Source organism: Topomyia yanbarensis, chromosome 2 (genome assembly GCF_030247195.1).
Source record: "Topomyia yanbarensis strain Yona2022 chromosome 2, ASM3024719v1, whole genome shotgun sequence".
In the NCBI taxonomy this organism is placed as follows: domain Eukaryota; kingdom Metazoa; phylum Arthropoda; class Insecta; order Diptera; family Culicidae; genus Topomyia; species Topomyia yanbarensis.
In genome coordinates, this window is record NC_080671.1 from 279,787,658 (window position 1) to 279,931,836 (window position 144,179).

The 144,179-nt window shown below is 39.3% G+C and overlaps 4 protein-coding genes and 6 long non-coding RNA genes across 12 annotated transcripts; 7 read left to right on the plus strand and 3 right to left on the minus strand.

Moving 5' to 3' along the window:
* The first annotated feature begins 12,059 nt into the window (after positions 1-12,059).
* On the plus strand, positions 12,060-12,761 carry LOC131678604 (uncharacterized). The gene is made up of 3 exons (XR_009303689.1): positions 12,060-12,191; positions 12,258-12,401; positions 12,461-12,761. It is a non-coding gene; the product is annotated as an uncharacterized LOC131678604 (long non-coding RNA).
* A 14,431-nt stretch (positions 12,762-27,192) lies between these two features.
* LOC131680373 (uncharacterized) lies at positions 27,193-27,951 on the plus strand. The gene has a single exon (XM_058961089.1). It carries the CDS (start codon positions 27,193-27,195, stop codon positions 27,949-27,951), a length of 759 nt encoding a protein of 252 aa, XP_058817072.1.
* Positions 27,952-31,766: 3,815 nt separating this feature from the next.
* Positions 31,767-32,365, plus strand: LOC131680374 (probable E3 ubiquitin-protein ligase bre1). Its single transcript, XM_058961091.1, has 3 exons — positions 31,767-32,081; positions 32,139-32,238; positions 32,295-32,365. The coding sequence occupies exons 1-3, from the start codon at positions 31,767-31,769 to the stop codon at positions 32,363-32,365; spliced, it is 486 nt and encodes a 161-aa protein (XP_058817074.1).
* A 1,422-nt stretch (positions 32,366-33,787) lies between these two features.
* LOC131678605 (uncharacterized) lies at positions 33,788-35,147 on the plus strand. The gene is made up of 3 exons (XR_009303690.1): positions 33,788-33,924; positions 33,982-34,161; positions 34,226-35,147. It is a non-coding gene; the product is annotated as an uncharacterized LOC131678605 (long non-coding RNA).
* A 4,214-nt stretch (positions 35,148-39,361) lies between these two features.
* Positions 39,362-46,483, plus strand: LOC131678601 (uncharacterized). 2 transcript variants are annotated; one of them, XR_009303686.1, is made up of 5 exons: positions 39,362-39,648; positions 39,707-39,756; positions 45,058-45,140; positions 45,409-45,589; positions 45,648-46,483. It is a non-coding gene; the product is annotated as an uncharacterized LOC131678601 (long non-coding RNA). The 2 variants fall into 2 exon arrangements; XR_009303685.1 differs by having other exon boundaries at positions 39,362-39,756.
* A 7,903-nt stretch (positions 46,484-54,386) lies between these two features.
* LOC131678583 (innexin inx2) lies at positions 54,387-67,755 on the minus strand. Its single transcript, XM_058958811.1, has 2 exons — positions 66,354-67,755; positions 54,387-60,129 (listed from the first exon to the last, which is right to left on the minus strand). Exon 1 carries the CDS (start codon positions 67,548-67,550, stop codon positions 66,471-66,473), a length of 1,080 nt encoding a protein of 359 aa, XP_058814794.1. The 5' UTR covers positions 67,551-67,755; the 3' UTR covers positions 54,387-60,129; positions 66,354-66,470.
* A 4,176-nt stretch (positions 67,756-71,931) lies between these two features.
* On the minus strand, positions 71,932-72,752 carry LOC131678602 (uncharacterized). Its single transcript, XR_009303687.1, has 2 exons — positions 72,126-72,752; positions 71,932-72,070 (listed from the first exon to the last, which is right to left on the minus strand). It is a non-coding gene; the product is annotated as an uncharacterized LOC131678602 (long non-coding RNA).
* Positions 72,753-77,387: 4,635 nt separating this feature from the next.
* Positions 77,388-80,541, plus strand: LOC131678597 (uncharacterized). Its single transcript, XR_009303680.1, has 7 exons — positions 77,388-77,615; positions 77,753-77,893; positions 77,966-78,292; positions 78,381-78,636; positions 78,945-79,911; positions 79,974-80,087; positions 80,147-80,541. It is a non-coding gene; the product is annotated as an uncharacterized LOC131678597 (long non-coding RNA).
* Positions 80,542-111,747: 31,206 nt separating this feature from the next.
* On the minus strand, positions 111,748-115,732 carry LOC131678599 (uncharacterized). 2 transcript variants are annotated; one of them, XR_009303682.1, is made up of 6 exons: positions 115,009-115,732; positions 114,191-114,952; positions 113,913-114,053; positions 113,514-113,840; positions 113,167-113,421; positions 111,748-112,858 (listed from the first exon to the last, which is right to left on the minus strand). It is a non-coding gene; the product is annotated as an uncharacterized LOC131678599 (long non-coding RNA). The 2 variants fall into 2 exon arrangements; XR_009303683.1 differs by lacking the exon at positions 115,009-115,732 and having other exon boundaries at positions 114,126-114,196.
* A 16,177-nt stretch (positions 115,733-131,909) lies between these two features.
* On the plus strand, positions 131,910-138,939 carry LOC131680375 (uncharacterized). The gene is made up of 6 exons (XM_058961092.1): positions 131,910-131,980; positions 132,196-132,478; positions 133,550-133,679; positions 137,638-137,831; positions 137,888-138,067; positions 138,124-138,939. The coding sequence occupies exons 1-6, from the start codon at positions 131,910-131,912 to the stop codon at positions 138,937-138,939; spliced, it is 1,674 nt and encodes a 557-aa protein (XP_058817075.1).
* Positions 138,940-144,179: the final 5,240 nt, after the last annotated feature.

Below are 144,179 nucleotides of genomic sequence, written 5' to 3' on the forward strand. Positions count from 1 at the left end.
AATACTGTTCTAATGAAATATTTGTCGGAAAACAGAAACATTTCGTCATTTTGGGACATTTTTTCGTGATGTTGTTTTAAAACAACATTGCGCTTTTAAGGGTTAAAAACTGCTGTGCGACGCCGTTCTATTTGTTGTTGATTTTAAAACACGTTTAAATTGTGTTTTAAGTACATAGAGAGTATTAAGCACAGATACGTAGACCCGATGGACTGAGGAAAAACAAATTTGAATCCTACTGGAACGCTTAATACATGGCGAAACACGAACTTTAAACTAACTAGAACACCTGCAAAAATTGCTGCTGGGAGAAGAAAGTTCTAGTTTTAAAATTTTCAATTTTTCAAAATTATGAATCTAGAACTCAAACACTCCTGAACATGCCCTTGGCACTGTATTTTCAAATACATACATAGAGAAGCACAGATTCTTAGGCTGGATGAACTTGGGAAATTCTTTTTTGAGTCCAGTAAGACATGACGTGGCATGAATTTTAAACTGAAAAGAACACCCTCTCACTGTGTGCTACTGTGAAGAGTAAGTTTTAGTTTTAGAATTTTTAGTCAAAATTATGAATCTAGAACTGAGCAGCTCCAGAACTTGTCCTTACCTCGTTATTTGACTCGAAGTTGTTTTCCCCAATTCAACTAATTTAATTGTATGGGCTCAATACTCTTTGTATATTGAAAACACAGTTGTAAACGTGTTTCAGATGGGACAAAAAAGGGAAGCGTATACCAGTTTTAAAGTTCACAACAAAACTATTTGAGATATTAAATCAAAGCACTCTGCTGGAGATTTGATTGTGTCCGTTCCGGTTGCACTCAGGGATGCCATTATGACAGATTTATCTGGCACAGTCAGTGTTGGGGGCCATGCACTAATTACCTAAGGCTTTTTTAGAACTATTCAACCTCCCCCTCCCCCCTGATAAGAGTTCGTAAGATTTTGGTAAACTCCCCCTCCCCCTACGTAAGATCTTATCATGATTTTCGTAATTAAAAAAGCACATATAAAGCATTCAACTGTAATCATCAGCAGTAATTTTATTAGCATCTTAATTTTGCCCAGTAGAAATTTTAGAATAACTGCTGGGAGATATTCAGAAACTCCGATTTGGTTCACTACCTTGCGGAAGCGAAAATTTGAAAAAAGGATGTTGGCCTAATAACACGGTATCAACCCTAACTTGTAAGGCATATTGTGACTCCAGTTCCTGAACAAAATAATATACCATCAAAGGTCAAGAAATTGTTGTAACTGCTCCAACACCATCGACAATTAAGTTGCTCCTCACGCTACCAACAATCAACAAAATTCCATAACTAATTTAGGAATCATATCCTGCCGGAAAATACTTTAATTAGAGGTCCGCCCTTCCTTGACCATGAAGTACAATATATGCTCGTTTTGTGTAATATACATGTTCATGGCAGAAATAAGAAATAGTACCATTTTCTTATGAAAATAATATTTTTCTTATTGATTTCATTTTTCATACTTGTTTTATGATATTACGTAAGAAAGGACAAACCTTCCCTCCCCCTTAGATAAGAATTCGTAAGATATTTTGAAACTCCCCTCCCCCCATATTCTCTTACGTAATTGATGTATGGCCCTTTGTTTGCAATTTCTAGACAAAATGACAAACCTTCATTAAGGACGTGGCCGGCGTCGGTATTGATCAGCATGCAGGGATCAATACAGATTGTACAATGTGGCTCATCATGTTATTCACAAGCATGTTGTTCCAATGAACATTTTGCAACCAAATTTGGTTCTGGCCAATAACGGAGTAGCAACTACGGGTGATCTCTTATGCTTACGCTTAAAATGACAAGCCTTTCATTATGCCAGATTTTAAAAATTGAGTTAGATTTTCCCAAATTTAACAAAAAACCGATTGATGCATGTTCTATGAAGACTAAAATGTATGTCAAATTATTTACATTTGGCTTTACTACCAAGAATCTTTATAGATTAGCTTCGCAACTTTTGGAAAACAAATCAGAACTGAAACTGCTCTAACATAACTCTATCTCTCCGCCCACCAAATCTAAAAAAGCTGAATCCCTCTGGTACAAAGACTCGCCATCTCTAGCGTTTGTTTACCATTTATCTGACAGTGTAATTTCAATCGACAATTCAACTATCTAGGATTGAATCGTATAGCCATTAAAACCTTTCTAGATTCTCAAGCTCTTTGTATGCACGAACTCTCTCAACGTACAATATAATTCATTAATTCAACTTTAAAATAAATTAAATAATTATTTTTTGAAAAGAATCCTATGAATTTGTTTTTTCGTAGATATAAAGCATAATTTTAGCTATATTTTACATATTTTTTCTGCGCATCTGGTTCAAATGCTAGAACAGATTATGTTACACAATGAATGTTTACAGTGACCCGTTTTTATCAGCCCTCTGGTGTACGTTATGGGGAAATTGACAAAATCGGTACATATTTTTTCTTTCTTTTTAATAGCCCAAAGCTGTTAAAATATTTTTTTCTTTAGTCCCTAAATATGGTCTCATTATCCTTTCTTATTATTTAGTAGGAATTTCCTAAAGAGAGTTTCCCCGCGCAAAATTTTAAAAAAATGTTTTTGTTTTTGCATATTTTGTATATTTATGATAAAAAAAGTGCTCGAAAGGATTTACTCGGATTTGACTTGGTTCGTCTGCTAAAGTCCATCAAACGCCTTTTCATTAGGCTGACAAAGTCGGGAGCAAATTGGGGTTTGATAAAATTGGGTTTTCATTGTATTGGTAATTCATATAACGCATTACTTATTTTCTCTAAATCTCGCCTACTTTTTGAAATGGACCTATGTGCAAAAGAGAGCCTCTCTTTATTTACTTTCTCTTTCGATTATCACGGCTTTACCGTTAATCTTTCCAATAATGTTCCAGTACATATTGGAAGAGCATCATTTCGACTAGCATATTATGCAAAGAGTTAAGCAGCAAACGCAGGTGCGACCGTGTTATTTGCGGAAGAGAAAGTAAACAAAGAGAGGCTCTCATTTGCACATAGGACCTTTTCAATAAGTTTTCTTGAAATAATATAAACTCATCATTTGAAAAAAATCTCGCCGATCCGTAGGGGAACCCGGGGCTATTCGGACTTACCTAATCAAATCGTCCTTTTAGGTGGATAGATGTGTTTATCGGTCAAAGGTTCTAACTGTTAGTTTGAAACCTCAGCTACATTTCGGAGCCATAAAAATTGATTTGTACCACTCCATGGCAGCGCTAGGCGACGATTTGCAAAACTGTACGTTTTTCCATCCTTTTACGATGTAGGATTAATTCGGACCTAGGAGGCAATTCAAACCATCATTTTTTAATTTTTTTTGTAATGGAATCATGTTGACTTATATATCTTTTTTTGAAGAAACTCCTTAAGAAGCAAAAAGAATGTGTTAAAAAGTTGCTGCCGATTTGAGCATTGTGCATTATCTTTGCTGTGGCGTGCAATCGAGTGCGCCGATGCGAGCCGTTGAAGCTTCGTACGCTCATTTAGCATAAAAGTGGTAAGCGTTTTGAAAATATCTGCGTTTTCACCCAAAACAAAAATCATTTCATAAAATAGAAACCTTGAGCTTTCCATAACACTTGTTATTTTTTCACTTTAATTTGCTACTTCAATCACGATTTTGCCATTAATTTTTGTTTTGAGCATAGCAAAAAAATGAAACACGTATCTTCTTACTAAAAAAACTGCAGAATTTAAAAATTAATGTTTCAGAATGGCGCTTCCACGAATATCTACGACAGTCAAAAAATCTTACCATTTTCTGAGAAATCGAGAGGGACTCAACCACCCCACAGTGGGCAAAAAGCGACCCCCAGAGGCACTTAATTAGTCGCCGCGGGATTCCTATCATAATTTATATATGAAAAGTTGCGGAATTAGATAAGAAATCAAACGCACCTAGTTTGGTCCACTGCACGCATCTGTGGCCAGAGCTAGGGGGGTTTGAGTACCCGGAGAACTCCCGGTATTAGGCAAAAAGTGATTTCCAGAGGCACTAAATTAGTTGCCGCGGGATTTCTATAATAATTTATATATGAAAAGTTGCGGAATTTGATAAGAAATCAAATGCAACTGGTTTGGTCCACTGCATGCATCTGTGGCCAGAGTCACGGGGGTTTGAGTACCCGGAGTATTCCGATATTAGAGAAAAATGATTCTCACAGGCACTTAACTGATCGCCGCAGGTTTCGTATCATATTTTATATATGAAAAGTTGCGGAATTTGATAAGAAATCAAACGCAACTGGCTTGGTCCACTGCACGCGTCTGTGGCCACAGTTACGAGTGTTTGAGTACCCGGAGTATTCCGGTATTAGACAAAAAGTGATTCCCAGAGGCACTCAATCAGTCGCCGCCGGATTCCTATTATAATTTATATGTGAAAAGTTGCGGAATTTGATAAGAAATCAAATGCAACTGGTTTGGTCCACTGCACGCATCTGTGGCCAGAGTCACGGGGGTTTGAGTACTCGGAGTATTCCGGTATTAGACAAAAAGTGATTCCCAGAGGCACTCAATTAGTCGCCGCGGGATTCCTATCATAATTTATATATGAAAAGTTGCGGAATTTGATAAGAAATCAAACGCACCTAGTTTGGTCCACTGCACGCATCTTTGGCCAGAGCTAGGGGGGTTTGAGTACCCGGAGAACTCCCGGTATTAGGCAAAAAGTGATTTCCAGAGGCACTAAATTAGTTGCCGCGGGATTTCTATAATAATTTATATATGAAAAGTTGCGGAATTTAATAAGAAATCAAATGCAACTGGTTTGGTCCACTGCACGCATCTGTGGCCAGAGTCACGGGGGTTTGAGTACCCGGAGTATTCCGGTATTAGACAAAAATGATTCCCATAGGCACTTAACTGATCACCGCAGGTTTCGTATCATAATTTATACATGAAAAGTTGCGGAATTTGATAAGAAATCAAACGCAACTAGCTTGGTCCACTGCACGCATCTGTGGCCAGAGCTAGGGGGGTTTGAGTAACCGGAGAACTCCCGGTGTTAGGCAAAAAGTGATTTCCAGAGGCACTCAATTAGTCGCCGCGGGATTTCTATAATAATTTATATATGAAAAGTTGCGGAATTTGATAGGAAATCAAATGCAACTGGTTTGGTCCACTGCACGCATCTGTGGCCAGAGTCACGGGGGTTTGAGTACCCGGAGTATTCCGGTATTAGACAAAATGTGATTCCCAGAGGCACTTAACTGATCGCCGCAGGTTTCCTATCGTAATTTATATATGAAATGTTGCGGAATTTGATAAGAAATCAAACGCACCTAGTTTGGTCCACTGCACACATCTGTGGCCAGAGTCACGGGGGTTTGAGTACCTGGAGTATTCCGGTATTAGACAAAAAGTGATTCCCAGAGGCACTTAACTGATCGCCGCAGGTTTCCTATCGTAATTTATATATGAAAAGTTGCGGAATTCGATAAAAAATCAAACGCAAGTGGTTTGGTCCACTGTACGCATCTGTGGCCAGAGTCACGGGGGTTTGAGTACCCGGAGTATTCCGGTTTTAGACAAAATGTGATTCCCAGAGGCACTCAATCAGTCGCCGCCGGATTCCTATTATAATTTATATGTCAAAAGTTGCGGAATTTGATAAGAAATCAAATGCAACTGGTTTGGTCCACTGCACGCATCTGTGGCCAGAGTCACGGGGGTTTGAGTACCCGGAGTATTCCGGTATTAGACAAAAAGTGATTCCCAGAGGCACTTAACTGATCGCCGCAGGTTTCCTATCGTAATTTATATATGAAAAGTTGCGGAATTTGATAAGAAATCAAACGCACCTAGTTTGGTCCACTGCACGCATCTGTGGCCAGAGTCACGGGGGTTTGAGTACCCGGAGTATTCCGGTATTAGACAAAAAGTGATTCCCAGAGGCACTTAACTGATCGCCGCAGGTTTCCTATCGTAATTTATATATGAAAAGTTGCGGAATTTGATAAGAAATCAAACGCAACTGGTTTGTTTTACTGCTTGCATCTGTGGCCAGAGTCACGGGGGTTTGAGTGCCCGGAGTATTCCGGTATTAGACAAAAAGTGATTCCCAGAGGCACTCAATTAGTCGCCGCGGGATTTCTATCATAATTTATATATAAAAAGTTGCGGAATTTGATAAGAAATCAAACGCAATTGGTTTGGTCTACTGCACGCATCTGTGGCCAGAGTCACGAGGGATTGAGTACCCGGAGTATTCCGGTATTAGATAAAAAGTGATTCCCAGAGGCACTTAATTAGTCGTCGCGGGATTCCTATCATACATTATAAATGAAAAGTTGCGGAATTTAATAAGAAATCAAACGCAATTGGTTTGGTCCACTGCACGCATCTGTGGCCAAAGTTACGAGTGTTTGAGTACCCGGAGTATTCCGGTATTAGACAAAAAGTGATTCCCAGAGGCACTCAATTAGTTGCCGCGGGATTCCTATTATGATTTATATATGAAAAGTTGCGGAATTTGATAAGAAATCTAACGCAACTGATCCACTGCACGCATCTGTGACCAGAGTCAAAGGGGTTTTAGTATCTGAAGAATTCCTGGTATTAGGGTAAAGTAGTAAAACTGCCAAAATATTCGACTTTATTCGTTTTCATTTTAGTTTTGGGGATGTTATTTATGAAATTTAGGGGAATGTGGTAATAGGAGAGTGTAGTGTATTTGGGTATCTTCGTGAGGAATGAACTAAATTTGGAGTAAGTTGATTTCTTTTCCGATAGAATTCAATAAAAAAGTATTTGTTCGCCTCTATTTTCCATGAGGGCAGTAGTAAGGTTTTTACACATAAAGGTGTCTCAGAAAAAAAATTTTGGCTATTTTTTTTTCTGAAAATGAAGCCATATTCTATTATAGACATCACGCTTCGGTAATTATAATAACGTGACATTGATCGTCGGGGTGATTTTGATCACTCGAAACTTTTTTCGTAGATTACATATTTAGCTAGAATAGTCTACCTAATCATTCAAATTTGTAATGAGTTTTACTATAAAGTAGTGATTTATTATACTTTTTGAGTACATTATTCGATTTATTAGTACAAAGTATGCAAAAATCTTAACTTTTACTTTATCTTATTTTGACGAAGCTTCTAAAAGCATCTATTTTTTGTACAACAAATAAATCTTAGATTTTAGCTAGAATAGTAAATTCCAAACGAGTTTTTATTTTTCTTTGGTATCGGATGTGTTAAATCGATTTTTGAGAGCTTGCTTAATTTTAGAAAAATGTTTTGTAAAACTAGTTAGCAACTATTTCAAATTATTTCAAGCTAAAATTCTCAAATTTTTTTATGTGCAATACTCCAATATGTTAAAATGGATGAAAATCTTTGTTAATTGATAAACCGCTGAAATAAAACAAATTTAGCAGTTAAATAAGTTTTTAGATACTTTTATTCTAGTTAGACCCGATTTACACGAATTTTGGTCATTTGAATTTTACAGTATAGTGAAATGCTGTATACAATGCCAATTAACATCTATTTAACAATGGGTATCGATTTAAAATTAGTTTAAACAAACATTTGAATGAAAAACATTGACATCAAGAACTTAATGTGGGTGAATATACAGGTTATCAAAGCCACCCCGGAATATGAAAACGGACTTCAAATTTTAAGGTTTTTTGAAAAAATAGTAGTAAGCAGAGAATTTCAGGTGAAACCATCCAATCATGTACTTCGTACATAAGTACATGGTTTAAAAATATTAAACTTGAAAAAATGTATATGTAATGATTACTTCGAAAAGTGATCAATGTCACCCCGGGTTACGGTACTATCGGAAAAGAAATTAAATTACTCAAAATTTAGATTGTTTTTCACCAAGATTGTTAACACCTAGAAACTGAAATAAAAACGAACAAAGTCGTATATTTTGGCAGTTTTACTACTTTACTCTAATACCAGAAATTCTTCGGATACTAAAATTCCCGTGACTCTGGCCACAAATGTGTGCAGTAGACCAAACCAGTTGCGTTTGATTTCTTATCAAATTCCGCAACTTTTCATATATAAATCATGATATAAATCCCGCGGCGACAAATTGAGTGCCTCTGGGAATCACATTTTGTCTAATACCGGAATACTCCGGGTACTCAAACACTCGTGACTTTGGCCACAGATGCGTGCAATGAACCGAACCAATTGCGTTTGATTTCTTATCAAATTCCGCAATTTTTCATATATAAATTATGATAGAAATCCCGCGGCGACTAATTGAGTGCCTCTAGGAATCACTTTTGGTCAAATACCGGAATACTCTGATTACAAAAAACCCCGTGACTCTGGTCGCAGATGCGTGCAGTGGACCAAACCAGTTGCGTTTGATTTTTTATCAAATTCCGCAACTTTTCATGTATAAATTATGATAGGAATATCGCGGTGACTAATTAAGTGCCTCTGGGAATCACTTTTTGTCTAATACCGGAATACTCCGGGTACTCAAACCCCCGTGACTCTGGCCACAGATGCGTGCAGTGGACCAAACTAGGTGCGTTTGATTTCTTATCAAATTCCGCAACATTTCATATATAAATTATGATAGGAATCCCGCGGCGACTAATTGAGTGCCTCTGGGAATCACTTTTTGTCTAATACCGGAATACTCCGGGTACTCAAACCCCCGTGACTCTGGCCACAGATGCGTGCAGTGGACCAAACTAGGTGCGTTTGATTTCTTATCAAATGCCACAACTTTTCATATATAAATTACGATAGGAAACCTGCGGCGATCAGTTAAGTGCCTCTGTGAATCACTTTTTGTCTAATACCGGAATACTCCGGGTACTCAAACCCCCGTGACTCTGGCCACAGATGCGTGCAGTGGACCAAACCAGTTGCATTTGATTTCTTATCAAATTCCGCAACTTTTCATATATAAATTATTATAGAAATCCCGCGGCAACTAATTTAGTGCCTCTGGAAATCACTTTTTGCCTAATACCGGGATTTCTCCGGGTACTCAAACCCCCCTAGCTCTGGCCAAATATGCGTGCAGTGGACCAAACTAGGTGCGTTTGATTTCTTATCAAATTCCGCAACTTTTCATATATAAATTATGATAGAAATCCCGCGGCGACTAATTGAGTGCCTCTGGGAATCACTTTTTGTCTAATACCGGAATACTCCGGGTACTCAAACCCCCGTGACTCTGGCCACAGATGCGTGCAGTGGACCAAACCAGTTGCATTTGATTTCTTATCAAATTCCGCAACTTTTGACATATAAATTATAATAGGAATCCGGCGGCGACTGATTGAGTGCCTCTGGGAATCACTTTTTGTCTAATACCGGAACACTCTGATTACAAAAATCCCCGTGACTCTGGTCGCAGATGCGTGCAGTGGACCAAACCAGTTGCGTTTGATTTTTTATCAAATTCCGCAACTTTTCATGTATAAATTATGATAGGAATATCGCGGTGACTAATTAAGTGCCTCTGGGAATCACTTTTTGTCTAATACCGGAATACTCCGGGTACTCAAACCCCCGTGACTCTGGCCACAGATGCGTGCAGTGGACCAAACTAGGTGCGTTTGATTTCTTATCAAATTCCGCAACTTTTCATATATAAATTATGATAGGAATCCCGCGGCGACTAATTGAGTGCCTCTGGGAATCACTTTTTGTCTAATACCGGAATACTCCAGGTACTCAAACACTCGTAACTGTGGCCACAGATGCGTGCAGTGGACCAAACCAGTTGCGTTTGATTTCTTATCAAATTCCGCAACTTTTCATATATAAATTATGATACGAAACCTGCGGCGATCAGTTAAGTGCCTGTGGGAATCATTTTTCTCTAATATCGGAATACTCCGGGTACTCAAACCCCCGTGACTCTGACCACAGATGCGTGCAGTGGACCAAACCAGTTGCATTTGATTTCTTATCAAATTCCGCAACTTTTAATATATATATTTTTATAGAAATCCCGCGGCAACTAATTTAGTGCCTCTGGAAATCACTTTTTGCCTAATACCGGGAGTTCTCCGGGTACTCAAACCCCCCTAGCTCTGGCCAAAGATGCGTGCAGTGGACCAAACTAGGTGCGTTTGATTTCTTATCAAATTACGCAACTTCTAATATATAAATTATGATAGGAATCCCGCGGCGACTAATTGAGTGCCTCTGGGAATCACTTTTTGTCTAATACCAGAATACTCCGGGTACTCAAACCCCCGTGACTCTGGCCACAGACGCGTGCAGTGGGCCAAACTAGGTGCGTTTGATTTCTTATCAAATTCCGCAACTTTTCATATATAAATTATGATAGGAATCCCGCGGCGACTAATTAAGTGCCTCTGGGGGTCGCTTTTTGCCCACTGTGCACCCCCACGTTCTTAATGGCACCGGCACCAGGTTCCTTTATTCATTATATTTTCTATAAATGCCCTATGCAAGATTTCGGATCGAAAGCGTGATGGCGAGCGCACGATGGCCTTTGCACTCAGCGGGGAGGCAGGTGTAAATGTGGCATCTGAGTTCGTAAACGGTTTGTCTATGCGCGGGTAATGCCACCAATGCCGAAGGTCCAATGCTTCTACCGCTTCGTGTATCGCCCGGACGCGCCAAAATTCTGCTCTTGTACGTAAATGATAAGTACCTATATGCCGAACGCTTTTCATTCCCGTATTTTCACCAATCAAAGTGGTAAAAAATGTTTGCTTCATCTCGTGTAGTACGGCGTGAAGCAGCATGCATCATTCTCATTATAAATTAACGATAATGAAGCATTCGTCGTATACCAGTTCAACGTGCAAGTGTATTCATGAAGAGTGTCATCGGACAGCGCAGATTCGATGCAAGAGAGACGCAACTTTTCAGTTTTGAGAATGTTTATTTCGTCATGCATCTGTTTTGGGGAAGGCATGGGTTTCCTCTCGCCGGGAGGGTAAGTTCATTCAAGTACTCAGCTTTCTCACGTTTAGCTGTTTGCGCCAGGCATAGGTTCTCACTTACGCATGAGAATGAGTGCTCTCGTGCAAGGGGGAAATCGCTATATTCGTTCATTTGAAGCTTCACAATCCAAGCCCTGCTAGCCAATTTACTCTCGAGAGAGTTGTTGAAAGACCTGATCAGTTTTTCTATTCCGTTTTCTACTGCGATGTTTATCTGTGCATCGATGTTTTTTCGGGCATCAGTCAGTGATTCACGTGATTCAGAAATGGAAGCGAATTGTTCCATCTTCTTATCCAATTCAATGATTATCGAACTGACACCCTGCACACCAGAAGGCTGGCCTGATAAACATTTCGCACACTTGTAGCAAAGACTTGCATTATGAGCCACCCAATTTACCATGGCCTTTGTTAACCCGGAACATTTTTGATGGTATTTATCGCCGCAAAAAAGGCATAGTACAAGACCTTCGGCGAGACTCACCGTGCCCGTACACTTTGCACACAGGCCACTAATTATAGACAAATTCTAGGTTAGGTTTTCAAAAGGCCGTATTGACATTTTTCTCGAACAGAGATATATGAGTTCAAAGTTTTGCGACCACACTTTTAAATCCTATTTAGGAACAAAATTGTTTTGAATGATAATAAACACATTTAACATTTTATTTGCTCATGTGCTTCGATTGTGTAATACCACTGAAAGCAAATTATAGTGTTTACTACGAGTTTAAAACAAAACTTGACAATACGACCTTTTGCTGTCAATACGACATTTCTCTAACTTACGATACGTCCTCTTTTCTGTGAACATTTCACATACGTCGTAGCATTTAGGACTGTTTTCTGTTCACCAGATCTCATACGACTATTGAAAAATTTAATTTAATCTGTAATTAAAATGAAAAAGCGCTTGAAGTTGAATTAACTCTGGCAACCATTATTCATTGTTCAACTACTCCCCGGGAGAGCGCACGTGATATTTCATCGACTTTATAAAGAAAGAGGGGAAATCGATATAAGACTAGAACGACGAATTGTCAATAATTTTTTCCCCTCTCTTTTTACCCATACACGCGATGTAAACATTGGCAAAACGTCGAAAGGACGTTTTCTTGTGTTTATTTATTTTTGTCGATACGACATAGGATAATTCTTTTGCGATTTCGCGAGTTTTTTGGCTGTCTGCGGTGATTTTACTTTGAAGGAAGGTTGTTCTCGTTGAGTGATATGGTAAGTTGTTATAGCATTACATGTCACGTATTGTGAACTAATAATAAAGTACATTACCGTCGATAGTGTTACGAATCGATGGATGAACTTTATGACAATGCACTGAAGAACAACTGAAGCTCCTCGATCTGGTGACAGGATTTCGATTCCTGCATCTATGAATCGGGCCGTATGTTCACTGGCGGGTTCAACTGGAATCTCGACTGTCGGGTAATATACTCTATATAACTGAATTAATGTGCTTGTGTTTAATATTCGAATCCTTGCAGAATTAAAATCTTCATGCGAAGTGATGTCCGGAAAAACTCTCACGAAAATAGTATTTACTGACATTACCAAATAGTAACTAGGACTGTTGAAGAACAGCAAAGACGATTACGCAAGAAGCAAAATACGAAGTCAAACCACTTTGATCAGTCCTATTGACCGCTACAGGGAGGAAAGGAAGGACTAAAAATGTTCAGTGCCAGTATCCTTGAACAAATTCTAGACACCGATCCTCACGAATACCTCCTAGATCGAACTTGTGTCAAATTCGAGTCTTACGAGAAAGAGTGTCACCACAGCTGCTGTCCATCAATATGATAACGAAAATAAACTGTTCGATTCGTTAGTCTAACAGACATTTGAAGCCGTTGTGTATCTTGCTGTCGGGACAATGGCTTTTTTATTTCGAAAGTCCGCTAATAACGTGAAGATATAAGTGATGGACAGATTGACAGCTCTGTTCTCAATTGTTGACAACCAGACGGAATCCCTGCGGTGCTCTATCTTTTTGCCTTTCTCATATAAAGAAAGGCTATGCAATCACTGTAAAAATCGACTTTTTAACGGAGGCCCGGAGGGCCGAGTGTCATACACGATTCGATTCAGTTCGTCGAGATCGGCAAATGTCTGTGTGTGTATGTATGTGTGTGTGTGTATGTGTGTGTGTGTCATTTAAACTCACACAATTTTCTCAGAGATGGCTGAACCGATTTTCGCAAACTTAGTTTCATATGAAAGGTATAACGCTCCCATAAGCTGCTATTGAATTTTTAGTTGATCCGACTTCCGGTTCCGGAGTTACGGGTTGAAGAGTGCGGTCACACAGCAAATTCCCATATGAACTGGTATCACCATGATGTTCAAATGATGTAAAACATATTAAAATTGATGTAACATTACTCTAGTTTGAGGGTCTGGATAACTAATGATCAATCAAAGCAGCTTTGACCACATTGGCTACCTATGACAGCTCATGACGCCCCCGGGGAACCCGCCAAGTTCCTAAGCTAATATCACACCCATTCCCCAACGAATTCTCTACCGATTTTTACAAACTTGATTTCAAATGAAAGATACAGTAATACCGTTGACTGCTGCTGAATTTCATTCTGTTCTGACTCTTGCTTCCGGAGTTACAGGGGTGTTAGTAAGGATGCACTGGAATTTCCCATGTAAATCGGTACAATCGTAATACCTCAGAGGCTAAAAACTATTGAAATTGTCACCAAATTACTTCTAATCGCAGATCTAGGTCACTGATTGCCAATCAAACATTCTTTGAATATATTATCCACTATCGACGATTCCGGAAGTCCGGAATTCCGAGCATATTCCACAAATAAAGTCTCATCGGTTCTTCGCTGATGACTGAACCGATTTTCTCAAACCAAGTCTCAAATGGAAGGCAAAATATGCAGCTGAGTATTGCATCAGAGCCCCTCCCCCCTGCCTTGCCCTTATATCTCCCTCCTTCATCACTCCCCTCCCCTTGGACCACCTTCACGCCCGCATTTCCTTCATCCACCCCGTATACCGAAATAAGATGAAGGATTTCTGACGCATCCTCCACTCCCACTCTACTAACCCCCCATTCCCTCCACTTTTAAACCCATTCCACCAACATTTCAAAATATAATCACATGAAGATAACATTGAACTCATGCTGATTAAGCTAATTAAATACTATTCTTTTGCCTTTCTCATATAGAAAGGTTACGCAATTGCTCCAAAAACCGACTTTCTAACCGAGGCCCGGAGGGCCGAGTCTCATATAACATTCGACTCAGTTCGCCGAGATCGCAAAATATCTATGTGTATGTATGTGTGTATGTGTGTATGTATGTATGTATGTATGTATGTATGTAAATGGATGGTATGATATGCAGATGGGTGTTGCATCGTTCGCCCCTCTCCTCCTTACAATTGCACCTCACCCCTTCATCACCACCCTCGGACCACCCTTACACTCGCATTCTCTTCATTGACCCCGCTACCGAAAGTGTATGTGTGTCATTTAAACTTACACAACTTTCTCAGAAATAGCTGAACCAATTTACACAAACTTAGTTTGAAATGAAAGGTATAGCGCTCCCATAAGCTGCTATTGATTTTTTAGTTCATCCGACTTTCAGTTCCAGTGTTACGGATTGGAGAGTGCGGTTACACAGCAAGTTCTCATATAAACTGGTAACACCATGATGTCTAAATTATTAAAATGGGCTAATTAGCCGCTAGATTAGCCTGACTCCAAAGCAGATTACGAGTTGTCTTGATATAAGTCTACCTCATTAATATTTGTATGATGAGATAAAACATCAAATTTAAAGCATCTAAGCACTCTGGGAGTACAACAGAAAAGTCTTTTCATCAAAAGATAAAAATTGTTCGAGGAGGTTTGTGTACTGCTTGTTTCTGCAAACTGTATGTTTTTAAAGCGAGTGTTGACGGAAAACCCGTACGAATATAGCTAACTAGGTGTTGATCGGGTAAGTAAAATTTTAATAATATAGGAGATCGAGTGAGTCAAATCGCCTTTTGCTATAACTACTTTTCTACCAATTTCATTTAGCAAAGGAAAATAATCGTTTCTAAAAAACGTCACAGTAACAACGTGACGCTGATGTTGGAAGCTAATTTTTGTATATTCGTGCTTTGACCAGGTAAGATTTCTTTTTATTTGGGTTGTTAAAACTAAACAAATTAGATGGATTTATCCAACAATACCGAAACATAAATCGGGATCTATCTAATTTCATTGTTCGAAACGCACTTTAAATTATTTTATTTCTACTTCCAGTTGAGTGTGGTGTTCAAAAGTGTAGTTTGGTTTTGATAAATCATTCGTTGTAAGTATCTAATAAGAAATCGCTTTTGGTAAGTAAGTTATACTTAATCACCTGCAAAAGTAATGTTCCCTTAAAAAGACGAAATTTTTGTGCTTTTTACTGATTTTTTGCGCAAAATGGGATAAAATACAATTGGGAAAAGTGGGACAATATGCGTACCCTAAGGTCTAGATCACTATCTGTAGCAAAACGTACAAATAATCTCAAATTTCTCTCTATTGGTCTCTGTATTCTTCACATGTAGTTGTCCAACGTGCTGAAGAAATTTCAAAATCTTTGAAAATATTTTTTTTCCTTTTTTATTTTGACTATGTTAGTCACATTTTCTTTTTTACATTTTAACGACATTCAATTAGCTAGAGATTACTGGGTAGGTAAAGTTATGAAAATTAGAGCCATAGTACTCAGATGAGAGCAAGGATGTGAAGTATACAGATCGGAAAACTAGAAGTGGCAGGGTCATTAGAACAGGCTTAATATCTTGCGGGCTTAACTTTTGTCTGCTACTGGTGAGGGTCGAGCTTAGGTAGGTAACTACAAATCACTCGAGTTCTCCAGCATCTTTACCGTGACAACCGAGAAGAAAAGCCACGCAAGATCACCACTGTCACAAACCTGTCGACGATTAGCATCAATCAATGATGATTGCTGCTGTTCATCTCTGTTTGCCTTTCGAATGTCGGAATAGATTTTTATTAGACTATTGTCACTGCACTTACAGTCGTGGCGGGTTTGCCACATTGTGTAAGTTAATGGCTGTGTCTACAGCGGCTACCCACCGCTGCCAGTGGATTCCCATCAAAAATAATCATTGTAGGTAATGACTGACTTTTTGCTTGCTATTTTACCTTGTGGGGCAATATGACCAATCTTGAGGGGCAAAATGACCATGTCGCATAATCATTATATTTTATTGAACATTTAAAATTAATTTCACTTAGTTTACTAAGTATCTTATTTATCATTGATTTAGATTCAACATTATATCTTGATCAAATGTCTTTCTGAGTAATTTGTTCATGTAAATTTTATTATTCGTCAGTCGTAACATGAGGTATACGTCCACATGAAATAAATTGATAAATGGCCCATGTCGTAGAGTCATTTTCGTAGATTTTTTTAGTACAAAGTTTTTGGTAAAGTATTTTTTGGTAAAGTATTGTTATGTCTGAAATAGTTAGGAAAATGTGAATTATTTTTTTATTTATTTCTTGTGACCTAAGATTTGCTCAATTTTTTTGAAAACAGGGCTGCTCAATTTGATCCACATGAGGATATTGTGTCACTTTTTCCTAACGATAATAAAACATTAAATATTTACAGTTTCTGTCAGTCTTTAGAATTACAGGGACCATCATTTATATTTATTTGTGAGCCATTCGCCTTCTATTAGGGACCAGAATTTGTGGGATGTTGAATTGTATTTCTGTGCGACAGCGTAAGTGATCACTAATTAAATATTTGATGCACACGTAATTAGTAGTAGGGGAAGTGCGTCAAAGGCGGTGACCCCAAGCAAGATGACCATCCTCGTACTTTTAAAATTATTGGTCTAATACAGCTTTGTAACTAATAGAACACAAATCCTTCGGAACCACACATCACGTATGTACTTATTATCTTAACTGTCAAAAATATCAAAAATTCAAAACAAAGATGAATAAACATGCTCGTAGATATATTTTTTGTCTGTATTTTTGTCTGTATTACTTTATGCCGATTCCAGCGTCGAGTATTTCTATTTCTCGTTAATTCATTGTGTTGCTTAAGGTGTTCTTCGAAACCTGGCTAAAAAAACTTGAAAATCTATAACTTAATGAAAAAGTGTTCACTTCGAGTAAGATGGGTGCTTCCTTGATAAATTTTCTATAAAAATGATCTATCAATTGAGTTTTAGTAGGCAATGGACCATTCGTGGAGGAATTATTTTGTTAATTTGTAAAAGTCTCTTTCTCCATACGAATTCCTATATAAACATTAAACCTTGGGTACAGAAATATAGTTTGACCAATCGACCATAGAATTTGCACAATTTTTCTAAGACCTAAATGGAACCTTTAAGAAAAATTCAAAATTAATAAAGTTTTAGTTGGCTGATATTCTAACTCGTCTCGCCGCTAACATCTAAATTGGCGAAAGTGATACTGGTCGCAATTCTGACCTAAAATCATAAATCGCTCTCGTAGTTCTCATACCCAAAGCGTTTGAATACGTCAAATTCAACTTGTCAACACTCTACCTAGAGGACTTTAATGTTGCTGAAGTCTATATTTATACAAAGATTCGTTACGGCTAAACTTATTGTTCCAGCTTGTTTACCGAAAATGCCAAGAACTAAAAAGAAGACCTTGTTAAAGAAAACAGGATCAAGGCGCTCTTATGATAGAAAAAGGAATGAAAATAAAAATGAATCAACAGAGTGTCATAACAACATTGCAAAAGATGTATTATGTGGATTTGATAATAAAAAAATAATGCGTAAGAAAAAAAAGCAAGAAAATATAAAAGAAAAACGATGCGACTCCACATATAAAGAGAACGAGAAAAGGAAAAATATTGAGCGAATGCAACTATTACGTCGTAGAGATACCTTCTCCATGGAGCGAAGAAAGAACAAACAAAGGATGCAGATGAAACGAATTGAAGATAAGAATTATGCAATCCAAGAAAAAGTTAAAAACACTCAAAGGATTAAACGAAAGAGAGCTAGAGATGAAGATTATACAGCGCAGGAAAAAAGGAAAAATATAAAAAGAATGAAAATCATGAGAGAAGTAGAACATTATCAAGCTCAGGAGAAAATCAATAATACACGAAGGATGGAACGAACAAGAAACGAGGATGAAATTTATGCAATACAAGAGAGAGATAAAAATGCTATAAGAATGCAAAAGAAAAGAAAAAGTAATGAAGATTATATAACACAGGAAAAGGATAAAAACAAGCGGAGAATGAAAAGGAAAAGAACGGAGGATGATAGTTATGTAACCCAGGAAAAAATCAAAAATAACCGGAGGATGGAGAAAATGAGAACAGAGAATGAAGATTATAGAACACAGGAAAACGATAAAAACGGTCGAAGAATAAAAAGAAAAAGAGCGGATGATGAAAATTATGCTACTCAAGAGAAAATCAAAAACAATGAGAGGATTCAGAAAAAAAGGGCCGAGGATGAAGGTTATAAACGAAACGAAAGAATTACAAATAAAGATCGAATGAAAGTCATTCGTTCTGAACAAAACTACACACAGAAGGAGAACGAAGCTAACATCTTACGAATGCACACCTTACGCGATGAAAATTCGTACAGAGAATCGGAAAGAAATCATGATAGAATGGCCAAACGTGTTCAGCGAGGATGTGCAATTATTACTCATCGTAATACCGTGTACAACCATCTGAATGAAGACAAGTCAAATATACAATCACGATTACTGTTGAAATTTATTGAAAATAGGCAACAAGTTCCAAATTACATGTGCTGTTGTTGCGAAGGAGCCTTTTTTGAAGCAGGTGTTGTGAAAATTACTCGTGAAAAGGTAAAATTAAAACTGAAGATCAAAGCCCGATTCAGTGAATCGATAATCGACTCTCGAATTTTGAATAGTTATGATGAACGAATGCAAAATTATGCTTGTCATACATGCATCAGATATATAGAAAATGGGAAAGTACCAAAACTGGCGAGTAGCAATGGATTGAAATTACCTCTAGTACCTGAATGCTTAAAAATTCTTAACGATATTGAAGAGAGATTGCTGGCTCCATTTGTTCCATTTATGAAAGTTATTCTAATGTCCCACCGAGCTTCAAACCCGCAAGTAGGAATGAAAGGCAGCGTCGTATACATTCCTGTAGATGTGAATGAAATGATTTTATCGCTTCCAAGAAATCTTCACAATGTTAATATTATGGCAATTCCCGTAGATTTTAAAAGAAATCTAGGACATTCTTCCAGTTATCTCCGCGGATATGTTCGTCCAGAAGTACTCAAAAATGCGGCAAATTATTTGCGGAGCACAGAGCTGTACCAAAAATATGGCATAGAATTCGCAAATAATTTTTCGGATGAGTATGAAAATGACGCGAACATCGATGACTTAATCTCATTAAAAGATGGAAATGAAAATATTGCGTATGATGATGATATGGATAGTGAAAACGAATTTTACCAACAACTGAATGATGGAGATGATGAATGTCTCTTATTTGATTTCAACGAAATTGTGGCAAATAACTCAGTGGTTGTGATGGCCCCAGGGCAAAACCAGTGCCCCGTATCACCATACAGAAATCCTGACATAGAATATCTATGCTTTCCCAAGATTTTTGGGGGACAACCTCGGAAACTTCTTGATAAAAATATTACAATCTCAGACATTATTAAATGGGAAGTTCGATTTTTCGGAAATAAAATGGACCCCAAACGCGTATTATATTTAGCAAAAACCAAGCTGTTCCATGAAGCATTCAGCTCAATAAAAACTACGATGAGAAAAAAAACGAACGCGAGGGGAGTAACTGCTGTCGAAGCGTTAAACCCAAATTTCATAGCTGAATTGAGACAACATAATGATGGACTAAAATTTATGAACCACATACGCTGTACACCTGCTTATATGGAACATATTAAGAAAGTTGTCTTCGCGTTAATAAGACAACAAGGACCTCCCACATTTTTCGCCACATTTTCTCCTGTTGAGACCAACTGGCCAGAGCTAATTCAAGGATTAGTTCAATACACTTCTGGGGAAAAAATTTCGTTGCTATCAGCAATAAATATGTCCTACCAAGCAAAATCTAAGCTGGTGAATGATAATCCCATATTCTCTGCTATGTATTACAACAATAAAATTAAACAGCTGATGAAAACAATCAGAGAAGGAGGAATTTTTGAAGGACATGTAGTATCAGATTTTTTCCGGAGACGAGAATTCCAACAACGAGGATCGCCTCATGACCATGTCCTTCTGTGGGTGAAAGGAGCCCCCAAACTCGATTCAGACAATCCGGACAGTTTTGCTAAGGTTGTTGAATTTACCGATAAATTTATTAGTTGCCAATATGACGAAAAGAATCCATTTTGTAAATATCTTCGCCATAAACACACTGCAACTTGCAGTAAAGGCAAGCGTAACAAAAATTTATGTCGTTTCAATTTTCCAAAAATTGTTATGCCGAAAACAATGATTCTTGAGCCATTGCGCCCAGAAGAGAAAACTGTAAATGTTAAGGAAAATCTCAAGAAAATCAGAGAATTAATGGACCAATTCTATACAAATAAAGAACGTGTTGATAAATCTTTCGAAGATATTTTGAGAGATCTTAAAATGACACAAGAGGCATATATAATAGCTGTAAGATGTTCTATTGGCAGATTAACAATATTTTACAAGCGAAGAAGCTGCGAAGTAGATATCAACACATACAATACAACAATCCTAAATTTAATGGAATCAAACGTTGATTTACAAATAGTTAAAGATGAGTATGGAGTCGCACAATATATTGTTGATTATGTTGCCAAAGCGGAATCTGGCTTGTCAAGAGGGTTAAAAAATCTGCAAACAGAATTGGATAAAGGAAACCAAAGTTTGCAAGAACGTTTTCGTTGTATTGCCAACAAATTTTTAAATAGCCATTTAATGTCAACATCCGAAGCTGTTTATCATTGCTTGGGAACTCCTCTCACTGAATTTAGTCGTGCGTCCATTTTTATAAACACTGGTAGACAAAATGACAGAGTGGTGTTTTTAAAATCTACCAAGGAGCTCCAGCAACTTGATCCCGATTCAACTCAAATTGCCGGAAAGGATGTCATTACCCATTACGCTGAGCGAATAGGACTAGTAAATGTATGCCTAGCGGAATATGCCGCTTACTATTTCCGTACTGCAAATAGACCACGAAAGGATAAAAATTTAGTTTCAGATGACGAGGCTGAAATTGAAGTGGAAAATCAGTTCGATCATCACCGTCGAACAAAGGCTCGAATAATCCGATATGTACGGTATAAACTTGGGCAAGACCCTGATAATTATTACCGGGAACAATTATTACTGTTCTATCCTTGGCGGAATGAAAATGATGAAATTGAATCAGTGAACTGGTATGAAACATTCGTTAAAAATACTGAAGAAATCGAAAGAAATCGTTCTAAACTATTTGCCTTGAGAGATGATAAACTTGATAAAGCTATTCAAGCAGTTAATGTAAATAATATGCTACTAAAGGAAGAAGAAGCTGAAGAATTCGAAGCTGAAACAATTCCGAAAGACCAGGAAATTGATATTCTAGTGCAAGGCGGAATAGATCGCCCGAAAAAAAATGTACCTTTTACATACTCTGCGCCTCCAAAAGTAGATGTGGTTAACCTTTTCGATACTATAAGTAAATTGAACTCACGACAGTTGGAGATACTTATGCATGTATTTAAATGCTTTACAACTCGCAAGTTACCTCTAAGAATATTCATTTCTGGGTCTGCTGGGGTTGGTAAAAGTATGGTAATATCAGCAATATTCCGACTTGTTACATACCACTTGGAATACATGAATACAAATACAAAAGATCAAAGCTTGGATTCTGTCAAGGTATTACTATGTGCCTTTTCAGGAAAAGCAGCTTTCTTGATTGGAGGCAACACTTTGCATTCTGCCTTTGCTCTTCCATTACAGGAAAGTGCTAATATGCCGTACTTGCCGATGGATATTGCCAACAACTTAAGACAACAATTAATGTATTGTAAACTTATAGTAATAGACGAAATATCTATGCTAGGAAGTACAATATTTGGTCGGATTGATACTAGATTACGTCAAATCACTGGGGTGAACGATAGTTTTGGAGGAATGTCAGTAATCACGGTTGGCGATTTTCTTCAGTTATCGCCGGTTAAAGATTCGTCAATTTTTAGTGTTCCAAAACATAGTTTGATTAGGATGGAACTCTCACCACTTTGGGATGAATTTCAATTTTACGAGCTTACAGAAGTGATGCGGCAAAAAGATGATAGAAGCTTTGCTCTTGCACTCAATAACTTTGCTCGTGGAGAAATGACTGATGAAGATATTGACTTAATCAGAACTCGAGAAGTCGAAGAAAACGATGTACCGGACACTGCAATAAGACTATATTACACCAATGCAGATGTTGAGAAATATAATGACAAAAGAATTACAGCCTCATCTTCAATTGAAATTGAGTGCGTTGCCATCGATATTATAACTGGAAATCTCAAAAACCAACAAAAAAATATTAAGCTAGAAATGTGGAAAAGAAAGCCTACTAAAGATTGTGGAGGTTACCCATACAAACTACGTTTAAAACTTGGAATTAAATACATGATTACAGCAAATCTAGATGTATCTGATGGCCTTGTTAATGGTGCTACTGGTGTGCTAGAGGAGGTATATCATGATCCAGGAACGAATAAACCGAAAATTGCATTCCTAAGTTTTTCATCCAAACTTGTTGGAAAAAAAATTCGCGCGCGATATAACGACTTTATGATAAATGCTGGAATTAATACTTCATGGACGCCGATCATTAGAAAACAGTATAACCTTACTACCCATTTTCAAAGAGATTACCAACTGGTACGTGATCAATTTTCTCTGGTTCCTTGCGAGGCGTTAACAATTCATAAAAGCCAAGGGCAGACTTATGCTAACGTTTGTGTCGATTTCCGGAAATCTTGCAACTTAACCCGTCAGTTAGTGTATGTAGCGCTAAGTCGTGTATCGAAGCTTTCCGGCTTATATATATTGGGTAGGTTTTTCGGAAATATGAAAAGTAACAATACAATTGAAGCAAGTTTAAAGGAAATGCGAAGATTGCGATCGGAACGACAATTAAGTCTGGCATTCAACAACTTGACAAATGTAGATGGATTGGTAATATCTTATTTAAATGTCCGATCCTTACGTACAAGTATTAAACATATAATTTCTGATAAGTGGTATTTGAGGTGCGATGTTTTAGTATTCTCGGAAACTTGTACATATTCGAATGAAAAAATCATCATTCCTGGATTTGAACTCATTTATCGTTCTGATACACTTGGTCATCCTGAATATGTGAAGAAAAATATCGCAAAAGGTGTCATGTGTTTTGGAAAAGCAAACTTGAAAATGACAAACATTGAACCAGTAATATACTACAAACCGAACAAAGGAAAATATCATAGTCATATAGATTTAGTACACATGGATTTGAATGGAGTATCAATCATTACTGGATATAAATCACCAAAAGCTAGCTTTTCTGACTTCAAAGCTCAGCTAACGAAAATTAATAACTTCGAGAAACAGCTAACTATAATTATGGGCGATTTTAACTTCAATATTAATGACACTACAAGTGATGACGTGATGCAATTCAAATCTTTAATGCAAACTATGAAATTGACGGATAGTTTAACTGAAGCTACAACTATTCTTGGATCAAGACTAGACGTTCTATATTCTAACATCAATGAGCTGAAGGCTGGTGTATATGAATGCTATTTTTCTGATCACAAACCAATATTTTGTATAATACCAGAGAGGGAGAAAATTAATATTAATTCATCTGTGTTCAGAGGTATACCAAAAAATGATCACAGGGCTTCTGTAAGTAGTTGCTCAAGGGACATTTTATCTGGTAAAATAGCTTGCATGTCAGTGCAGTGCAGTGATAGTGATTTGAGCATTGTTGACCAAGATTTACATACAAAGGTTCTCGAGTGGTCGACTGAATCAGTCGAATCGGTATCAACTTTCCATAATTTTGACCAAGATGCAAGTAATTTGCTATTTGATTATCTTGATACATTAGACGTTTGGAATGGATCATGCATAGAAGAGATAAAACAGCTGCTTAAACCATACCATCGCTGTATAGATTTAAATTCACAATATTTTAAAACAGCTCGATTGCAAGTATATAATGCTGAACGTGATACATTATTCTCAGAGCAAATCCTGCCAAACTTTCGAGAAATCCCAATCACTGGTGACGGCAATTGCCAGTTCAATTCTATCTCGTATGCTCTAACTGGAAATGAGAGTTTCTCTGGCGATTTACGCATTTTAGCATTTAAAAGTGTCATAGAAAATATACAATTTTTCTCATCATTGCATTCAAGTGGTTTTATGGAAACCGATAGTATGGTAATGTTGTTGAAACTTTGTTGTGGTAATGGTCAATGGGGTAATCAAGATTCGTTATTTGCTCTGTGCATGAAACTTGAACGATGCATTTATGTTCTCGAAAAGACTGAGATAGCTTATAAAATGTATGTTATTAAACCGCGTGTTTCCTGTGCATCTCCTATAGTGCTACATCTTCGTAACGCTGGTTCTGGAAATGCTCATTATAATCTTATGCTTCCAATACAAGAAAACGTTACCTATGATTTTATCAATCTCGAGACATATGATTTGGCTAATTTGTTTACACACTGAAACATTACAAAACATAAAAAAATAAGTTCAAATAAAATGGCTCACTAGCTAAAGACTACTAAATTAGTAGAAGAGGCTGAATAAGAATTTTCATATTAGCTTAAATCTTCTACAATAGAGGTGGCTGAGTGTGCACATACCTTATTGAACGGTGCATATATCTTCTCGAAAAGACTGGCAGAGCTTATAAAATTTATGTTATTAAACCATGCGTTTCTTGTGCATCTCCTACAGTGTTACATATTCGTAGCACTGAAAGAATACAAGAAAACGTTACCTTTGATTTCATAAACCTTGAGACATCTATGAAATAAAAATACGTTGACATAAAAATGCACACTAGCTTTAGACTTCAAAAATTAGTAGAAGAGGCTGAATAAGAATTTCCATATTAGCTTAAATCTTCTACAATAGAGGTGGCTGAGTGTGCACATACCAATGCATTTTCCACCCATATTCATATCACCAAACACTGTCGTGCCTGGTCAAACCATTAAGAAATCGGCACGAAATCCCGAATGATTTCTGAATGTATTCCAGCTGTATAAAGTTGGCATCGAATTTTTCTTTGACCTGGAATTCATTCAGAAATCAATCAGGATTCCGAATCAATTTCTGAATGTATGGTTGGGGATGCGTTATTGGTTATGGTGGTAGTTTATGAGGCTGAATATCAGTACTAGCTAATTTCTTCAACTGAACCAATGATTTTATGCTAGCAAAATATTCATGCACATGAGTTGAAAAAAGAAACTGTATGTAGAAAGATCAGTAGTTTAGATTATAGATTCATGTTGTAGTTTTCTCAAATATAGATCTCTCTTATACTCATGCTTATGCTTGTGTTGTAGTTTTCTCAAATATACTGTATTTGTGTTTACTTGTGTTAAAGTTTTCTAAAGAGTGTATCCCAGTAAGTCAAGCTGATATTCTGACTCAACCCAGGCCATGTGACGTTGCCAAAAAACTCGATGAATACATATGGCCTCCGTTAAGCCAAACCGAACTGAGCGCCATAATTTTTCTCTAGCATTTTGCATGTTAAAATGAATTTTTAGATAACTTACCATTAACGTTAAGTTGAGGAACACTTATTTGCTTTCTTTTGCTATTTGTGTTCCCTAAAATAAATAGATGTGGGTCTTGCTAATGCTATTTTGGATGCGAAAGCGTTTTTAGACCATGTATTTCAAAATGGCGCTTGGTCTCTTTGGCCTAACACAGGCCATATCGTGTTTGATGATCCTCGTTTATTTCAAGATTAACGTGGGTTCGGATGCAACACATGAACTCTCTAGAGAACACACTATCGAAACTTGTTAAACGATATTCGTTCGCTTCATTTTTCGTCGTTATGTTAGACACTTTTGCAAACTTATCCCTATTTCCTGTGTTCCTATCCTTGCATGTAACTCCGCCAGTATATATTTCTCTGTAGTGTACTATTTGGAATGCATGATTTAGCAATCAAGTGAGTAAATAGCATAGTATTGAGAAATGTAACTGCCGGTCGCAAGCCCGAATAAAGGAGGAGTGATGCATTTCTGTTGTCTTTCACCAATGAGAGATTTTCTTTGATTACTTTTTCTTTTGTTCATTACTCGTTCGTTTCGACATTTACTACTAAACTCTTCGTATAATATTCTAGTGAAAACTGTCGGTTTTCGATATGAACTGAAAAATTAGCGCAAAGTCGTAATAATCGAAAGAGAAAATAAACAAAGAGAGGCTCTCAATGTTACTTACGATTTAATCTAAAGTTTTTCCAGAATAATTCGAACCGATTAGTTCTCTTCTGTAGTTATCAGATAAGGCGTGAACTTCTTTTCTACGAATTCTCTCATTCGACAAGGTTCTAGTTTTGATCCTTCAGCAAGCATTCTCTCGATATCTGGTAACCTTTTATTCCCCGATCGATAACAGCAGCAATATTTGATTCAATGTTACTCGACATTGGGCAAGTATACCAGTAAAGTATTTATTTTGATGCGCTACTCATTTTACTGAGTAATGTTTGTTTTAAACCATGATTAGTGTCAAACGAGTGTGTAGTCATTGACGAGTATTCAGTTTGTTTACATCGTGTTGACGTTTGTTTTTGCTCTAGAGAAAGTTGCATTTTATCTGTGTTTTACTTACCGTTTTTCGGCGAAAAAACTTCCAGTCGCTTGATGGACATTCCGTTTCGTATCGTGTACTGCTCACTAGTGAAATCCTTGTGAAAACTTTGAAATCCTTGTGAAAACTTTGTGAGTCTACGGTGAAATTGTGAGACTGCAACCTGTGTGTAATTCCCCACAAATAAATTTACTCGCTCACTTCGCCATCTGCACGCGAGTAGTGGAAAGTGTTCCCCACACTTCAAGTTTGCGCACAGCGAGACGAAATCTCGGGTGGGTTTTCAAAAGGTCGTAAGCGACAAAAGGCGGATTGAAATCAGCCATGAGTTTTAGTTGCAAGTCATGCGACTCTCCCGTTAATGGGATTGAGAAAATTGCATGTCGCGGCCATTGCGGATCGATTTTCCACCGCACCTGTATTCCCGGTATGCAGCGATCCGCACTAGACCTGTTGTCTAGTTTCAACAACAATCTGTACTGGCTCTGCGACGATTGTGCTCGCTGTTTTAACGAGTGGGTGCAGCAATCCGTTTCCGCTGCTCCCATTGTGAACACAAAAAAATTATGTGAGGCTGTAGATAATTTGAACACGGTCGTCTCAAATCTCTCGAGCCGTATTGAAAACCATTTTCCGGCCAATTATGGTTCTGTAACTCAAAGGGGGCTGTTTGTCAAGCGACTTCCGGAGGATCCGCCCACTCCGAAACGACGTCGCGAGAATAATGCTAAAATTCGCGCCACTGCTGCCGCGGTTTGCGGTACTAGAGCCATTCAGCGGGAAATCAGAACAGTTGCGGATGAGCGGGAGCAATTTTGGGTCTATTTGAGCCGTCTTGACCCGAGCCATACAGTGGAGGAAATCGTCGCCATGACCCAAGAATGCCTTGGAACAAGCGATGCACCCAAAGCAGTTTTGTTGGTCAAGAAGGACACCGACCTCACGAAACTCAACTTCGTTTCTTTCCGAGTTGAGCTTCCGAGCGAACTAAAGGACACTGCACTCAAAGCGTCCACTTGGCCGACTGGAGTACTCGTTCGGGAATTTAATTTTGACCAGCCAAAGCAGGATAGATTTCGCTAACGGGCTACTGGGATGCACCGCAGCTTGTATTATGGAAGCCCTCGATCCCCCCGCCACAGTCCAGCTACTGCAGCCAACGTTCACCAGTCGTCCCGGTCCTGTGTGCGGGAGTGGAGAAAGGGTCTTCCAAACTTCCCTCTGCGGCAAGTACCCATCCTTTCTGAATAATTCAAGCGCTAAAATGTTCCCCGATTCCAGTTCTCCGTTAATTGTACCGTATCAGCACCAGACGCCGTTCTTCCTGCCTGCGAAGCGCAGCTGTTTACGAGAGACACCTAGTTCAGCTGCATTGCACACATCCCACGTAATATCTCTTCGGTCACCGGGACGCACACTTGCCGCCAGCCGTGAGGAAGCCCTTAGTCCCCCCACCACAGTCGAGCCCTTCCTGCCAGCGACCAGCAGCCGTCCCGGTCCTGTGGTGGAGATGGGACGAGGGGTCTTCCGCAAACCTACCTCAGGCAAGTACAATGCATCTATGAGCTCTTCTTTGCCTCAAAGCTCTTCGATTTCCAGCATTGGTCAACGACGGGCTAAACTGCTGCTATACTACCAAAATGGTGGTATTAATTCAATCGTTGAGCAATACCGTCTTGCAGTCTCCGACAAGAGTTTTGACATCATTGTCTTCGTCGAAACATGGTTGAACGATGACACACTTTCCAGTCAGGTGTTTGGTACTGAATACGAGGTGTTTCGTTGTGACCGGAGCCCTAGCAACAGCCGAAAATCCACCGGAGGCGGCGTATTAGTAGCGGTTAAAACCAGCTTGAAGGCAAGAATCGTCGAGAACACTTCTTGGGATTGTCTAGAGCAGGTTTGGACGATTATCGAGCTTGGCGACCGTAAGTTGTACTTGTGTGCGTTGTATGTTCCACCCGACCGCGCTCGTGATACCGAATACGTTGAAGCACACTGCAGCTCAGTTTTTACTATCCTCGAAGATGCTAACGCTGTTGATGAGATCATGGTACTAGGAGATTTTAATCTTCCTAGCATTTCATGGAAATCTTCCCGTAATGGATTTCTTTATCCGGATTCGGACCATTCCGTTCTCCACCCATGTGCAGTGAGGCTACTTGATAGCTATAGCTTAGCCACGTTAGTACAAATCAATCCTATTGCCAATGAGAACAACCGCCATCTCGATCTTTGTTTTGTCAGCGACCAGGTTTCCGCCACATCAATAGTGACGGCTCCCTTTCCCCTAGTAAAACCAGTGGCACATCATCCTCCACTGATCGCCACGATTGATAGCTCTGTTGTGCATGACCGATATATTACCGCTTTCTGTCTCCTACAATTTCCGTAAAGCTGATCATCGCAGTATCGCAGACCTTCTTTCCACTATCGATTGGGAAAATATTCTGGACCCCGAAGATGTCGAAACCGCAGTTCAAACCTTTTCAAACGTTCTGGTGTACGCTATTGACAGGCATGTTCCAAAGAAAGTTCACCATCGACAAACCGGCCCTCCATGGCAAACGAATACTCTGCGACGGCTGAAGTCTATAAAAAGAGCTGCCCTGCGGAGGTTTACCAAGTATCGCACAATATCACTCAGAGACTATTACGTCAGTCTCAACCATGCGTACAAACGAGCCAGTCAACACTGTTTCTATCGATATCAGCAAAATATTCAGCGTAATCTCAAGTCGCATCCTAAACGTTTCTGGAAATATGTGAACGAGCAGCGCAAGGAATCAGGACTGCCGTCGTCTATGACTTTCAATGGGAACACAGCTACTACATCTCGAGACATATGTTCACTTTTCTCGGAAAAATTCGCGAATGTATTCACAGATGAGGCACTAACTATTGAGCAAATCGAACTCGCGGCTAGCAGAGCTCCACTTGTGGGTCACACTCTGGGAGCTATCGATTTTAATGCAACGATGATTACCAGAGCTTCCTCTCGACTTAAGTCATCTTTCAATCCGGGACCCGACGGGCTCCCCTCCGCGATACTGAAAAGGCACATCGAAGTTTTGGTTGCTCCGCTTCTTCAGATCTTTAGAGCATCTATTACTAGAGGTATTTTTCCATCTTGCTGGAAATCAGCGAACATGTTCCCAGTTCATAAAAAGGGCAATAAGCGAGACGTCAATAATTACCGTGGGATAACTTCATTGAGCGCTGTCTCGAAGTTGTTCGAGCTGGTGATTATGGAACCTCTTCAGGCTCACTGCAAGCAGTACCTAAGTGACGATCAACATGGCTTCACGTCCGGGCGGTCAACTGCATCTAACCTGTTATGCTTAACATCCTACATAACAGAGAGTATGGAACGTCGCGCTCAAACTGACGTCGTTTACACCGACTTATCCGCCGCTTTTGATAAGCTAAACCACGATATCACAATAGCAAAAATGGAGAGATTTGGAATAAATGGCAGTGTTTTGCAGTGGTTTCGATCTTACCTCACAGACCGAGAGATAGCGGTTGTCATAGGAGATTGCCAGGGCCCTATATTCACTTCTACGTCAGGAATACCTCAAGGGAGCCACTTGGGACCGTTAATGTTCCTGATTTACTTCAATGATGTACATCTAATTCTGCAGACTCCCCGATTGTCCTTCGCGGATGATCTCAAGATTTATCGCATAATTCGTACAATTGAAGATTGCAGATTTCTCCAACAGCAGCTTCAAGCCTTTGCTGACTGGTGTACCATGAACCGCATGTATGTAAACCCGAAGAAGTGCACGGTAATATCGTTTTCACGGAAAAAGGATTCGATCTATTTTAAGTATCGTCTTCTAGAAACAGAAATCGAACGCGTCAGTCACGTGAAGGACCTGGGAGTGATTCTGGATTCTCAACTTACGTTCAAACAACACGTCTCCTACGCAGTCGGTAAAGCGTCTCGAGCGCTAGGATGCATCTTCAGGATAGCCAAAAATTTTACTGATGTTTATTGTCTCAAATCGCTGTACTGCGCTTTATCCCGATCAATCCTAGAATATTGCCCTGAAGTGTGGAGCCCAAACTACAATAACGGCGTTGAGAGAATTGAAAGCGTACAGCGTCGCTTTTTACGCTTCGCGCTCCGTAGATTGCCGTGGAGAGATCCTGTCCGATTACCTAGCTATGAAAACCGGTGTCAGCTGATTCAACTGGAACCCCTTTATGTTCGAAGAAATACAGCAAGAGCTTTGTTCATCGCCGACACTTTGCAAGGTCATATAGATGCCCCAGCTATATTAGAACAAATTAATATAAACGTCGCACCACGAACATTACGCAACAACATTATGCTTCGATTACCGTTCAGACGCACTAATTATAGTATGCATGGAGCCATCACTGGTCTACAAAGGATTTTCAACCAGGTTGCTTCAGCTTTCGATTTCAACGTGTCTAGACAAACTCTGCGTCAGCGATTTTCCAGACTTTTTAATCACATTTGACTTTTTTACCGTTTTTGTGAATTATTGTATGACCACTATTTGTGTATATGACTTGAATGTTAGTAATAAGTTTATTATTAAGACCAACATCATTGGGGCTTTGGTATGCCTGTTGGTGTATAAGACTAATAAAGAATAAAGAATAACATTACGCCTTATTATTGTTAATGGGGTTCCAGTTCAGCCGGAATTTAAATTTCAGGTTGCTTTGACGCAGAAAAAGATAACGGTCGCCTAGCAATAAATAAAACAAACTGTTTCGTTGCATCGGCCAGATAGGTAGTGTTTTTCTACGAACCGGTGATTTTTGCAACTTTAAGAAGGTTACGGGTAAGTCTCTTCTTAAAACCGGATCTCAGAGTGAAATTCTCTTTCCCTTTCTGGTTTGGTGTAGATTTATTCAAGATGAGTGAGCAAGAGATGGATATGCTGGACATAGAAGATGATCTAGTGGAGTTGTGCGAGGAGCAGAACGAAGAGCAGCGGAAGAAAATGAGCATTAAACAACAACAACCGCAACATCAGCAGCAACAACAACAGCCACAACATCAGCAACAACAGCAGCAAAAACAACAGCCACGACAACAGCAACAACAGCAGCAACAACGGCAGCAACAAAAACAGCAGCAACAACAACAGAATAACAATCGTCGGAAGCAACGAAACCAGCGTGACCAACGTGACCAACGGAACCAAGATCGGGCACGTGGAATTAGCCTGGTAAATATGTGCATATTTAACTCTAAGGCAAAATACTTATGTCATCTAAATTCACAGGAAACTCGTATGGAAACGTTCGAGCGACTCGCTCGTCGTACAACTGCTCTCGGAAAGAGCGTACGACGAGCAATTGAGGCAGAGCGGTTGCCCGGCCACCGTATGTATGACATTATATTTAATTTGATTTTCATTAATATTCCCTATTTCTTGCAGTCATTTTGGGATACATGAACCGATATAAAAATGTTTGTAAAAATATGGATTATGAGCTTAATAAAGAATGAAATTAATAAATAAAAATTAACCTGTCGTATTCCATTTGATTCAATTCGGCGAGATTCGAAAATATTTGTGTGCGTTTATGTGTGTATGTGGGGGCATATTCTAGAACTAAAGCCACATCGGTTCTTCGGTGATGACTGAACCAATTTTCACTAACCTAGTCTCAAATGAAAGGTATAGTATGCGGCAGGGAGTATCACCCTCCATTTACACCCCTATCTCCTTCCTACAACAAACCACCTCCCTCCCACACCATGGCATGGGTGGGAGGGGGGTGGTTTGTTGTAGGAAGTGTGTCCCCCTCCCCATCCCACTAAAAGCCCACCCACCACCCAGCATTCCAAAACATGTTATCATGTAGACAAAATTGAACTCATGTCTGCTGATTGAATATTATATTTGTATTTTTGAAGTGTGTCAGCCTTGACATGTTGCTCATCAGGTTCGTGGCAGTCGTGCATATGTATATACGTGCCAAGTATGATAAGAATGTGTCATTTCCACATTTATATTGAACATAACCAGCTTTATTAAATGATTGTTTAGATATATGAGAAAGGCACAATTACACCACTAGGTGGATTAAAACAGGTTTTTATTGAAAGCTTTGGAATAAATCGTCTTAGTTTCCTAGAAAGTAAACCGGTCACTGTGAGAACACATCAAACGCAAAACTTTTGTCATCTTCGTAGATTGTTGGCTGGTATCTGCATTCTGCGGCTAGATCAAGGTGTCTTGGCGAATATAATTTTCAACCTCTGTAGAATTCGGATTATGGGAGGTGGAACGTGTTTCTTGATAAAATCTCAAGATTTAACAATGTACTTATAAAAGTACCATTTGGGTGAAAAATCAGATTCCCATATTTTACAGGTCGTATGTAACTTTACACAATAGACCTTTCTCGTCAAAAAATTTTATTTGCTCAAAGGCTTAAGTTTTCATGCGCGAGTCTATTCTGCCTATTGCGGCGAAGATTTGGCGCCTCTAACTATTGAAAAAATAAAAAATTCTCTGAACTGCCCAATTCACCCCGTATTCTCATGCCTCGTCTTACCTCATTTCCCCATACAATTACACCATTAGAATGAATTTCACGTGGTGAATATTGGTTTGGAATATCGATGCAACCAATGAAAGGTGGGAACATTAGTCTTATCTGAGGGGGCTAGTTTCTTACTAGCAGAATTTAGTATCACTGCCGGGTCTGCGGTATGTTAATATTTACATCACTATCCAATCATAATGAAGCAAGGTATTACATGTTTTTGTTTGACTTTTCACTCATCTTCATTTTGATTCAAAAAATGACAACCGCAATCACACATAAAGAAATGTTTCCACCTTTCTGCACTACACCTTGTCTTGGATGAACTCTCTCGGGGAAGGTAGAAAAAAAAACAAAACAATAAACAATAATTCAACCGTCGTCGGGTTACGGATGTTGTAGGAATTCGGTTTTACCAGGAGAACACTGTATAACTGCGCTATTATTACAGTTACGTCGATCTTTGGATGCTGCAGAATGATTTCAAAGATGCAGGTGGTTAGTTTTATGCAGGTATGCTTTTTTTAATTGTCAAATTGCGAAAGAACTAAAACGAAACATAAATTTCAGTTCACCTGCTCACGGCTTTATTTCGACTAGGGCATCGCCTTTCCGAGGCCTCTGACTTATCTGTGGGCCTTAAGTGCAGCAGAACGAGTTTGTGAGGACTGTTAGTACACAGATTGTACTAGAACGGAGTGGCAACCTGATAGTTATAATCATAAAATTGAAGGCGCGACATGATTAGTTGTATGCTGAGTCGTTTGGTTATCTACAGTTATATGATGACTAATTTTTATTTGGATTTTTACAGAGTTTGAATGTTTACATCAAGATGCCGATATCAAAATTTTTGGGCATTTTACGTTATGTGGTTATCTCCAGATGATTATGATGAATTTTGAGTACAACACCAAATCGAGCGCCAGGAGGTTTGTCCTAATTGATTCGTCGTTTTCGACTGGTAACATAGTGATTTGTCTTGAAATTTGATACTCATGCAGAAACTACTTTGTGCGTAATGGTAATATGACTGCCTGTGTGCCGGGGCACGAACGTCCATCGGACGTTCATATCGATCGCTCATCCGAAGCGATATTCTGTTTATGGAGCACGTTTTTTGTTTTACGGATTTTCTTGAATAGCGAAGAAATGAACGATTTACGTTGAAATATTGTCGTTGATTGAAGTGCTCCACTTTGTCACGGTGCCAATTGCATATTTTTTGCGTATTTTCAAAAACAAAGTGAATTTAACGTTTGTGCTTCCAAGTAAAAAAAATTTGAACAATCCTGCGGAGAAATCCCGTGTACTGAAGTGGCAAGATTTCGAAAAAGAGGACGACGATGCGGACAGTTTGCGAATGTTAATGGCCAAGATGCCACGAAAGATCGAGTGGTGTAGAGGAAGATTAGGAATACATGTTCGATGCTTGCTGGTTAGGAATTTAAAGAAACAGGGAGTTCCTACGATTGCTGCTGCTGCTGTTGGCGTCGCTAGTACCTAAGGAGAACAATAAATTTAGTCAATCAATTGTTTTTGGTATACCAGTTTTTGTATAGTAGGCCACTTCGCCTTGTCACACGGATGCGAAAGGAGCGATATAGTAATTCGTCACCATTCAGTATACGATATTGCCCAACTTGATTTACATGGCGATCGCCACGTTTCTCCCATATTCTGAACAAAGCAAACCGTTTAAAAAGCTCCGTTAGCGAAGGTTGAGGTATTATTTTGTTGAGTCAGTTTAGTCTAAATATGTGATTGTTTATGAATTTTTTAAATATAATAAATGTATTGCATGTTTTCTTGTCTGTTTATTATTCGATGATATTATAAAACACAATGACACTTTGAATATGTACGGCATAGTTAGTTATACTCAGTATCGAATCTTCCGATGGGTAAAAAAACGATTTTTCTATATCCAGTACAGTTACCTCATTCTTGTTCGTATTTAAATCGTTTGGGGTTTTGGTTGATATGCACCGGGTTAATTTGGCAGAAGTGCAACACTTTGAAGTTTTTCAAGAGGGCAACACGAGGGACCCTATTCTCACAATCACATCATCTAGTAACCAGAAGAAAATTTCTTTCTAGTGACTTCTAGTGTTAGCATAGAGCACCAGTTCACAGTATTACACCAGTGCATAACCATCGAAAATATGTTATAAAAATAGCATTGTTCAGCTTCGCCGGTGTTCGGCAGGCGGATCGGTTTATTTTAACACCGCTGAGAGAACCCGATGAACCAAGTAATCGGCATAGAAATGAACGGAACTAGCGATATCGGTGTGCACTGTGATTCTTGCAAGAGTGAAAAAGAATGCCGTTTTTGCTTCAGGCGAAACTGATGGGGTTTTCGATTGATTGACACCGGTGTAGTGGAGTGCACTAAAACTGCACCGTTTTTGAACTTTCTAGTAGAAGTGCAGAAAACTGGGTATGTTCCATTGACACTTCTGCTAGAAAGTGCAAAACCAGTGCAATCCACTACACCGGTGTCAATCAATCGAAAATCCCATGAGTGAGGTTCTAATCTCAACTACGGCTAAAATGTAAATGTGTACACTAACAGTGGTTGGGGTTAGAACCTATCTCAGTTTCGTGATCAAGCTAAAACGTCTCTTGCCAAACAAGAGCATCTTTGGATTATTCGCTTGGCAATCATTAAACTCCTTGCAGAATAAATTGCGTACGGTTGGGAACTAGTATAGTATAAAGCGATCTATGTTAATGAAGCATTCCGGAGTATGCCTGGCAAGCTGTTCATATCCTATCCATGCGATTTTGTCAACGAAAACTGATTTCGCATTAACACTTGACTTCAAACGACTACGTAGGTGATTACTTTGATTAGCTGTTAATGTGGTCCGCGATAATTTTTTTTAATCGCACGGGTTAAGTTTTATTCTTAAAAGGATTAAACTTGTTAAGATCGAAGATCAGAAGAGACCTAGGACTGACAAAAAAATGACATGAAATTCATTCAATTTGTTTAATGTCTACTAATGAATATTGTACCGTGGCCCACCACTTCATTTGCAGTGTTGCCGATAACATAATCCGAAATATGTAAAACAGTGCTGCCTAAATGGATTTTTTGGCTCCCACCATTCTTGATTTGGTGAAAAAAATATTCAACATTCTTGCATTTTGTAATTTTTAAAAAATCATAAAAAAATGAAGAACTATTTAAAATAAGTTTTTTTAACGGAATTGTTCTTAAAAATGTGAACTCTTTTGATAAAAATTAAGAAAAATGGGGGTTAGGTCTGACAAGAAAGGTCTATTCTAGAGAAAATTTTCAATAGGACGTAAGTAACATTGAGAGCCTCTCTTTGTTTACTTTCTCTTTCGTTTATTACGACGTCATTACAACACTTTGCACTAATTTTCCAGTACATAGCCGACGGTTTTTACTATAATATTATGCAAAGAGTAGAGTAGTAAATGTTGAAATGGCCGAGTAATGAACAGAAGAGAAAGACCCCAAAGAGAATCTCTCATTGTTACTTACGTCCTATTGAAAATTTTCTCTAGAATTATTCAAAAATGTTTTGCATAGGTCCTTTTACTATAAACGTAGGTGCTTATGAAAAATTGTCTAATTAAATGACACCTACGTCCTTTTTCTATGTGCGTATCTCCAAAATTTTGCGACTCCAAAATAGATGTATACCTTATGAAACTAAAAGGACTTATGCGTTATTTGGAAAAATGTGACGGATAAAACATGCACGACGTTTTGTAATTTATGTAATAATCTGGCTAAAATCCGTATTTAGAGAATCCGGTTCGTGTGCTACGATAATGATGTTAGAAAAGAGTGGTCTAATGGGGATAACTCATTTTGATTGCTCTTGTCGCTTACGACCTTTTGAAAACCCAGCCGAGAATTAAACAACAGCTGGAGAAGCGAGACAAAAACAAAAAAATATAACACTGCGTCACCTCGCTGCTGGGAAACTTGCAAAGCCAGCCGATGCAGCGAAATGAAATCTGAAAATCACAGAACAATAGGTTTGTTCCAGTACACGGAAGTCACTCCGGAGTAAACAGAAGCAACAAATTCTTGCTCCCTTTTACTCCGGTTTGCTACCAGAAGAAGAAAAAAGAGAAGATGAGAGAACAGGAACGACTTTCTCCGGAGTAATTCCAGTTTCTCCGTGTACTGGAACAAACCTAATAATAGTCTGTATGACTACACTGAAAAAAATCCAAACTTTAATTCTATTTGCTTCAAACCGCTTAAAATGCATATGAAGAAGAAATGCTATTGTTATCACGCGCACACATACCTTCTATGTGTCAACTGTATAAACTATGTATGCACACACATAAGTTATATATGCATATTGTTATAGAATGGGGTTTTATGTGCCTAATAGTTATGAAATGTAAATGTAAGATTAATATTTCTTGTAAATACACACATTAAGTTTATGTTCCAGCAAATAGTGTCTATATGCCTCCGTTAATTGCAAAAATCTATGTGTAAAATCAATAGGCATAACGTTTACTTTTTTTTTGAGTGTACACACTATACTTATCTGAATGATATTCCGATTAGCGATTAGCGCCCATAAAGTATTCAACGAAAAGCAAAGTATTTCTCACAAATTTAAGCGATTGCTTCCTGCACTATGTACACACAAGTTAGCATATTCACTTTCACAAAAGCAATGTATTCGTAAGATGAATCTTACATGAGTGGTATGAATGATCACAGAATAAATCGACTTGCTTTCATCATACCGGTCGTTCCGCTCCTATTGAATCGTGTGAACGTTATGACGTCGACCCAGGGTGGCCAACTCTACGGATTTTCCCGTAGATCTACGGATTTCTGTCCTTTCTGCGGATTAACTCGTGAGATCTGCGGAATTTTCAAAATTTCTTCAGAATTCTACGAAAGTAGTAAAAATAATACGTATTCGATTTTTTCAATCACTTTTTATTTCATGACATCAAATAGATAATCATGCATGTTTTGGATTCCGAAACCAATCGAACTGTTGATGCATTTGATTGCCAATTGACAAGAATCTCAAATTATATTTCGGCAAAATTTGACTGGAATTAAATCTAGAACATTACAATAAAAGTTCGTAAAGTTTGTTCATTTGGAGTATAGAGCAACGCGAATTCCTACAATGGACGATGAGGGCTTTCTCTCATGAAGGCAAATGAGGTATACTATTGGTACGTTTGAGCCAATATTAACTCTGGGTTGAAAACTTGGATAATTTCTTCGATGATAAACAAATTCATAAAATATTATCGGACTCTATAATTGAACTTCATTATATTTCTGACGTTGTGTGATAGATCATCGATGAACTCAACAGATTGTTCGCATCGAGATAGTCTGAAATAGTATTATAGAACAGAAGACTGAAGGTGAAACAAACATTGGGATATTTTGTGGAACCAGAAAATCTTGTTCAAATTTGTGCAGTTACTGAAACCAACCCCAAAAACTTTGAACATGTTCGAAGATTCGATCGTAGAGCAGCACTCAAAAAAAGTAATCGTTATGCCTATTGATTTTACACATATATTTTTGCAATTAACGGAGGCATATACTGCCGTTATACGCATAATTGTCCCATGTATATAGGGAATCCCATAGAACATGGGACAGTTATGCTTCTAGCGGCAGTATAGACACTATTTGCTGGCACATAAACCTAATGTGTGTATTTACAGGAAATATTAATCTTACATTCACATTTCACAACTATTCGGCACATAAAACCCCATTCTATAACAATATGCACATATAACTTATGTGTGTGCATACATAGTTTATACAGTTGACACGTAGAAGGTATGTGTGCGCGTGATAACAATAGCATTTCTTCTTCATATGAATTTTAAGCGGTTTGAAGCAAATAGAATTAACGTTTGGATTTTTTTCAGTGAGTGGAAGAGCCCACACTGAAAATCAAAGTTACCTATTTTTTGGGTTAAATTTGCTCACTGGAAAGTTTATACATGGGCAACCCAAAATTAGGTAGAAATTTGAACATGGCGATTACCCATAATTTGAGTTGCTCGCTGTGAACTTCGTGTTGGGTAGGAATTGAATAATGACGTCTACTCAAATTCAAGTTCATCGCTTTGTACTTATATTTTGGGTAGTCCATTTCAAACAAAGTAGTAGGTAATGTTTTTGACAGCCATTGTTATTGTTGTGAATCAAATTGCATGAAGTGGCTCTGGAAAAGAATGGTAATTATAATGCATAATGCAATAATTTCAATTAAAATTAATGATTAATTTATTTCAGCCTAGAAACTTAGGATAAAGCAATTAGCGCTGGATCTAAAACATGAGTCGGTGAGTACTGAAACGTTGTTTATTTTTTGCTTGTGGGTTCATGTTGAGTTGCTCATAGTACTTAAATAGCGGCCACCGCATCATTCCGAAACCCGATCGGACCTCGAAAGACACATTGAACTCATGATGGGACGTTGATGATTCATATTTTTTGGAAATGTCTGAAATGCATATCGCTAGAGTTAAAATAGAATATAACTACTAGAGGGTAATGGCAGCGGCTAGCGGTGATTAAATATTTTCTCGTTCTTACATATGATGGGCCCATTAGATTGACATTTGTTGCCCTTGACACACGCAGGTTAAAGTAATGAGTAACAATAGCAGCTACAAAGCGATACAGTTTGGCAATTATATGCCAAATGTTCCAGGCTGCAACAATTCTAATTCGAGTCTATTGATCAAAAGCAGGCAAAAACCTCAAGCGGTGTGAATTTAGTAAACGGGGTAATTCTAAAAGATGCGACGAAATGTTGAATGATAAAAGGTCGAATATAGCAAATGATTGAAAATAACAAAGGTTCCAATGTTACTAAAGGTTTAATGAAACAAAAGTTTAAAATTTAAAAAACAGAATAATGTATTCTCACCGTTATGATGCGTCACCTCGCCTAGTTTGGTGAGGTGAGAGCGAAAAAGCGATCACCGCTGTCACTTAGGTGACTATAGTCACCCAAGGTGACAGAAGTCACCTGGCAGAGCGATTCCAATAATCATTTTGAGTGACGACGGTCACCGTAAGATGGGAAAAAGTGACTAAATGCACGAAAAAGAATTATCTATGTTTAATTCCACAAATTATTTCTTCACTTTTAATCAAGATAAAATTTTCATTTTAAATCAAGGAATTTATTAAACTAAAATGGATTTTTGGGTTGGATCAACCAAAATATCTATTACATTAATCTTACAGGTTTTGTTATCTGTGTTTTTCGAAGATCAACCAAATTATTGTTTATTTCAAATAAATCAGTGATTGAAGCATAAACATGCGTCTGATTGATTCCAAAAGTCTTCCTGTATTAGTTCGACAATCCTTGCTGGATTGAAACAAAGAGATAAAAGTTTGTTCTGACTAATAAGAACATTGTTTACACGTGCGACAAACAATCGAATTCTGAAGCGATCGAAAGTAATTTGTTTTTGATGCGTTACATCGAAAACAAAATCCCAAAGAAAATATACTCTCCAGCGATTTGTTGGATTCAATAGCAACAAAGGTCAAGTTGGCATTACTGCCGGATTCGTTGAGTCGTTCGAAGTCGATATCAAGCGAGCATTTGACCGAGGAACTAACTGAGCAAAAGCATCCCGCGGAAGTAATGGTCTTACGCGAGTAGGCCGTCGCTATGCCGAAGGTTCTAAACATAACAAAATTCTTCAGTGGTAAGTTACTTATCATTTAGTCTTGCGCAATGAGTTGAGAACAATTTATTCATTTGAAGGTACAACGAATGCTACGAAAAATCTGCTGTTGGATTTTTCGACGCGTCAAAGAATAGAACAGAGACGATCGCATCCATAGAGTCTTGCTTGCTTTCAACTTCATTTTATAGAATAACTCTGCAGAAGACACAGTTCTAGTAGTACGAGATATTCGTCAGGCTACAGCGACAGTGGCGATGTTTTTTCACGCTTAAATAGTCCTTATAGATGCTACTGAAATTGGCCCAGAATAAGTGAATTCTGCAGATGAACAGGAGACACTCGATAGTGTCACGGAAAATATACCGATTGTTACTACTGAAGTTGATGCGAATGTACCAGGTGAAGGAGCGATGGTTGAAATTATATACCCTGCAACAAATATAATTACATTTTGCAACAAAATTGGTGTTGACTCAACATTTCAAAACCATTATTTTGAACGTTTCTTATATTTAAAACAACGAAATGTACAATTTGAATTGATAAAATAGTTTTTTTTTTCATTTCAATGTTTGATATGTATTGATACAAATATTTGTATTGTTTAAAGCAACCAAACGGACTTATTGAAACAACAAATTTGTATTTTTGTTTCGATTGTTGTTATGATGAGATCAATAAAACATTTTTTTGATTCAACTTTTTTTCATGTTTGAACCAATAAATTATTCAGAGTTATTTCAACAATTGTTTTATTTAAATTAACAAACATTTTTTATTGAACACTGAACAATTTGATTAATTTGTTGCTTTAACCCTCATTTTATTCGACTTTAATAATTATTTTTCTGCGTGTGCTCACCTAAAAAATGTAGGTGATTAGAACCAAAAAGTGTTGCGTTTACTTTCAGATTTTTCTTTTAATTTTCGGGTAACATTTCCTTTTGGATAATGGCAGTTGGGAAGTTTCTGAATGACGTAAATTGAAGATAGGCGTTTTTTGAAATTCAAGAAGGCGGCTTATGGTTACAACCAAACACTTAAAACCACCGCTAATATAGGTGCCATTTGAAAGGTAGTGTTTATTAGAAGGCAAAAAATGATGATTGGAGCCATTTAAAAATCCAAGATGGTGGATTCCGATTATCACAAAACACTGAAAACCACCATCAGCATGGGTGTCATTTGCAAGGTAGTAATTAGTAGATGGCAAAAATTGATAATAGGGATCTTTAGGGGTGTGCGGGTTAAGGCATTTTCTGATGCATATTAGTACCGTGAGTTAATATCTCAGTCCCTTTTCAATTTTAGGCCCAAAACTATTGAAAAAACATGTTTTAGTTTGTTTCCTTTTACGACAATAACACATCCAAACCCATGCGACTTGCACAGCTCTATAGGTTGCCTTATCAGATCTACCATAGTTTGCAGATGAAACTTGGGATGGCAGGCTGCTAGCTGATTGCAAAAGTACCAGATCATAGACTTTTCTACGGCTCATGTACGTAGACGTCACATGACACAAATACTACTTCACAAGCTGGTGGAAAATAGTAAACAAAGACGGCAAAAGTAAATGGGATTGTTTTCAACCAGTAAGCTGCCCTGGTGTTCGTGAGACTGGCCGACAAGAACTCAATGCCGTGTGGGGTGCTGACCCGGTTGACAATGAGGCGAACGAAATATTTGCAGATACGTCATTTAGTAGAACAACTGTCAGTTTGTTGGTTGAATTTAATTTGGTTTTTTTAAATTTAAAAATCAGAAAAGAATAATTAAGGTTTAAGAATGATATGAGTGTACTCGTGAGGACACCCGCTATCAGTACATATGAAACACTGACATAATTTTTCCAAATTAAAGATCCCGATTGGCGCCATTTTGAGTTCCATGATGGCGACTTCCGGTTACTACAAAATATTGAAAACCATCATCAATATGGGTGTCAATTAAAATGTAGTGTTTAGTAGAAGGCAAAAATTAATGATTGGTGCCATTCCGAAATCCAAGATGGCGGCTTCCGGTTGCCACAAAACACTGAAAATCACACCCAAAATGGTAGGTAGTTATTAGAAGAAGGCGAAAATTGATGATTGGTTCCATTTGGAAAACCAAGATGGCCGCTTTCGGTTATCACAAAACACCGTAAACCACCATCAATATGGGTGTCATTGGAAAGGTAGTAATTAGTAGAAGGCGAAAATTGACGATTGGAGCCATTTGAAATCCAAGATGGCGGCGTTCGGTTACCACAAAACATCAAAAACCATTATCAATATGGTTGTGATTTGAAAGGTATTGATTAGTAGAAGCCAAAAATCGACGATTGGCGCCATTTTGAAATCTAAGACGATTGACTTGGTTTGTTTGATAGAGCCCATCAAACAAATTTTCATGCAAGAGGTGACAGAATGGGGTCAATGCACTTAAAAAATCGGGGGTAGACTGAATCAGGCACAGACAATATCGGTGGCTGATAATATCGGATCTTCCCTATATTTCTAAGTACTTCGATAGTACCATTAAAAATAACTATGTTTCTAGAATCATCCATTTCGTAAACTAGCATTCGGTGAAATGGAAATCATCGTACTGACGCTCTTCCTTTTTTCAAATCATCTATCTATTGCTTTTAACCCTTTCATTCCCAAAGTTTTTCTTGTGCATGTAGGGTTTCAAAACTATTTTTTCTTGAAAACAGTGATGTTAAGAAACACGAATTCTTTTTTCATAAAGATAGGAGCTTCCCTCGCAGCACTAGAAGCTGCTCAATTTCTACCTTCTAATGGTCAATACAATTCCCCTAGAATATTCGATTTGAAACAGATTTTGCTTAGTGACCGCACCCCACAACCCATAACTCTGGAATCGGAAATCGGATCGAGATGAAATTTAATAGCCATTTAAGGGGATAAAACACCTTTCATTTGAGACCAAGTTTGGTCGAATCTCCGAAAAACCAATGAGACTGTAACTCTTAATTTGGACACTTCCGCCGGGGCTTCCGGAACCGACGATGGTGGCCAATGTGACCAAAGAGACTTTGAATGGCTGTTAGTGACCTAGTACTACAAATCTAAGTAGATGTGGCACCAGTTTGAAAAAGTTTTCACCTTTATACATTCATTACAGAATTTTTTAAAATCAACATTTTCTGCGTGATCGTACTCTTCACTCTGTAACTCCGGAACCGGAAGTCAGATCCATTATAAATTCAATAGCAGCCTACAGGATACACGTTTCATTTGAGACTAAGTTTATGAAAATCGGTTCAGCCATCTCTGAGAAAAGTGAGTGAGATTGTGGTCACATACACACAGAGAATTGACGGACTGAATCGAATGGTATATGTCACTCGAGCCTCCGGGTCTCCGTTGAAAAGACGGTTTTCAGAGCAGTTTTTCTATTGAGAAAGGCAAAACGTAAATCGTACGAACAAGTTATAGCAAATAGTGATACATTTAACACTTTTATAATGAGTGGCTCATGTCTCTTCAGATTTGACCGCACTTACCGCTTGATGACGTCCCAGTTTGATATTTCTTTTGAGTGGTTTGAGAAAACTGAGAAAACGAAAATCGTCAACGCAGGCCTGGATACGGTTAAAGAAATATAAACACATTTTGGTAGCCTCGCATCGTTTTCCGGAGCAGTTGGATATGTAAGGATATTTATTATTTTAAATCTAGTCCTGTAATTTAATTCTATTAATCGAATCGTATATTTAAAGCATTGTCATCAATACCCCCAGGGTTGCAAAATTGATTCGGTTCTGTGACTCCGAATCTAAAGAATATGGCGTGCGACATCGAAGAATTTATTCCGTGCATTTTAGGTCGTCTTGTTTCAAACACCTATTACATCTATCTAAAGGGAAAATGTTGCAAAATTACACAAACTAAAAATTAAAAATTGACGCGTTTCGTTTTGCAGATGATGATCGAGTTGCACTTTTTGTTGCCAACGAACGGAAAACAAATAAATAATTGAAGAAATTTTTCTCCTCAAAATATTTGGTAAGTAAATAAGAACAGTTTTGCATGTAATATAAGTTGTTATCAAGGGCGTGGAAACGACATTTATTCACTATTACTTGTGGATATACTGGAAGATAAACTAATGGCGTTTTCGTTTTTGACTCTGCACTACACCAGTGTAGTCGGTGCTACACTCATTCAAACCTGAGTGTAATCAGTCTATCTCTTTTTTTGCACTACACCTGTGTAGCACCAAGAACAAACGAAAGCGCCATAAGACTAATTTAATTTCTACCACTTTTTATAGATTATTTCTGCTGCCTCTGCACTCCTTGCTGTCGTTCGATTCCGTTCACGTGGCTTCGACGTGCTGCCTCGAGGATCGGCAACTCGTTGGTAGCGAGCCGCGTGGCTTGTTTCGATATTCCACCTGTTGCTATGGGCCTTGGTTGCCTCTAGATGACCTCGCATCTGCGTGGTGACTTCAGGTATGGTTAAGATGATCGGTTGTGGTATAACGTATATATAATAACATTTTTTTTTCAGGAAACTATTCAGTCATGTCAAACTGAGGCTTCCAATAGTCAACACCGGTGAAACAACGTCATCTCGGTTATTGACTTCAGATACATCGAGCAATACGGAACATTTGAACAAGACTGTAGCTTACCCGAGCTCCGAGCCACTACAATTCCATTTGACTTCAGTCATACCGGCTGGAATATAATATAGAATTCTGGCTGTCTAAGAGACAAGTATTTTAATTGTGCATTCATTTTTATTTGTTTTTTGTTGATGATTAATTCATTTCAAATATATTTGTAGTTGGAACTGTGGCCACATTTGCAATTATGGTGCCACTGACATATGAGCAAGCGTATGGGGGATAGACCACTAGTGAATAATTGTTCTTAAACCTGAGGGGTAACCACCCATATTGATGGTGGTTTTAAGTGTTTTGTTACCAGCCACCATCTTGGATTTCAAAATGGCGCCAATCATCAATTTTCACTTTCTACTAATTACTACCTTTCAAATGACCCTCATATTGATGGTGGTTTTCAGTGTTTTGTGGTAACCGGAAGGCGCCATCTTGGATTTCAAAATGGCACCAATCATCGATTTTTATCTTCTACTAATTACTACCTTTCAAATGACACCCATATTGATGGTGATTTTTAGTGTTTTGTGGTAACCGGAAACCGCCATCTTGGATTTCAAAATGGCACCAATCATCAATCTTTGCCTCCTACTAATTACTAACTTTCAAACGACACCCATATTGATGACGGTTTTCAGAGTTTTATGGTAACAGGAAGCCGCCATCTTGTATTTCAAAATGGTGGCAATCATCAATTTTCGCCTTCTAACAATTACTACCTTTCAAGTGACCCTCATATTTATGGTGGTTTTCAGTATTTTGTGGTAACTGGAAGCCGCCATCTTGGATTTCAAAATGGCACCAATCATCGATTTTTATCTTCTACTAATTACTACTTTTCAAATGACCCTCATATTGATGGTGGTTTTCAGTGTTGTGGTAACCGGAAGGCGCCATCTTGGATTTCAAAATGGCACCAATCATCGATTTTCATCTTCTACTAATTACTACCTTTCAAATGACACCCATATTGACGGTGATTTTTAGTGTTTTGTGGTTACCGGAAACCGCCATCTTGGATTTCAAAATGGCACCAATCATCAATTTTTGCCTTCTACTAATTACTAACTTTCAAATGACACCCATATTTATGGTGGTTTTAAGTGTTTTGTGGTAACGGGAAGCCGCCATCTTGGATTTCAAAATGGCGCCAATCATCAATTTTCGCCTTCTACTAATTACTACCTTTCAAACGACACCCATATTGATGGTGATTTTCAGTGTTTTATGGTAACCGGAAGCCATCATCAATTTTCGTCTTCTAACAATTACTACCTTTCAAATGACCCCCATATTGATGGTGGTTTTCAGTGTTTTGTGGTAACCGGAAGCCGCCATTTTGGATTTCATAATGGCACCAATCATCAATGTTTGCCTTCAACTAATCAATACCTTTCAAATGACACCAATATTTATGGTAGTTTCAAGTGTTTTGTGATAACCGGAAGCCGCCATTTTGGATTTCAAAATGGCACCAATCATCAATTTTCGCCTTCAACTAATCAATACCTTTCAAATGACACCCATATTTATGGTAGTTTCAAGTGTTTTGTGGTAACCGAAAGCCGCCATCTTGAATTTCAAAATGGCGCCAATCATCAATTTACAGCTTCTACGAATGGCTACTTTTCAAATGATACCCATATTGATGGTTGTTCTTAGTGCGAATGCCAAGCATCCATATAATATATATTGGAAGCCTATATTTTGGGTTATCCGAACGTTACAGAAATTTTGGGTTATCCGCTCGTTATAAATTTTGGGTTATGCGCTCAGTACTCAAACTTTGGGTTATCCGCTCTTTACTCAAATTTTGGGTTATCCGCTCAGTACTCAAATTTTCGGTTATCCGCTCAGTACTCAAATTTTGGGTTATCCGCTCAGTACTCAAATGTTGGGTTATCCGCGCGTTACTCAAATGTTTGGTTATCCGCTCGTTACTCAAATTTTGGATTATTTCATCGTTACTTAAACTTTGGGTTACCCGCTCTGTACCCAACGCTTGGGTTATCTGTAACCCAAACTTTGGGTAGTCCTCACACTACCCAAAATTTAAGTTCAAAGCTTGTTACCCAAAAGTGAGGAGATGCACTTTAGTCCATTTTGGGTAGGATTCTACCCAAAATTAGGTAACGGCCGGTAAGCGTGCACTGAAACGTCCAAAAAATTGTTTCAAAATCGTTCAACACGGGTCCAACGATAGACGTTCGTTGAACGGTTATTTGGACGATGTCCTTCATTGGACGTTTTTGAAACCAACCGTTCTTAGAGGGAGGCTTTTGTGCCTTTTTAAAGAGAGGTTGCCAATATCGGTCTGAATATAAACTCTGGCAAAATTTATTTATTTAATTAATTCATCTGAAAATACATAGTCTTAATGAATAAACGAAAATCCAATTATAATAACGAAGATCGCGATATTTTCTGTGCGAATTTTTGCGACGGTTCACCAAAGGCGAACAGATCCTCAACTGTGGAATTTTCGCATACATGCTGATATCGGTTCGTGGAATCCAAACACCGTACGACGAAACCTTGGTTGAAGCAAGCCAGTGGAGCGTAGATGTCGTTGCGAAGCGTGGAAGTTAATAAGGGGTAGAATCTTCGGAGAGTCGATTTCGTTGTTGATCACCTTCGCCACAAACGCTGCTTGTTGAATTTTTCTCCTTCGTTCTAATGGATCGGGGCCGATCAGGCGGCAAATTTGCAGGAAAAGAGAACAACTAAAGTTCTGTTCAGTTGTGAACCTGGATGTCGTTGGTGCAGATTGGGGCATTGCAAAAGAAATTGTTTTGACATTAAAAATGTCTTACTCCACTATCTGGGGCTAGGTGTCATTCTAAAATCTAAACTATTTCCCATGTAACGAAACTATGTAAGGTTTGCACGCTTATAACTCCGATATTACGCTTATACTACTCATTCATACACCAACCGATTCAGAAACACCTAACTTAAATATTGGTAATAATTTAATATCTCCCCAATAAAAGTAGACTTTTGGAAATTGGTAAAATTAAAAAGTTCACGAAAAACGGTAAAAATACCATTCGTGACGCAGATTTCTCAGACACAGCCGTCAAAAGAGGGCAGCTTAGTTGCTCAATGAAACACGAAAAGTCATAAATAGAAGCAACGCATGTCCGTTTAAATCAGTCGTTGCTCTTATCCCACACGAGCAACGTCGTCTCCGGGCGATGCAATAAGCGCTATCGATTTTCGGTAACGTTGGCATTTGCACACACTCGCACCTAAGTGACTAAACCATATACGGTTAGTTTATAAATAGAGGTGACGCGTACCCGTTTGAATCAGTTTTTGTTCTTATGTCGAACGGGTAAGATTATGGCTGCAGCGTCTGGGCACTACAATAAGCGGTAGACGCTATGCATTTTCGGCAGCGGTGGTCGTGTGCGGATTTTTCGGGTACCAGCACGGTGTCACAGAATGATTTGCAAAGTGGGTGGGCGGGGTGGTTTGGATTTAATTCAATACGGTGTGTGCTGCTTAAGTGTTGCGTTTGAAAAAATATATTTTTATGCATGCGTGTGCGTTGTAACTTGTTAATCCATGTTTACGGCGCTTTGTAGCTATGTAGGGTAAAGAGCCTATTGGTTTTCATATTTCGGTTATATGTTTTTTATCAGTAAGGCATCTGAAAACGTGCTTCTGTAGTTATTGCACTGTTCAGCAGCGTAGTATTTTATATAGGAGAGTACACTCAGGTTTTTTTACGCGGATTTTGAAATTTACGCGGTTTTCATTAACGCGTTTTTTTTTAAATTTACGCGGTTTTCATTTACACGGCCTGTATCCCCTGCGTGAAAAATCTGAGTGTAATTGCATCGGAAACAATCACATTCCCAGCAGAACTTTTTGTTTTCTAATTTCAAACACTTTTGTTTCGTACTGCACACAACGGAAAATTTTAAAACAGAACTTACCGTCCCAGCAGCAGTTGAAGCGGGTGTTCTTTTTCGATTCAAATTCAAGCCATGTCTTAAGCGTTACTGGACTTAAAATTGTTTTCCCAGTTTAACCAGTCAGAATATCTGTCCTACCCTATGTATTTAAAACACAGTTCTAATTGCGTTTTAAGGTATACAACAAATACGGTTGGGTATACTAATTTAAATTTTAAAATAAATCTGTTTTAAATTATGAAACAAACCGCTGTACTGAAGATATAATTATGTCAGTCCTATTACCACATAAAACACCTATATAACATAAAACGCTGCAGAATTGGTTTAATAATACAATGTTTACACTACAGAGTTATAACACGTTTTAATAATTAGCAACAAGAAAAATGTCACCAAGATGGCATAAAAACCCGTTTTAACTGGTAGTGCGAACGTTGCATAACAATGTAATTTATCAAATAATTTCATTTTTCCACCACTAATCGATCAAGAAATACTTAAACTTAAGATTGTTTACTTAAGTTCATTAGTACATTATTGAAAATTTAAATGGAAAATGAAATTTCATATTTTATGGAGAATCTGTATATTTCCGTTGGCGGGCGTGGGTTTCCTCATCACAGCTCTCAATATGGAACTTTTCTTTTGAATATATTTTCTGGACAGACCAGCCTATTTTTACTAGATGGATCAGCCAAATAATGCCAATCACCTAGTGAGATACTTGATTAATTAATAGATTACCGTTAAAAGACCTTCAATAAATAATGTTTTGATGGGGAGGGTATATAGCAAATTGTTACATATGAAAACAGGCGAGTGAACAAGAACGTGTGTCGATATGTGTGATAGATAAAATTCATTTGCACGCTCTTGAAAAAAGCTATATTTTTAATGTCACCGTGGTCGTGTCCTGTACACAACCCTTTAATTTTTTTGATTCTCATAGCCCCCCCTCTCATATTGTGACAAATGTCAAAGTAATATGAAAAAATCTCAGAAATCGAACGGAACCTTTTTGACCTTTGTCCGAATACGATAAGTTGGGGTTATAGGACCTTTTGTCATTGATATTAAATTTTATCATTTTTCGTGCATATATCTATATTATTCTTCAATCAATTTTCTTAACATTCATTGTTGTACGTGGAAAACTCTTAGGGATACAACAAAATAGATTCGTTAGCGGTAAAATTCAGAAACATCAAATTTTTTGACATCAACTCTAGAAATCATATTTTTTCATTAAATCCCCTAATACCTCAACTTCCCCTATTTTTCCAGGAATGAAACTTTTGTCATATGATCCCTAAGCGTATTTTACACTAAAAGTAGTAAACTAAATAAGAATTTTGTTGTTAAATGGAGTTAATATGTGTGATTTTATGATAAAAATGTGAAATCGAGACTATATGTCAGATAATTTGATGTTTCTAAATTTTACCGGTAACGATTCTATTTTTATTTTATTCTTAAGGATTTTCCACGTTCAGCAAGGTACGATTTATTATAATTGAGTTCAGAATAATAGAGATATATGCACGAGAAAATGATAAAATTTATTATGAATGACAATAGGCCCGATAACCCCAACTTCTCGTATTCGGACAAAGGTCAAAAAGGTTCCGTTCGATTTCTGAGATTTTTTCACATTAGAAAACCGCAAAATATGTGTGATTTGTATCACGGAGCAGAATTTTTTTAAAAAATAGGGGATTTTTAGGTCGAAATGATCCAGTACCCCAATTTCTGTATTTTTTTAGAAACGGATATCTCCATTCAAATACTAAAATTATTTTCTTTAAAAAGAGATATAAATTGTAGTTTTCTGATTGCTACTTCAAAAGTGTTGGCATTTAATATATTTTTCCTCCATATTTTCCCATAGTACCAATTTCAAAAGTTTCAAGCGAAGCTAGCTGGAGTCTAGAATTGTCCAAATGATGTGAAATTTGGCATCTGAGCTTACTTTAACATTTTTCACAATATAGGAGGGGAGGCCTCTGAGAATTCAAGAAATAATTGTTTTGCAATGCCCTAGTGCAGGTCCCGTACTCCAGAAATTGGTGAATCTTTTTCGCTCAAAATTGGAACAAAGCCTTAGGTAAAAATCGTCATGCCAAGGAAACGATGATTTAATTTTTTCGAACTAGTGTTTTTCTAACACACGAGGTAGTTCGACGCAAATTAGACTTTACAAGAAAGGTGCGCCAGTACTCCGTTTATATGCAGAAAATTGTGCGTGACATGTCGCCGAAGAAATGCATATTTACTCACATTTAACGATGAATTCCCATAAGCACTAGTGTCATGCGAAAATAATGGTCTTAACAGAATCAAACTTAAATTTTTGAAGTATCTGCTGATCCGAAAAAGAGGCGATAGTTGAATTCATACAACTGATTTCTGCAGCAGGGCATTGGACAGGAGACAAGTAACATTGATTGTTATTCATATATAACCAGCTTTTGACCACAACTCGTATCGGTCGATTGCATTACACTACACTCAGACAATTGGATGAAGGTTGACGGCTTGTTATCAAAATTCAATTTTCCTTTCGCATAGGGAAGGGTACAAATGATTTTCCTACGCTGCTTTCGGCGAAAATTCAAGTAGCATACGCTCTAAACTGGTTTGTGTATTCGTGTCCAATGAAGGAGCATACGATTCTGTAGAAATTGTTACCTACTTCACCGTTAATTCTAAATAACTATTCGTATAATTTCGTATGATTTTAAATAACTATTTGTATAGTTTGTTGTTTCCACAAGCCGTGGTTTCTGTCACAGAGCTACAGATTTGCAAACAACAATGCAAGGTATCTTTGAATATTTTTACACTCTTGGTGCAAATTCGCGTATCGAGTTCTCCAAGAAGGAAATTGAGCTGGTTTTGAATAAAGAGTGGTCCAGCTCAACTTCAGCTTCTAATAAAGGATAGAATGATCGCTGAAGTTTCGCATTTAAGTACCTGAAGGGTAGTTCGATTCATAATGCATTTGAAGATGATACATCCGGTCAGTGTTGCCACATTAAATTCTGTACATGGAGTTTTCCATCCATACTATTTTTTGAGAAATTCTGTACCGAAATCTGCACCAATAAAAAGTTAATGCATTCGTTTCACTAGTTGTATAATTCTGTTTGGTTAATTAGACATTTTTATACATCACATTTTCCAAATTAATTTAATTCTTTCGTTATTAATATTTAAAGAATTCCATACCAATAATCGTATTACAATAATAGGAGTGAAAAACTATGTTTTTATATATTTACCATTTCTCATTTCTAATATTGCTTATGAAAATCAGCAAGTTAAGAACGTGATGAATGCATATTTCAATTGATTCGCCGAACCCCTTTAGTGCCATTGAACGACTCTCAAGCTTATTTTCTTTTTTTGTACTGTTGATAAATTCACAAACGGAACGGTACAAAACGCTCGATTATCTTATTGCGAATATTATGATATTCTTCTTCAAAGATATTTATGATAAGTGATTTCATGAGCGTTAAAAAACAACTAAACAACTTCTGTTGCATACAATAGTGCTTCCCCACTAAAATCTTTAATACTTTGTAAATTGTTTTAGAGATTGAATCATACTAATACATAGTGTAAAGCATTCCTCACAAACAGTATAATGTTTCGGGACACTCTTAAGAATGTATCCTGTAATGTGGTACACTAGATTACGTTCTGATTTATCTAACACGCTATCGTCAAAAATCTTTAGAATACTCCAACTCCACAAGATCTACCTGAAAAAATGAAGACATTTTAGACCCAGACTATATTTGGTTTTATCGAAGACTACATATTAAGAAGACTGATATTTCTTTCCCTCCCCAATACAAACAAGAGGCGACAGAGGTTGCAGCACCTCTATCGTATGAGGGTAGGAAGCTTAATGTAAAAGTGTATATGTGTGTGTGCATCAATATGGGTAGCACCACCTTTATCCGCAAGTGGCGTTGCTGTTACTGTCTCCAGATTCTGGACAGAGTTGCCAGTCTTCTTGATATGAAGTCTTCGGTTTTATCCACCTGGTTTACTCTTTCTTCCATCTGTTCATTATACTCTTTTTGATCTAATTTGATTTACGGATGCCTTCGGTTAAGTTCATTAAGCATTTTATATCGTCCGACTTATAAGCTGATGAAGGAATTTCTGACATGTACTGTGATAAAGTAAGCAGCTTCAAGTTATCTTTAAATTGAAGAGCAGTTGGACGTTATTCAAGCAGTGTTCTTGCAATAAATATACACTAAAATTTCAAGTAACAATTAATTTCAGTTTCCAACAGTCAATGATAAAGTAAATTAGCATTAAATTTTAAATGCGTGGAACAAAATGATTTGTTAAATAACGTTAAAAAATGCTCCGATTGCCACGATAAAATTGCTTAATTTTTCATTCAGCATGCATTTATTTTGTAATTTGATTAAAGTCACTCAAAATTACAGCAAATATTCCGGTTGCCAGAAAAAATAAAAAGTCTGTATTCTACGCAGTGTTGCGCATTCCTCTGTACGGGACTCTATATTGTATACAGACTCTATCCAACACTAGCGAACCGCGTGTTCTGCCACACCTATATATACCTCATTGTTTGTAGTTGTGCCCGGTATTTGATTTCTGGAATTGGAATCGCTATACATAGTATATTTCGAAAGTAAATGAATTCAACGATTCTATCTTGTATACGTTTTTATTAGTTTTCTCATACAGGTTGATATTCTTTCTGATTATATTTTTCGCGAGTAAGTATATTTCGTCTGAAGTTCTGTATTGTGCTACGTAGTATGACAAAGGCCTTAACATGTGCACTAACGACGCTGAAACCCTCTGGATAAAGACTCGACACCTCTATCCAGGGATGCCAGATACTTTTTTCAAATGTCTGCAATAATAATTTTAAAAGTCTGGGACGAACAAAAAATGTCAGGAAAACTATTCTTGACCAAAAATGACCTATTGATAAGGTGTTATATTAAATGAAAATAGTGCATTTATAGCCTAAGATAAGTAGAGAGAAATAGCTTGTAGAGGAAAAACCTAAATTAGATTTGAAACTAGTGTAACGAAAAAAAATTATTTTCAAAAATCTGTAAATATCTGTAAACAAACTAAAAAATCTGTAAATATCTGCAACCAAACTAAAAAATCTGCAAATATCTGCGTCATCGAAAAAAAAATTTCAGATAAAATTATAGTCTGCGAATTTGCAGACATCTCTGAAAATCTGGCATCTCTGCCTCTATCGTTTAGATGGCACCTCTAAGACAAGACATGACAATAAAGGGGGTAGTTTTTGTTCCAATTTTACGTCAGAATGTTCCAGCTCCTGATTGGTTGATTCTGACTTTTTGCACCGTACACAATGTTACTGCAGGGATAGCTAAATGATGTTTGGCAGTGTTGCTATATTTATAGAAAAATAATGTAATTACTTTCGACAAATAATATTATTATCGTTAAAAGAGTAAAAACACAGATAACAGATGTTTAGGCTAGAACAAAATTTCTTCAAAAACTTGTGTAAACTTTCAAATTAATAAACGTTGGAAATCCGTGTTTCACTATTGCCATCTGCGCAACTGTGTGCTACACGTGTTTGACAGCTGCACTCTAACTGCATTGTATCGATCACTGCGCCATCTGCAAACGTTTGCCAAACGTGTTTCAGACGTCTAATTTATTCGGAATTTCCGTAACGGGTATTTACACACGATTCAAATCGAGCCTAAACGTCTGTTATCTGTGGTAAAAATGAATAAATGAATCAAAAAATTGTCAGAAAATGGTTTCATCAAACCTTACTAAACACCCATGATATGGAAAAACGGTGCCCTGCAGGCATAAAATAAATTAACAAGAATACATTTTCATTTTAAAAAATAGCAACACTGTTCGGAAGATTTAGGCAGGGTGGAAATCTACGAAAAGAAGAATGTCGAATGAAAAATAAGAAGCCGATTGTCATGTCTTGTCTTAGTGGCTCCTGTGTGCATATAAGGAATACATACACTCTGGATGGCACTTTGGTTCACTACACTGAAAAAACTTAACACCTTAACATCATGTGGAAATCTATTGAATTATTTCAATCCACAAACACATGAAATGCACACGGTTGCCACTTGAATATCCATTCGAATGTGGGAATCATCGATTTATTTATTGTTTTGATCAATAATAAATATAGTAATTCTAGTCTTTAACCAGACGGATTCAGCGTTTTTAATGTATACTAGTTGCGGTAGTAGAGGATTCGATATGTTTATTCATTAAGAAGAATATCAGATTCGCCAATATGAGACAAGGTGGTTCAAAAGAATGTACTTTAACATGTGTCGTGAACTTCCCAAAGCATAAAAGTTGTATCAAAACGCAGTTCACATGGGTTCGATTCTCAATTTCGGCTAGAGATTTTTCTAGCCCGAAAAAAGAAACGAAGAACTCTAAGGCTAAAACTTCTAAAATCGAAACAAAAAACACAAATATTACGTGTCCTTGCTGACCTGACCTCACTATACAATTATATTGATAGCAGAAAATTCTAAAAACAGCTAACGCAAATTTATTATGTTAATTAAACAAATTATATAAACAAAAAGCCACAATGTTGTAGCACGTTGGAGTTTCTCCATATTGTAATTCCAATGCAACAATGTCTAGATTTTCTGAAGATTTGCACAATTCTTGAGCGTTTTTTCCAAAACGTCATATCTGCAATGAGTTACTCTCTTTGTTTACTTTCTCTTTCGATTTTTACGGCGTCACTATAACACTTTTCACTTATTTTACAGTACAGATCGAAAGACGGTGGTTTTAACTAGCATATTATGCAAAGAGCTGAGGGATAAATGTTAAAGTGACCGAATTATTAACAGAAGAGAAAGTAAACAAAGAGAGTAACTCATTGCAGATATGACGTTTTGAAAAAACGCTCAAGAATTGTTGTTGCTCGACAACTTAAAAGAACTTCAATTTCTACTGGATCTACCCACCATAAAAAAAGGTTTCTAAAATTTTGATTTAATCAACATATGCGTTGATTTATAGTATCAGAACAATATTTCGCAATTTAAAATGGATTAACTTGTAAGTAAAAAACTAGTTTTTGCGGTGAAAATTTGGCCAATGGTCAAGAATGTTTCCATGATTAAAATATTGTGATAATTGGGTAATTAAGCCATATGCTGTTTTTGGGTTTTTCCGATGTAGCTGAAGTTGAAGATACGTAGTCGAACTTATTTTTCACTTTTTTGTACGAAAATTAACAAATTTTTTTTTTGTGTTGAATTATTTCGACCATACCTTCCATTGAACTACCTTGATCTCTATCCTTTTGCTGGGATAACTATCGAAAATGCTAACCCATGCACAGTGGTCCCAAAGAGCAAAAAAGGGGGTTTTTTAGATTGCGTCAAAACGGTTGACTTTAGCAATATGGTGTCTTTGAGAAAGTTTCTTGGAGTAGAACTCCCCTTCTTCCTGTCTTATCAGATTAATGATTAATCCCCCTAATAGTGAGTTACGCAATTTATTTTCTCCAATAATTCAGATAGACAAATACTTACTTCAGCAAAGTTGTAGAGAAACTCGTTGCAAACATTTTACCCGAAGACTTCAACTCTCTATCTTTAAAGGTTTTTGAGATATGGGACATTATTTGTAAAAGGCCCCTTAAAAACAGTTTTTTTCATCATAAGTTTTCTTTCTTTTTTTTTCATTATATAAATGTTCTATCGCTAGTATGTGTGGAGATATTCACGTTTTTTGATTGAAAATAGCTCTTTTTCCAATGCCGATAACTTTTAAACGGGCAAAAACGGGCAAACCACTTTGTAAACAAATTAAAGTGCAAGAAAAGCACAACAAATGCTGGAAAAATCAGATCTCCCCAAGGCGGCCCTCTATGGAAATACTTGAGCTGAAGTTTGGCTCATTCCGTCATCAAATGCAATTGATTACTCGCCGTTTGGTTGCACTTGCGCCATTGTTATAAAGTAGGCGCAAGGGAATTGTCAGTTTCCGGTGTCAGGCGTATGCATTGAATTTTTGAACAACTGTAACTTTTGACACAAGCAAACAGAAGTTCGGATAATACTTAAAAAGCACACTTTAAAATTCACAAAAAGTTCTTAGGGAACTTTCAAGCTGCTCAAGCTTTAAGAGAACTGCTTAACCCGCTATTAGAACATAAAACGTATTGCAAAATTACTTAAAACGAGAAGCTTATGTAGTTCCTTTATACTTTTGGTTGCTTGGGTATTTACTCAAGACGTGCTTACAAAAGTAAGAAAGGATAATTATTACGACTTTAACCCTTTATTTCCGAACTAACAGTAGGGGATGGGTGTAGCGTAGTTGGTAAATGGATTGCCTTGTACGCAGCGCACCTGGGTTCGAGTCCCGACCCCGCACATAGGGTTAGAAATTTTTCATAAGAGATTTTTCAACCCGAAGAGGCGAATGACCTTAAGGTTAAAACCTCTATAATCTTAGGCTCTAGTATTTCCATAGAGGGCCGCCTTGGGGAGATCTGATTTTTCCTGCATTTGTTGTGCTTTTCTTGCACTTTAATTTGTTTACAAAGTGGTTTGCCCGTTTTTGCCCTTTAAAAGTTATCGGCATTGGAAAAAGAGCTATTTTCAATCAAAAAACGAGAATATCTCCACACATACTAGCGATAGCAAGTTTCCGTCTTCGGCAAAGTAATGCAGTTTAATAGTCCAAACAATGTTCTAGAACATTTATATAATGGAAAAAATCTAGAAGAAAACTTATGATGAAAAAACTGTTTTTAAGGGGCCTTTTACAAATAATGTCCCATATCTCAAAAACCTTAAAAGATAGAGAGTTGAAGTCTTCGGGTAAAATGTTTGCAACGAGTTTCTCCACAACTTTGCTGAAGTAAGTATTTGTCTATCTGAATTATTGGAGAAAATAAATTCCGTAACTCACTATTAGGGGGATTAATCATTAATCTTATAAGACAGAAAGAAGGGGAGTTCTACTCCAAGAAACTTTCTCAAAGACACCATATTGCTAAAGTCAACCGTTTTGACGCAATCTAAAAAACCCCCTTTTTTGCTCTTTGGGACCACTGTGCCATGTGGCTAATTCACTATCAATTCATAGTGTCAAACGAGGACGTGTTTACATTTTGTAGAAAATAAATTAAAAATTATTCTGAAGTTTTAAGGATTGAACTTATATGTTATTATATTCAGAAAGATTATCTCTATCGGCTTTTGTAAAAAATTGAAATTTTATGCTTCATTTAATGACCCTATTGTGAGCTGAAAATTATCCTGCAATCAACAATATGGCAACTTCCTTTTTCAACTCTGATCTTACTTATCTGATAAAAATATATGAAGGAAGTTCCTAGTTCACACAGACATAATAAATTGTAAGGGATTTTTTTTTAGAAAAGTTATTAAGATACGTTTAATTTGTCACAAATACCAGTATAATTTAGTCACGCTAAAATTCGCTAAATGCGGCCGTTTTTTCTGAAAAATTCAGTTTCTATCGCAAATATTCTAAAACTTTTTTTTCCATTGGCAATTACATTCTAGTGTACGAAACCTTTAATTTGAGACGTATTTTATTTGAAATATTGATAAAATGTCAAATAATGGAATGTTGATCTGATATGTTGAAAATCGGTGTTAGTATAGTTAGCGCCATCTACAAAGGCAAATGTCGATATTTTTCAATCGTTAATGTGGAAAGCTGACGGTTTAGAAGACAGTGAAAACGACAGTTTTGCAGATAACACGTATTTTGAATAGCCAATAGTCTTTTTAGTACATAACAATCCGCTGCCACCGGATGTAAACAAAACCAGCAATAATTCATTTTTTAAGATTCAAGATTTAAGGAAATTGTTTACGTTGGTCATGCCATAAGCATTGAAGCATTACATCATATAGTACCGCCAGCATAATAATACGTGAAGGGAATAAGAGGTTTTCTCTTATAACAAGATGCTCACTATCTTTTTTGTATAATTCTGAATTTTAAAACGATGATGAAATAATAAAAAATGTCAAACAAAAATTACAATAATGGTGACGATAATAATCAAGTGACCAACAATTGAAATCAAAATGTAGTGCTCTCTCTTACCCTATATGTAGCGCAAATTATGTTAAATAATTTATTTTATTTTGCTATTATATTGTTCAACAGATGTTATCTGAAATTTCTTTTTACCAAAACTTTGAAAATCTGCGATTGATTATTATTCCAAATATCATAAACCCGTCTTTGCCTACCGTCCACTATACTAATATGAGATTGCATAAAAATAAGGTATTGTTCTTATATAAAAGGAAAAACTGAAATGCATCGCGGAAGATCATATGCAGACGAGCGCCGAGGGCAGGAAACTTTGAAACTTTACTCCCAAGGAAACCTGCAATAAAAAAATTTAATAGGTTAATAATTTCCAGATGCCTGAAAAGCATTTCCTTCGTTCACACTGTAGTATTTTCAACAGCATTTCTGCAAATCCCTATAAAATGACCTGCACGCTGAAAAAAAAATATGCAGAACTTGCATTTGTTTTAATATCCGTCTCTTTTTTCTGCTCCATTTTTATGCATTTTCGATAAAATACCTCCAATGAGTGGATAGAAGGAATACCATTGAATACGCCCAATGCACAAAATTTACAGCAGAAGAAATGAGTGTGTGTGTGTGTGTGAGAGAGAGAGAGAGAGAGAGAGAGAGAGAGAGAGAGAGAGAGAGAGAGAGAGAGAGAGAGAGAAAGAGAGCGAGAGAGAGAGAGAGAGGAGAGACAGAGAGAGAGAGAGAAGACAGAGAGAAAGAGAGGAGACAGAGAGAAAGAGAGGAGACAGAGAGAAAGAGAGGAAACGGAGAGAAAGAGAGTAAACGGAGAGAAAGAGAGGATACGGAAAGAGAGGAAACAGAGAGAAAGAGAGGAAACGGAGAGAAAGAGAGGAAACAGAGAGAAAGAGAAGAAACGGAGAGAAAGAGAGGAAACAGAGAGAAAGAGAGGAAACAGAAAGAGAGGAAACAGAGAAAGAGAGGAAACATAAAGAGAGGAAACAGAGAGAAAAGAGGAAACCGAGAGAAAGAGAGGAGACAGAGAAAAAGGAAGGAGACAGAGAGAGAGAAAGAAGAGGGTTAGAAAAATATGCCTTCGGCGACTAATGTCGTTTTCACTTGAGGCTGAAGCTCAGTTTCGGACCTAACTGCTGTCAAACAGTTTGTTTGAAACTAGTTTTGAAACTAGGTTATGCGCCATTTAACTGAAAACCGGGTTGGGTTCTAACCTGGAATATACTTCGGGTTCGCTCACACCACCGCTGTTTTGCGAGAACCCAACTCAGTTCCATTAAAAACGTTTGTTTGAAGCAACTAACCTGGGTTAGTACCTAGGTTCTCAATCGAAAACGACATACATCTATACCGTTTATTCAAAACGTCATATCTAACAAAAGTAAACTAAGTTTATTACACGGCAAATACTAGCTAAGCATTGACTCTTTATCATCTACAAAAAATGGAAAAATAATAACTCTGACGGCGCCGGTGGTTGAGTTGTAAGCGTGACCGCCACTTATTCCAATTTGCCTGGGTTCAATTCCAGCCGAGGTCGTTGAGATTTTTTTGAGGTGAAAAAATCTGTTGTCATGTCTTCCTTCGGAAGGGAAGTAAAGCCGTGTTGGTCCCCGGTCTATGAGTTTGGTGGATCGATATCTAGTCCAGATAGTAAAGTCACCTCTCTGGTGTCGGTAAAGAAGAAGTGATCCAACTTCTATACTCTAACAAAAATATCCTCCTGCTGTGATACTTGTGGAGTGCGCAGTAGTATATACGGCCTCTAGCAAAAGCGCAGTAGTATATACGGTCTCTAGCAAAAGCGGACTAACCATTCCTTCCCTTTCCTTCTGCGATCTACGTTCGGGCCTGGCCGGCGCCGGTATTGATCAAACTTTAGGATTATCAGGAGTAGTTGCACATTGAAAGATGTTTCGCTAATCCCAAGCATAATTATATACTGATTCTCTGTGCAACTTCAGCTAGTCCAGATCGATAACGGAGTGGCAGCCAGGGGTGGTCGCACAAGCTCAAGCTACAAATAATGTAAAAAATAATAACTCTTTACATGTTAATTTAATAATAAGTCAAAATGTCACATATAGTGTACCAAAGTTTTGCTAAAATTTTGTAGATGCGATGTTTTGTAGAGTTTGTGGTATTATACACAATCTATAGAGAACAGTTGCGCAAAGAGTGAAGTCAAAAAAGACTACCTATCGAACACAATTGGAATCCATGTCTGATCCCTCTGCAGCAAAGTTGAATTCTAATTTTGCCCGATAGGTAGACATAGGCGCAAAGGGTGAAGTCGAAAAAGCCTACCTATCGAGCACAATTGGAATCCATCTGATACCTCTGCAGCAAAGTTGGATTTTAATTTTGCTCGATAGGTAGACTTTTTTCGTCTTCACTTTCTGCACACTCTGCGTACCTTTATACTAAGGCCTTTGACTTTCTGCACGCTGTTTGCGTACCTTTATACTAAGGCCTTTGGTATTATAGAGTCCCGTACAGAGGAATGCACAACACTACCTAAAATAATGCACACTTCTTTGTTACTGGCACCCACAGTTTTTGCTGTAACTTTGAGTGACTTCAACCGAGTTACACAGTGGAATGAATTGAAAACCTACTGTTTCGTGGCTTATAGCACAGTACAGTGTCTTGTTTGGGCGATTGAAATGTTTTGCCATATTATATTATTGATGGCATTTGAAACTGGACTCCATAAAAGTGCGATTTTTCTTATAAAAGTGCGTTTTTACGTTGAATCGTTTTCATGTATGAGGCGCACTTATTCCTCGTCGGATAATACATAAGTGCGTAATAGACACCAAGACAATTCAATGTAAAAGCGCAGTTTTATAAGCGTTTCCGCACTTTTAGTCGCACTTATTATGTGCGCAATGCGCTATATTTCTCAACACTAATGTTTGTTTACTTTGCACGATCGGTAGCCATCTGACTGTTCGATAGGTAGATTTGGCTTCACTCTCAGCGAGCCTTTATAACATAAACAACTGCTTTGATTTTTTGCATTGCAATGTTTTACCAAATCGACTGTAGTTATTGCGCACTTCCCACCAACCTGGACTCCGCACTTTCAAAGTGCGAGTGATCTCAAAACTGCGAGCTGTCAAAACACATGTATTTCCAGTGATAGAGATGGTACTATCATAGACAGACCAGTCGAACTAACCAGTCTATGAGAATAATTTAATGAAAGAGTGGTAAGTGCGCAGTGCGGTTAAAATCCAGTTTTTAGTGCCACAAACAATAGCATCTTTTTCAAATGCCAAACCTCATATCTACACTCTCGATTGCAATACAGCACAGGAAATATATCACATCTACACTGCTCATGATCGCATATCAGTCCCATAAAGATAGGAAATCCCATAGAAAACGGGACAACTATGCGATCATGGGTAGTACAAGTCCAGCTAAAAGTGTCCAACCAGCGAATCACGACTGTATAGTTATTACCACAGATAACAGACGTTTAGGCTCGATTTGAATCGTGTGTAAATACCCGTTACTGAAATTCCGAATAAATTAGACGTCTGAAACACGTTTGGCAAACGTTTGCAGATGGCGCAGTGATCGATACAATGCAGTTAGAGTGCAGCTGTCAAACACGTGTAGTACACAGTTGCGCAGATGGCAATAGTGAAACACGGATTTCCAACGTTTAATAATTTGAAAGTTTACACAAGTTTTTGAAGAAATTTTGTTCTAGCCTAAACGTCTGTTATCTGTGTTATTACTGTTTCAACATTGTTCGATGCCAAGCTCTCACAGTAGATTTACAATAAAATTTCATGTAACAATAAATTTCACTGTTCAGCAAAAAACTGATACAGTGCATTCACATTAAATTTTACTGTTTTCGGGAAAACAATGCATGGAGAAAAAATGTTTTTTTTTAATGTTAAGATCCATAACCATCCCCCTTTTTCACTGTAAAAGTGTTTTTTACATTGAAATTTACTGTAAAAACCAGAGGGGGAACAACTTGACAGCTCCTATACAAATCGTTGAAACCACTTTTTTGGGTCTGTGGGTCTAAAATGGCGGTTCAAACTTTATTCAAGAGCAATTACTAAAAAAAAGCGTAACTTGCTCACAGCGAAAATTTTCTTGCTCAGATTTTTTTATTTTGGATAATTCATTTTTGAAGACTTTTTGGGGGTTTAGTGTTGTTTTGTTATAGAAATAATGCATCTTTATTCCGATGCATTATTTTTAAATGATTCATGATTTTTTGGAATCATCAGCATACAATCAAGCGGCGCCTATACTAGTTAGTGAGCACCAGGGCCTAAAATTCTTATACCCATTCAATGAACGATGAAATTCACTGAATTCACCTTCGTCATTTCGCTACCTCCTTCGTTACTAAGTTCACACAAAGCAAAACAATAAAGTAATCGCCCCTTCTTCTTTCGATTCTATGGAAGCGAGTAGCAGAAGTAGTGACTTTCGTTTTCCTATGACAATACGAAAATTCAATCTCGTTTCAATTTCAAATCAGTAATTTTGATTTTTATTTTAATTTTCATTAAATGAAATTGTAGCAATGTGCATCATAAAATGAAATTAGAACTCCGCAAACACAGGAAATATGCACACGAATAGTGCTTCAGTCGTCCAATATCATCGCTAGCTTGTAATTCTCCCAAATAGAACAACGACAAATAAATATCGTTACTAGTTTCTATTCGTTTGGCCAGCGCTATGTGCAATATCGAAGAGACTAATGTCGTTCTCAATTTCGAAGCAAAAACGAATGCATGGAGGAAATAATGAAATTGAATTTACCCGCATGCTTTGTCGTAGGCCGTTGTCTCATTTTCGGTTTCGTAATGTTCTAGTGGTTTAGAAAGTAGCATCGCTCGCTCGTCATTTTCGTCAGATTTTGGTAAACAAAAAAACATTTTTCGACTCTGGAGAGCACCATCATTTAGTCTTAAGGTATTAGGTAGTAATATTTGTATTGCAATGTAAACAACACACACACAATTAGGCAATTCATTAGACGTTTGTTTGACAATTCAGCGGTGGGTTCTGTCGACAAGTCTACTCCTGCGAACAGAAAAACTCGTCCGGCAAACAACTTTCGTTAGTAAACAATAGGTCTGTTCCAGTACCAGGAGAAACTGGAAGTACTCCGGAGAAAATCGTTCCTGTACTCTCTTCTTCTCACTTTTCTTCTTCTGGTAGCAAACCGGAGTAAAAAGGAGCAAAAACTTTTTTGCTCCTGTTTACTCCGGAGTGACTTCCGTGTACTGGAACAAACCTAATAAATAATCAGCGGATCACAAAACGTCTCATGGATTGCCTAATGGTACTGGACTATTTTTCTCCCTCTCCGATAAAAATGAGCTGCCATCACTTCTGAATTTCGTGGAAACTTTTGCACCGTAAATGTCGCAGTGCCTATCAGTTAGATGCTATGCTGTCAGAAATAAAAAATCGAAGCCAGTCCCGCCTTGTTAAATGCGACGTGAAAAATAATAATCACAAAACTAAATGTATTTAACTTTGGACAGAGAATGCGCAAAATTCGCAAACGAAAAAAGCAGTTTTTTTCCACACCGTATGTCAGATCTTCATAAAAATCAATCAGCGTATGTAGAATGTTACAGTAGTGCTGATTGATTTTTATAAAGATCTGACGTACGGTGTGGAAAAAGAAACTCCTTTTTTGTTTGTGAATTTTACCCTTTCTCTGTCCAACCTTAAGGATTAACGACAAACTTTCGAAAATTGTCATATGCGAAAGATGTTTCAAGGGCGACGGGAGAAGAAAAAGTTCACACTAGAAGCGTACTCAAATCAAATCGTGCATTTTACATCAACATCATTCGAAATACGGTAGTTTCAAGCAACTTAGGCTAAACGTCAAGTTGCGGGAGGGTTGGTAAAAACGTTAAAGTTTATTGTTAAAGTATTGTAGCATAACACTGAAACTTACTGTAAATTATTGTAAAATCTAACTGTAAATTTCACAGTGAAAATCATGGTTTTGTTACTGTGCATTTCTATTCGGATAATGATATAATTACTAACCTTCTATGTGCTTTAATTGTAACATTAATTTAAAAGTTACAAGAAAATTTTTACACGTGATTTTCTCCGTTTGACGTTTGTGTTAGATATGATGTAATGAAAAACAGCTCTAGAAATAAAGTTCTCCATGTACGAAAAGCTACAGGAAGAACTTTATTAATTTATCGATAGCATACTTTTCTATCTGCTTCTCGTTTCTTCTGCTGTAAATGTTATGCATTGGACATATTCGATCTATCCACTCATTGAATGCTTACTAGTATATGCTATGTGTAAAAATCACAGATACGGGAATAGAAAGTATTCTAACTCTGCGTATTTTTATTTCTCAGTGTAAAGAATGCTCCACCATTTAATTTTGCTGTGGCTGGCATTGCATCAAACATGATCCATTGAAAACGCTATCCATATAACATATACTTGAATCGGCATACTAATGTATGTGTCATTCTTCCAGCGAACGAACCCATTTTGAGCGAAAATGGAGATGAAACATACCTATTATGTTGTTTGCTCTTCTTTGCCGTTCGCTTGATGATTCTCCTTCTCGTTTAAGTCCTCCCGATCGATGAACCAACGCTCATTACTCACTTCTTGTTCTCCATAATCTTGATCTTATACTATTTCTTTGCCCTCTAACTTTAGAGAAAGGTCGTTTATAATCTCTTTGTAAATCAAGGGATCAATGTTTTTCCCAAGTTGATACAAGATGAACCAATCACCCAGCTGGCATTTTGATGAAATCAACTCTACATCGTCATGGCTAGAGAGGCGTGATCTTGCTCGTAGTAGGTAGAGGCGTACTTTTGGCATAAAGATAACTGCAAAACGATACACTAGCGATGCTCCAGAAAGAATGGTTAAAATAATAAACCAGAACCACAAAAATACGTAGATTTTTTCGTTTACTATATTCAAAGGTAGAACGCAGAGACCGTCGAATTTTTGCACGCTGCCCGATGGACCATATTTGTGGAAAGTGCACTTAGTTACTTTCGGAAACACTCTGGCCATTGGATCGCCTCTTTCTTCAGGTTCCATCTCAGTAAAACGAACCACATCGCTACCGTATGTAGAGAATTCACCATCCAGGAAAAAATCCATGAAATATATTTGCCCCAACACATTTAGAAAGTTGAGTACTTCACAAATAAAAAAACGGATCGCATAGAAATTATGCCGATTGATGTTATCGACAAAGTAGTCCACAAGAATTTTTTTACGCTCTTCTTTACATTCATCATTTACAACCGGCATGTTGAGATCTAGCACCAACATTTTAATGCGGCCTGCCTCCCATGTTTTCCAAAGGTAGCGTGGAACGTAAAACAACATGGCTTGGAAGAAAAGCACAAAACAGACCCATTGGTAATACTTATGATATTTTACTTCATCGTGCCCTTCAACATGACTGGACACGCCCGGTTGTGCTATGTCTTTGCCTGCAATTCCAGTCAGACGATTCGGGATGGTGAATGTTGAGTAAATCCAGCAATAAGTATCCATCACGTTCAGCGGAATTTCATCTACAATGCAATCAATTGGATCTCCAATATATTGCCGCGATGTAACCAGTAGAGAAAATGCAATTAAAATGACGACAGTTGCCTTGTAATGAAGCCGAAAAATGTTGTTGTCGATGCATACTTGATCGAGTTTCAAAAGCCCTTTCACGGAACCAAATACATCAAACATGACGGCCGATTTTTGTTGTCTCTTATAATCACTTCAACTTTTGCAAATCAATCTATATGACAAAAACGCATTTTCACCACACTACAACGTATTTAGTAATATTTTAGATACTATCTCTGTAGTAATAAAATGATGACGATATCAGAATTGAATACGCGCAGTCCAACGTGTAACAAGCTACTGCATCATTTTCTTTAGGTGAGTCTAATGGCGTGTCAGTTTTGAAATTGTTCTACATCGGCAGGGGTGCCAAGCTTCCAGATTTATCTGGATTCATCAAGATTTTCAAGCCTCGTCCAGACATAAAGATTTATGTTTGTCTGATCCAGATTTTAGGGAATTTTTCCAGATTTATCCAGACAATTTGAAAAATAACAAAATAAGTTTCATAAACCACTTTTTGAGAAAGCTGGAAACACAACATACCACCGTTTTTTCGTGAAAGTCAACAAATTTTTTTTGCCGAATTATATCATCTAGAAGTTCCAGCAGTCCAATATTCTGGAAACTCTGAGATTCAAATTTAATCAATGTGATCTATGCTGAAAATCAAGCATTGGACATTTCCAGATTAGCAGCGCAATCACCAAATTTTTAGTAAGCCGATATATTTACTAATATACAAACATGTTTCATTAGTAAAACGTAACAAATTAGCCATCGGTGAGGAATGCACCTTTTCCTAAAGAATTTGGGTCATCCAGACAATTCCAGACTTTTTAAAAAAATATTACAGATTTTTTGGAAAAGCACTTGGCATCCCTGTACATCGGTGCTAACAAAGAGAATTAGGTTTTACACCAACCGACGTAACCCCACAAAATGAGCCGGATGAACTTTGTTTGACAATTCTCGGTGGTTTGTTTACATGGAAGTTACGTGAGTTCGAATGTAATAGATGAGCACCCGTTGCACTCGCACTCACGTAACTGACAAGGTAAACAAACCACCAAGAATTGTCAAACATGAACTTTATTCACCATGAGTTCATTCGTGTCGTCATCTTGTAGAACTGAATAGGGAAAGAGACGAAGAGTGAAAATCAGTCAAAACGGCAACACTCCCTTTATGATGATTCAACACTAGAATTTTGGCAACCGCTTCCACAGGCAGCACTTTAATGGCGATTTCGCTTGAACCTGAAACTGAGTCAGGTTCTAACTAGTTATCCTCTACACTGTACCAAAACTGAAGCGTTATTCCGAATGATATTCAATATGACCCGGCCCTTTAACATTTGGCCTGTGTTAAGCCAAAGAGGACCAAGCGCCATTTTGAGGTACTTTATCTAAAATCGCTTTAACATCCAATGTAACACCAGGAACTCTAATATCTATTATGTTTTGGGAGCTCAAATAGCAAACGAAAGCAAGCAAGTGTTCTTTGACTTTCTACGTAAATGGTAAGTTATCGAAAAATGAATTTTGGTACGAAAAATACACGAAAAAAATTATGGCGCTTAGCTCGGTTTGGCTTAACGCAGGCCATTTGTCAGTTGTGTTTTGGATGACAGCCTTTTGATTTTTGTTGCAAGTTACTTTCCACCCTTGTATGCAAGTATCAAATGATAGACATTCAGAAAATAGAAGCAAAAGTTTCGCATTGCAAAGCAACAACCGATCAAGATTGAAATGTTAACATTAACTTTACAATAACTAAAACGTCGAATTTGATAAGACATCTCCATATTCAGCGTATATACCAAATCAGAAAATCGAAATACTTCCATTATTTCTTAGCATAAATGTCATTGAAAAGTTGAATGAAAGTTGCTCAAAGAACAAGACGATATATATTTGGTTTTAAGCAGAAGATCAGTTCAAATCAAGGAATTGGTTGTACATATATAATTATTATTGAAACAGTTTATTGCATTTTGCAAACGTAATTTATTGTTATTGTTTTTTTAAAAACTACTGATCAAAATAATATATTCTAAAAACATCAAAACACAATCCAAATGCTTGTAACATGCTACCGTAGTATAAAAAATAACCTCACATTGAATTCAAACTTTTGACACTTTGCTTAATATAGTTTCGTTACCAATGTCACCATGACAATCTTGCAGCTTTAGCACCCAGTTAAGCTCAGCCGGAAATGAACCGGAATTCTGGCTGGTTCCAGTTCGTATTCCGACTTCAGTGGCTAATTAGAATCGGTTGTGTTACTGGAGCCAGAATACGAACTGGGACCAGCCAGAAATCCAGTTCATTTCCGGCTGAACCACAACTTTTTTTATCGCTACTCCCCCGGTACGTGAGTCTTCGAAAAAAATTCTTCAGTTAAAACATGTTACGTAACGTCGGTGACTACGAAAGTAAACGAAGGGAGACAATTACGCAGTATTCAAATTTAACGGTAAAAATTTGTTGCCTTCCTTTAGCGGAGAAAGTTATGTCTTATGTGTAATATAACTTGTTTTAGTTTAGTGCTAGGGCGTTTAGTGACAACGGTTTGCCTTGCTCTCTTGGTTCGATCTCGACTATAGGTTCTATCTCTCGATGCTGAATCATGGCAGCTAGCAACGGAATTATTCTTCAATGTGAAATTTACCTAGCAGTACCAGAATATAATATTCGCGCAATCAACGAAGCAAAGTTTCCGGAATTTGCGTCGGAGTCAGTCGAAACTTTTCATAGTTTGGATTGATACCGTTTCCGAGCTAGTGCTTGTTTAAAGATATTTTTCTGATGAGTCAGAATTTGTAATTCCGGACATATTCTCTTGTCTAGTGCGTAATTCTACTGGATCGTTGATCAACTTTTAACAATCGCACCGGGAGGTTGCTGATCTAGCTCAGTGCCTTCAAGTTTTACGGTAAACTTAAAAATTGCTGGGTGACTTGGTTTCTTGCTTGAGCGCAAAAGAGTGGTTTCCTTTCTGCTAACAATGATTAGGTTTGTTCCAGTACACGGAACTCACTCCCTGTTGCTCCGGAACAAAAAATTCTTGCTCCTTTTCACTCCGATTTGCTACCAGAAGAAGGAAAAGAAAAGAAGATAATACAGGAACGATTTTCTCCGGAGTACTTCCAGTTTCTCCTGGTACTGGAACAAACCTATTGCTACCAGTGTTCTCTTGCGGCAACGTTGGTCCATCACAGAATCTCTTACGTTTGCGCGGTGCTGGTGTTTTCTGAAAAGAGGAAATAAATCACTATTACAGCAAGATGGTGAATAGTGGGACGCAATTCTTGAGCGTTTTTTCAAAAAGTCATATCTGCAATGAGTTACTCTCTTTGTTTACTTTCTCTTCTGTTAATAATTCGGTCACTTTAACATTTATCCCTCAAGTCTGGTCATAATATGCTACTTAAAACCACCGTCTTTCGATCTGTACTGTAAAATAAGTGAAAAGCGTTATAGTGACACCGTAAAAATCGAAAGAGAAAGTAAACAAAGAGAGTAACTCATTGCAGATGTCTTTTTGAAAAAATTCTCATGCGTCAAAATATTCGTAAACAGGCGTGTGTCATGAATGCCACCTGTATATTAACCACAATCATAGTACACTCAAAATAGTAAACGTTATGCCTATTGGTTTATAGATTTTTGCACTATTGCGGAAGAATACGTTTACGACACTATTTACTGGCACATAAACCTAATGTGTGTATTTACAAGAAATATTTATCTTACATTCACATTTCATAATTATTAGGCACATAAAACCCCATTCTATAACAATATGCACATATAACTTATGTGTGTGCATACATAGTTTATACAATTGACACATAGAAGGTATGTGTGCGCGCGATAACAATAGCATTTCTTCTTCATATGAATTTTAAGCGGTTTGAAACAAATAGAATTAACGTTTGGATTTTTTAGTGTACTTTTGTGCAGAGAATATTGTAACAACATAACGATAAAGTCGAAGTAACACCTTTCCGATCCGCTTTGGCAACGGTTCCGTACCGTGCACGAATGCCAATATTATTTCACACGCTTCAAATGTGAGCACACTTGTCCGGGACGGTGCCCGTGCCGGACAAGTGTGAATGCTCGCTTTTGATTTGTATGAAAGGATATTGGTGTCCGAGCACGGAACTGAAACGGATCGGATAAGTGTAAATAGTGCTTAATGCTATAAATTGAACCCTTCCATAATAAAATTGAAATACCTGCGTCAGATTGTTTAATTGATTGTACATTTCCAAAGGTAATCGCATTGTGGCGCAATGTAGTTCAGCCGCCATGGTCATCGGGATAGAACCAAAGCAGATCGAACATTGGCTCCTCATGTTGCATATCATGCGATCCGTCTAGCTCTCGAATCTGATTCAGGGACTAAGACGGCTATGTGAAACCAGTAGATTTGGCCATCACCTAGTGCCGGTCGCGTGGAAATTTTCCAAACCTTGGGATAGGAATACCTGTAACTACAATCTCTCGGGACTCGTGGTTCCTAGGGCTGTGATTCCCGTACGATATTGAATCGTTAGTGCCACCATTTCACCAGAATAATAGTTTCGATCAACATAGTCATCAATTGACAGCTATTTGGCATCCATCCTAAAAAAAATATGATCGTGAAACTAGCTGTGCACAAACTTACGAAACATTTTACCTATTGTATACTTCACTCCCTTTCCAGTACTCCCTCTTTGCCTTGCATACTATGGCTTTGACCAGTTATTTGCACTAAATAACGGCTATTCCCTGTATGTTGAAAAACACCATGTCAGTGGCATTGCTCGAAAATATGCAAATAAATCCTTTGATCCGGACGCTAGTTTCTCTCCCAATACCAGGAAATCAGCTCCAAAGCAATTTTTCTAGGGTACGTTAGTCTTGAAGATGACAAGCAGCAGTATTTTCACGTTTTGATGTCGCGAACTGACTTTTTGCGACTGCACAGAAATAATGAAAAAACTTATCTCGCAAACGCATGAAGCGCTTCAAATGACTGTCTTTCGAGCCAGCCCAAACACTGGAAACAGATGAAACACGAATGATCAACTACTGTTAGTTGAGATGATAATAATAAGCACCATCGTTTACTTTTTTGGGTGCAAATAATTCATATGGCGTTATGTCTATCCTTCGAATATCACAGACTGTTCATTCCAATACAGACATGAAGTCATTCGATCTTGAATCCACCATTTTTTAGATGATTGCCATTCGAAATCGTCAACATTGAGTTTTTATGTCGTTCAAATGACAAATCATATGCTATATCGCAACAATTTTTGTTCAGTGTAGGGAGAGATATGCGGAGGGAAAAAAAGGCAAACTAGCAACGGTAAATATCGCGATAAAAAACTAGCATCACTTATTGCCAACCAAGTTTAGCGTGACTTTATTTTCAATGCTATTATTTTAAAAATAAGAAATGAAGTGCGTTGGAAAATTTTGTGCAAATCGGCCTTGTAATTACGCTCTAATAGCGGAAATTAGTTTTTTTCGTTTCCCGAAGGATGCTGCATTACGCGGTAAATGGGTTGAATTTTGCGAGCTTCCGGAAGACTTCCCGTTGCTGGATTCTATGCGACTGTGCAGCGCAAGTTTTTTTCAAACAAAAATCGGTAAATATTTTAACCATATTTTTATCTTTTAGTATCATTTCAATCAACATGACATATCTATAATAAACGGAAAGAGAATACTGCAAAAAAACTCCGTTCCTGTGTATTCCCACGTTACGCAGTTATCGGAGTTGAAGGAAAACAAAAAAGCACATTCAAACATTTTCTCCCAGCAAACATTAGATGATGGATCTATTTCCCACAGAAAACCATTCTTGACCCTATCGAGCAACGTAAAGAATCTACAGAAGATAGGTAAGGCGCATAAAGTATAACATGCGGTAACTTTCGGACAAAAAATCATCTCTTCAGCTCAACCAAAAACAACACTGCATGCAACGCAACCACCCGGAAGAAACCAAATAGAGGATATTACCGACGATTCCACCGGGAATCCGACCTTTGGATATGATGACGAGGAAATCGAAGAAGCTGGAAAACTGCAATCTCCGGTGTCATCTGTGGGTGATATTGACCCAAATGCTTCCTGTAAAGATAGCACTAGTCTGTATCGTCAATGTGTGGAGCAACAGTGGTATGTTTTCTTCTTTATTAATAAATATCAACTTCTAATTTAAAACGATACTCCAGTGTAATTGAACAGCTCCGACTTTCTTTGCAAGAAAAAGACAACAATATTAAAATGTTGAAGCGCAAATACGATGATCTTGACCACCAGTACCAACAACATCCCGCAGAAAAAATCACAAGAAAAATGTTTAATGAGGACCAATGTAAGCTGCTAGCGGGAGATGTTCGTGTGCCAAAATGGTCAGATGATTCCATCGCCAAAGGTTTAAGAGCCAGATTACACATGAGCAGAAGCGCGTACGAAATGGAACGGAAGAAATTGAAGTTACCAAGTGCGCGTACACTTAATGAGAAAATACAACATCTGCATTTCGAACCAGGTATTCTAAATGAAGTATTTGAACTTATGAGCACTAAAATCCCGTTTATGGAAAAGGATGATTTGGATTGTGCCCTTGTGTTCGATGAGATGGCAATTGCGCAAGGAAAGGATTATTGTCTAAATAACAAACATTACTTTGGAGACATAACTTTGCCGAATCATTCTGGAGCAGCCACACATGTACTGATGTTAATGCTAGTGGGAATACGGAGGAGATGGAAGCAAATAGTTGCGTATCACTACACGGGTTCTTCTATCGCTAACGGGTGTCTACGGGATATTATCGTCGATACAATAAAGCGATCTGAAACACTTGGCCTTCGAGTACACGCAGCCATTAGTGATTGTGGTAGTAACAATAAGCGATTGTGGAATGATTTGCATATCCAACATAGTGAACATCAAGTATTGTTCAATAGACCGATTATTCACCCTTACGATAAAAGCCGAACGCTTGAAGTAATTCCCGACTGTGTACATGTTTTCAAGAATTGTGTTCAAGGCTCGCTTAAAAACCAAATCATAGTCCTTCCTCTAGATACAATAAAGCAATATAGTTTATGCTCGACCACAGCCAACATGATGCACATTCGTGATCTAGTGCTATATGAGGCATCTAGTGGTCTTAAAATGGCTGCCGCATTGAAAGTTTATAGCATCCAAATGAATCGACCGGAGGTTCTTACTACCGCTTTTTTCATCGAGAACGTTGCAGAGTGGTTTAAGATCGTTACATCGCGTAACCTACAGACAGCACTTAGTCGGAAAAGTCCAGCGGACTATGATAGAACAGTTGAATTTCTCAACACATTTCGTTGTTTCATCTTTCGTTGTAAAGTCGGCGAAAAAGCTTACTGGAAACCTTGGCAAGCGGCAATGATCATGGCGACAGACTCACTACTTCGTTTGCAACGTTATTTTCTAGATAGAGGATATGACTTCGTACTCTTGGCAAGATTTACACAAGATTGCGTTGAAAATATATTTTCTCAGTTGCGTGCCAAATGTAAAACGCCTAGGGCTTTACAAGTGAAGGATAATCTTAAACTAATAACGATCGGTCAAATTATGGAGGAAGTAGCGAATTCTTCCTGTTCATATGATCCAAAAGAGTGGCGTAAGTTTTTCGGACAAACTCAATACTGCTAGGACAACCGTACCAGAAAGCACAATACCTACCGTTCACATCGGAAACTATTGGAATGCAACAAACAATATCGGCACATTTCAAGCCAGCGAAGAAAACAGCATATATTACGTCGCAGGAGTTGTCCTTCGTAGTCTCCTAAACAGAGGAACCATATGTGATCAGTGCATTAAAAGTTGCACTGATGGCAATCGAAATACAGGTGATCTAGCAATTTTTAGCATCATTCCGGGATTATAATGGCAACGCTTTGATTTACATTAATTTAGAGACATATGTGTTTTTTTCTGCTCTTGAAAAAATATTCGCTCAAAATATTGTTTTTTTGCAAACGATTAAATACGATGTCACCACATTTCTTTACAATTTGATGATTAAAGTTGAAGCTAAGCATTTTGCGTCTTGTCATAATATTAAAGATAAGATAGTTAACCGCTTCATAATTTTTAGATTGCGGTCCAGTTCCACTAAACCAGCACGTGAAAAGCGCTACGATAGTAAATCAATGTTTTGAACAAGAATAATTAAAGCGTAAATAATAGCAGCTATTGAACACAATGGAATAAAAAAATCTGCTTTTTCTAAGATACACTGAGTTTTCGTTTGGCGACTATTTATAAATAAAAATAAAGAGATAACATTACTGCCCAAAAATATTGCACCCGTGCAGTTAAATAATGATCGGCTGGCTCAAAATTTTGACAGTTAAGCTAAGTATGCACCTCTTGCGAAATGAAATTTCCTATACAAAACCTATGCATAAAAAACGTCGCGAAATGCTCGCGAAAAAATTTTTCGTTTCCATTTCGTAAGCGGTACGCAGCTCTCGCGAAAACGATAACGAAAAATGCAGTTAGCCGAGACACGGTTCGACAAACGATAAGTTTCATAATACTTCCGCGAGATAGCGCTGCTTTCTATGCGCTGTCACCAAGGCAAACTTTTTCCTTGCGAAATAATGGTCAATGGTATTATTTCGCACGGAGGCTCGCGAAATTTTGACAGGTTGCAATGAAAAAATATAAAAAAAACACGATTGACAATTTTTTGTATTTTTTTCATCGCAACCTGTCAAAATTTCGTAGTTTTAGAGATTAAATATTTTGAATTTGAATGGTAAGTTTAGAAATATTATTGGAAGCGTGATTGTTTCTAGTTTTAAACAATTAAATTTAAATAATATTATTCACAGCGCACCCGGAAAAAGCGACCGCCGGAACAGTATTTTTTGTCAGTGGCAGAACCAGCAGCCATCGATCCACTTTGGAACAACAACCAGATGCTACAAATTAGCTCAACTAATCGGGTCTCAACATCCTGGCTCTGGCAATCAGCCAACCAACATTAAATCGATACAACCGTAGCAGTACCAACAACTCCAAATCCAGCAGCTGCCAACAATCTCTCAAAAAAGAACCACAGCAATTACAGCTCAGAACCAACAAAGCAACAAGAGCTTTTTTTACGAATAATGGACCCAACGGACACACTTTATCGGCACATTCTGTCGTAAAACTTGCCTGCCACTATTCTTACCAGCGGTTACCTTCCTGATGTAGAGAAATCAGAGTCAAACACAAACGTCATATTACTGCCAGAGCCTGAAAAAATTGACATTTCCACGTGAACTTGAAAGAAAACAAAATTCAATTCACCCCCGCTGCGATGAATGAAATGTTTGCTTCGTTTCTCTCGTCATTCGTTCTCCCGACGCAGCGCAGTCAGGTTCGAACATGTTCGGTTTCAGAAGTAAAGTGAATTTTGTTTCTATGCTAGCACTGAGAGGGATTATTGAGCAAAAGAGCACCAGATATAGATTACGCAGTTCATTTACGCTCGAAAATGTAGAAGATGCTAACTTCTGCCTTCAAATTGTCGACACAATAACAAATGAATGCTTTGGTTGGTGAATGAATTTATATTTCCTCTGCACTCAAGCATTCGATTCTGCATGAAATTTCAGTCAGTTTGAAAGTGAATGAATGAGGGAGGCGTTGAATCTGAATGTCGGTTTCGGTAAATGCAAGCAGAAATAGGTAACTGATTTTGAAATTTCCTGGCTCTGATTACTGCCTTGGCTCCTACCAGTTGCTTGCATGAAAATATCGCTGCCTCCACAGTGCTCGTGATTCCATCCCAGTAGCAGCTAGCAACCACAATTCCAGTGCTTATCGCCAGCAACATCAGAAAATTAAGATTTCCCCTAGACCATGACCATCATCCGACAGATCGCAACAACGCAACAAGCAACAACGTAACAAGCAACAACGTTCAACTGACGGTAGAACCTGGCCAGCAACCGCAACTAGTGCAATCGATCCAAGCCAATCAGGGCCAAATGTAGAAGACCATTGGTCAACCGCAAAAAAAAGATACATCAACAGCACCTTCAAACACAGTAGCAGCAGCATACTGTACTGTACCACGCCGCGTGCAGGAGGACTTTTTTTATTCAGTTGGTGCAGCAAGGTGAGTCATTTTTACTACCTTTTTTAGTTTCGAAGGATCAGTACCGTGTTCAGTACATTGTAATGTAATACCCTATTCTTCTTTCAAAAGATCGCGTTCACTCATTCACGGATATTTTTCATCATAATTTTTTTCAGATCGAACAGCAACCATAGCGGATACACATCACCGAACACCAACAACATAATGCCATGGTAACCACCCAGCAGCAGAACACGGTGATAATGGGCCAACAGTAAATACAACATCAAGATCCTCGGAAAGGACTTTTTCTTTCGGTATGTGTTTAACAGTAGCTTCTCTCCTCCAAGCATTCCTTTGCATATTTAGATGTCCTTGTCAATTTACAGAACAAACATAATGGAAGCATACTCTACACGCGTGACATATTCAATCGGGCCAACCGTGTGACTCGTTTGGAAAAAAGCGCTCATCATCGGTTTCATGGCAGCGAAGTGAGCAGACAAAAGAAGGCGTTTTTTTCCGCAAGGTCGCTCTGGGCAAAAGTTCAGCCAATTGCAAGGAATAAACCACCGGAGTGACAGTATCCGTGCTGTTTGGGACCTTTTTCCATATATTGTAGCTTTTGAATTTTAATACCCGGTCGAAACGATGGCAAGTGCTGCCGATAACTGGGTCAAAAAGGCGGAGGGAGGATCAGGAAATTTCTGCACTCGGTGTTTTTTTTTTGTCATAACCAACTAACCTATTTTTGGAGCGATAATTTTTCCATAGGTTTTGAATTTTTCTTTTCAATACAAATAGGTTATCGATCTGAGTATCCCTAAGGATAAGGAACCAGAGCCGGCGGCTGACAGCCCAAAGAAAGAGAATGCGGAAAAACCTTCTAGTTCACCGCCAGTAGAACCAGCGATCAAATTACTCCCGTAGAAACGGCTGCACCTGCAGTTTTGTTTTCGGTAGCTACAGAAATTAAGACTTTAGCAGCTCCTGAAGAAAAAAAAGCTGCTAGCGAAAATGGAGAAACAGCTTCCTCCACGGAAGATTCAGAGGCATTCAAGTAAGTCGAAATCTGGAGAAAATTTTGATTAGGACATAAGTAACATTGAGAGCCTCTCTCTGTTTACTTTCTGTTTCGATTATTACGTCTTTATAACACTTTACACTAATTTTTCAGTACATATCGAAAGCCGATAGTTTCTACTAGAATATTAGGCAAAGAGTTGAGTACTAAATATTGAAACGACCGAGTAATTAACAGAAGAGAAACACACCAAAAAGAATCTCATTGTTACTTACGTCCTATTCAAATTCTTCTCCAGAAATATTTAATATCAGCTTTAAAATTATCCATGATTCATCTTTTAGCCCGGCGGATGCAAGTTTGCTAATTAAACTTATTCGCAAAGGTCTAGTAGAATCAAAGCTGGATCTGGGGGTGAAGGATCCTTCTTCGCCGCTATACTTGGTTAAAACTTTCGAAGCTTTGCACATGAATTCGGAACTGCTTCAGGGAGTCTATGCTATGGGTTTCAACGCTCCTTCCAAGATTCAGAAGACGGCTCAACCTACTCTGTTGGCCGATCCGCCACAGAACAATCGCCCAGAGTTGGTCGGGAACAAGAAAAACCACTGCCTTCGTGCTGGCAATGCTCAATCGAGTCGATCCGTTGAAAAATTATCCGCAGGTGATTTGCCTTTCCCCACGTATGAACTGGCAATTCAGAAGGGGAAAGTAGCTGCAAAACGGCAAAGTTTTGTGCGGAAATCGAACTTGGTTAAACCGTTCGTGGTGAGAAGATCGTCAAAGGGGCGAAGCTGACTAATCATATCATCATCGGAACAGCCGGGCGTTCGACCTTAAGAAGATTGCAATTTTTGTACCGGACGAGGCGGGCGTTATGATCGCTGTTCTTTTTAGCCACGTACGAGCGGGAGGTGATGGGATTCGCCCAGTACATCGTAACCAATCCGATCATGATTCTTCTGGTGCGGGAGCAAGAATCACTCGATAACACCAAACACTACTACGTCAAATGCCGCAACCAGGACGAGAAATATCAAGCAATTTCAAACATGTACGGTGTGATTACCGTCGGACAAGCGATCATTTTCTGTCATATGATGTATAGGACAGTTGTAAACTCCAAGTAAACTTATTTTCGGCATTGTTAATCGATCGAAACAGGCACGCAAAACGGCCGGTTGGACCAGGATAATCACTCAGTAGCGGTACTGTCCGGTGATCTAACGGCGGAGCAACGGTTGGCCGTTCTGGATCGATCCTGAGCCGGACTAGAGAAGGTATTGATTGCAACGAACGTTTTGTCTAGGGGTAAGTTCCACCACTTGATTCTGGCTGCAGCACCAGGTTACGGAGAGATTCTTCCGCCTTAGGTATCGATGTTGAACAGGTGACCATTGTTATCAACTTCGACCTGCCGATGGATTAGCAGGGACGAGCCGATTGCGAAACGTATCTACATCGAATTAGACGCACCGGTAGATTCGGTAAGTGTGACTCATTCTTGTGATCCTATAGGTTGTATTTATTCCCACTTCTTTAACAGAACGGAATCACCATCAACCTAGTGGGCAGTGATCGAAGCATGATGATTTGCAGATCAATCGAAAAACACTTCCGGAAAAAGATTCAGTTGCTAGACGCGGAGAACTCGGACGAAATTGAAAAGATCGCACCGTAAAGTGTTTTCGACCAGCTACTGGTGAAAGGCATAGGAGCTTTTTTGGGTCATACTTGTTATGATTCTGAATTTATAATTTTATTAATTTTTTTTTCTTCCTTGACCTGACATATGTAACCAACAGGGTAATAAATTTACAATTAAAATTACAATTTCTCGAGTACTTTTACAAATGGACGTAAGTAACATTGAGAGCCTCTCTTTGTTTACTTTCTCTTTCGTTTATTACGACATCATTACAACACTTTGCACTAATTTTCCAGTACATATCGAAAGCAGACGGTTTTTACTAGAATATTATGCAAAGAGTAGAGTAGTAAATGTTGAAATGGCCGATTAATGAACAGAAGAGAAAGACCTCAAAGAGAATCTCTCATTGTTACTTACGTCCATTTGTAAAAGTACTCGAGATTTATCTCTACCCAGTTCTATCCAAACATTTGAAAAGGGCCTAACTGCAAAATGTAACAAATTGAAATTTCATGTTTTCCATTAACAAATATCTACCCGAGCACGTACATAACGCAACATTTGATCATGAAGAATTTTGATAGCGATTTTACAACAATTAATAAAAGGGCCTAATTGATTTTTATGACCGAACTGATTATGAAAGGACCTAACTGATTGAAAAGTGCCTAACTAGCAATACACTCGTTTTAAATGGATTATAACGTATTATTGTATTATGACTGATTGTAGAAGGCTTATAACATCTTTTCCATAATTTACATACAGGGTCAATCTGACCATCAAATTAGAATTCAGTTAATTCGTCTAACTTTCGGTGTAATATCAGACTTGAACAGCATGTTTTGTGTGAGGTATTCTGCCGCTAGAAGCAAAACTGTCCCATGTGCTATGGGAATCCCTATACACATGGGACAATTATGCTTCTTGTGGCAGTAATGCAAGTAGTAGCAATATGCGCAATTCCTTAAACCTCTCTAGTGTTTCATGCAATAAGAATTACCACGAATTACTTGTGGCAATAAATTTGAACTACGATTCCCACAATTGTTATACCAAAAATAGGTTTGTATCCGTACTGATTATTGGTAGCATTCCCTGAGACTTCCAGAACATTTAGTAGTAGCCATTGTTATCATAATCGATTTTTAACGTCAGCCAAAGTTTAAAGCCTAGGGTTTGGTTCGACCTGAAACCGATTGAGTCGGAGTCGGTTGTTATATTTGCGTTATATTTCCGGATTCCGAAGCGTGTTTCGAAAGGTAGTTTCCCCGAGACTTGTGAAAGCGGTAAAGGCGGCCAAGGCAATCAGATTTGCTTCTTAATGGTCAAACGCCGATTAAGAGTTACGATTCGGACAATTACAATAGATTTGGTTTGAGCGAATTTCGATCATTTCCCTGGGTCTTCTGGAACCGGTAGAAGCAGCCAATTTAGATAGAAAATGGCCAGCCAATGATTTAAATTTCCGATTGCAGGAATTGTGCTGTCTAAATTGGTCAGACTGAACTTCCCCGAGACATCTGGAACCGTCACAAATAAGCATTATGATTAATCATGCTCGAAATATGATTCACGCTGAGTACGTCACTTCCCTGAGAGCTTCATGAATGGCAAATAGGTTTACAATTGTTACCGATTTCATACACATCCGTGATGAATTAATAAAATACATCATTTAAAACATTCAAATGACAACAGAAATATAAAAAAAATAAACAAACAACAGCTGATGTCGTTTTTCATGTTATCAAAAGCGACATCTAACAGCAAACACACAGACTAGTTTTCGCGAGCAAATGTCAAAATTCCGCACGGAAGAAGGAAAAATATTTCGCGACCTCATTTCGCAAGAGGTGCATACTAAGCTTTAGCTGGCTCAAGATGGCGTCTTCGCATATCTCTCCCTAGAGGATAACTAGTTCTAACCCCAACTGCTGTCAGTTCATACATTTTGACAGCAGTTGGGGTTAGGAACTGACTCAGTTTCGCTTCAAACGAAAACCACATAAATGACTTCTATTATATTTTGAAAACAAACCGTATGTCGATCGTTGGATTTGTTTATCAAACGATGCGCATTTCGAAACAAAGACATCAAATAATTTTAAAGCGTGTTTTTACACATACATATACTCTAGAATGCACCTCACAATCACGATTGAACCAAATTCTGACGAAAATTGAAATTTCTTTTTTGATAGATGTACAATACTTATCTCCTCCAACTGAGGCGTGAGTAATGTTTATTTACATTGCACGATTGGTCTGCTCAATAAGGTATTTTTGGCTTCACACTATTCGTCTCTTTCCCTATTCTCTTTGGGTGCTAAGGCAAGACATGACAATAAAGGGGGTCGTTTTTGTTCCAATTTTACGTCAGAATGTTCCAGCTCCTGATTGGTTGATTCTGACTTTTTGCACCGTACGCAATGTTACTGCAGGGATAGCCAAAATCCCAGTTAAGCTCAGCCGGAAATGAACCGGAATTCTGGCTGGTTCCAGTTCGTATACCGGCTCCAGTGACACAACCGATTCTAGTTAGAATCGGTTGTTGCACTGGAGCCGGAATACGAACTGGAACCAGCCAGAATTGCAGTTCATTTTCGGCTGAACTTTACTGGGATGATGTTTGGCAGTGTTGCTATATTTATAGAAAAATAATGTAATTACTTTCGACAAATAATATTATTATCGTTAAAAGAGTAAAACCCATGATATGGAAAAACGGTGCCCTGCAGGCATAAAATAAATTAACAAGAATACATTTTCATTTTAAAAAATAGCAACACTGTTCGGAAGATTTAGGCACACTGAAAAAACTAGACACGTTAACATCATGTGGAAAACACTTGAATTGATTCAATTGTAAAACACATGAAAAGCTTACGTTTACCATTTGAATATCTAATAGAGTGTGGACACAGATAACAGACGTTTCTAGTGGAATTCTTGCGAACATTATGTGAAAATCACATAAACATCATAAGAAATACCATTGACTAAGATTTCCAAATGAATTACACGTGAATATCAATTAGTTTTACCTATAGATTTAATGGGTAGAAGAATCGGCGATATCAATTGTTTTACATATGGATATGCACTATATGTTTTTCACATGAATGTTATGTGGAAAGTTCATATTATGCGACTCAACAGCATGGTAACCAAAATTCAATGGTAAAACATATCGTATTCATGTGAAAATAGGATGAATACAGTTTGAAATAGCACATGAACTGCGTTTTAATAGATTTTCATGTGAAATTCGAAGGGAAATCATTTGATTTGCCTTTCAACTTTCAAGTGCACTTGAAAATGATGTTAAATTTCACTTGGTTTTATAGTGTGATTTTTTATCAGTGCAGGGTGGAAATCTACGAAAAGAAGAATGTCGAATGAAAAATAAGAAGCCGATTGTCACGTCTTGTCTTAGCATCGGTGTAACACCGGCTGTTGAGTTCTTGTCGCCCGGTCTCACGAACACTTCTGCAGCTTCCTGGTTGAAAACAATCCCATTTGATTTTGCCGTCTTTGTTTAATATTTTCCACCACCTAGTGATGTAATGTTTGTGTCATGTGCCGTGTACGTACATAAGCCGTAGAAAAGTCTATACTCGCTCAAATACGATTGTAATTAAGATTTCTGACAGCTCATTTACAACCACAGATGCAAACTCAAGTCAAAGGAAATTGGTTTGTTTTCATCAGGAAATACCTAACCTCAATCGATTTTTGCACGGCAAAATATTTTGTTTTCATCACGAAATAATTCAGCGCCTTTTCTTTTTCAACGGGAATAGAAAGGTCAATAGGTTTGTACAAAGAGAATAGGGAAAGAGACGAATAGTGTGAAGCCAAAAATTCCTTATTAAGGCTGTGAACCATTTGGCGATTTTCTTTAACTTTTAGTTAAAATTTGACAGTTCGAAAGTTATTTTCTCTTGAATGGAAAAATTTAACCGAGAGAGCGAACCATTTCAAAAGTTGACATATGGATAGTTATTTAGAATTGACAGCTACGATGACCACAAGTTGGTAGAGGTGTGAACATTTGTCGATATTTTAAAATTAGTTTTTTTCTTATTACATTAAGTATGACAGTCACAGCCACGAAAAGTAAACATCCACATCCTGAAATAACTTAAACAAATCTTAACACAACACGTTATCGTTTCCATCTTTATCCCTTAATTTTGTATTGAAAAATACTGATAACCTCAATTAGATACAGGAAATGTTTCCACATTTTTATTCTGCATCATGGGCAAAATTTTAACCATCGAGCTGTCAAATTTTACTATCGCTCTGTCAATTTTAACCATGCTCCAGAGTAGGGTTATTTTGCAAATAACTTTCGAAGTGTCAGATTTTAACTAAAAGTTAAAAATTTCACCAAATGGTTCACAGAATAAGCAGACCAATCGTGCAATGTAAATAAGCATTACTCATGCCTGAGTTGGAGGAGATTAGTCTAGGGGCAGATCACTTGTGATGCATTTTTAAAAATCAGCGAAATTAAATGCATTTATTTCCATCAAAATAGAAATTCATAATGTATTTTGTGTTGCGTGCAATGTTTTTGCGTTGCCTGCAATGTGGTTTGCGTTGCGTGTAAGACGTCAAAACCCTACAGAAAAACTAGCCCTACATTTAACAAAACGTCGAACAAAGTGGATCAGCGTAGGACGTTTGTTAAACAAACTTTTCTGCGAGGGAGTGCCAAGCTGATGCAAAAATGGAAATTAAATGCATTTTTTCTAATTTGATGCAAATTTGTTATACATTCTTAGAGTGATCTGCCCCTAGAGATAAGTATTGTACATCTATTAAAAAAGAAATTTCAATTTTCGTCAGAATTTGGTTCAATCGTGATTGTGAGGTGCATTCTAGAGTATATATATATGAGTAAAAACAAGCTTTAGAATAATTTCATCTCTTTGTTTCGAAATGCGCATCGTTTGATAAACAAATCCAACGATCGACATCAGAGCTGCAAATTTTCAACAGTTTGTTTGAACTTGAAGGAGAAAAAATCCTCAAATCATGCCCTACTATGTTCAATTCGCAGTTGTTCGTTTCCATTATACATTCAAACAGCCGACCTGCTCAATAATTTTCCATTCATTTTCAATTTCATTGACCCTGTGAATATCTCTTCACTGGGTATTGACTAGGTTTTTCAAGCAAAACTACTCTGAATATAGTTATTACTGTCCATGTAAGCTTGAAAACGCAAAACATGACGACATATAACCTTAACTGGCCTCTACAGAGCAGATAACAGCTTTGGTTGGTGAATGAAAAAGCATCAATTTGAAATGAAGACGTACGATTCAGTTATGAAAATCCCGCCAACTTGAAAGTGAATGATTGAGGGAGGCTTTGAATTTAAATCATGGTTGGGTTTGATTGAACTGAAAGTTGGCATTTGAAAATGAAAATTTGCACCACTGATCGACGTACGGTTTGTTTTCAAAATATAATAGGAGTCATTTTTTTTATTTTGATTATAGAGGTTTTAACCTTAGGGTCATTCACCTCTTTGTCGGGTTAGAGAAATCTCTTTAGAAAAATCTCTAACCCTATGTGCGGGGTTGGGATTTGAACCCAGGTGATCTGCGCACAAGGCAATCGATTTACCAACTACGCTATCTCCACCCTCTAGGAGTCATTTAAAGTGCTGCATGTTGAAGCGGTTGCCAAAATTCTAGTGTTGAAATCATCATAAAGGGAGTGTTGCCGTTTTGACTGATTTTCACTCTTCTTCTCTTTCCCTATTCTCTTTAGGTTTGTCAAAGAGAATAGGGAAAGAGACGAAGAGTGAAAATCAGTCAAAACGGCAACACTCCCTTTATGATGGTTTCAACCAGGGTGGCCAGACCTACCCTCTAAGAACGGTTGGTTTCAAAATCGTCCAATGAATGACGTTCGTTGGACCAATTTGGACAACGTCCAAATAACCGTCCAACAAACGTCCATCGTTGGACCTGTGTTGAACGATTTTGAAACAATTTTTTGGACGTCTCAGTGGGTACCGATTTATCGGTAGTCCTACCGATGTTGGTCTTCCCTACCGATTCATAGACGACCAAGGCAAAACTACCGATATTTTGTTATTCCTACCGAAAACTACCGATTTTTATTGATTTTGGACACATCCTACTCAACATTCATTTTTTTGGGTTGGATTTGGTCTGAGATCTGTGTTGTCAGTATTTTACAATTCTATGTCAATAGGGATCTTTAATTTGGAAAAATTGTGCCAGTTTTTCATATGTATTGGTAGCGGGTGCCCTTACGAGTACACTCATATCATTCTTAAACTTTAATTATTCTTTAATGATTTTTAAATTTAAAAAAACCAAATTAAATTCAACCAGCAAACTGACAGTTGTCCTACTAAATGACGTATCTGCTAATATCTCGTTCAGGGTTGTTAATCGATAATTAATCGTCATCGTCGATAACGTTAACCACCCGTCAACGTCATCGGAAACTCCGTTAACGATAATTTATCGTCGGATTCATCGTCGATAATTCATCGGTGGTTATCGCGATACATTTTGCGTTACTTTCCCGTTTATTGGAGTTGAAGTTGATGCGGTCAACTTTCAATTGTTTTGAAATAAATAACTATTGGAAGACATGTTGTTGGCAGTTGAAAATCAATAGTTTTGGACATTTTCTATGCACAGGGGGGTCCGACGATGAGTCAAAATGGAATTTTTTGTCAACTTTTCGGGAGAGTTTTATATTGAAGGGAAAGTTATTGGCAGTTGACAATCAATAATTTTGGACATTTTCAATACACAGGGGGTTCGACGATGTGTCAAAATGGATTTTTTCAACTTTTAGGGAAAGTTTATTATATTGAAGAAGTTATTGGTAAGTGAAAATCAATAGTTTTAGGCATTTTCAATGTACCGTCGGTGCGTCAAAATACAATTTTTTCAACTTTTCGCGAACTTTTTATATTGAATGGCAGGTTGTTGGCAGTTGAAAATCGATAGTTTTGGACATTTTCAATTCACAGGAGGATCCACCAGTGCACAGTGTTTCCAAAGTGGCAAAAAGGTGAAATAAATTCTTTGAACCACGAAAAAAATTTTTTAGCTATAGTGTCTTCAGCAAAGTTTATTTATATTTTTTTGCATTTAAAAAGTATTAGTTGGGTGATTAATCCCTCTAAAGCTGAGCAGCAAGTTTTTGTTTGGTCATTTATGAAAATAAAAAAAACTTTCTTTGGCAAAGTTGTTTAGAATATCTTAAGTATTAACTTCGCTGAAGAGACTATGTGTCTATCTGTCGATTTTAAATTACATTTGTGGAGATTTCTTTGATATACCCCTGAAAATTGCTTTTTTAAAAATACTTTCCCTGGTAATTTTGTAGAATTTCAAAATGTTCCAAGATTTTGTTCAGCATAAGAAAATACAGAATTTTAATAATGTAAGTTTATTTGTATCTCTTACAACTTAGAAGTTATCGAATGTTATGTCCAAAAAGCAAAACAAGCACTATCAAAATCGTTTGGTGGGCTCCAACCTACGTTCAAGTCAAATTCGAGTAAATTCCTTCTTTAGCATATTTTTCTTATCTTAGAGATGCAAAATATACAAAAATAATAATACTGTACTGTAAGACCTCCTTAAGGGAAATTTTTACTAAATGATCAGAACGGGTTATGAGACTTTGTCGAGGGACTAAAAAAGAATTTTTTAACCGCTCCGATTTTTAAAAAAGAAAGAAAAAATATGTTAGTCCAGGTGTTTGCGTTTCGACTTCGTCTCTTCAGAACCAGAAAAAATATGTGCCGATTTTGCCAATGTCATCGTTTTATCAGCCTAAAATTCGCCAATGGGCTGATAAAAACGGGTCTTCACTGTATTCAAAAAACGACTAAAACTCTATTATGAGGCCGTTCATAAATTACACTACATATTTAAGGGTAAAAGAAGGAAGAATGAAGCATCTTGTTACATAGTGTAGAGAAGAAACGGAGGAAGGGGCTAAAAGCTTCCTAACTAGAAAATGTAATCAAACATTGGAAATGTGTATGTATATTCTCTTTTTTTAAATCCGGAATCTTCTAGTTTAAATTAAAATTATAATAAAATCTGTTAATCACCACACCACTAAAATGTGTAGTGTAATTTGTGAATGGCCTAATAATAGTGGTTTAGAAGTTTTTTTTCAATACACTAAAATTTTGCGTGCTATAAATTACTAATTACACAATAGCTCAAAATTTGTTTTCTTCATGGTCAAAACAATTTTGATCACCTTTTTGCCGCTTGGAAACACTGTGCACCTGGGACTCTTCTGTACACAAACTTACCCGAAAAGTTGAAAAATTCAATTTTGACACATCGTCGGACCCTTCTGCGCATTGAAATGTCCAAAATTATTGATTTCCAATTGCCAACAACTTTCCCTTCAATATAATACACTTTCCCGAAAAGTTGAAATAATTTCATTTTGACGCATCGTTGGACCCCCCTGTGCATAAAAAATGTCTAAAACTATTGATTTTCAACTGCCAAAAACATGTCCTTCAATAGGTATTTATTTCTAAACAATTGAAAATTAACCGGATCAACTTCAACTCCAATAAATGGGAAAGTAACGCAAAATGTATCGCGATAACCGATGAACCGACGATGACGATGAAAACGACGATACAATTATCGACGATGACGATGAAGGCGACGATACATTATCGTTAACAAAGTTTCCGATGACGATACATTATCGTTAACGAGTAACGCCGATAAATTATCGTGAAAAACGTATCGTATTAACAACCCTGATCTCGTGCGCCTTATTGTTAACCGGGACAGCACCCCACACAACATGATCTGGTACTTTGTCAATCCGCTAGCAGCCTGCCATCCCAAGTTTAATCTGCAAACTATGGTAGATCTGATAAGGCAACCTATGGAGTCGTGCAAGTCTCATGGGTTTGGATGTGTTATTGTCCAAAAAGGAAACAAACTAAAAAATGTTTTTTTCAATAGTTTCGGGCCAAAAAATTGAAAAAGGCCTGAGATATTAACTCACGGTACAAATCTGCATCAGAAAATGCCTTAACCCGCACACCCTTAAAGATCCCTATACTACGTTTTTGGGACAACAACCCGACCTACCGATAACTACCGATAAACTTTTAGTGACCCTACCGATATTAAGGAATTCTATCTGGCCACCCTGATTTCAACACTAGAATTTTGGCAACCGCTTCCACAGGCAGCACTTTAAATGACTCCTATTACATTTTGAAAACAAACCGTATGTCGATCGTTGGATTTGTTTATCAAACGATGCGCATTTCGAAACAAAGAGATGAAATAATTCTAAAGCTTGTTTTTACTCATACATATTCTGGTTGCAGTTGAAAATCGAAATAGTGAACTTGCGCCTTTCGATTTTTCTCCTATTTTCAGCGTACGGAACTAAAGCGCAACTGGTGTAGATAACGCGCAAGTGGATTCTCTAACATGTACACAAGATGCGCTTTAGATGCCCACTCTGCAAATAGGGAAAAAACGAAAGGCGCAAGTCAATTATTCGATTTTCAACTGCAACCAGAATATATTCACAGAGAACAGACATCCATGATCGAACAAAAATATTTAAAAAAACGTGTGTAAACATTTGAATTAATATACTAAAAACACTAGCGCCGCCACACCAACCTATCCCAACTATCCGTCAAATCGATTTCGGAACCGGTTCGAAATCCTGCATGAATTCTGCATGGAATCTAGCTCAAAGAAAACAACCGATTCCGACTCTATCGGTTGACGCATTTGAGCTGGAATTCATGCTGGAAGTCCGAATCGGTTCCGGACTAGTTTGACTGGGTAGAGGAATAACCGCTGTCAATTCTGTCGCACTCAGCCACAAAAAAACATGACGACAGTAGCGCACCTGGTTTAGATATCCAAACTACCTTCGAAACCGTTAGAGATTTTACACAAGTTGAATGCAGAAGATGGACGTCTGTTCTCTGTGATATATTCTAGAATGCACCTCACAATCACGATTGAACCAAATTCTGACGAAAATTGAAATTTCTTTTTTAATAGATGTACAATACTTATCTCCTCCAACTCAGGCATGAGTAATGTTTATTTACATTGCACGATTGGTCTGCTTCTGGGTCCCAGGTCTGCTTAATAAGGTATTTTTGGCTTCACACTATTCGTCTCTTTCCCTATAGACTTTTCTACGGCTCATGTACGTACACGGCACATGACACAAACATTACATCACCAGCTGGTGGAAAATAATAAACAAAGACGGCAAAATCAAATGGGATTGTTTTCAACCAGGAAGCTGCAGAAGTGTTCGTGAGACCGGGCGACAACAACTCTTTGGTTTGTCCCTATTGACCATTGTATGAAATGCCTTAACCTCACCAATTTGACAAGTGCTGGTACTTTTGTTTACAGTTTGGACTTAACAAATTTGAATTCCATTGAAATAAGCTTAGTGCTAATAATTAATTACCAAGAAATTTAACCGCAAAACTAGTTACCGATTCAGAGAACACTGGAAGTATTTGATAAACAAATAATTAGTTCACTAATTTAGGGTGACCATATGAGGCGAGTAAAAAACCAGGACAGTCGAAAGGGGACTCCCTCCCCCGTTACCTATCAATCGACTATGCCTTCTCCACAGATTTTCGGCAGTTTCAAAGATTTTGGGTCGGGCAGGCAGAGCTTCGGCAGTAAAAAAGTTCTATGAGTCTGGGAGGAAGAGCTCTACCAGAAAATTTTTCGTGGGAATTCGATTACTGTGCTTTTTGGGATTTACACACACACGCGAAGTTCTTGCTACACCACCACCAGCGAAAGTTTCATGCTGTTGTTGGAGAAATCGGAAATCCTGAATTGAGACAAATTATTATGAGATCGTCTGTGCAGGAACAGGCGAGGAGTTTTCAACACTAAATACACGTCATTGAAGCAAAGCAGAAACATCAACGGTCCCAAGTAGCCATGCGCATGCGCAAAGCCATGTAAATTACTTAGTCCGCTTTCACTCGGTTTATCATTTTCGTCCATGCTGTCCTCTTGATGTTTATTTGTTAATTCAATACTTCAACTAACTACAAAAGTCTTATTGAAGATTCTTAAAATTATGTAACATTCAAATAATCAATTTCTACAGGAAATTGCAAACAAATTATTTCTATCGTTTATATTTGTCATGAAGAAGCATTGCCGAGTTGTTGTGGAGTCCAAGGAATCCGGCAATTTTCGTTGCGAAATTCGCGGTATCTCAGCCCTGGTGGCCACGTTCCGAATGAATGCGCTTTTTCCTTCAAGTTGACATCCAGTTCAATCTTGAAAGAAATGTAATCCAAGTTCGTAGGGTCCTGCCAAACTGGTACAGTTTCGACCCGTTTTTATTAACTCCCGGTTTTATGCACCCCCGTTTTTATGCACCCCCGATTTTATGAACTTTTTGTACCCGATTTTATCAACCTGCCGTTAATTCATTCTTTTATGCCAGCAATTCAGGCCCACAGTCTTACATTTATATTCAATCAAGGTAGTTGGTCCTGCACTGTTAGGTAGTAGTCAAAATGTAGGGTAGTTTACCCAATTTTGATGCTATTTAAGGTAATTGATGAACTAGAATCGCATTTTCCTCAAATTTTCAAAAAAAGCAAAATTTTCATAATAAACTAACAAATTGTCACATATTATCCATGGAAAACATAACAATTGAAAGTGAAGTTGTATGCAATACGAATTGAATACTTAATAATATTGTTTTTATGTTGTAAGCATGCCAAACTGCAAACAAAATTTATTTTTGCGAACTGTCTGTCGAATACCGGTCTGGAAGATACAATTTGGCGCATATTAGTCTCTAAGATTGTGATATCTGTTCTCTACTTTATCTACCCCTTTAAAACGATCTCCTGCCAGCGCGCTTGAATCTTCACTAAACAATCTTCGAATTGAATCAGCTAATAAGATTCCTGTTCTTGTTTGTTATCTTCTATGTCATCGAAGCGTATTAATCTATTCACTTGTAAGTAGGAACACGCCAACCTGTCCGAACCAATGAGAACGGGCGAAGCCTGTCGAAAGCCACAGAACCAGGCTCAAACCGCCTATCTATAAAAATACGTGTGCCTGATTCAAACTCTTTGAAATCTGATACGGAATATTGTTTCATGACGAAAAACCCTAATAAATAGAGAACCTGTTTATCCCATTGTTGAAATTCTTCGCATAACTGTCCCACTAATAAAATAACCAAAAATGTAAATAGTAAGTTTGTGGAAAGAGAAAGTTTCATTGACTTAGACATGTATACGATATTAATAACTAGAATAGTGAGATCAATCCTGTAAAACTATTCATCACTGTCGTTGCTTACAAAAACTTAAAACAGGGCAAATACATCCATTTCCGATTTTAGTAAAACTAAAAGTCGCCCGCTCAACATGAAAGCTATCAACGTACACGTTCGTAAACAAAATGAATAGACAGCATCGTGGATCGTGGCTAGACCAACAGGCTCAGAATTTTCTGATTTCTATCAGTTTTTACCATTGAAATTTTTTCGTCAAATATTTTGTAAATTAAATTTTTCCTAATGAAGAACTGTACTAATTACATTAGAAACGTTGGATATGAACGTAATTTTAGAATGTAAAGCTTTAATTGATGTAGCGTTTCTCTCCAGATCGCTAATTTAATTTTCAACTTCAATCGCGTTTTTCTTAATTGTCATTTTTGGAACATGGGCGTAGAATAGTTGTGAACTACCAACGCCCTGTGTCTAATTAATTAAAGAATAAATTCTGCATTGCACTTTTAAGGAGATTAACTATTAAATTTTGCTGGCAAATTACATTGTCATTCATAATGATTCTATCTGCAAAATTTCAGATCGATCCTATGCTTGGAAGTTGGATTTGACTGTCGGACGGTTCGGTTAAATACAATTTTTTGCACTGATAGGGCATTAGGTTTGATTTTTCTGCCAACTAACAACTTGAGATAGTTCTCTGGTTGCTTCTAATTATGTAGGATGATAAAATGAAGATAAAAAAAATTCCCGATTTTATCAACTTCCCCGTTTTATCAATCAAAATTTTTCGGCTGGTTGATAAAAACGGGTCATCACTGTACCAGTTTCTTGACACTCAATGACGTTTGTGTTTTCAAGCATCTCGATACTAGATCCGCCACTTCCACCTCACTGACTTCGTTCCCGATGTTCGATAGAAACAGCTTGAACGTGCCTACCGATGAAGTAGCGCAGCGAGAGGTCGCAACTGATGGATGAGTTATTCTCGTAGACGATAGCGGAGTGGACACTGTAACTTCCGGATTTATATTCATATATTCGTGCGATTGTGTTGCTCTTGTCAATTGCACTAAATTGCATACTGACGAATTTAAATTTTCAATGCACGATTTCAATGAAGCGATCTCTCTATCGCGCTCTTTAACCGTTGTGGTATGAACAATTTCAAGTGTTACGAAACCTTACGTTTTCTAGCAAGTTACGGCATCTTTCGCACATCCAAAATACATTAGCACTAATGCAGGCAGCAAATTCTCCATCCGTTAAACCGGTGCATTCTCGGTGAAACAAACAAATCCGATCGCAAAATCCATCACAATAAACTGCTTCTGACATGCCGATAGCAGATGAGCATTTACCACACAGTCGATCCATTGATTCCAGAGCTCAAAGCGCCAATATGACACACACAAGTACGTGAGGTGAACGATGAAAACTAGCAGCAGATTTTTGCCAGCCGTGTGTGCGATGCAAGATCTTCGAACAAAAGATGTCGATCCCAAGCAGAAACAATTATAGAAAAAAAACTCTTCTCGCAGTAGGATTTCAATTGCAACACAAAATGATGCGTTGAGTTTATTACTAACAGTTTATGGAAGATACAGTTTGAGTGTTAGAGTTTACATCAACGGTAAAAATGCAAATTTACACGGAGCCGGTACGCACAGCACTAATCACAACAAGGACTCGAATAACAGAAATACAGTTTTCACGATTACACGGTTTGAATCGTTTGTGCGACCAACGGGTCACGATCGTGTATCCGTATTTTTTGTCATTTTCTTTATTGTCCTGGGTGCTGGCAGTTGATTGGTAAGTATCATCACAATGATCGGACACGCTGTGTGTAGATTCTGTTGTTCCAGCATTCATTGATGGCTGAGTTGCAACTCCGGTTGATGGTGGTTTAGTTAATGTTATAGGGTTTGCTGCGTTCATGTTGTTTCATTAGAGGCTTTCGCACATGGCTTGGCACCTAGGGATCTGTCCTTCATATGTACACAGCGTCATTTGAGAATTGCTTACACCTTCTATTTCGTATTGAATGTTCATATATGAAGGAATAGGTTACGTAAATCGCATTCTCACGATTCCAACACCATTGGATATAACTGGAAAAAAGTTTCTCCAGGTTTCAAACTTTCACCGCTACGTACTGCGACATCAATAGTGAATTTTTTGGTTGTACGCGGGGATAGATCTTGCAGACGCACACCAGTCTTATCATCGTCAATCTAACGGGTATAAATTGTTCCACTTCGCGAACACAAGGGCAGATTGGACAAACGACCACTGTATTGTATCGAAGATTGTTCAAATTTTGCTGCTGAGTTTCAATCATTTTTAAATAAACGATCTATACCGCATCAATGAAAGTAACGATTCATTATTTTTCACACTGGCTTGGGACAACTGATATTTTTCGATTGCTTTGCTGGCGCGGTACATATAGACAGCAGACTGTACGTAGAAACGTTCGTTTGATTCACTGCACTGTTAACAAGCAGCGCGATTATAGCTTCCGATCCGATTGAGTTGGAAAAGCAGACTGATTAGGAACTGGTATTGATCCTAAAGGGGTTCCATAATTACCAGCTCGAGAGAGCGCTCAATAAGGTTATTCCACGACAGCTATTGTTGTTTTGCCATTTTTCTTTTTATGAAATTCCAGTAAAACGAAAAACTGCCACTTGCAAGAGAACTCTAGAAGAAGCAGAATCACCAAAACTTCGATGTGTCTTCTTAGAGGTGGTACTAAAGAAAATTTTTCGGATCCCGAAATCACTAACTTGCCCCAGTGCAGTTGTTGCAAACAGACTACAGCTGATTCATATGGTACATACATACGAACGCCTCTTTCTCTTTTCAATTTCCATGTAAAAAAGTAAGTTGGAAAAAGAAATAACGAGGTACTATTGAGAGATTAAAAAAGGCATCGGATGGTACAATTGAGAGATTCGAGTGTATTAAGTTTTGTTTGTCGTACCCTGGAGCAGAATGAATAAAGCGAAAACTCAATAATTAGAAATATAACGGGTGTTCAATAAAAAATGAGAATGATTTCAATACCTTTCTGTAATTAAAGAAAAGAGCGTAAATTCTTTTCTCTCCAAGACAATTGCTCTCTGGACTCCCTATAAATGGGAGACATGTTTCTTTTCGCTCGGTGCTGTCAGTTCAATCGAAGATGGCGTCGAAACAGCAAGTACTCCGCGAGCGTGTTGTGCGGTTTTACAAAACACTTGGCCATCGTGGAAAAAAGTTAACGGTAGACCACTTTCGAGACGAAAACGTACCCGTGAGTACAGTTTACCAGTTCCTGGCATCCCTGAGCGTGGAGCGGAAGGCCGGTAGTGGCCGCCGGCAAAGATAATGACGAAGAAGAAGAAGGAAGCGTTGAAAAAGCTGTTCGACAACAAGGACGAAACGAGTTTGTGTAATGCCGGCCTTGATTCACCGAGCCCTCAAGATGGAGGATATCATATGTCGGAAGAAGACTCGGTCCCCCGATGACACGGACGAGCAGATAGCGATCGTGAAATCCCAGTGCCGGTGGATGACGAACAACTACCGCGAGACGTCGTTCGTGCTGTTCTCGAACACCCACATTCCAGAAAATGACAGCAACTAAGTAAAATATAAGTTTAAGCATAAATTTAAGAAATGTTATGCTGTACATTGCCATATCGGACAAAGGGATTTCAAAACCGTGGTTCAAGCCGAGCGGTCTGGCCATCAATCAACAAGTGTACCAGGAGGAGTGTCTTGAGAAAATTCTTCTGCCGTTCTTAAAAGAGCATCATACGGTTGGTATGTACGTCTTCTGGCCGGACAAGACGTCTTCCCATTACACCAAGAAGACGCTGAGCAGAAAAAGATACCGTACGTGCCGAAATAAAGAAACCCGACTAACTTGCCCCAGTCCCGTCCCATTGGGTTTTTTTTCGGCTCCCTCAGTGTTTTAGTGTATAAAAGGAATTACCACCAGGACCCGGAATTGTAACCGGAAGAAGGACGTCAGTGCCGTCCAGTGCTCTTGTGAGAGCATCACGACTATGTTGCGTCGTACGGCTGACCAGGGCCCCTTCTCCAATATTCATTGACGCTTTTTTTGAAGAATAAACATTATGTTTTTAATAAAAAAAATCTGAATTCGTTGAAGAACTTTTTTTTTGTTTTTCAACTACATGACTGAAAAAACTTTCATTTTTATTGAACACCTGTTATTAGGCTTACAGGAGAAAAACCAGGACAAATCAAGCTTTTGCCTCGACTACCCAGGACACCAGGACAGTCAGTGAAAAACCAGGACATGTCCTGGGAAACCAGGACGTATGGTCACCCTAACTAATTAGATCTTTCATATACATTTTCGCACAGTAGGAAATAGCACAATTTAATTGTAAGGCGCTCATGAGAACATTTGTACTTCTAAAAACATGATTCCCAATATATTTTAAATGCTTAATTTTGAGAATACGAATAATCTCTAAGTTCAAAATGTAATCAACAGGACCACCACCTGTCACATTTAGAGCATGACGTCACTGTGCAGTGACCAATTCTCTTTGAAGTTTGTCTCTTTTGTCCGCTACACTGGCGTATAACCGATGACGAAACGAAAATGCTTTAAGGTATAGACTTATCCCGCTGCGTTAGTATTCCCTCTAAGAACGGTTGGTTTCAAAATCGTCCAATGAATGACGTTCGTTGGACCAATTTGGACAACGTCCAAATAACCGTCCAACAAACGTCCATCGTTGGACCTGTGTTGAACGATTTTGAAACAATTTTTTGGACGTCTCAGTGGGTTGTGTCGTTTTGACGTTTAAATTGGGAGAAAAACAAATCATTTCTCGACAAACATATGATTACGGCCTAAAAGCCAACTGTCAAAATCCACTTTGAATGGAAATTCCAGACAAACCGTTATTAGTCGAACACAGTTCACAACAGTTGATGAAAGAGTGAACTTTTCTTTTTCGTTTACTACTAACATCTGTGATTGGCGTGCAACGGTTTGTCCGGAATTTCCATTCAAAGTGGATTTTGACAGTTGGCTTTTAGGCCGTAATCATATGTTTGTCGAGATTTGCACTGCGAATTGGGAGGAAAACCAGCCCGGGGACAACTTGACAGATAGTGCTTGTTTCATATAGGTACCACTAATTTGATGGTGGCGCTAGTATGCCTTTTCCGTACGAGTACCACGAACAACGAAACGAAATTGTTTCAAGAGAATAGCGTGTTTCGTTACGTCTGTTATGAACGCCGTCAATGCAGCAAGAACAACATTTAGAAAAAGCGTATTCCAAAATGTGGATAAAGAAAACAATTTTAAATTATTTGAGAATAAATTTATCCCTAAAGGCTAGTTTACAGTTCGGAAAACGTGTCACGGGATTTGGGTCCTTGTGTATTTTAAATGGAGCTCGGGATTTCAAATCCCGTGACGGGAATTGAGTCTACACAAAAATGACAGTTTTCCTGAAGTGTAAACCCAACCGCGGGAAACATCACGGGATTTTAAAACTCTCCACACAGAAATCCGGCCGGGAACAATTCAACATAAATTGTTTCCGACGGGGAAAATAGTATTTTTTAGAAGGTTTGCAATTTGCTGCAAGTTGGATACTGTTTGTATTTTTAAGAAGCAGCAGAGTTTTTGGTTTGACAGTTTGGAGAGATCTCGGCGGGAAATTTTCCCTGATCAAATCCCGACACAAATCCTGTGCGAAATCCCGTGATCCATTTCCCGAACTGTAAACTAGCCTTAACTGGAAACTACAGACACTTTATAAACAGACTAGCGAAGTGTCAAAAATTGCAGCCAAACGGACTGTCAAAAAGTGCAGCCAAACGAGCATGATGGTTTTTGTAGGGGGAGTGCAAGAGGAAGCCCATGCAAAGCTTATGGGAGCTTCCGTGATGCCAGTTTACATCCATGGTTGCTAGTTTTTCTGTTTTTCTCTCCGCTAGTCTGTTATATAAAGTGTCTGTACTGGAAACTGTCAGCAAGGTACATAAATCTTATTATAAATTTAACTGGAAGTCGTTGTTTTTTTGTTTTATTGTTGTGTGATGTGTGTAATCGGTAAATCATTTGTGCTTTTTGCCCAAGAAATATGAATGAAAATCATTTTGGCCAATGAAAGTAAATCACCAAGCCTAACAATTCGTGAACATATGACATCTTATTTCAAATTAATTAAGAACGTCAAGAATGCTAGAATTTCGTTTGGGAATATAAACGAAATATGTAGGATTTTCTACACAGTTAGCAAAATTGGTTTTGGATAGAATTTGTGCGCTTTTACCAGAATTCTGGCAGCAAACCGGTAGTGACCGGTTTTAGGAAGAATACTGCCAGGAATATACAATTATGTTCGACTCTTGCCAGAGTTTTGTTCGACTTTTGCAATAATTCTTTCCAAAAGATTTTGCGATGGTTTTGGTATTGATCCCTTCAGAATTCATTTCGCATATTACTCAGTTCCAGCCCGACAGAAAACTAATTGAACGGCGTCTACCGGAGGATTTCATGTTGGTTCGATCCCGAAGATTTTCGGAAATTTCAATATAAGTGGAAGTGGCTCGATTTTGAAAGCCATTTTCTTGTATTCCTGAAAATCGATTTATTTTTTTTTTTTTGATTTTGTAGATCCAAAATGGAATCTATGTTTCTGTTAAGGTATGGACAGTTTCTAATTTGAAGAGCGAAATAAATTTGGTGATAGAAATGCTTAAATTGTTCATTTTTTTACAGATATAGAAAATAATAGATGGGATGCGCCTTTTTTAAATTTTGTTCCATTCGAGCCGCCATGACATCACCAAATCACCACAAAATTCGCTTAGGAGCTCAATATATGGGAGCTGTCAAGTTGTCCCCGGGCTGAGGAAAACAAACCGCTTATGGGCTTAAGGGGAGGGCGGTAGTATAAAAATGCGAGATCTCGGTGTGCGTATTTTAAACGTCAGATATCTCAATAGGATACACCTACACTCAGAAAAAAGTAAACGTTATGCCTATTGATTTCACACATAGATTTTTGCAATTAACGGAGGCATATAGACACTATTTGCTGGCACATAAACCTAATGTGTGTATTTACAAGAAATATTAATCTTACATTCACATTCCATAACTATTAGGCACATAAAACCCCATTCTATAACAATATGCACATATAACTTACGTGTGTGCATACATAGTTTATACAGTTGACACATAGAAGGTATGTGTGCGCATGATAACAATAGCATTTCTTCTTCATATGAATTTTAAGCGGTTTGAAGCAAATAGAATTAACGTTTGGATTTTTCTCAGTGTAGGATCGGATCCGCCAGCTGGCTTCTTCTTATATTTTGCTAATCCCTGCTGAAAATGACATACCCCCACTCGACCAATGTTGCCAAAATATTTGTTTTGTTACAGTCGTGTCCAAAACTTAAATTGTTCTGATTAACCCATTCATGCCCATGTTGTTTGTGGACAACAACGTTTTTAAACAGCTATAACTTTTCTTCGAGGCAGGATTTGTTCACAAAAACAAGTAAGGCTAATAAATGTGACTATTGCCTTTCATTTGAGTTTATACAGTTACAAGGATCGGCTCTAGAACTGAAGTTATTGCAAGTACCCCGATTGGATTCCGATGGAGCAGTGCTGCCAGGCACAGTTTACTTTAACGACGGAAAATGAATTTATCATATATCTTCGTTACGTTGCAATATTATTGAAAACTGATAAAACTTATCAATTTAGATTGTTTTTGGCTACGTTTTCCACGCAATTGGACTATCGTAAATATTCTAGGATAATTATATTGAGCATTGGAAGGTAAAAATTGAGTAGCTTCTAGCACTGCGAGGAAAGCACTTATCTTTATGAAAAAGGCTTTTCGTATTTCTTGACCCCACCGTTTACAAGGGAAAATAGTTTTGAAGCCGTACATGCACTAGAAAAAAGTTGGGCATGAAAGGGTTAAAATATTCTATATCTCGACAAACATATGATTACGGCCTAAAAGCCAACTGTCACAATCCACTTTGAATGGAAATTCCGGACAAACCGTTACACGCCAATCACAGATGTTGGTAGTAAACGTTCATGAATCTTTCAAATGTGCGTTTTGCTTCTACATAATTATGGCGGATCTGCGCCATCGCGAAATATTGACGTTTTAACAAAACGTTCCTGTCGTGGCATGATTTAATTCAACTTAAGTTACGCGTAGGACGTTTGTTAAACAAACTTTTCTGCGAGGGAGTGCCAAGCTGATGCAAAAATTGAAATTAAATGCATTTTTTCTAATTTGATCCAAATTTGTTATACATTCTTAGAGTGATCTGCCCCTAGCCAGAGCGACTTTGCGGAAAAAACGATGCCTTATTTTATGGTTGAAGGCGGTTGCTCAGCGTACTGTGAAATGTTGCACTGGAATAGTGATTGCTTGCTGGAATGGAATCACAAGCACTGTGGAGGCAGTGATATTTTCATGCAGGAACGTAGGAACCAACGCTGGAATGTGACGTTTGTGCTTGACTCTGATTTCTCTAAATTATGAAGGCAACCGCTGGTAAAAATAGTGGCAAAGTTTTAAGCAGAATGTGCCGATAAAATGTTTTCCGATGTGTCCATCATTCGTAAACTCCTGTTGTTTGTTTGAGCTGTAATTGCTGTGGTTCTTTTTTGAGGGGTTGTTGGCTGCTGCTGGATTTGGAGTTGTCGGTACTGCTGCGGTTGCATCGATTTAATGTTGGTTGGATGATTGCCAGAGCCAGGATGTTGAGACCAGATTAGTTGAGCTAATTTGTAGCATCTGGTTGTTGTTCCAAAGTGGATCGATGGCTGCTGGTTCTGCCACTGACAAAAAATACTGCTCCGGCGGCCGCTTTGTCGGGAGTGCTGTAAATTTGTAGTTTTATTGCATACGAAAATCTGTTAGTTTACACTGTACATCAGGTCAAGGAAAGGTAGTTTTGGTTAGAGATAATAACATTAGGAGCGAATAAAATTTTCAAATTAGCTTACACTAAAACTATATGATTCTAAATAATATCAATTATTTAAATTTAATTGTTTAAAACTAGAAACAATCACGCTTCCAATAATATTTCTAAACTTACCATTCAAATTCAAAATATTCAATCTCTAAAACTACGAAATTTTGACAGGTTGCGATGAAAAAAATACAAAAATATTGCCAATCGCGTTTTTTTTTATATTTTTTCATTGCAACCTGTCAAAATTTCGCGAGCCTCCATGCGAAATAATACCTTTGACCATTATTTCGCAAGGAAAAGTTTGCCTTGGTGACAGCGCATAGAAAGCAGCGCTGTCTCGCGGAAGTATTATGAAACTTATCGTTTGTCGAACCGTGTCTCGGCTAACTGCATTTTTCGTTATCGTTTTCGCGAGAGCTGCGTACCGCTTACGAAATGGAAACGAAATTTTTTTCGCGAGCATTTCGCGACGTTTTTATGCATAGGTTTTGTATAGGAAATTTCATTTCGCAAGAGGTGCATACTTAGCTTAAAGCTTAGTATGCACCTCTTGCGAAATGAGGTCGCGAAATATTTTTCCTTCTTCCGTGCGGAATTTTGACATTTGCTCGCGAAAACTAGTCTGTGTGTTTGCTGTTAGATGTCGCTTTTGATAACTGGAAAATGACATCAGCTGTTGTTTGTTTATTTCTTTTTTATATTTCTGTTGTCATTTAAATGTTTTAAATGATGTATTTTATTATATCATTCTGGGTGAAAAATCTGCGGCGATCGCCATACTGGTTTTTTCTTGTGGAAATATTTTTCGGTTTTTATTGGTGTTCTCTCGCACTGAAAAAGACTGATTAACAGTCTTCTAATTCTAATTAACGTGGTGAAGTGAAAAATTAAGAGAGAAGAGGATTTTCTTTAGCTTTTCGATTTTGGAAATAATCTACGTAAGGCGGAGGTACCTTTCAAAATGGCGAAGCCGCCGGACGGCGGAAGGGTGTATCAACTGTACGAATACAACGGGTCGGACCCTGCACCCTATCGAGTAATTGTGCAGTTGCTAAACAACAAGGATGGAACCGCACATATAAACAAGCTATCTTTTGGCAAACTGATGACGACATCAGAGACGTATCGCGAAAGTATAACGAACATCAGAGCACTCGGAAAATTCAAACTTGTTGTCTACCTGGGAGCACTACAGGCGGCAAACCAACTACAACACGATAAACTGCTGACGGAAAACAACTACAAAGCGTACATCCCACGAAGTTTCGTCTCGGTTTCCGGTGTAGTTACCGGGGTCCCGGCGGACATGGAAATTGAAGAGATTCGGAAAAACATCACAAGCCCATACCCAATCATCAGCATTAACAGATTACATCGTTTCGAGGACGGCAGGAAAATACCAACTAACCGGATTGGAATCATCTTCCGCGCAAGTCAGCTACCCAGAGACGTCCGAATGTTCTGCTGCATCAATACAGTTCGCCCTTTCATCAACAGACCGGTTCTGTGTCTCAACTGTCTGAGATACAACCATCGAACCGAAAACTGCAGATCGAAGAAACGATGCTCCAACTGCTCGGCACTGCACGAAGACGAGACCAGAGATTGCTCAAACCCAACGAAATGCTTCTATTGCAAGACTGAACATTACACAACCGACATGGACTGTCCGGAGCGAACACGGCAACGAAACATCAAAACGATCATGGCTCGAACAACGCTTACCTACATGGAAGCCAAAGAACAGCATCCCGTCTTTACCCAAAACCGGTACGATGTACTAGCGAACGAAGATGAGTTCCCAACACTACCGCAATCATACGCAGCCATGGCGGCTGGTGAATACACAATAAAACCCGGGTTCAAGCCCAAGCCCAAGAAAACAAAACGCCCACTAGAAGACGGCACCCCCGTTGAAACCATCGAAGTGTATGCAGATAAGAAGAAAAAAAATTCAGGTGAACAAAACGGAATCGCCCTTTTCAACAAATTCCACGTCACAGACTATGAGAGATGGGCCCAAAAAATAGCAGAGCAACGATCACAAGAAATAAACCAACAGCTAGGTGCTGAAACAACTACGAACAGCAACGGAACGAATAACGTACCTAAATCATTGGGTGCTATACATCGGAGCAACAACCTCGACTCGAAGCACAAAGAGCGTTCACGGAGCAGGAGCAAACGCAGAGCCGAACAGAATACAAACCGTGAGTAAATGTCTGATACTGTCTTAAAAATATTTCAAATAAACATTCAAAGCTTAGAAAAACATAAGGAAGAGCTATCGCGAGTGTTGATTGAAGAGAGATATGATGTTGCACTTGTGTCAGAATGCTGGAGTAAGCTAGAGCTGGAACAATCGAAGTACAGAATACCAGGGTTTTTCTCTTTTCTGAAATCAAGAAGTGATGGATATGGAGGTGCAGGTATAATAATTAACAACAAGATCAAGTCCAGAGAATATCCGCTACCCGATTTCTCAAAAATCCAGGCAGTAGGCCGACACATTGCTCATACAGATATTCTAGTAATATCTCTGTATGTAGCACCGAATATATCTGCTACCGAATTCGAACACGCGATGAAAGAAATTCTTCACAAAGCGTCTGGGTTTAGCAAAGTTGTAATCGGAGGCGATTTCAACGCTCACCACTACGCCTGGGATCCTCTGCACACGGATGGAAAAGGATCAATACTGCTCGACTTGGTAAACGACGAAAATCTAGTTATCATGAACAACGGACAGCCTACTTTCTTTCCTGCGAATCTGAACAGAAGACCCTCAGCCATTGATCTTGTGTTAGTATCCCCATCGTTACTGCTCGACGCGACCACGAACATCCTCGACTACGGAGTAGGCAGTCACCATATGGCCCTGGAAACAATCATACAAATCAAACCTCGTCAGAAGTCACAGTTTTTCACCAATATGAAAAAAGTATATAAATATGTCAAAAACATGGAAGGGAGCAAGATAAGCTCTATAGCCGAACTTCAAAAGGAGACCAAAAGCGTCCTGAAACTCTGCAAGCAGAAAAACAAGCACACGCCAAAGTTCTGGTGGTCTGACGAAGTCGAGCAAGCCTGGCAAGACAAGAAAGCAGCTAGATCACTATTTAACAAAACCGGGGGCATGAAGGAGCTTTTGGACTTCAAAAGGAAGGAAGCGATTTTTGTCGGGAAGAAGAAGGAATCATCGAAGGCAAACTTCCAGAAGTTCGTGACAAGCATCGACCCACAAACGCGCGTTCACATCGTATGGAACAAACTAAAACAGCTAACTGGTCGCAGAAAAAAAGTCGAAAATATCCTGGTCCACGTCGACATCACAGCAGCAAACGAATTTCTCGATAAACATTTTCCGCCTGAACCTTACCAAGAAGACACTCTAGCTCACAGAGCTAACTACGACGTTCTTTCGGTGGATTTCTGGCAGAGCCACATCGCCAAGAAGGTCCAGGGGAGAACAAAAACATCAGCGCCAGGAGCAGATGGAATCTCGTACCAAATACTGGGTATGCTACAACCAACAGTTAGAGACAATATAATCAGGGATCTAAATCTAATCTGGAGAACCCAAAGACTACCTACGGACCTAAAAACAATCAAGGTTGTCGCAATTCGCAAACCGGGGAAAAATCCCGAACATATTGATGGCACTCGACCGATTTCACTAGTAAACTGTGCTTTGAAACTGCTAAATTCAGCCATTCTCCAGAAATTTGAAGACGTACTGGAGGAAAAAAATGTCATCCCTGACCTATCTTTTGGTTTTAGAAAGCGAATGTCAACCACCACATGCCTCGAGTTCGTTACGAATAGGATCTTTCAGATCAAAAGACAAAATCGAATTGCCGCAGTAGTTTTCGTGGATCTCTCCAACGCTTTCAACTGCGTAAAAATCGATAAACTCGAAGAAATACTATTGAATCTGAATATTCCTCCCGAACTGACAAGCTGGTTCGTCACCTTCCTAACGAACAGAAAAATCCAACTTCAGGTGGCTGGTGAAACACTCACCCGCATCGTCAGTCAAGGTTTACCACAGGGCGAGGTCAGTTCACCTACTCTATTTAACGTCTATACTGCAGTACTTCACAGCATCAAAGTCGAAGGTGTAATACTTGTACAGTACGCCGACGACTTCGCGATCCTCATCGAAGGCGCTTCCAGAGCGACAATTGTGGCTAGAGCAGAGGCTTTCCTAAGAAAATTCAAAGGTAAGGTGGAGGAACTAAACCTATCCATTAACCTGCAAAAAACCAAAGCTATGATTTTCATCAACAGTCCGCACAGTATAGACATTCGTATAGACAACATAAACATAGAAATTGTTCGAACTCACAAGTACCTGGGTCTAATCCTAGACAGATCACTCCGATATGGTGCACATCTAAGAGATCTCATTCAAAAACTGACAGAACGACAAAACTTGATAAAAGTCATCAGCGGCACCCAGTACGGCGCACACCCGCAAACACTCGGAATGGTCTACAATGCGCTCTTTAAGAGCTGCCTGGACTACGGTTCAACAATATATGGCTCCGCCTACAAATCGAATTTGCAGAGAATTGACGTGCTAAACAATCAGTGCCTACGAAAGGTTACCGGATGCACAAAAACTACACCCATCAACACTCTTTATGCAATAGCAGGTCGACTCCCACTCAAGTATCGTCGTGAACAGAACGCTGGCAAACAGCTAGCAAAGCACTACCACCGAGAATCAGCCGTCAAACAACAACTTGATATCGTAATAGATCAAGACCAGGAGCAAGACAACAATCGGTACAGTTTCATCGAACAGATGGCTCTAGATCACGCACCGACTCTTCGCGAGTTATCTCCTTCACATGCCAGCAGAGCCCAATGGAATGAAGTACAGATCGAGACCGAACTACTGGGCGGCCCCTGGAAAAAGAAATTAACCAACAGTAAAACCTTGAAACAGATAACTCTCGCCTTAATTCACGGCAAATATGCAGGTAAACGCATTATCTATACTGATGCGTCCAAAAACTGGGAGTTCTGCGGAATTGGAATATACGATGGATCCTCAAACTTCCGCCTCAGCCTAAAACTCGAACACTACGTATGCATCATGTCTGCGGAGTTGGAGGCCATCTGTGTCGCCCTTCAGTATATATGGCGCTCCGGAATCACCAACGCTGTTATCATGACAGACTCAAAAGCAGGGTTGGAGTTCATCCAATCAAACATAAAGGATCACTATCGGGACGAGATCATTGAAGGTCTATTATCGATGGCTTCCAGAACTCAAACCATTTTGCAATGGATCCCGGGACACACTGGAATAACCGGAAACGAGATAGCTGACCACTTGGCGAAAGTAGCTCTAGAACAACATCAAATCTGCAACAACAAAATGCTTGTCCACGACGTGGTGAATTACTTTCTGCATCTTGGAAATACAAATGCACAACAGTGGTACCTCAAACAAGCTTCAGAACACGGGAAAGGACGCAAATTTTTCCAGATCCAAAATGCGATTCCGGCCAAACCCTGGTACACCGGATTACAGCTCACCAATACAGAAACTCGCACACTGAACCGCCTACTAGCAGGACACGATTACTCGGCTTTTTGGCTGTTCAAAATGAACATTATACCAGATTGCATATGCGAAAGATGTAACACGATTGAAAACGCAGAACACATACTTTTCCACTGCATCAATTACTCGCAAATCAGACACAAATACGCATTAAACAACTACAGCAATATCTATCAAGTTTTCAACACCAAAAAAATAACAATACTCCGCAATGCAATAGCCTTCCTCCGAGAAATAGACAAAAAAATCTGACACAACGGCTCATAAACATGAATGCTCCTATAAAAATGGAAAGGCAGTCGACGCGCTGAAAGTAAAGTCGATGAGACTAAAAACAAAAACACCACTGGCTATATAGCAATCGCTGTGCCATCCCCACGGCTCATATGTCAAAATTTGACATTTAATGAGCACACAGAAGAAGAAGAAGAAGAAGAAGATGTATTTTATTAATTCATCACGGATGTGTATGAAATCGGTAACAATTGTAAACCTTTTTGCCATTCATGAAGCTCTCAGGGAAATGACGTACTCAGCGTGAATCATTTTTCGAGCATGATTAATCATAATGCTTATTTGTGACAGTTCCGGATGTCTCGGGGAAGTTCAGTCTGACCAATTTAGACTGCACAATTCCTGCAATCGAAAATTTAAATCATTGGCTGGCCATTTTCTATCTAAATTGGCTGCTTCTACCGGTTCTAGAAGACCCAGGGAAATGATCGAAATTCGCTCAAACCAAATCTATTGTAATTGTCCGAATCGTAGCTCTAAATCGGCGTTTGACCATTAAGAAGCAAATCTGATTGCCTTGGCCGCCTTTACCGCTTTCACAAGTCTCGGGGAAACTACCTTTCGAAACACGTTTCGGAATCCGGAAATATAACGCAAATATAACAACCGACTCCGACTCAATCGGTTTCAGGTCGAACCAAACCCTAGGCTTTAAACTCTGGCTGACGTTAAAAATCGATTATGATAACAATGGTTACTACTAAAGGTTCTGGAAGTCTCAGGGAATGCTACCAATAATCAGTACGGACACAAACCTATTTTTGGTATAACAATTGTGAGAATCGTAATTCAAATTTATTGCCATAAGTAATTCATGGTAATTCTTACTGCATGAAACACTAGAGAGGTTTAAGGAATTGCGCATATTGCTACTACTTGTATTACTGCCGCAAGAAGTATAATTGTCCCATGTGTATAGGGATTCCCATAGCACATGGGACAGTTTTGCTTCTAGCGGCAGAATACCTCACACAAAAAATGCTGTTCAAGTCTGATATTACACCGAAAGTTAGACGAATTAACTGAATTCTAAATTGATGGTCAGGTTGACCCCACTGAACATCATAAAATCAGATTGGCCCTGTATGTAAATTATGGAAAAGATGTTATAAGCCTTTTGCAATCAGTCATAATACAATAATATGTTATAATCCATTTAAAACGAGTGTATTGCTAGTTAGGTACTTTTCAATCAGCTAGGTCCTTTCATGATCAGTTCGGTCATAAAAATCAATTAGGCCCTTTTATAAATTGTTGTAAAATCGCTATCAAAATTCTTCATAATCAAATGTTGCGTTATGTACGTGCTCGGGTAGATATTCGTTAATGGAAAACATGAAATTTCAATTTGTTACATTTTGCACTTAGGCCCTTTTCAAATGTTTGGATAGAACTGGATAGAGATAAATTGTAATTGTAAATTTATTAGCTTACGATACCCTGTTGGTTACATTTGTATACCTTATGTCAGGTCAAGGAAGAAAAAAAAAAATTAAAATATAATAAAATTATAAATTCAGAATCAAAACAAGTATGACCCAAAAAAGCTCCTACGCCTTTCACCAGTAGCTGGTCGAAAACACTTTACGGTGCGATCTTTTCAATTTCGTTCGAGTTCTCCGCGTCTAGCAACTGAATCTTTTTACGGAAGTGTTTTTCGATTGATCTGCAAATCATCATGCTTCGATTACTACCCACTAGGTTGATGGTGATTCCGTTCTGTTAAAGAAGTGGGAAGAAATACAATCTATAGGATCACAAGAATGACTCACACTTACTGAATCTACCGGTGCGTCTAATTCGATGTAGATACGTTTCGCAATCGGCTCGTCCCTGCTAATCCATCGGCAGGTCGAAGTTGACGACAATGGTAACCTGTTCGACGTCGATACCTAAGACGAAAGAATCTCTCCGTAACCTGGTGCTGTAGCCAGAATCAAGTGGTGGAACTTACCCCTGGACAAAACGTTCGTTCCAACCGTTGTTCCACCGTTAGATCACCGGACAGTACCACTACCGAATGACCATCCTGGGACATCCTGCCGGTCAACCAACCGGCCGTTTTGCGTGCCTGTTTCGATCGATTAATGCCGAAAATAAGTTTACTTGGAGTTTACAACTGTCCTATACATCATATGACAGAAAATGATCGCTTGTCCGACGGTAATCACTCTTGGAGATAAACTCAGAGGCAACACCCAACAGGCAGCACAGTACACCGAATGACCGGAACAACCTCGGAACAACGCGTGATATGTGAAAGAAACTCGGGACGCAAATCGTGAACGTGTTTATTCAAGCTAATGCTACTACAGTGGAATGAATGGTACATTTTGCTTTCTCTGTCTGCTGACAACTAGGTTGTCCAGTGGCGCCAGGTATAAATATTACTCCCACTTTTACACTGCCAACATTCCTCCTTAATATTTCTCCTCAATCTGGGAACTTACATAAACACTGACAAAGTCTATTACACTTGATATTGCTCGACCGATGCAGCTAAATATTTCTGCATCACCGTATTTGTATCCTACAACGCAAGCAAACAAAATGTAGATTTCTGTAAAATCGACTCCAGTTTGCCCAAAACTACTAATGGTTATTAACAAAATTAATAGGCCACAACACATTATCATCATCTTCGCTTTCAAATAATTTTCATTCGTCACAGCTCTAAGAAAACGTTTGGGGCTTGCAATACAAGTCTCGCCTCTCTCCATTTTTATATCGACGGTGCCCGACACTACCGCGGTATCAACGTCAAATCGTTTCAGAAACACTCCTGATTTTCTACAGATCAATCCGTCCACTTGTTCCTCAATATCCGCCATATGTTTTTCTGGAAACTTTTGCGATTCATTTGGCTCCTCCTGAAGCGCAATACCAATATTTCCGAATCCTGACTCTACGATATTATTTGAGCCATTCAACTTCGTCTGATCTCGTGACTCAAACCGATCATGCCACACGTGCAAACAACTCTCCGATCGTCGAACTTTCTTGTTCAGCTTTCCGTTTACTTCTTTCAGCGCATACATGTTGTCCGTTAGTTCCGCCACTGCAACAATACGTCCTGTAGCACTCACGATATCGCAACGATCTGCATTAAACTCTATCCTCAACCCCTTTTGCGTCAGCTTATGTACGGATAACAATCCACTATCCAAATTAGGCACGTAGAGCACATCTTTAAATAGAATATCAATAATTTTTCCTTGGCCATCAAAACACTTTGTCGCTCCTCCGCCAACTCCTGCCGACATAGTTACAGAACCATCCGCCAATACCACCTTGATCCGTGAACTTTCGTCCAGTTTGCTAAAGAAGTCCTTATTGTTCGTCATGTGATGTGAACACCCGCTGTCTATGTACCAACAGCCTTTGCGCCGACTGTGCCCAGCAGTGAAACAAATCGGAGATTGTTTATTCAAAACCTGCTTCGCTTTCACCTCCTCCTGCTTGCCATCATCGGAATCTTCGTTACTCTGCTGCTGCTTCTTCTTCAGAAGTCGACAATCCCGTCGGAAATGACCAGGTTTTCTACAAAAATAGCAGACCTTCTCCTTCGGCCCCCTGTTATGAACTTTCATAGCTTTTTCACCAGTGTCTACACCACGTTCTACTCGCCGCTGATGCTCATCGAATAGTTTTTGCTTTACAAGCTCCATAGTCTGGTCAGCATCCGGCCGGCTTTCCAGTGCCGTCACCAAACTACTACACGATTCAGGAAGACTGCGATATATCATCGCTATTTTTAACGGATTCTCTAGTTTCTGACCCGCACAATCCAGTCGGTCGAATAGCTCCTCGAGATCACACAAATGCTTCTCTATGTCACCTACTTCATCCATGTTCAAGCTGCAAATGCGTCGTAGTAATGAGACTCGTGACGTCATCGTCGCCTTTTCATGGAATTCTTTAAGTTGATTCCATGCCGCTTGAGCAGATACAGAATTTCGAACCAAATTTAACTGACTATCCTCGACATAAAGAACAATAGTCGCCAAAGCCTTCTGATCGGCCTTCGTCCAAGCCGTTGTAACCGGTTCCGGTTTTATCCCTGCCACAGCATTCCACAGCTCCTCACGCTTTAGCAGCATTTCGATGCGCGTTTTCCATACTTGGTAGTTCTGGTTACTGAGTCGTGCAAACATATATTTCTCGCTCATTTTCATCAATTTTTCGTATTATCAACGAACAGAAACAAGTGAAAAAAAAACGTTAACCGCAACGCATACTCCAACCAAAAGAATAAGATACAATGGTGAACTTGCAATATAGCTACACAACACGCGCCTTTTACGAGCCGTAAACAGCCAACCTCGATTGCACTCGGGCAGAGGAAGAAAAAACAAAATTCTCGCAAATTTTAAAACTTCACCAACAGTTCTTTCACATCACCTGGGCCCATAACCTCTTGGAGATAAACTCAGAGGCAACACCCAACAGGCAGCACAGTACACCGAATGACCGGAACAACCTCGGAACAACGCGTGATATGTGAAAGAAACTCGGGACGCAAATCGTGAACGTGTTTATTCAAGCTAATGCTACTACAGTGGAATGAATGGTACATTTTGCTTTCTCTGTCTGCTGACAACTAGGTTGTCCAGTGGCGCCAGGTATAAATATTACTCCCACTTTTACACTGCCAACAATCACACCGTACATGTTTGAAATTGCTTGATATTTCTCGTCCTGGTTGCGGCATTTGACGTAGTAGTGTTTGGTGTTATCGAGTGATTCTTGCTCCCGCACCAGAAGAATCATGATCGGATTGGTTACGATGTACTGGACGAATCCCATCACCTCCCGCTCGTACGTGGCTAAAAAGAACAGCGATCATAACGCCCGCCTCGTCCGGTACAAAAATGGCAATCTTCTTAAGGTCGAACGCCCGGCTCTTCCGATGATGATATGATTAGTCAGCTTCGCCCCTTTGACGATCTTCTCACCGCGAACGGTTTAACCAAGTTCGATTTCCGCACAAAACTTTGCCGTTTTGCAGCTACTTTCCCCTTCTGAATTGCCAGTTCATACGTGGGGAAAGGCAAATCACCTGCGGATAGTTTTTCAACGGATTGACTCGATTGAGCATTGCCAGCACGAAGGCAGTGGTTTTTCTTGTTCCCGACCAACTCTGGGCGATTATGTTCTGTGGTGGATCGGCCAACAGAGTAGGTTGAGCCGTCTTCTGAATCTTGGAAGGAGCGTTGAAACCCATAGCATAGACTCCCTGAAGCAGTTCCGAATTCATGTGCAAAGCTTCGAAAGTTTTAACCAAGTATAGCGGCGAAGAAGGATCCTTCACCCCCAGATCCAGCTTTGATTCTACTAGACCTTTGCGAATAAGTTTAATTAGCAAACTTGCATCCGCCGGGCTAAAAGATGAATAATGGATAATTTCAAAGCTGATATTAAATATTTCTGGAGAAAAATTTGAATAGGACGTAAGTAACAATGAGATTCTTTTTGGGGTGTTTCTCTTCTGTTAATTACTCGGTCGTTTCAATATTTAGTACTCAACTCATTGCCTAATATTCTAGTAAAAACTATCGGCTTTCGATATGTACTGGAAAATTAGTGTAAAGTGTTATAAAGACATAATAATCGAAACAGAAAGTAAACAGAGAGAGGCTCTCAATGTTACTTATGTCCTAATCAAAATTTTCTCCAGATTTCGACTTACTTGAATGCCTCTGCATCTTCCGTGGAGGAAGCTGTTTCTCCATTTTCGCTAGCAGCTTTTTTTCTTCAGGAGCTGCTAAAGTCTTAATTTCTGTAGCTACCGAAAACAAAACTGCAGGTGCAGCCGTTTCTACCGGAGTAATTTGATCGCTGGTTCTACTGGCGGTGAACTAGAAGGTTTTTCCGCATTCTCTTTCTTTGGGCTGTCAGCCGTCGGCTCTGGTTCCTTATCCTTAGGGATACTCAGATCGATAACCTATTTGTATTGAAAAGAAAAATTCAAAACCTATGGAAAAATTATCGCTCTAAAAATAGGTTAGTTGGTTATGACAAAAAAAAAACACTTACCGAGTGCAGAAATTTCCTGATCCTCCTTCCGCCTTTTTGACCCAGTTATCGGCAGCACTTGCCATCGTTTCGACCGGGTATTAAAATTCAAAAGCTACAATATATGGAAAAAGGTCCTGAATCAGCACGGATACTGTCACTCCGGTGGTTTATTCCTTGCAATTGGCTGAACTTTTGCCCAGAGCGACCATTCGGAAAAAACGCCTTCTTTTGTCTGCTCACTTCGCTGCCATGAAACCGATGATGAGCCCTTTTTGCCAAACGAGTCACACGGTTGGCCCGATTGAATATGTCGCGCGTGTAGAGTATGCTTCCATTATGTTTGTTCTGTAAATTGACAAGGACATCTAAATATGCAAAGGAATGCTTGGTGGAGAGAAGCTACTGTTAAACACATACCGAAAGAGATAGTCCTTTCCGAGGATCTTGATGTTGTATTTACTGTTGGCCCATTATCGCCGTGTTCTGCTGCTGGGTGGTTACCATGGCATTATGTTGCTGGTGTTCGGTGATGTGTATCCGCTATGGTTGCTGTTCGATCTGAAAAAAATATGATGAAAAATATCCGTGAATGAGTGAACGCGAGCTTTTGAAAGAAGAATAGGGTATTACATTACAATGTACTGAACACGGTACTGATCCTTCCGAAACTAAAAAAGGTAGTAAAAATGACTCACCTTGCTGCACCAACTGAATAAAAACAAGTCCTCCTGCACGCGGCGTGGTACAGTACAGTATGCTGCTGCTACAGTGTTTGAAGGTGCTGTTGATGTATCTTTTTTTTGCAGTTGACCAATGGTCTTCTACATTTGGCCCTGATTGGCTTGGATCGATTGCACTAGTTGCGGTTGCTGGCCAGGTTGTACCGTCAGTTGAACGTTGCAACCGATCTGTCGGATGATGGTCATGGTCTGGGGGAAATCTTAATTTTCTGATGTTGCTGGCGATAAGCACTGGAATTGTGGTTGCTAGCTGCTGCTGGGATGGAATCACGAGCACTGTGGAGGCAGCGATATTTTCATGCAAGGAACTGGTAGGAGCCAAGGCAGTAATATGACGTTTGTGTTTGACTCTGATTTCTCTACATCATGAAGGTAACCGCTGGTAAGAATAGTGGCAGGCAAGTTTTACGACAGAATGTGCCGATAGTGTTTCCGATGGGTCCATTATTCGTAAAAAAGCTCTTGTTGCTTTGTTGGTTCTGAGCTGTAATTGCTGTGGTTCTTTTTTGAGAGATTGTTGGCAGCTGCTGGATTTGGAGTTGTTGGTACTGCTACGGTTGTATCGATTTAATGTTGGTTGGCTGATTGCCAGATCCAGGATGTTGAGTCAAGTTGAGCTGATTTGTAGCACCTGGTTGTTGTTGATGAAAACTTATCAAGTAGATAGATGGCTGCTGACGAAAAATGCTGCTCTTGTGGCTGCTTTGTTCGGGTGTGCTGTAAATAATAATTACTAGAAACAATCACAATTCCAATAATATTTTAAAACTTACCATTCAAATTCAAAATATTGATTCTCAAAACTACGAAATATTGACAGGTCGCGATGAAAAAAAAATACAAAAAATTACTAATCTTGTGTTTTTTTATATTTTTTCAATGCAACCTGTCAAAATTTCGCGAGCCTCCGTGCGAAATAATACCATTGACCATTATTTCGCAAGGAAAAAGTTTGCCTTGGTGACAGCGCATAGAAAGCAGCGCTATCTCGCGGAAGTATTATGAAACTTATCGTTTGTCGAACCGTGTCTCGGCTAACTGCATTTTTCGTTATCGTTTTCGCGAGAGCTGCGTACCGCTTACGAAATGGAAACGAAAAATTTTTTCGCGAGCATTTCGCGACGTTTTTGCCTTTCTCAATAGAAAGGTATTGCAATTGCTCTGAAAACCGACTTTTTAACGGAGGCCCGGAGGGCCGAGTGACATATACCATTCGATTCAGTTCGTCGAGTTCGGCAAATGTCTGTGTGTGTATGTATGTGTGTATGTATGTATGTGTGTGTATGTGTGTGTATGTGACCAAAAATGTCACTCATTTTTCTCAGAGATGGCTGAACCGATTTTGACAAACTTAGTCTCAAATGAAAGGTGCAACGTTCCCATAGGCTGCTATTGAATTTCTAACGGATCCGACTTCCGGTTCCGGAATTACAGGGTGATAAGTACGAACACGCAGAAAATGTCGATTTTAATAAATTCTGCAATGAATGTATAAAGGTGAAAAATTTTCCAAAATATGACCACAACTGCTTCAATTTGTAGTATTAGGTCACTAACATCCATTCAAAGTCTATTTGGCCACATTGGCCACCATCCTCGGTTCCGGAAGCCCCGGCGGAAGTATCTAAATTCAGAATAACAGTCACATCGGTTTCTCGGAGATGGCTAGACCGATTCGACTAAATTTGGCCTCAAATGAAAGGTATTGCGTCCCCGTAAATGGCTATTTAATTTCATCCCGATCCGACTTCCGGTTCCGGAGTTACAGGTTGTGGCGTGCGATCACATAGCAAATTGTGATTCAAACCGATACTCCGATGAAAGCAAAAAAGGTAAAAATTTCGCTAAAATGTCTCTCAAACAACTTAAATTTGCTGTTCTAGGTCACCGACGGCCAACCAAACTTTCGTTGACTACATTAACCACCATAGACGGTTCCGGAAGTGCCCGGGAAAAGCGGCCATCTTTCAAAATTTACGAACTCACATCAGTTTCCCGGAAATGGTTGGGCCAATTTTCACAAACTTAGTCCCAAATGATAGCTATAATATCCCCATAGATGTCTATAAAATTTCGTACGGATCGCTTATATGGTTCCGGAAGTATAGACTAAACCGTCCGGTCACATATGAAATTCCCATATAAGCCGGAACTCAATTTTTTTTTTCAAAGGGGGGACCACATGAAATTTCAGAAATCGAATTCGTATTTTTGATACCAAACATCTTTAAAATGCATGAAACGTCGAGATTTTATGTTATCTCGAAAAATTTTTTTTTTATAAAAATCGAATTTTTGGGACTTTGCCGATTTCGCACCTTTTTTCAGTTCAATATTACCGTGGCTGTTTTTTCTTTTTCAAAATTTTAGAACTCGAATAATGATATTTTCCTGTATATAGTTGTCATGTGATGTACAATAATAAAATGTAATATAGGCATTTAAAAGTTTTTAATGAATATAAACAACGCACACATTCTCGTGATTCATGATTGAGAAAGGCACAATTGCACCGCTAGGTGGATTAAAATAGGTTTTTATGCATAGGTTTTGTATAGGAAATTTCATTTCGCAAGAGGTGCATACTTAGCTTAAACTGGAAAAATAAGTTTTTTACACTTACCGTACTAACAATGACTCGAGGGGCGACTCACTCTAGTATTTTCGATTCAGGCTAACGTATTGAGAGACGTATTTGTGTATTTTTCACGAAATGACATGTATTTTGTGTATTGATGAGTATTGATTATTTCTTTCACAATTCTTACGTATTAGCGCATTAAAAACGTATTTGTGTATTGTTCACGAAATGCAATGTATTATGCGTATTGGTGAATTATTTCAAAATTCTTATGGATTAGTGTACTAAAAAGTACAATTGTATGCTAGCATTGTATTTTTGTTGAATAATCAATTTAAACCGAATGTTACTGAATTTTGACGTTTAAATGTTATTTTAGAATGCAAGTAGAATAATTTCATAAAAGCAAATAATAAAAAAAATTAGTACAAATGGAGTTACTTATGATTTTTCAATATTAGCGAACAATTAAGCATTATGCCAAATTTTATTATTTAGAGAATTAGTGACTTCTTCAGTTTGCTTCTACTGGTGATTCCCATTAGACGCATGTTAAAGAAATCATCAATTTGGACATGACATCAGAAGCTGGAAGCGGGGAGATTTACCAGATATGGTGCTATTGTTGAACCAATGCAGATGAACATGTAATTGTAGCAACCTTTATCTTTAGTTTGGTGAAAACTAATTAGGCTTGCTGAATTCTAATTAGGCTTACCCAATGGTGATTTTTGAGCAACGCGGTATTATATTTAATTACTACAATATTATCTAAATTTATTTCGAAAATTGTGATGCCTTTCAGTAAAATTGAGATGCTCCTCAGTAAAATCAGTCGAAATTCCTACTGGTTGTACTAGACTCGGCTGTGTCACTAGAGCCTGAATTCTGGCTGAATCCAGCTGGAATTCCAACTGGACTTAGAGTTAATGGCTGAACTCATTCCTGCAAGTTGATCGGAAGCGACTTGTAATTCGGATTCTTGTGTTTTGTATTATTTTTTATTATTATTATTTTGATTATAGAGGTTTTAACCTTAGGGTCATCCGCCTCTTTTCTGGTTAGAGTAGTCTCTTGTGGAAAAATCTCTAACCCTATGTGCGGGGTTGGGAATCGAACCCAGGTGAGCTGCGTACAATCTTATGTTTTGCATTCTCAATCCAACGAGTGATGATTCTATTCCCCCAACGAGTGTTGATTTATATTGCAATCTATATATATAAACAAAATGATCCATCGCAATGTAAACTTCGAACTTGCAAGATTTCAGAGTTTCACTATTTAGGGTAAACATTAAACCATTGTTTATGTCGTTAAAACGAGCGAATTCTTGATCAAAAATTTCCTACTGATGCTGGTAGGAAGTTTCGGATTTACCTATGTTCACGTCCCCTGGAAGTATTTTCAAATGTACGGGATGTTTATTTTCTTTACGGATTATGGGATTGTTCCTCTGAATCAAACTGAAAAAACATACGCTATGTCATAATAGGAAATATACTGAATTAGTTTCATTTGGCATGATATTCATGTAATATTTGTATGGCTTGTATCAACAGTGTATTACTTGACGAATTGGATTGTTATTGGCGCATTGAAAAATATTTCCGGTACTAACGTATTTTTGTGTATTAGCGTATTTTCGACGTATTGAAAAATTCTTCCAGAAGTAACGTATTTTAGTGTATTTGTGTATTTTCGACGTACTAATTGAATTAAGGTGTATTGAAGCATTTCTCGTGTATTTTTTCAATTGGGTATTTTCAATTCACTTTGAATGGGGAGTGAACTGCCCCTCGCAATGACTTTGCTCATGAGAAAGTGACGTTAAGGGTGTAGGCAGTGTGATGCAGCTTTACTGCATAGTTGAGTCCAAGGATTCGAAGCGGCGCAAAACCGCTGAGAAACCGACAGACGAGGTGGTTTTGATCTTGCTATCGAAGGGTGCAATCAAACCTGTAATCCACTCGTTTGCCCGGTATACTCAAACATAGGGGCTATCCCTAGTTTAAGTCCGACTGAGCGGCAGCGAAGTGGGACAGCACTTGAATGAAGCGATGTGGCGTCGCCACATTCGGCACTGACTTTTTTTAAATAAATATTATCCTATTGTTACTAAATAAAACACTATCTATTGTTACTAAATAAAACATCCATATCGCTTTTTGTCAGACTTAAATTAGGGATAGCCCCTATGTTTGAGTATACCGGGCAAACGAGTGGATTACAGGTTTGATTGCACCCTTCGATAGCAAGATCAAAACCACCTCGTCCGTCTGTTTCTCAGCGGCTTTGCGCCGCTTCGAATCCTTGGACTCGACTATGTGGCAAAGCCACACTACCTTCACCAACTACCTTCACCAACGACACGACTAGACACTTGCATTCCGAAACTGTATCTCAAATCTGACTACCCCTCAGTGACTCAGGTAACTGGAAATGTCAAATTTGATGTTTGCTTAAAATATTCATGAAACTAGCAGCTCTGACGAATCTGTTGCTATTGAGTTCTACAAGATGACGGCACGAATGAACTTAATGATGAATAAAGTTCATGTTTGACAATTCTCGGTGGTTTGTTTACTTTGTCAATTGCGTGAGTGCGAGTGCAACGGGTGCTCATCTGTTACATTCGAACTCACGTAACCCCCATGTAAACAAACTACCGAGAATTGTCAAACAAAGTTCATCCGGCTCATTTTGTGAGGTTATTTCGGTTGGTGTAAAACCAAATATTTTTTCTAATAACAGTAACCCGTGGTTACGCAGAGGACAATATTGTGACTATAAATAAACTGGCTGGAATCTTCAATTCTTTAAAATTCTTTTTTTTTACAAATACTAATAATAATCCCTTATGGTTATGAAAATTAATCTGAAACCCCGTTGTGCTGATTTGGAACAACTTAAGGTAATCACGAATATGAACAAGGTTCCTGATATGTTTTCTGAAGTCAAATTTATTCAAAAATATTGAAATATGAATGGCAATCCGTTCACAAAGATTTTATCTTGAAACTCTGTGCAAACTTCTAGTATAGTTGGTGTTTTCTCGAGTTGCCATGTAATGGAAAAAGGAGTGAGTTCTTTCTGCTCATCAGTAATGAAATCACAACATGTACGAGGAACGCAAAGGTATTGTAAATATCCCAAGTCACCGTCTGTGCAGTTTTGAACCATTTCAAGGAACGTTTGTCTGTTTCCCGGAAGATGTAATCAAGGTGTTGGACGTGATTATGGTAAACAAACTCTGTGCTGTACAGTTCATTTCGGGACCAAGATTTTCTCTATCATATGCATTCACTTTTGATTGACATTTGCATGACTTGCGCTTAGTACCTACCATATTATTCTCGCTTCGGGTCTGATTTGTGGGTATAATTTCACTATAATTCAAGATAAGATTATTGTTGAACAAATAAGCTTCCCGGCGTCGAATTTGCTCATTCCAGAGGTCAATTAGCTTGGGTGCGGAGAGAAAATGGTATCAGCTAACGAGAATCAACTGCGCTACGATGGCCGAGTGGTGGTCGTTACCGGTGCCGGTGCTGGTCTAGGTCGCGAATATGCCTTGCTGTTCGGTTTCCGCGGTGCAAAGGTTGTGGTGAATGATTTGGGTGGCAATTTTCACGGTCAGGGCAAATCGAATGCAGTCGAAAATGTGGTACAGGAAATCCGAGCGGCTGGCGGAACCGCGGTTCCAGATTACAACTCCATAGTGGATGGGGATAAAATTATTCAGACTGCAATGGAAGCATTTGGCCGTGTTGATGTTTTGATTAAGTTTAAGTTTTTAAGTTTCATTGAATTTAAAACTGGCGAAAGAAAATTCATGTTTTCTTTGATTTTCAGAACCTAAATTGATTGCTCCGGTCGTTGCTTATCTGTGTCATCAATCCTGTCAGGATACGGGGGCAATAATTGAAAGTGCAGCTGGTTGGGCCACAAAGGTCCATTTCGTTAGGGGAAAAGGATCAATTCTCCGTACATCAATCGATGATGATGTTACACCAGAGTATGTTAAGAGTGTTTGGGATAAAGTCACTGGCATGTCGGATGCGAAACATCTTAATGCCATCAGTGTAGCCAGCCTATCTTTAGTAGACGTACTAGAAAAGTTACGCGAGGGAGAGCAGTATTTTTCATTCTGGCGCAAATTTCAGGAATGGGTATTTTTTACGCATTTTGTTGTAACAGTTCTGCGAAAAATAATGGGTGCAACATACCCAGGTTGACGTACCAGGTCTTTTTTTTTTTTACAATGGAGAAGACCTTTATGTCCAAACCCAGTACACGTGCTATTGGTAGGGTCCAATCTACCACACGGGGTGCACTGGGGGCGTGTCGGACTCGAATGGTGACCAGCCATTAATACCGACTAAGCTCCATTGGGCTCCGCCATCATTCCTCCCAGGAACTACCTCTCGGTATTACTTCTGGGGGGATGGCTGTACTAAATGTACTCATTCACTCTCACTCACGCGTTCATACATCCTGTATGAGGCTTACTTGGGTGCTGTCTCAATCGCACTTTGATTCACTCTCAAACACTCCCACATGAGGCTGACTTTTGTGCTCACCTTTTACGTTCCATGCGAGGCTGACTTGTGTGCTCACCTTACTCGTTCCTTGCTAGGCTTACTTTTGTGCTCGCCCCACCCATACCATGTGAGGCTGACTTGGGTGCTCACCCTATCACCTGATTCACTCTCAATCGTGCCACTCTATTGTACCTTTGTCACTCCCCCTGGCATCCCATGTGGGACATTTTTCTTAGGCCCCACTTCTGACATACCATGCGAGGCTGACTTGTGTGCTCACCTTTTTCATTCCTTGCTAGGCTGACTTTTGTGCTAGCCTCTACCATACCTGTGAGGCTGACTTTTATGCTCACCCTTAATATGCCGTGTGAGACTGACTTGGATGCTCACCCTTTCACTCCTCTGCAACGCCATGAGGCATCGATAGCTAAGTTCCAACATACTAAGCTACGACCCTCCCGTCTTGGCATGAGGCAGTCCACTTATACGCCTATACACTCACTCTTCTGTCTTGCTTCGGGGTGGCTGGGTTTACCCCTTACGCGGTTGCCATTCGCTGCGCCAAACCTGCCTCGGCATGAACAGACCATTCACTCCCTTTTTTTGCGCTTGGCCTTTTTCGCTCCAGCTAACCAATCAATAGTTAGCCGTGCCCGTCGTCTGTTGCTCGGTTCGCCAGATTACCTGTAGCCTACTGGCAATCTGGATGGTAGCAGCCGAGACTGCGTTCCACTTCTCCACCGATTGACACATCCGCTGAATAAGGGTATCAGGGGTTGTGTCCCAGCCACAGACGTCAAGCATTGCTCTTCTTTCGACGTCGAACCGATGACATACGAACAGTATGTGTTCGGCAGTTTCATCTACACCTGGACAGTCCGGGCAGACTGGGACCTCCGCGTGCCCGAACCTGTGGAGATACTGACGGAAACAGCCATGGCCTGACAGGAATTGTGTCAGGTGGAAGTGAACTTCCCCATGGGGTCTTCCCACCCAGCTCGATATGCTAGGTATCAGCCGGTGGGTCCACCTACCTTACGAGGAGTTGTCCCACTCACGCTGCCATCTGGCGACCGAGGTCACCCTGGTGCGCTCGCGGGCTCCCCTATTTCCACGTAGCTCAAAGCACTCCTCATCTTCCCGAATGACCAGCCCGACTGGCATCATGCTCGCTATCACGCAGGATGCATCGTGTGATACCGTGCGGTAGGCAGATATCACTCTGAGGCACATCACGCGGTAGGTGCTCTCCAGTTTCTGTAGGTAACTGGTTACCCTCAGTGCTCTTGACCATGACGGGCCGCCGTACCTGAGGATAGATACGGCAACGCCTGCCAGTAACCTACGTCTACTGGCGCACACCTTTGAGCTGTTGGACATCATTCTCGATAGAGCCGTAACAGCAGTCGACGCTCTCTTGCACGTATAGTCGACATGGCTGCCGAAGGTCAGCTTGTCGTCTATAATGACTCCGAGAGACTTCAGACTTCGCTGTGAAGTGATCGCGACTTCTCCCACATGGATAACTGCATGTTGTGCCGACTTGCGGTTGTTGACGATAACTACCTCCGTCTTATGATGAGCGAGCTCCAGGCCTCTCGCGCTCATCCTTTCCTCCACCGTGCTAATCGCGTGTTCTGCGGTTAGTTCTACCTCAGGAATTGACTCCCCGTAGACCTCCAAGGTTACGTCGTCGGCAAATCCGACGATCTTGACCCCAGGAGGGAACTTCAGTCTCAGAACCCCGTCATACATGAGGTTCCATAGCACCGGGCCTAGGATCGAGCCCTGCGGGACTCCGGCGGTAATTGGAACCCTTTTCTGACCGGCATCAGTCTCGTATAGCAGTACGCGGTTTTGGAAGTAACTTTCCAGGATCCGGTACAGACCCACCAGTAGGCTAAGCCGGTGTAACGAGAGCGCGATGGCATCCCAGCTTGCGCTGTTGAATGCGTTCTTCACGTCAAGTGTCACTAACGCACAGTATCGAATACCTCGCCTTTTTCGTTGGATCGCTATCTCGGCAGTATTTATCACTGAGTTGAGAGCGTCCACTGTGGACATACCCTTCCGAAAGCCAAACTGGTTGCTTGACAGACTGTCCGTATCTTCCGCGTACGGGGTGAGCCTGTTGAGGATGATCCTCTCAAGCAGTTTGCCAGTCGTGTCGATCAGACAGATTGGTCTGTACGCCGATGGGTCGCTTGGCGGCTTCCCGGGCTTCGGCAACAGCACCAATTTCTGCCTTTTCTATCTATCGGGGAAACGGCACTCGTCAAGGCATCTCTGCATAGCTAGCCTGAACATGTTCGGGTTCGCTATGATCGCTGCCTTGAGAGCGTTGTTTGGAACTCCATCCGGCCTAGGAGCTTTGTTCATTGCTAGGGATTTAGCCACTGCGAGTAGTTCTTCATTCGTCACTGGAGCCACCATTTCGACCGTGCCCGCACTGTCTCGTAGTGCAGGTGGCCAGGGGCTTGTGGCTCGAGACGGGAAGAGTACTTCGATAATCGTTGCCAACCGGTCCGGAGACCGTTCTGGGGGTGAGGAGCCCCCTTTGGTCTTGGCTATCACAATCCTGTAGGCGTCACCCCACGGATTCGCGTTGGCACTCTCACACAGGTTGTCGAAACACGCTCTCTTGCTGCTTTTAATAGCCTTGTTAAGGGCCAATTTCGCAGCTCGAAACACTTCACGGCGGTTCTCTCTTGCATCCTCGGTGCGAGCCCTTTGCATCCTACGTCTAGCCCTGAGGCAGGCTGGCCGTAGAGCTGCGATCTCGGCACTCCACCAGTATACCGGGCATCTACCGTTTCTTGGCAGTGTTTTTCTCGGCATAGTGGCGTCGCACGCGCGTGATAGAACAGCTACTAGTGCATCCCCGCTTAGACTGTCGGTGTTGGCCACCAGTCCCAGGGCCGCGGTGAAAGCTTCGCTGTCGAAGTGATTGGACTTCCACCCGCGTACGTGACAGGGATCTCCCGCCCTCGGATGCTGCACACCATAGTTGATCTTGAAGCGGATTGCTAAATGATCGCTATGGGTGTAGCCTTCGTCTACCCTCCATTTAATGCCTGGAGCCAGACTCGGGCTGGCAAAGATCAAATCAATCCACGCCTCCACTCCGTTTCTACGGAATGTACTAGCGGAGCCATCATTAGCTAGCACAGTATCGAGTTTCGCAAGCGCTTCCATTAGCGCTTGACCCCTGCTATTTGTACAGCGGCTGCCCCACTCCACTGCCCAAGCGTTAAGGTCTCCCGCTATGACTACCGGCTTCCGGCCCACTAGGTCCGACGAGAGCCTGTCGATCATCTGGTAGAACTGTTCTATTGGCCACCTTGGTGGGGTGTAGCAGCTGCAATAGAACACAGCATTGATCTTGGCAATCGCCACACCCTCGGCAGAGGGGTGTATTACCTCTTGAACCGGGAACCTTCCCGTTGTACAGATTGCCACCATTCCAGACCCGTCCGACACCCAATTGCCGTTGCCGGCAGGGATGCGGTACGGGTCTGATAGGAGGGCGACATCTGTCCTCGACTCCGAGACCGACTGCCACAGCAGCTGTTGGGCTGCTGCACAATGGTTAAGATTTAGCTGTGTGACGTTCACGGCTTCTTCTTATTTGCCTCACCGAAGGGACACGAAGGTCCGCCCATAGCATGTTTATGGGCTTGCTTCTTAGCGGTGCAGATAAGGCACTTTTGTGCCTTAGTGCACCCCTGCTCTTTATGTCCCTCCTCGCCGCAGCGACGACATAGTTTGCTCCTATCTATGCCTTTGCACTCGTATGCTTTGTGGCCGGACTCAATGCACCGATAGCACCTATCCACTGAAGGCGGCTGGGGTATACTAATAGGGCATACCGACCAGCCGATCTTCAGCTTCCCCTTCTCGGTTACCTTTTTGGCATCCGCCTTCAGTAGCCTGAGGTAGGCTACTTGGGTGCCAGAGGGTCCATCTCTCAATCGCACAGAGGTCCGCTCGATTGTGACGTCGCAATGCTCCTTAACGGCTGCGACGACGTCTTCTGCGGTCGTGAACTCGTCCAAGTGCTTGCACTGGAGAGTCATTTCCGCCCCTAGCGACCTGACTTGGGCGCCCTCACCAAGGACCTCTTGGGCCAGGGCCTTGTATACCGCACTAGATTGTGCGCCTCGCTTCAGCACCAGAAGCATTTCTCCCGTGTTGGTGCGTCTCACGCTACGCACATCTTGCCCAAGGGCCGAAAGGCTTTCGGCCGCCTTCATCGACTTTAGGACATCGGCATATTTGTCCTTGTCGGTTTTCAACCACAAGGCCTCACCTCTGTCCTTGGCCTTCTTCGCGGGCCGCGGTACCTCCGGTGTCGGTGCCGGCTTCTTCCTGGTGACCAGCGTCCAGGGGTTTGGGCTCCCTTGCCCTGGTCGCGCCGGGTTGCTGGTACCAACACTCTGCTCAGCGAGGTCACTCTCGCCCTCGCCTACCTCGCCCAAACGGCGTTTGACCTTAATGGTTGCACGCCGTGTGGTGTCGCTTTTTGCACCCTCGCCTGGCGACTTCCTAGGGCGCTTCGCATTCGACGCCGTCTTGCGATTGCCCTTGCCCTTGCCTTTTCCCTTCGAGGGGAACTCGGCCGCCGCTTCAAGCGACGTGGCTGCTCCAAAGAAGGTGAAGGGCACTGTCTGAGTGCCCGTATCGACCTTCTCTTTTCCCTCCTTCTTGGAGGCCACTGTCTGGGTTTCTCTGTCGGACTTCTCCCGACATTCCACCCTCTTGGCATAAGCCTGCTGTTTCTGTCTTGCGACACGAACAGTTTTTCGGAGTTCCAGGAGACTCTGTTTTAACTCCTTGCTTATGTTTTGCTTTGCGCTAGTGTACTCGATTATTGCATCAAGTTGCTCCACCACTTTGCGCATCGCCGATAATGGCCCGTCCGGTGCGTTGGTAGGGCTATTGCCTACCGCTGCTGGGGGGTCACTGGTGCTTTCAGATGCAGCACTCATCGCTCCACTACTCTCCCCACGGGGGGAGACCTCGCCAAACCACCTCTAGCGAAGGGGTTTGGCACCTCCGACTGTTTATTTTTTGTTAACTCCATGTAAAATCCCACGAGTCGCGCGAGAAATAAATGTCCGCCACGCCAGAGCTCCGCATTAACGTGGTAAGGGACGCTTACTGTGGGGGTTACCCAGGTACCCCACAGGCTCCGTTAACGATCGAGCATCTTTTTCACCTCCTCGATCACTCATCCCTCGGCACGGGTCGCTTCACGCCTTGGAATTGGGGTTATGACCTACCTTGCTTTACGTGGTGACCTCGGCCCAGATCATCACAACCATCCTCCTTTACTAGGGCTTTGGACCTGTAGCTCTGGTTCTCAATAGTTCCATGTACGTATATTATTACAGACATGCCACTATTGAGATCCGTCATTCGCTAACAGAGTTCGTTGACGTACCAGGTCTGTGCTCATTTATGGGTACAAACGCTTTACCCATTTAATGAGTTATTCCCAGTCATTGTAATTCTCTCTCACTCACGCGAGAAGTAGCTTATCCGATGTCCAGCTTTTCCGAGATAAGATGAGTCGCAAAATTCTCCGTCTCCACAAATAGCGTGAGAATGATTTTCCGGATAAAATTTATTTGACTTTTTCCTTCTCACCGGAGAAGGTGATAAAATTTTAATTTCGTGGAAATCAATTAAAACATCAAAAAATACACTTACTTACAAAGAAAAGCGGCAAAGAAGTATGATAAACTTGTTTTTTCATGTTTTGGAATAACGGCAGCAAAGCAGCGAATGCAAAAAGGATACCGTGATAAACTCATTCACTCATTCTCCGGGTGTTTTATTTATCCGGAGAAATAACACGTTGTTTTTATCCGGAGAAGTTGTGTGAGTGCCAATAACTTTTCGTGTGAAAATGTGAGTTTTTATTGTCGCTGAAGCAAACTATCCGGGCGCATTTACTCATATGAGCGATAAATGCAATGCCCGGTTATTCCACTTTTATTGAAAATGCGTAGTTTTCTACGCATTAATGGGTACTTGATTTTATCAGTACATAATGACTCCATTCAGAAGTCCGAACTGGTTCCGGAATGAGTTTAACTGGGTATGCGCTTAGAATTACTTACATGCGCTTTGATGTGGTTTCAACAGTTCGATATCGGTTCGAGGGGGTAAAACGGCGGATTGTGATTTAATTAACTTTTTCTATTTTTTGTTTCTTTATCAGTACTATCCGGTTCTGTCGCTCCCCTCGGCTATCTTATATATCTACACAAGGGAATAATATGATTTTCATAAGATTGGGGGGTCATTTAGTTTTTATGGCAATATGGTTTGACATTTTTATCAGTGAGATGATTGGAGCAAATAATATTTAACTAAGGGGGACAATTTTTTACGACTATCTTAAAAGTAGGAATAACTAGAGGGCATGATTGAATTTTGTAAAGATTCGTAATTAGAGTTATTTTTTGTGGGTAGTAGAGTTGGGCATTTTCAACGAGATTATATAATATAATAGTTAAAACTAGAAGAGACAGGAAGAGCTAAATGCTTCGTGAAGATATTTGGGGGGGGGGGTATAGCGGTGTTACTTCTGGGTGTAATAGTCCTGGGAGGGAGGGTAGACAAAGATGGCAGGGAGAGAAAATTATTTCAGTTTCAAGCATCGGGAGATCAACGGATGGATTACAAACTCGGGTGGCCTTCATCAGGAGGAATCATGTACTGGGACGCCGGGTGATCCTCCTCAAGATGGTAGGGGTTTTTCCAGACGATTTCGTAGTACGTCTCAGATGTGGATTGAAAAGATTCGGATTGTTCTCAGAACAGCGTAGAGCTGACGAAAGAAAACACATCCTGCGTATCACGTTTACAAAAGTTATATATGATTTATTAACAGAATAAATGTCAAACTGACCAAGGTGTTCATAGAAAGGTGTAGTACCATTTTATGTTGCACTCTAAATAGTTAGTGATCAGATAGATCTCAACACCCCTCCTCAAGCTAATCACTAACGAATCCCCAAGGCCAAACAATGCTTCTTAAAGGTGATTGGAGGAAGACCTGTGATTAGAAGATCCGCTGGTTGGTCACCGCTGGGTTTGAAACGTATAACAATATTGCGATGCTCCACACATTCCTTGATGAATTGCAACTTTACATCAGTGTACTTCAGTTTCTTGGACGGTGCTTCAGATTCTGCTATTGCCATTTCTGATTGGTTATCTTCAAATATGACTATAGGACGCTTGTCACGAATTCCCAATTCCTGAAAAAGTTTACTGATCCAAAGCGCCTCGCACATACAGTCGGCTAAAGCACTGCATTCTGATTCTGTCGAGGAAAGTGGTATCGTTCTTTGCTTCTTCGTGCACCATGATGTAGCAGCTCCATGTATCTGGAAAACATACCCAGAAACAGATTGGCGATCATCGAAATCAGTCGCCCAATTGGCATCTGCAAACCCAGTCACCTGCTCAGCTGACTTCTGTTGACAATACACTAAACCGTACTGCGATGTTCGATGTTGAGATACCGCAGTATTCTTTGTAGGTGCGTCCAATGCTCTTGCGATGGATTGCATTGGAATTGGCTGAAGAATGACACAGCCGCGCTCAGGTCAGGGCGTGATGTAACCATCAGGTAAGTCAGTCAACCTATCAATTCGCGATATGGCTTATCTAGCATTTGATCATCTTTCGGCCTCTGGAGCTGCAAGTTAACACACATAGGGGTAGACGCTGGCTTGCAAGATTTCATGCCGAAACGAAGGAGAGCTGCTTCTGTCCAGTTCGGTTGGTTGAGCTTCATTATTCCCTTGCCGATATCCCGCTCGATTATAAGACCCACAAACATCTGCGCTTCGCCTATGTCCACCCTACGAAATTCACAGTGCAGCATTCTCTTTATCATGTCTACTTGGGCTAAATCGCCGGAGATAATAAGCACATCATCTACGTATAGTAGTAAATATACTGGACCAGACTTGCTACGCCACTCGTATAAGCAACTATCCTTCGAACAACGACTGTCTCATGTATATACCCTCAGTCAAACGCCCGTTGAGGAACGTGGCTTTTACATCCATCTGATGGACAATAAGATTATGTTGATGTGCGACAGCAAGCATCATGCGAACGGTTGACATCCTGATCACAGGAGGATAGGTCTCTCCATAATCAAATCCGTAACGTTGGGTGAAAACCTTAGCAACCAACCTCGCTTTCCTTTTGTGGGTGGACCCGTCAGGATTCGGCTTCAGTCGAAACACCCATCTACAGTATATGGGTTTTCGGCCAGCTGCCATGTTTCGTTTTCGGCCAAGGACCTTAGCTCGTCATCAATTGCCTCCTTCCATTCCGGCCAATCGGGTTGCAACTTCAAATCATCGATACTATCAGGTATGTTTTGAACGTAGCTTTCCGCATTGAGGGCAAAAGAAACACACGAATATTCACTCATGATGGCAGGTGGGTTCCGAGCTCGCTTACTTCGGCGAACCTCCAAGGAATCTTTCTCAACCTCATCAAGCTCGATGTCATCTTGACAGTCTTCATACAGGTCAACAGTTTCCAACTGATTCTCGGGAACGTATTCCACTGTTTTGGTTTCGCACTCCACGCTGGTTGGTAGCGGTAGCAAGGGCCCGGCCAATTTATAATCGTTACCACTCGGAACTAGCACAGGAGTTTGAACCTCTCCTTGCATCGTTTGCAACGGAAACTCATCCACAACAACGTCGCGAGCGATGACAATCTTCCGACCATCCCACAGTCGGTAGCCGTTTGAACCGTATCCAACGAAATAACAGGTTTTGCTTCGAGATTCCAACTTATTTCCTTTCTCTTTCGGTACGAAGCTGAAAGCTTTGGCGCCAAATATGCGAAACTTTGAAACGTCAGGCTTATGACCGTACCAAACCTCGTACGGAGTTTTGTTGTTTATCAACGCTGCCGTTGGGCTCCGATTAATTATGTGAACCGCTGCCAGAACCGCCTCATTCCACATAGTCTTTGACATTTCTGCGTCAGCGATCATAGCTCTTGCCTTGTCCATTATAGTGTGGTTTAGCCGTTCACTAACACCGTTCTGCTGCTGTGTGTACGGTACGGTGTATTCGAGTTGTATTCCTTTTATCCTACAGAAATTACGAAACTTGGTCCCAACGTATTCGCCTCCATTGTCGCATCGCAAGCGAGATATACGCCTGTCGAAGTGCGATTCTGCCATTGCTGCGTACGTTTCAAAAGCTTCAAGTACCTCATCCTTCGTACTCAGTATATATACAGCGGTAAAATGAGTGTGATCATCCGTAAAAGATACAAAATATCGCTTACCGTTCCAAGCAGCTGGCGTCATAGCACCGCATACATCGCTATGGATCAACTCGAACGGACGAGTACTCCGAGGTAAGGTTGTCTCAGTGAAAGGCTCTCGTGTTTGCTTTCCTTTGAGGCAGGGCTCGCAAACATCGCGTTCAACAAGTTCACTTTTCTTTAGCATTAAACCGTTTACCATTTCACTGTTCACCATCTTCTCAAGTCCACTTTTTCCGATGTGGCCAAAACGCCTGTGCCATAGTTGCATATTACTCATGGCTGTTTTAGACACTAGAGCAGTCGGTTCTTTCACTTGCAACACATCCACATTCAGTTCGTAAAGTTTTTCCTTCCGTTTCCCCGTGCAAACGACGTTGCCGTTTCGTAAAATTTCAGCACTGTTCTTATGGAAAACTACCTGCATACCTAACTGCCCGACACGATGGATCGAAAACAAATTGTATCGCAGTCCGGGAACGTATAAAACTTGACTGACAACACATTCCAGTCTTCTGTTTCCGACCTTTGCCACTATGTTCACATCGCCGATGTGGTTGCACTCAAGCGTCTGTCCGGAGGCCACTTTGATTAGCACTGATTTATCAAGTTTCTTCATGTCACGTAACCAATCTATCTTCCCTACCACATGATCAGAAGCACCCGAATCGAGAATCCACGAAACGTCACCTCCTTGAAACGCATCTACTTTCTCTTCGACTGAATGACTCACAAACACCAAGTCCTTTTCGCCGACGTGTGCTCTTTCACTGGATTTCTTCGTGTCGTTGTTCCGATGCGGACACTCTGCACGTCTGTGTTCCATTTTTCCACAAGAAAAACACTTTAGCTTGCTCTTGCTCCTCTAGTCATATCCCGCAAATGCAGTCGATTCCCCAAAATTGTCGACCTCGTCACTATTCACACGTTTAATACTCTCATTGAGCAACCGAGCCCGCACAAAGTCCAACGTACACTGTTCATCCGCCAATGTATCCAACACTGTTACTAGATGGCTATACGACCGCGGCATAGACTGTAGCAAATAAAACACTATCAGCCGTTCATCCAATTTTATACCAGCCGAATCCAAATCACGCCCAGTTTTGTCGAACAACAGTAGATGCTCTTCCATCCAGTCTCGTACTTTAGAGACGATAACTTTTTTAGCAGAAAAAATTGGCCAGAAATCCCTTTGCGAGCAAACGCATTCTGCAAATGTAGCGGTCATGTCATGTCCATTTCGTCCCTGTGCGCCAAACATAGTGAAAGTGCGCGTAGTTTGTCCGGTTTAGTTTGTCCAAAGTAATTAATTTGACGTGATAGTACTGTGAATTGGTCTAATTCTTTGCTCTCCCATCTCAGGTAAAGTTTAAAGTTGAGTAGATAGTACGTGCGTAGGAAAGTGTGTGCAGAAGAAATAGTAGAAAAGGTAAATGTGCTCAAAGTTTCATGCCATTGACCATGTGCTAATGACCCCGTTGTGCAATAGCCAGACGGCATTTTTTTATTTCGCACAGCATCTACGAACAAGAAGAAGGAGAGAGGACAAAATCACACGCGCGCAGGTCCAAACGCAGGACGAATTCGAACCCGGCACCGTCACGCCGCCGGGAGGAAGAACGGTCCGTTTCCGTCTATCGTCGGGAAACCCAACGCAACTTTTCCGGCCGATTAAAGCATCAGCAGCAACAAATAACCGCTGGTCAGAAACCGGCGCGGCCGATCGATGTGATCGCCCATCATCGCCCGTCATCGCAGCAGAACGATCGACAGCAGCAGAAACCAACAGCAGCAGAACTGGTGAGTCGTATCGTTCTTGCTAGATAAGAGTGAAGGGTGGCGTCCAGGGAGGACGCCACAGTGATTTGAGACACCAGAGCGCAAAACGCTCGAGAAGTCGTCCACGGACGGCTAGATTTAGGGACGCGTCCATGAAGTGAGGTTGTGTGTCGGCCATTATCTCGAGTTCCGTTTTTATGAACGTCACACTCAACCCTTTAATTAATTAGTCACCCGGGTGCAGAGTGCTAGCCAAAAAAGCACTGGATCAGTGAGGTGACGTCACTAAAAGTTTGGGAGAGTTTTGATGGAAAAAGCACACAGTATGGTCAATGAACACAGTAGGGAGAGAACACGCACACAGACAGAAGCTAGGCCTAGAATTTGAAAACTTTCAAATACAACATGAAATAGAAATAAATCTTTTCGTTCCGTACCGTGAAATAAATGCTATTTAGTGTAAACGTAGTCAGATGTTGTATTCATGTATTACTCCCGTAAGTTTAGTCTCGCTCTAGTATGTTTACGTCACTTCGTTCGGTATAGTTCTCGTTTTGTTTCGCTGTCTTCCGCTTGGCAGAATTTGATTAGTGGTGAAAGCTTCGCTTTCTGCATGTTTGTGCTACCTGGTGGTGTGCGGTGGCAGTTCCAGTGATGATAAGTTAGGTATGGGGAATTTCTTACCGCGTATTCTCTGAGGGTAAATAGGTTCATGATGATTGCTACTGACTGATAATAGGGTCGTCTACACGACTTTTGGAGGCTGACTTTTGATAAGCCTGTCTGGTTCGATCCTGAATAATTTCTTTAGGTGAATTTTCTTCAGGGACTCGCCCTAAGAAGAGTCTCATCCGGGCAAACAACTCTTGGCGTGCAGTCTTCCTACGGGAAGTGGCGCATAAGCTGCACGCTTGCTAGGGATCGACCAGGGCTGGCTACACAAAGCTCTCCAAATATCCACCGGACTGCGCTTTTGCTTGACATATTCAAGCTGTGAATCCGCGATGTTTCAGATCAGGACCTATTTGCACCGAATGTCTCTCGCTTTTCGTTCCGCCAGTAATTTTTCTCTTTCACGCCTAACTTCGACAGTATCATCAGCGAGTACTTGATATTCTGCCACTTCTTCTGGAAGCTGCTGAATGCACGATAGTAAGCCCAGCTCTTCCAAATGGACCTCCATGCGGAAGCTTCAATTCGCATAATTTGTACCATCGAACAGGTACATCTATCCTCCTCCATAGCCAAGAAAAATAAATCGCTCGAATGCAATAAAAAGGTACTTTTCGAAACCGGTTTAAAATCTATTTTTTACGTGACGCGTACAAGTAGGTATGCAGGTTAGGGCGTAGTCTGGGCCCATAACCTGAAAAGATTCGGATTGTTCTCAGTACAGCGTAGAGCTGACGAAAGGAAACACATCCTGCGTACCACGTTTACGAAAGTTATATATGATTTATTAACAGAATAAATGTCAAACTGACCAAGGTGTTCATAGAAAGGTGTAGTCACATTTTATGTTGCACTCTAAATAGTTAGTGATCAGATAGATCTCAACAAGGATCGGCTACATTTCGAGTAAAGCGTGTTATGTTCGTGCTGTGGGTCCCGTGGTTGTTGGCTCATTCGATACAGATGCTTTGATACAGGTGGAAGAGGGTTCTGAGAAGGATAAGGAAAATAAGAAGGGGCGGTTAGACTTGTATATTGATGGTTTTCATAAAGGTGTATATAAGGGGCATATAGAGGACATCGCGGCTTGCCAGCACATCTCGAACCGGGACGTTGGTTGGTCTTCCTCGGGCCCACAGGGTATCCATTAGCCGAGACCTGGCGGAAGTGTACTCGGTGCATGCCCAGACAATGTGCTCGATGTCGTGATAGCCGTCGCCACAATCGCAGATACCACTATCCACGAGCCCAATACTCCGGAGATGTGCATCCAGCGTGTAATGGTTTGCCATGAGTCGGGACATCACACGAATGAAGTCACGACCCACATCCATTCCCTTGAACCAAGGTTTCGTCGATACCTTCCTAGCTCCCCACTGCTCCACAAAGTTTGCCAACTTTCGAGGGTTCTCTGATAAGTAATACTGAAAAATTCGCTGAAGCAAATTGGTCTTTCGTAAACGTCACCTTCTAAGGCAACCACCTTAGCTAAGGAGTCCGCCTTCTCATTGCCCGGAATGGAGGAATGCGAAGGGACCCATACCAAGGTAATCTGGAAAGAGTTATCAGATAAAGCACTCAGTAGCTCCCGTATTTTCCCTAAAAAAAATACGAGGAGTGCTTTCCATGCTTCATCGAGCGAATAGCGTCAATGGAACTGAGGCTATCCGAAACGATGAAGTAATGGCCGGCGGGTAATGTTTCAATGACTCCAAGGGTATACTGAATGGCAGCTAGTTCTGCGGTGTAAACTGAAGCAGGGTCACTGAGTTTGTAGGAGGCGGTGAAATTTTGATTGAAAATACCGAAGCCAGTGGACCCTTCAAGGTTTAATCCGTCAGTATAAAACATCTTAGAACAGTCGACCTCTCGGAATTTATTATAAAAAATGTTCGGAACCACTTGTGGGCGTATGTGGTCCGGAATTCCACTAATCTCGTCTTTCATGGATGTGTCGAAGAAAACAGTAGATTCAGAAGTATTTATGAAATGCACACGGTTGGGATTGTAGGAAGAAGGTTTAATATTCTGCGCCATGTAGTCAAAGTACAGGGACATGAAACGGGTCTGAGAATTGAGCTCAACAAGCCTTTCGAAATTTTTTATCACCAGCGGGTTCAAGATATCGCATCGAATGAGCAATCGATATGAGAGTTCCCAAAATCGATTTTTCAACGGGAGAACGCCCGACAGCACTTCGAGACTCATCGTATGGGTTGACTGCATGCACCCTAAGGCGATACGCAAACAACGATACTGAATTCTTTCGAGTTTGATGAAATGTATGTTAGCGGCGGAGCGAAAGCAGAAGCATCCGTACCCAAGTAGCAAGTTTTGTTGCAGCACCTTTTTCGTAACCAGTTTGTAATAATAAATATGAGCTGTTGCGACTCACATTCAACCTACTGTGTGACTCAAAAAGCGCACCTCGGAAGGTAATTTCAACATAGTTGAAGTTGAGCGAAATATTAAAATCAAGGCTGGCTTATGTTGTCATAGCGAAGCAAAAATACCTGAGTAAAACCACAGCATTGTCAATATGTTGAATGTAAGTTGTTATTAGATTACTTCTACACTACATGTAGTTGACATGAAATGTGTTTTGGGACCGCAACAAATCGATAACGTATTTTAAAGTAAAAATGTTACGATAATGTCGCCACCGAGAAAAGCAATAAATTTCTCAAGTCCGAGAAAATTTTCCTCATTAATATATTGATACAAGTTTTGTATTTCCAGAAGTTGTAAGTTTAAGATAAATGAAATGTTTTGGCGGAGTTAGTCTATCGAGTGAAATTTCATTCTACTTTCCAGTTTCTTTCGCGAACTTGGTTCAACAAAATTTGCGATAGTAATTATAAATTTTTTTATTTGGGTAAAAATTAAACATATTAAAATTTTATCATGGTGTTTTTAAAATCAGTAGACGCTCTAAAGTAAGCTTTTTTACCAGCTGGATTATAGCTTTATATAGATTTTCAGCTCGGTTTTCAGTTTTTGTTCATATTTTATTTGCATTATTTTGATACTATAGCATATAGGCAACATGGATTCAAGCGATCCAGGACCGAACCAAGGCTGCAATTTCTAATTATACAATTATAAAAAGGGGTTTTAAACAAACTTCATACTAATAAACAATATTCTTCCTCTTTCAAATTTGTCATAGAAGATTTTGGCAGAGAACATGATTTGACATGTTTATATGCATTTCCCGAGACTTTTGTTTGACAACTTATCTTTGCTGTACTGGGGGCGCAATGCCACCCCCTCGAAACGAAAGGTTTTTTGTATACAAGCTTGTCGATTCGAATTGGTTGCATAATGTGGCCCATCCTAATAAACGTCGTATGATTTAAAAGCTTAACGACGTGCTTAAGGTATCATCCAAAAAAAGTGGGATGGTTTTACCACAGTCTATAGAGAACAGTTGCGCAAAGAGTGAAGTCAAAAAAGCATACCTATTGAGCACAATTGGAATCCATCTCTGATACCTCTGCAACAAAGTTGGATTCTAATTTTGCTCGATAAATAGACTTTTTCGGCTTTACTTTCTGCACACTTATTGCGTACCTCTATACTAAGGCCTTTGCGTTTTACAATATATGTTAAAGTTGGTGAATAATTTTATTTATTAGGGCAATTGTCGTTATAAACCAAATCACAGTAACTTATAATTCTGCCAACATGTCCAGGCAGCACTTTTGTACCGCTAGTTCTCAAGCTAAACTCCCGTTGATGTCAGTTCTAACTAATCACGATCTGGTTCAAAATTGGTTTAACAGCAGGCTCAGAGCTGGTGTATCCTATCCTAGGTTGGGCCTAGGACGTGGCCCTAGAAATAAGTCTGTACTGGGCTTTGATTCCTGATTGGTTTTCTCTTCCAAATTCCGATAAATTGTGTGAATAAGGATAGCGCAGCTAATAGAAAAATGCAAAATGATTTATTATATCAAGTTAATTTCTGTTCTAGTCATAGCATTGTATTATTTACGTTACCACGTTTACGATTTAAAATCGACTTCTCCTGAATATGACCCTGTATTGTATTATTCCTCTTGTAATGCTATTCGAATAAAAAGTTATATTACTGCTACACGATCGTTTTAAACGCGTATTCAAACACATATCAACACAATTAAGCTCTCACATATTTCCGTGATTTCCCAACGACAAATTAACTTATTCACAGCCAATTTACAACAAACTTTTTGGTGTGTCATTTTATGTTATCATTATGTTGCGACAACTCATCGATGATAAACCCTACACTACACATTAAAGAGTCTGTCAAATGTCATTAAATTTATTTTGCTGTATGTTGCGTCAAGTTGATTTTAACGTTCGGTTAATTTAAAATGTTTTGCATAATTCAAACAAAAGGCAGACGGAACAGCAAACCCCTAATGACGGTTGTTCCGTCATTATGGGTCGATCACAAATCCGTTTATTGGCCACCATCTGGCCTCGTTACACTTTCTCAGAATTCTGAGTCAGTTCCGGATAAGACTACGTGGAAGAAATCCAAGGCGAAGGTTTTGGGTCAGGCGACTTCATACAAGGAAGCCGAGATGCTAATGTCCAGTTTTCAAAACTGTCAGATACGGAATGGACTGATGACACGGAGACACTAAAAATAGCAAAGCCGAAGAAAGGGAAGTTCGAGTGCAAAGAGTACAGTTTGGCGGCACCGGAACATAATGTAAGGTGGAATTCGTAAAGGTTAGTAAAATATACAACTTTTCATTATCATTTCAGGTGCCGGCTGTTATTTTGCCAAGTCGCAATACTCTACCCATTAACCTCAATTCAATGCAATATCTATTGTCCTCTACCACAGCGCTATCGTCCCAACTGATTCCGTCATCGGAAGCACAGTCATCGTCTTTCATTCATGCAGGAATGCAGCCAATGATCGAAACATCTGAATTCGTCGAAGTAAGTTGATGTTTTATCAATTATCATTTATATTAATTAATTACTTTTCTTTTCAGTTCACCAACACGCCTAGCGGCGAGGAATCTACGCTAATCCAGCTGCCGGATGGTACGATCGCTCGGGTTATCGCTAATGACGATGTTAGTGCCAATGTGGGATGTCCCGATTCGGCTAAGAGATACGCGAAACCTTGCTTTCAAATTGGAGACATATGCAATCGACTCGACAGAATCGAGAGGGAACTGATTTTATTGAAACATGTCCCAAGCAAGATAGACACGGTGTTAAAATTTGCAGCGGACATAAACAAATTTCTGATTTCGAGAACCCAAGTGGAGCAAGTTAGCATTCATCAAGAGGAAGACTTTTCAGCATGCCAGAATTATTTGACAATCAATGATAAACAAGATCTAGTAGCGCTGGAACAATTGTTAACCGACAGAGATTTTGCTGCCAAGTTACTGCGATATTGCGAATCGTTATACAATTTGTCGGGAAAGAGGGAAGGAAAAACATTTTTCAGAATGTTTTTGAGGAAGACAGTCTCACCTAACATATTACAAACATATTCCTGGAAAGGACAAACTCGGACAAAAAAGGGCGTTGAAGGTAGGACCAACGAGTCTTTTAAAACTACGTGGCCAAATTTTATACAATTTGTGTGTAAATTGGTTCGTGCAGCAGATTTTCGTGCAACAGAGGAGTCAACACACAAGGCATTTTCAGAATTCCTACGTCAGAAAAATTCAGAGCTCAAGAGGTACGGAAGTCAAGCTCAAAGAGATACTGTCCAAAAAAATATTGTTAAGATGGAGTGTGCTAGAGATTCTTTATCCGAGAGTGAGTCATCTACGAATGACTCCGATGATTAAAACGATGTAAATTTGAATAGCTAGTGTCAACGCAGCTCCCAAGAAAGTCGAATATGCAAAGTTGATTCTTTTTAATATTTGTTATCTAAATTTGTTTTGTGCTCGTCAGTATGAACATCTGCAAAGCCCATTTCTTTCAACGATTAATATTTTACCTTGAAGTATAAGAAGCACTTGAAGCTATAAGAAGCAATGTTCAGGATTATAAGTAACGATAAGTAATATCTATTGACAAAATAAACTTTTCCTGCATCAGGATATTCGAGTTCTTTATTGTTATGGCACTGCGATATCCGCGACTGTGAACGCCTGTGATGGTATCGCGAAATCGGTGAACATCAGATTGACCTGTTGGTACTGTTGTATGTGTAACGACAGTATTGCTGTTATACGCATAATTGTCCCATAGAACATGGGACAATAATACGTATTACGGTAGAGTATAGGAGTAACAGTTGAGCTCTTACCATGTCTGACACTCGCTGACCATTTCTCAGACCGGAGATCATGTCGCATGAGATGCACGTCATACATCATAGGAAATGCGATGGAATATGGTACAATTATGAGAGGAACAGAAGCTATATGATTGATTACGCGTTGAAAGTGGGTATAGCCAATTTTTTTTATTAATTCTGGTTTATCTACAATTCGATCGTGTTGTATATTTAAGTGTATGGTATTCAAGATGCTTGTTGTGTAAAGATGGTTTTAAATAAATTAATTATTTGTGTATTTCGATCGTGATATCCTATAATGTGTCAACGGTTGATAAAGGCTATTAATTTAATTTCTTTTTATTGTATTTTATTATATGAATGAGGGGAACAAATACAGATTTAGGTAGATTTTTATCATTTACATCAATATATACCATTTTACATCGCACGTTTGGTAACGAATATATTTGGGGGCGATTTAGTTTCATGTTTGAAGCATAAATTTGGAGAGCTGATGATTTCACAGGTTTTTCGAAGTAATCGATTTGTGTTTTTAAAGAGCTTCCGTGCAATGATGTAATGTTCGTGTTGGGGTCATGAACAATATAATCGATTTTTACCACCTCTAATTTTTTAGTTAGTATCCAGCAGTCGGACAGTCGTTGTGTATCGAGACAAAACATATTAAAAAGAACGTATGAATAAACTTCAAACTTCTCTTCCTCGAAAAATGATTTTACCTCACTATAAATTGTGATTTCATTGATATTTAGTTTCCTTTTCAGTTTTAAGTCTGATACTTCTTCGTCGCTGTAATATTTCATGTTTGATATATTCTCTTGTATTTCAACAACTCTCTTTGCTATTTGTGACAATGGAAGATGACCACTTCGTATCATTCGTTTTATAATGAAAAGTTTCGATTCGAAAGGATACGCGTCAAAAGTATCCAATGGTCCAAATCGTTGTACGTCGTCAATCAAATGGGTTAAATTGTGCATGTTACTACTAAACATCGATTTTCCATACAACATTTTTACTCCGTTTAAAAAATCAACTATCATCGCACGTGCTACGTGATAGTTATTATTATCCTGGTCATGTCGTGCGCATATTTGAATTGCACAGTAAAAATTAAGAAAATGATTGTAAATATCTTTATGTTGGAAATATTTGTTAAGTATGACTATACTTGTATAGAAAAGAAAAGTTCTATACTCTGACCCTTTCCATCTTGTTAAATGTTCAAGACCATGCATGGGGCGTTTGATCTCTCTTGGCATTTTACATTGGACTAAATATTCACTGACTTCCTGCACTTGACTTGCCGACCATCTAGCTTTCATATTATTTAATGTGCCTTGTTTCCACCCAGTTAGTAAGTATTTCATTATCCCGAGATCGATTAAATGCAGTGCGTCTCCGATAAAGAAATCCTTGACCATATCGAGTCCCTCTATTTCCTCCAGAACGGTTGTAAATTTATGATGATCTTCATACAGCTTTGCTCGAAAATCCTCATCGGTTCGTAGTGGAGCATCAATTTGGGGAAATATCATTTTGTTGAATGCATGAGAGTACTCTCCTTCGGTAACACATTTTAAACAAGAACCATATCCGTTATGACCAATTACACCTGGAAATATTTTAAAAATCAAGTTCATATTTATAAACTTAATTTTGTTGTTGTTTTCAACTTGTAATCATTTTAAACTTAGTGAAAATCGTTCAAGAATCACATTATAATTACACTTCACAAGAGCATAACCGAAAAATGTAAAAAGTAAGCCGAAAAACAAAAAAAAATCGAATGTGAGTGATTACATACATTACATTATGGGTGAACAATCACTGTGAAAAGCATAATATAAGTACCTCTCAGCATAGATCGGGCTGGTGTGTCGCAGACAAAACATCTTAGTTTTACTAAAATTTATAACTAGTCCCTCTCGCAGAACACAATTTAGATCATTTACAAAGGGTTGTAAAAAACATTAACATCCTTTGGCTTATCTAAAACAATAGAAGAATGTTAGTACTGTCATGATGTATTCCTTCAATTACTTACTTGATCCGCAAAACATTCCGACAACAAGAGGAGATAAATTTCGAAATTCGTGCACATTCACTAGGATTGGCCAAAATGCTGTGGAGGAACTTTTTGAAATAGGTAAACCGTCGATATTAACATTCAGCGATACATGGTGCCTAATTTTTTTACATTTGTTAGCATATTCTCTAAAGCCTGCCGTAATCCGTAATGAGTGCTTCCCATCTAGCTCTGGATTGCAAGTGATGATAGTACTGAGTGGCGTTTTGACCAATGTTCTTGCATCCTTAGGTAAAATATTATTCGGTACATGTGATTTCAGAATTTTTAATAAGCCATTTATTGCCACATGCGTTATTTGGTGTTCAATAGCCCAATTTTGCAGCTCCTCGCGGAAACCGTGCATGTCATGACTTTTTAGTTCCAACACATTATCGTCGTCAGATCTTGATTCTCCAGTAGAAAAGCATTGTTACGATGATCGATGGTATGCGTTTCTGGATTCGATTTACCAAATTCAGCTGTACCTTCGATAGATGAACTTTTATTCAACCTATGGTCAGTTGTGTTTATCAATTCATTTTTCTTTTGGCGGAAAGCACCGTTCCTTCTGATCTTCCGCCAGAGTTCTCCATCAGTCTGTGGCTTATCGTACCGCTTCATGATAAACTTCACTGTCGTATGACGGGAGCGCATCTGATTACATTTTAGAATTAAAACATCGAATGTTGTAACTATGTTAATTAATCGTTGCATCGTTGAGAGACAACAGTATTTGTGAAGACAAATAATAAAATATATTCAATTGTACAATGGACATAAATATACTCCAAAAACCTTGCCGTGACGTAATATTAACAAAATGCATATTTGTCCTAATACCAGTTGATACCATTTTGACACATAAACAAAAAGGTTATGATTGGCAACATAAACAACTATTTCGAGACATAACATGTTATGAAACAACCTTGATGTGATACAGTTTCAATCAACTTTACAAGTGTAACTATATTGTGATTTTGTTGCAACATAATTCGGACTTAGTCATTTTGAAACTTGTTGCGATTTGCTACTTGGGTATTCCATTACCGACAGTATCGTTGTTTGATACAACCTAATTAGGTCTCCTGGGTGTGTACCCCACCATGTTCCGGTTATTATACGAAGAAAGTTGATCCTTTGTTGGCATTTTTGTTTCAGATACCGAATATGGCATCGGCAAGTACCTTTCGAGTCGAACCAGACCCCTAGGTATTTTACTGTGAAGACCTGAGCGATAGTTTGACCCATTAATAGGAGCTGTAGTTGTGCAGGTTCACGCTTCCTAGAAAATATAACTAGCTCAGTTTTCTCCTTGGAGAATTCGATACCTAGCTTAATAGCCCAAGCAGACAAATTGTCCAAGGTATTCTGTAATGGTCCTTGTAGATCGACAGCTTTGGATCCCGTAACAGACACCACGCCATCGTCTGTAAGTTGCCTTAACGTGCAGGAATTGTCAAGACATTTATCAATGTCGTTGACATAGAAATTGTATAACAAGGGGCTTAGACATGAGCCCTGGAGAAGGCCCATGTAGCTAAATCGCGATGTCGATAAGTCACCATGCGCAAAATGCATGTGCTTTTCCGACAACAAGTTTAGAAAAAAGTTGTTTAAAGTCGCTGAAAGACCATGCTGCTGCAACTTCTCTGAAAGAATGTTGATCGAAACTGAATCAAAAGCCCCCTTTATATCTAGGAACAATGATGCCATCTGCTCTTTGCTAGCATAGGCCCTTTGAATTTCGGTTGAGAGCAACGCAAGACAATCGTTCGTCCCTTTGCCTTTGCGAAAGCCAAATTGTGTATCTGACAGTAAGCCATTTGCTTCGACCCGATTGTAGAGGCGGAATAGGATCATTTTCTCGAACAACTTTCGGATACAGGATAGCATTGCGATCGGACGATACGAATTGTGGTCGCAGGCTGATTTTCCTGGTTTTTTGATGGCGATGACCTTCACTTGTCTCCAATCGAGTGGGACAATGTTAGCCTCAAGAAACTTATTAAATAAGTTCAACAAGCGTCTCTTGGCAGAGTCTGGTAGATTCTTCAACAAGTTGAATTTGATTCTGTCTGGCCCTGGAGCTTTATTGTTACACGACAAGAGAGCAAGTGAGAACTCCACCATCGAAAAAGGTGTTTCGTTCGCGCTATCGTGAGTAGACGCGGCGCGGTAAATCTTCTGTGCCGGGGCGGAATCCGGACAAACCTTCTTTGCGAAATCGAATATCCAACGGTTTTAATATTCTGCACTCTCGTTAGTACTGTTTCGGTTTCGCAAACGCCGGGCCGTGCCCTAAAGAGTGTTCATCGACGTTTCTCTCGTTAGTCCGTCAACGAACCGGCGCCAGTAACTACGTTTCTTGGCTTTCATCAAACTTTTCATTCGCGTTTCTAACGTCGCATATTGTCGATAGCTAGCGGGTAATACGTCGTCCCGGAAGGTCTTATACGCGGCGGCCTTCTCTGCGTACACGTCTGAGCACTCTTTGTCCAACCACGGATTAGGAGAGCGTTTTTGTATGTTCGCGCCGGGTACTGGCTTAGCCTGAGCTGGATTCGCGCTGTCGAGAATCAAGCCAGCCAAAAAGCTGCACTCTTCCTCCGGAGGAAGTTCTTAGGTAGATTTGATGTTGTCGGATATCGCGGCAGCATAGCTCTTCCAATCGATATTTCGTGTGAGGTCATACGAAATATTGATTG

Bases quoted from the DNA above. Each gene is read 5' to 3' on its own strand.
- LOC131680373 (XM_058961089.1), top strand. From the start codon at position 27,193: ATGAGTTTTAGTTGCAAGTCATGCGACTCTCCCGTTAATGGGATTGAG.
- LOC131680374 (XM_058961091.1), top strand. From the start codon at position 31,767: ATGAGTGAGCAAGAGATGGATATGCTGGACATAGAAGATGATCTAGTG. The intron at 32,082-32,138 runs GTAAATATGTGC...CTAAATTCACAG, and splicing joins GGGCACGTGGAATTAGCCTG to GAAACTCGTATGGAAACGTT. The intron at 32,239-32,294 runs GTATGTATGACA...TATTTCTTGCAG, and splicing joins AGAGCGGTTGCCCGGCCACC to TCATTTTGGGATACATGAAC.
- LOC131678583 (XM_058958811.1), bottom strand. From the start codon at position 67,550: ATGTTTGATGTATTTGGTTCCGTGAAAGGGCTTTTGAAACTCGATCAA.
- LOC131680375 (XM_058961092.1), top strand. From the start codon at position 131,910: ATGTCCATTTCGTCCCTGTGCGCCAAACATAGTGAAAGTGCGCGTAGT. The intron at 131,981-132,195 runs GTAATTAATTTG...TATTTCGCACAG, and splicing joins TCCGGTTTAGTTTGTCCAAA to CATCTACGAACAAGAAGAAG. The intron at 137,832-137,887 runs GTAAGGTGGAAT...TTATCATTTCAG, and splicing joins TGGCGGCACCGGAACATAAT to GTGCCGGCTGTTATTTTGCC.